Source organism: Myotis nattereri (assembly GCF_964212035.1).
Source record: "Myotis nattereri genome assembly, chromosome: 9".
Lineage (NCBI taxonomy): Eukaryota > Metazoa > Chordata > Mammalia > Chiroptera > Vespertilionidae > Myotis > Myotis nattereri.
Window position 1 is genome coordinate 42802317 of NC_138084.1, and position 116004 is coordinate 42918320.

Consider the following 116004-nt stretch of genomic DNA (forward strand, 5'->3'; position numbering starts at 1 on the left):
GTGAATGAGTTCTACTACTCCCATATGTGTGTGAACTGCTTTTGCTTCTCCTTACAAATGGGGATTAAAAAGATCATACTGAAAGGTTTAAAGACAATTGCCCAAGGCTGTGCTGACCTATCCCCAAAAAGATACTACATCCAGCAAGAGGGCTGCATGGAGGCTACCACTTGGATCATGTGGACACCCTGATAACCACATGATCCAAAGGATCCAAGCAGTTCCTGCAGACACAGATACAAGTGGATTAAATGAGGGATATAATGGGAGCCACAACCCCTGTAGGCTTTACGTCGTTAAGGGAGCCATTAATTTCTGAGCCTAAACAAATTGCCAACTTATAGATTCAGGAATTACATAATGGTTCTAGTCTTAAGCTACTAGATTTTGGTCATGGTTGTCATGCAGCAAAAGCTGCACTGGATATGCAGGTTGGAAATGTAGGAGAGAGATTTGAACAGCACGTGTAGAGTTAGGAATCATAAGATGGCAACTGAAGTCAACAGAGCAGGTGAGAATGTCCAGAAATATCAAGTAGAGTAAGAGCATCTTGAGGCCCCCAAAGTCAGTATTACCTACTAAGTTCAATGATGCCTATCTCAGAAAAGGATACTGCCATCTACCCAGGCACCAACGCTGCGGACCCAAGCCTTTAGCAGCACACACCATGCCTTTGATCTCTCCTTTAAAACGGGACTTTCTGATGCTCCCCAAATGTGCTATGCTCTCTTCCCACCACCATGCCTCTGCCCATGCATTTTCTTCTATGTGCAAAGCCCTTCACAGCCCACTCTTCGTATATTTAACTGCTATTTCAACTTCATATGTCACTAATTCTGGGGAGTCTTCCCTGGCCAACCCTAACCAGAAGTTATATTTTCCTCCTTTCATATCTTCCTGTGCACAGTTCATAGTGCACATTACTGAGATGGTTATTCTATCTCTTCACATCCTCCTCCCCTGACTGTATGGCCCTGAAGGGCATGGACTGTGCCTTTTCTGTCTGTAGGCATCTGTGTTCACATATAAGCAAGAACTTAGAATGTCTCTCTGGGAACAAATAAATCTGAGCAGGGTCCAGCTTGGAATGGGGAGACTTCAGAGTGGCCAGTTTGAATGATGAGTCTGACTAAATTTCTCTCTCTTCCTTCAATAGAATGCATAGCCGTCATTGTTGATGGGCAAATCCAACACTCATTCTCAAACCACCCTGGCCAGGTAGCTCAGTTGGTTAGAGTGTCATTCGATATCCCAAGGTGGCAAGTTCAATCTCCCTGTCAGAGCACATACAAGAAGCAACCAATGAATGCATAAATAAGTGGAACAACAAATTGACCTCTCTCTCTCTCTCTCTCTCTCTCTCTCTCTCTCTCTCTCTCAAATCAATTCAAAAAAATTAAAACATTTTTCCCTTGTTCTTTTAACTATAGAGGCTCTTTTCTAAATAACTCTAGAAAACCTAAAAAAATATTTTCTCGGGCTTCCTTATTCAGTGTGACCAATAAGGTGAGGTGGAAGTCTGCTACAGGTTTCTAGGAAAACTTTTGCTTTTCAGATCCAAAGGACACTGGGCTGGCCTCAGGCCTGTCTCCCATCTTCCTGCCTGAAATGCAGATGTGACCCCTGAAACTTCATCAGCTATCTTGTGCCTGAGGCAACAAGCCAGCACGCTAAGGGTGGCAAAGCACAGAGCCACCACCAGTCAGCCTCTGAGGGCACCTTAGGAGCACTTCCCCAGCCTGAGGCTGGCTGCCTGCAGACCTCTCCTTATGCGGGGTTAATTAAGTGATCTGACTGTTTAAGACACTACCTGTCAGGTGTTCTGTCGCAGAGGAAAAAGCATCTGAGACCAACTACACAGAGCAGCAGGAACTGACTGCAGAGTGCTGAGTCAAGGTCTGCTAGGACCAGGGTTAAAGATAAACCATCAATTAACAGATACACAGGAATTTGGGAGTTGTTTTTTTCTTTTCATTTCAGCTCTTGATGCTGCGGGGGAGATGTGAAAACTGAAATGTAGCCTCTGTTCTTAAAGTGTTTACAGGCATGTGGGAGGTGGTCTGATGAAATACCACATGCACAGTGCAGTTAAGAGCTGGATTTTATAAAGCTCAGAGGAGAGGATGCTCAGCGAAAGGAAAGTGGCTCAGATGGGAAAGGTTTCCTGGTGGATGAGGGGTTTGAACAGGGCTTCAGAAGATGAATGGCGTTTTGATTAGCCCATCCATGATGTCTCTTGAGAGGTGAGTGAGCTAAAGTAGGTAACCTGCTGGCAAGCCACGGGCGCGTAGTAGAGGCTCGTTAAGTATTAAACGCCCTTCAGGTCCTTTATACAAAGGGTTTAGAAAAATGTTTCTCTCCCTCTGAGATTCATGTACTCAACCCATATTTATTGAGCCTTACTGTGGATGAGGAAGTGCTTGGATACAGCTGTGGGCAGCGCACATTCCGTACCTGACCTCAAAAAACTTCTGGGCCCTGGCCAGGTAGCTCAGTTGGTTAGAGTGTCATCCTGATATGCAAAGGTTGCAGGTTCAATCCCCAGTCAGGGCACATACAAGAAGCAACCAATGAGTGCATAAATGAGTGGAACAACAAATCAATGTTTCTCTCTTTCTCTCATTAATTAAAAAGTTTTAAAAAACAAAAACACTTCTGTTCCAAAGACAGAGACAGATGACAAACGAAAGAAAAACGCAAGACTGGCAAAGGCAGGATTAATAAACTCAGGATTAGGCAATTTCTTTCCCTTCTTTTAGGCCTCTGCCTTCCCAGATTGGTTGCACGTCCAGATTTCTGTTGCCCACGCAACTCCACAGGCAACCCTGCCTCCTGGAGTACGTAGGAAGTGGTGGCCTCAGAGGACACCTGCTGCAGGTGCTGTGTGGAGTCACCACACCCAGGCCACCCCGCAGCCTGCAAGCTTCTACTATTCTTTTCTGCCCACCCTGTACCACCACCCCCATAACCCTTTCCTCGTCACATGGACTGCCCCCCTTCTTCCTGATGTGGGCGACTGTCACTCCAGCCCACACACTCTGGCCATACCATTCTGCTCTATTTCCAGAGAAAAGCCCTGCTCCCTCAACCATTTCCTTCTCTCCCCTGAAGGCCTCCTCTTGTCCAGAGCTGAGGTGCCGGAAGCCAGTTCCAGCATGCCATAATTGCAAGAGTTTCATCGAAAGGTTGATGGAACTTGGGGACTCAACAAGGGCTGAGTCACATATGTTATCGCCTGTTGGGAATGGCTAAAGGCATTTCCCCAAACCTGAAAAGGATGATTGTTTGCTGCCAGACAGCTAAGGGCACCTTAATCTACATGTTATTGCCTCCTACTGGCCAAACACCTGAACAGCTGGTAGGCAAATTCCCCAATCCGACAATGGATTCTGCCCTTTGAAGTATGTATCTCTACCTCGCCTTAGGACAAATTGTGTTAATAAATAGCAAGGGGTCCTGAGACAAAGAGAACTTAGTTCCTTTTGCTAAGTTCTCTGACTCTCTATAATGCCTTTCAAAATTATGTTTCATCTCTGGACTCTTGTTTAATTTATGCACAGCCCTTCTCCAGATTTCTGAACCCTTCTAGATGACAGATCAAGACCACCGGCATTACTGAGGGATCACACAGTTGATCCCAAACGGAGACATGATTAACAATCACATCAGACAACAGGCAACCAAGGCATGTGGTCTCCTATCCAGAGCCCCCCATTGCTGAGGTCTCATGCTCCAGGTCTTCGTCTGGCACCTCACCATTTCCCAAACTGTGTTCTGTGGAACATCCGGGAGGTATCAACCAGGCTTCACAAAAACAAGAAGAAACTGAAGATTCCACATTGAAATAACTTTGAGAAACTCTGAGTTGGCGCAAGATAAACAGATGTCCTCAGTGCAGGACTTCCCCTTTCCTCATCACAGCATGTTGCTATCTCCTCTCATGGCTGCAGGACGGCTGTGGCAGCTCCAAGCATAACACACAGAAACAAAGACATCCAGCAGAGAAAGACGTGTCCTCCTATGTACCCTTTTACCATTCATCCTTCGCATGGAAAAGTTTCCCAGATGCCCCGCCATCTCCACTCAACCTCCCTGAAGAAGTCTCCCCAGATCTCAGTGGCTCGTCAGGTGACCAACCATCCCAGTCTGCTCAGGACTGACAGGTTTTCTGGGACTCAATACTACTAGTGCTAAAACTGGCACATTCCAGGCAACTTAGATGAGTTCATAACTGGTTAGGAATGGACCACATGACTGCCTAAATCAGTCACTGGGTAGGAGAACAGAATTGCCTTGACTAGTTTAGACAGAGCAGGATGTACCCCCTGAAGCAACAGAGAAGGGTAGCTTACCTGAATATGGAATAATGAATACCCAAACAAAAGCTACTTTTTAACAGTGAGAAAGAGGGGGGAAAGCTGTTGGGTAGCCAATCAGCAGGGCTAACTTACCCATAAAATGGGATACCGTGATAATTCTCACCAAGTGACGTTGTGAGGGTTATATACAATGACATGTGACAGTGCCTTACCTAGAGAACCAACACAGCAGCTTTTTATTAAGCTTTTTATTAAGCACTTGTGTATGCAGAGCGCATTACTTGCTAAAGGCATTACATATATTGTCACTACATCTACACAACATTCTAGGTAACAGGGATGTAAATCCCATATTACAGATGTTTGTAAGACATGGAAAGGGTAAGTGATTAGCCCAAGGTCATACAGTTGACAGGGGTAGAGCCAGGTCTCAAGACCCAACTACTTCTGACATGACAATGCCCATCTTCATTTGTCTTCTCCACTGCCTCCCGCAATTGTGCATTAGATGTTAACTTCCCTCCTTTTAACCTCCAGCACTTGGCCCAGCAAAGAGCACCCATTTACTAATTTTTTTTTTTTAATGAATAGATGGTAACAACTGACATTCCTGTTACCATTATGATTTACAAGAACTTTTGCCTGAATTTAGGATTTTCTCCCCAAGACGTGGTCCTCTTTCAGGGATTCTTCTAGCAAATGGCAACATACACTGAGTGGCCAGATTATTATGACCACCTGACATTGTAGGCAAATTAGCTATAATTTCGAGCTGAAGTTGCTAGAGGGCCAGACCATTATAAATAGGGAAGCAGGTTGTTTACCACAACAGTAGAAGTGATTTTTTTTCTGAAGATATGGGTAAACAACTCGATTTGACAGCCTTTGAACGTGGGATATATTTGAACATGAGTGGCCAGATTATTATGACCACCCCATCAGTACTTCGTTGGGCCACCTTTTGCCTTCAATACTGTGGCGATTCTCCTTGGCATTAACTCCACGAGATGTTGAAAGGTGACGCGAGGAATCTGACACCATGCCTGATGAATAGCACTGTCCAGTTCTGTGAGATTTGAATGGTTGTGGAACCAACTGCCTGATGGCTCTTTTAACTTCGCCCCATAAATGCTCAATTGGATTGAGATCTGGTGATTGTGGGGGCCACTTAAGCAAGGTAAAGTCTCCCTCATGTTCTTGTAACCACTCCTGCACAATACGAGCACCATGGCATTGTCTTGTTGGAAGAAGCCATCTCCATTGGGATATGCCATCAACATGATAGGATGAACCTGATCAGCAATGATACTAAGGTATGTTGTGCTATTCAGATGTTGTTCCACACGAATTAAAGGGCCCAAACCATGCCAGGAAAACATGCCCCAAACCATGACACTGTCCCCACCAGCTTGAAGGGTTGTATTCTTGCATGCGGGGTGCATGCTTTCATGCTGTTTCCGCCAGATTCTCACCCTGCCATCTGCATGATGCAACTGGAAACGTGATTCATCGGACCACATGACTTTTTTCCAATGCTCGACTGTCCAATCCTTGTGCTCCTGGTTCCTGTGCGAATTGGAGACGTTTTATCTTGGTAACTGCAGACAGCAAAGGTGTTCGAACAGGCCTTCGGCTTCCATATCCCAGATGCAGTGTACGGCTAATTTGCCTACAAACGTCAGGTGGTCATAATAATCTGGCCACTCACATTCAAATATATCCCAGTTCAAAGGCTGTTAAATCACGTTGTTTACCTATACCTTCAGGGAAAAAAATCACTTCTACTGTCGTGGTAAACAACCTGCTTCCCTATTTATAATGGTCTGGCCCTCTAGCAACTTCAGCGCAAAATTATAGCTAATTTGCCTACAATGTCAGGTGGTCATAATAATCTGGCCACTCAGTGTATATCCACCTGCACAAACCAGAAAACTAAGAATCACCATCAGCCCCTCTCTCCCCGTCCCACACATCATATCCAACCCACCAGCAAGGGTATCTCTCAAATCTGTGCATTTCTCTCCATCCTCTGTGACCTTGGCCACGTCCTCACCTGAACTGCTCAAGAGCTCCCTAATGGGTCTGCCCACAGCCCTGAATCCATCCTCCAGTCTCTACTACGTGCTGTAGCCAGAGTGGTTGTCTGTTTCTGACCAGGTCACCTGCCTACTGAAAGCCTTTAATGTTCATTCCTTTTGGGATAAAGCCCACTGCCTGGCCACTGCCTCCCTTGCTTGCCTCATCATACTGTCCTAGCCACTCTCCCCCCACCCCACCCCACTGATCTTCCTGAAGTCCCTCCTTCTTGTTGTGCTCCTTCCTGCCAGGTGATCTTCGTACATGCTGTCTCCTCCCCCTCTTTGCCTGGTTAATTGTTACTCATCTCAGGTCTTAGCCCAGGCAGCTTTTCTTCTGGTCAGACACCCCTGGCCACCTGACCAGGTCAAATCCCCCTGTTAGAGGCTCTTGTAACACCATCTACTTTTCCTTCACAGCCCAGTTGGCACAGCTGCAGTTTTACATCCACTTGTGAGTTTGTTTGATTGGTGTCTATCCCTCAACCAGTCTATAAGCTTGGTGTCTGGTTTTGTTGATCGCTCTGCAGTCCTTCCAGTGCTCAGCCAGGGACAGCACAAAGGATGTTTTCAATAAATGTGTGTTTAATTAATTAACTAGTTGGTTAATCAATTAACATTTTATCCAGGTTACTGTGTGCTCCCTCGGGGTAGGGTCCTGCCTTAATGCCTCTACCAACACCACCCCTAGCAGCCAGCACAGCTGGGCCGGGGAAGCATGTAATGAACACTCTAAATGATGGTGACCACACCTGGTTGACAGGGGTGGGAGTGCTTGTCAGAAACCACCTGCAAGGAGGGAGACAAGCAGGATAGGAAAGAGGGAAAAGCAGAGGACAGAGGTGGTCTAAGGTAACTCTAGCCTTGGCCTGATGGGGAAGGCGCGTTTGGAGCGCAAATCACAGATTGCACTGAGGAGTCACCCCACCTTGCAGCAAGGGGGTCAGGCTTTTGTGTGTATGTCCCAAATGGTCTTCAGTGATTGGACTGTCCTGCCAACTGGACCCAAGACACCAAATCTGGAAAATGATGGTCAGCTGTGTCCCCTCTTCCCTCCAGTCCGTCTGTCCCATGTGACCTCTCTCTGGCCTCATCTATAGTGTTAGTTTCCTTGGGCCACTGAAACAAAGCACCATAAACTGGGTGACTTCAAACAAGAGACATGTATCATCTCACAGTGCTGGCCGCCAGAAGTCTGAAATCACAGTGTTGGCAGGGCCAGGCTCTCCCTGAAGGCTCTAGAGCAGTGGTTCTCAACCTTGGCTGCACATTAGAATCACCTGGGAATCTTTAAAATCCTGATTGCTGGGCCTCATCCTCCGGAAATTCTGTTTCTTTTGTTATGGGGTGGGGCCTCAACATTAGTAACAAAGAAACAGAATTTCTGGAGGATGAGGCCCAGCAATCAGGATTTTAAAAAGATTCCCAGGAGATTCTAATGTGCAGCCAAGGTTGAGAACCTCTGCCCTAGCGGATGATCTGTCCTTGACTCTCTCCTAGCTTCTGATGGTTCCTGGCCATCACTGGCATTGCTTAGCCTGTGGTAGCATCACTCCGATCTCTGCCTCAGTCTTCACATGGCCTTCTTCCTGTGTGTCTCGAGGTCCAAATTTCCCTCTTTTTAAGGACCTCAACATAATCACATCTACAAAGATCCCATTTCCAAATAAGGTCAATTCACAGACACCAGGGGTCAGGGCTTGAAAATACATGTTTAGGGCACACGAACCCAGAATGTCAGTTACCTCTTTCCAACTCTTTTGAACCCGCCCTTCCTGTGTCTGAGGCTTCCTCCTGGGACTGCTTGCTCCTCTGACCCCTCAGCTTTTGCCAAAGATGAAGTTATGCTTGCTTATTCCCAGAAATGCACCCTAAGGAAGCCCTGCAATGCAGACAGCCGGCGGCTTTCACGGTGGCTCTCACGCTTCGCATTGAATCCTCACAACCACCTCAGGAAAGTCTGTTATTCCTCCCCATTTACAGATGAGTAGACGGAGACTCAGGGAAGGTAAGCGCCTTACACAAAGTCACACAGCAGGAGACCTGACCCAGGTGCCTGATACCACAGCCTTAACCACTGCACTCAACTGCCCAACGGCTTCCCTTGGTGGGATAGATGCCAGCTGTCAAGAGGGTCCATGTAAACCCATCTAGCAAGTTAGAAGAGTGTCGTGAAAAAAACTGAGCTAATAAGAGAGAACACAGCATTGGGGGCCTGTGTTTGGTCACTAAGAGGACCCAGCTCACATGAAGAGATGAAAATGAGTATTCAGGGGCAGTTTCGGGTGACATTTCTTTAGGGAGAACTTTTCTATTGGTGATATTTTAAAATTGATTTGATGATGATATAAATTTGGTTATTTCTCTCTGTCCTACTTTTATATGTCCCCTCAAGGTGAACGTGATTTTGCATCCTGGAACCGCCGGTCAGTGTTCTGGAAGCCAGCTGGTTTTCAATGATGTTCCCCACTGGTCACGCAAGCATGATTCCACTGTGAACATGATCCCTCTGATGGGAGGCCTGACAGCTCGTCACGCAGGCCTGGTTTTACTGAACAGACTATTTTCTCTAGTTGAATGAGGCAACGCTTGCATGTCCATGATCACTACTGAGATACTCCAGATATACAGGCCTGCCCCAGACTCCTCAGAGGATGGAGTCACCTGGATTGGATTTAATTTGTTTTTTAATATATTTTTATTGATTTCAGAGAGGAAGGGAGAGGGAGAGAGAGATGGAAACATCGATGAGAATCATTGACTGGCTGACTCCCGCACGCCCCCCACTGGGGATCGAGCCCACAACCCAGGCATGTGCCCCTGACCTGAATCAAACCCGGGACCCCTCAGTCCACAGGCAGACAGACACTCCATCCACTGAGCCAAATCGGCCAGGGCGGATTTAATTTTTTTTAAATATGTTTTTATTGATTTCAGAGAGAGGAAGGGAGAGGTAGAGAGAGAGAGATAGAAACATCAATGATTAGAATCATCCATCGGCTGCCTCATGCATGCCCCCTACTGGGGGGTCGAGCCCACAATGTGAGCATGTGCCCTGACCAGGAATTGAACTGTGACCTCCTGGTTCATGGGTCGACACTCAACCACTGAGCCACACCAGCCAGACTGGATTGGATGTACTGTTATGACTAACATTTCATTTAGCAGTCAATACATTTTTGCTGAGTGCCTTCTCTGTCTTAGGCTCTGTGCTAAGTACTAAGGATATAGAAATAAGCCAGTCTTAGTCTGTCCCCTCAAGGAACTGACATTTTATTGGGGGATGTTGAGCAATGGGATCAGTGCTTCAAGAGAACTATTAGTTGAGGTTCTTAGCTATACAAGCCATAATCTACACAGGTTTAGGTAGAAGGAGAAAAGAATCGGGCTCAGTGCTACACAGCTGAAGGTCAGGGGCAATGCAGCCAGCCAAAATGCCCAATCACACCAGGGGAATTTTCTAATGGAAAATTACCATCCTGTCATCTGTTGCTGGGCGCCTATGTGAGGGGCTATTAGAAACTCTACCTTGGGTGCCCCTAGAACACCCAGACACCTCCATCATAGCTGCTTTCTAGGTGATATTATCTTCTTGCCTGCAGTCATCATGCCCATTGTGTACTTCCACCCCCAGGTCTTCTCAGGGACACCTTCTACATGGAGCCCAGGTTACCCATGAAACACAAGCTGCAGTGGAGCATGGGAAATGTTACTTCAATTTCCAGCCTCTATAACACAGAGAGGCAATCTACAGGAACTGGGCAATTAGATGATTGTATCTAGAAATCAGGAAATACACATGAACCAGTGAGCTGGGTCAGATCACAGAGGGTTCACCCGGCTGCAAAGATTGGTGAGCATGGTGACCCAGGCCAAGAACAAAAGTGCCTCCATGTTGGTTCAACACTGAAAGAGCAAATGCTCTGGTAGAGATAGAGATACAAGCGTGAAGGTTGCTCCCTGGTGCCTCCCTAACACCTCATACAGATGCACTTGAAGCCTAATGGTCAAACCAAAGAGTAAGAATTCTGCCAGGGCAGAGAAACCCTGGCTGTTCACTGGCTATTCTTTAACCTGCTGCGTTAGAACTCAGCACTCAGAAGTCTACTTACTGTCCTGAAGGGAATCCCTTCAATGGTAAATCTAAAACCCTATTCTGATATGGTGAAGTTCTAAACAATGAAATACTAAATTGTTATCATTAAAACATAAGTGTTTACTGAGAGACAAAATAAACCACAGAGACAGATAAAAAGTCATTTTCCCTGCTTATCAGCCTCCAGACAGAGGGTGGAGAGTCTTGATTCCAGGTAGGGACTTCTAGTCAAGGGTAATCCTTGGTTATAGAGCAGAAGCTAAGGAGAGAGACCACCACTGGTGATCCTTCTCCTCTCCTCCGAGGAGGGGTGTGAGTTTGAACCTCAAGGATGAGAATCTAATGACTGATTTAAAATATTACCCCCATCTCGCCCTAGCTGGTGTGGCTCAGGGGATAGAGCCTTGGCCTGCGGACCAAAGGGTCCTGGGTTTGATTCCAGTCAAGGGCACGTACCTTGGTTGCAGGCTCCCCCCCTGTCGGGACCCTGGTTGGGGTTTGTGAAGGAGACAACCAACCGATGTGTTTCTCTCACATCGATATTCCTCGCTATCTTTCCCTCTGTCTAAAAATCAATGGAAAAATATCCTCGGATGAGAATTAAGTATATATATTTCCCACATCTCTGCATCACTATTTCTCTCTTGTTATCACAAGATTTCAGTAACATTTTGTAGAAATTTCTTAGCATGCTGAGGGGATATAGGAAGTATGCTTATCTACATTTAATAAAAATTGAATTAAGGAGAGGGAAAATCACCACAGATTCAAGACACAGTATGAATCACAAGCAGGATAAATACTAAGAAAACCATACTGAAACACATCGTGATAAAACTGCTGAAAACCAAAAAACAGATAACATCTTAACAGCAGCCAGAGAACGAGATGCATTACTTTCAAAGGAGCAATAACAAGGCTGACAGCAGACTTCTCATCAGAAACCACGGAAGTCAAAAGAGGACAGAACGTTATCTCCCAAGTACAAGGAGAAAATCCTTTCTAACCTAGAATTAAGTCGTTCCCAAAACATTCAAGAATAAAGGAGAAACAAAGATGTTTTCAAACTAATAAAAACCAGAAGAATTCATCATCAGCAGACCAGCACTAAAGGAGATACTGCAAGAGTGTTTTCAGGTAGAAACGAATGGTCCCAGATGGAAGCTTGAAGATACACATCAATAGAAACAGATACAGATATTCATACAATGTAATACTCGATATATATGAATATTCATGGGGTCATTCTTTCTAATGGCAAAAATATTAATATTCAGATGTGTACCAATATTCATACATGGATTACTATACTAGTAATGCAATAAAAGTTAGTAAAATAGACTTACACCCCCACCCAAGATGGAGTAATAAAGACTAGATTTACTCGCCTGCCTGAAATAATAACAAAATGACAAAATCTGTAAGATAAACGTTTTCAAGGCATTGGATAGCAGGCAATGATCCTTAGCTGGCTTCCCCTACCCACCTCTAGACCTCACCCACCCCACCCCCAGACTTAAGCCACCCATTTCAAGGAGACTGGGCCCTGGGAGACTGAGCAGCGAGGAAGGACAGTAAGACCTTGGGCACAGCCCTGGCACCCCACCCCCACCTCACCCCACCTTCCCACCTGCTTTCCAGGTCTATCAGCAATGGCCTCATCTGTCCCAGTCCTCCCCATCCAAACTTCAGCCCCGCCCCTCCTGCTGCCCCTTCACACTCAGCTCCCTCCGGCTGTATCTCCTGCTGCCTCATACGCACAGGACCAAGCCTTACAGTGCCCTCTCCTCGTTATTTCATGCCCAGAGGAGGGGCTCTGCCCAGGGATCCTTCTGCGGGGAGAGGCCACTCAGCAGGGAGACAAACCCGTGGGACATGGGGTCTCACTCGGGGAGAACTGATGGACCCCAGTCCTGTTCAGAGAGCAGCCAAAGGGGCTGGAGATCCCTGAGAAACCTTTTCCATTTTCCCTGTGGAGTCTGTATAGAATGGATCCTGAGTACCCTGTGTGGAGTCTGCATAAAGAGTGTATCTGCGTGTGAAAGAGAATGTGGGTATGTGTCCGGGTGAGGATGCCTCTGTGTTTGAGTATGAGAGGAGCTGAGCCCACAACACACCCTGCACACCCTTCTCCACCTCTGGGGAGGTGAGGACAGGAGTTGGGCGCCACCTGGTGGCTAAGAGCTGCACTACAGGCCCCGTCCTCTTCACCCCGGATCTCCCGGTCCGCCCCCTTCAAGACTTGCACTCGCGACCGATCCCAGATCCTCCTCTGGCGCCTCCATCCACTTGCTCACCGTTCCTACGTCCCACGACAGTCCCGCAGAGCCTGCAACAGAGACCCTGTCCCGAGTCTCCTCCCTCTACCCGGGGGTAAGCCCTTGCTTGCAGGGGAGTCATGCAGGAGGGTGCACACTCCAACTTCCGACGGTTACTTAACCTCTCTGAACCTCAAGCTGCAACCTCTGAACCCCAAGTGGTTACAGAACGAGGCGATAGTAGCCAGTCCACAGAATCTTTGTGAGTTTTTATGTAAAATAAAACCATTAAATTGGGAAGGCAGGGCATGGGGCCAAGCCTTCTGTTCTCTCACCTGGTGAGGGCTGCCCACAGGCTCTTGCAGAAGCACCGCACTCCCATCCTCCTCTGGCAGTCTGTCCCGCCGTCCAGCCCGCAGTCCCTCGGGCCGAAGGTCGCGCCCACCCTCAGCCCGCGGTCGCGCCCTACGTCCGTCGCGCCCAACGCCAGGCCCCGCCTCCCACCTTCCGCCCCGCCCCGTTCCGTCCCATCCGTCCTCTCGGCCTCCAAGACAGCTGCCCCGCCCACCCTCCCCAGGGAGCTCCCTCCTGCCAGAGGCTCCATCCCACACCTGGCTGCTGGTGACGGAGGCCACATGGACCCACCTTCTGGGGTACCTCCCAGTCCTACCTCTGCCCCCACCCCGTGCAGTTGATCACCAAGTTCTGCCAATCCCACGTGTCTTGAATTCCTCTTCCTCTCGCCCAGCCCAGGGCACAGAGAACAGCCCTAGAATGATCCCTGCCCTGCCTAAGCTCTCCCGCACTGACAACCTTTCTCTGGCTCCCCACTGCCCACAAAATAAAGCCAAACTCCACAGCCTGCCATTCAAGGCCCTCTGTGATCTGGCCTTATATTTCCCTCCATCTCTCCATTCCCTGTGTGCCTGCCCTTCTCTGAGCCTTTGTATGAGCAATTTCTGCTACCAGGAGTGCCTGCTCCCTTTTACCCACAGGAAAACAACACCTGCTCATCTTCCAAACCTCACTGTGGTTCTTCTCAGGGTGATGATCCTGCCTGGAGCCCGTGGTCAGTGTCCCATAGGGTTGTCATGGCCTGAATCTGAGCTTGGATCTGTCTTCCCTATGAGGCTGCTAGACCCTCCAGATCAGGGACAAGGACCAAGTTAGCTCTAGGCCACGGCGCAGGGTCCTGCCTGCCTGCGTGCGGGAGGAAATATGTGAGTTGTGCACTCGATTTAATGGCAAGGAGCGATATGTCACAGCATGGGCCTGAAATGGGATTAAATGGCCTCAGGGAAGGTTGGGCTGAGGACAGACATCAAATGCAGGGGAGATGATTAAGGCCCAGGATGTGCACCCGGGTTATGCTTCCCCTTTGCCCAAAGGCTGTGGAAGAGGGACATGCAGACACATTCAGGGTTGCTGGTCCACACTGAAGTTGGTGTCAGCCGGGCAACATTAGAATAGCCGTCCCCTGTCAGCCTTGGGCCAGGAACTGACTACCACCCCCACCTAGGGCCCACTGGTCAGACTGGGTTCTGTAAGAGCAGAGTCAGACTGGGGGAGCCCAAAGCAGAGGCTGGGCAGGGAGGGGCCTGGAGCCCAAGCCCCCCAGGGAAGGCTAGAGCCCTGAGGCCATTCAGCCCAGAGGAGCAGGTTCCAAACCATAACAAGTTGTGGGGCAAGAGAAGTAGGCAGGCTCTGTGGTAAAAAGAAATAGATTTATTCTCATGTACAAAGCGGTCAGCCCACGGGACCATATACAACAGTTGCACAGAGTCCTAAAAAAACACACCTCTCTAAAGGCAACTCCAAATAGGTAAGGCAGGTGGCCCCCCTCCCCCCACCCCACAACACATACAGAACAAAAGAGAAGGGAGAAGCTGCCGGGCTGACCCAAGAGGCCTGGCCCTGTGGGGTCTCCCAAGCCCTGGGGCATGGGTGGATATGGCCTTGAAGAGGAGAGACACCCTGCCAGGGCTGACGCCAGGTCTCTCTCTGGCTGCAGGAATGGGGGAGAGACTCAGGCTAAGGGGGTACACTCAGGGGCCACCCCTATCTGCCCTAGGATGTTAGGGGCATTCTAGGGCCTCTCCTAGGACTCCAAAGAGCTATGGGATTTTTATCTAAAAGGGTCTCAGAGAACTGATTGTCCCACCCTCCTGTTTCACCCAGAAGGGACTTGCCCAGGGTCACACAACCAGGAGGAAGCATTGCTGACTCGACAGGGGCCGGTCTCCCAGCCCAGGGATCCTTCCTGCCCATTGTTTCCATCCTGCGTTCTTCCTGAGCCCTTTCTCCCCAGAACAGAGTGCCCCTCTGGCATCTTCCTCGTGGGATCTGCATCCATCTCCCCCAGAACCCCATCCTCACCCTAAGTCTAGTGGCGGTCCTCAGAGGCACCTGTGGCTATTTCTAGTCTTCCAGCAGAGCTAATGACTGATTCTAAGACCCACCCTCTGCTCCACCAAGATGTCCCGCCTTCTTGCGTGAGGATTCTGGAGAGGGAAAAAGGGGTACAAATCTGGTATCCAAGACTGGGGCCCAGGAGAAACCGTTCAGGCTGCCTCGGGGAAGGAGTGTCTTGGGGAGGACTTGCCAAGGTGTGATCAGAGGTGCAGAGCAGGGCCCACTGCTCATGGGTCATCCCTATGCTCTCAGAGGACAAGTGACAAAGTCTTGGTGAGGCTGGAAGTCTTGCTTCCATTAAACAGACAGGAACACTTAGGCCCAGAAGGTCAATACTTGCCCAGGTCAAATGGGAAGTTCTGGTCTAGAACCCAGGACCCATGGCTCAGGTCCCAGGGCATCTGGCCAGGCCAGTGGAGGGTTTGTAGGAGGAGACCTGGGCAGGGAAGGGCCCTGGGAGTGGCTCACTCAGTGTCAAGGCTGCAACAACCATTGATGGGGCCCCCAGTGCCATCGAGCTCAGACACCTCGTACTCCTCATCCAGGAAGTCCAGCGAGTTGTTACTCGGGAGGCCTCGGATGGTGAATTTGTGTGACACCTTGGTCCAGTGCTCACGGTTAGAGGCCACGCGTTCATACAGCTCTGCTGCTTTGGGGAACAGGTCCTGAAGCAGCCTGGGGGTGCACAGGGGCAGGGTTAAAGGTCAGAAGTCAGATAGTGACAGGAAGAAAGATTAGGGCTATACCACAAGTAGAATTTCCATAAGAGTGTGAAGCATGATGGTCTCTTTCCATAGGGGATAAAGGATGAAGAGAAGGGCCCATTTCAGGGTAAAACAGGAGACTGCGGTGCCCAGAGGCAGCGGGGTGGGTCAGTGAAGCTGGGCCAAGCCCAGCTCAGTACCTGTGTCTACTGTGATGGCTGTAAACAGCCAGGCCCCTCCCCATCCTCTCTGTGCAGAGTCCCCAAGAGTCCCCATGAGCTCCCTCACTTGTAGATGGGCATTGCGATGTGCTCCATGAAGCTGATCTGCAGCTCAGGGATGTAGGCCTTCTCACGGTCCATCATCTCCATTGGCCTGTTGCCCATGGCCTTCTCCTGCAGGCATCAAGTTATCAGGCCTGCCATTAGGCACCAGGATGGGGCTAACCCAGCCTTTCCCAGCCCCAGGCCAGGAACCCACCCGCAACCTGGGCACCCTGAGGCCATTCCCCACATACCAAATCTCCCTGGGAGAAGAACTCTTTGTAGATCAGCTCCTGAAAGGCCAAAACTCTCATTACATCCTGTAGGTGGGACCTATCCACCCAAGCTCCTCTACAGCCCATTCCCAAGGAGGCAACCTGAGGTCTCCCTCAGCTCCATCTCAGGGCCTGCCCTTACCATCCCCAGCCAGTCAGGTGGATGGCCCCAGATGGGGAGGAATAGCTGGGTTCTGGCCCACCTTCCACCAGCCACTGACTTGCTGTGTGACCCTGGGCAAGTCCATGCCCCTCTCTGAATCCTTCCATCTGTCACCCCGAGGTGGTTTAGGTTTCCATTTCCCCCAAATAAGGCCAGGCTACACTCAGCACAGAAAGGGTGCTCAGGTGCAGGAGCCACTCAGAGCCAGGCAGGATTTGAAGCCTGCATCTTCCCAGGGAGGGGCAGCCCTTACTGCAATCTTCCTTGTGGTCTTCCAGCCCTTGGTCTGGTCAGAGAGGTCACAGGAGGTCATAAGGAGGCAGAGGAGGAGGCTGTGGTGCTGCTTATTGGTTCGATCATAGCCCACTGTTGGGAAGAGGATGGAGTCAGCCCCTGGTGCTCTCTCTCTGAGGACAAGGTCCTCAGGCCCCACCCCAAAGTGGTCCAAGGAATTTGGCATCCTGGATGGGAGCCAAGAGGCTGGGGCTGGGGCTGCCTGGTGGTTGATGCTGGAGGGGGTGATGCTCTCCAGGCGAATCCCCCTCTTGGGGCTCCTCCCCAACCCCAAGGGCCAGGGCTAAAGGCAGACACCTTCAGCCATCTTCTGGAGGTCCTTGAAGATGCGCAGGTGGTGGGCCAGGTCCGTGGCCAGGATGATGTCCCGCATCAGGTCCAGCATACGCTGATAGTCCTGGGTGCCGGGAGGGAGATGTCATGGCCTCCTGCCAGACCCCCCCCCCACCTGTTCCTGGCCTTGAGGAGCCTCTACCCATAGTCCCCTTCTCCTGTTTTGAGCCAACTCCTGGCTCCCATCCCCTCGCCCCCACCCAGGCCCCATCACCTTCCGGGAGAAGTGGTCGAAGATGTTGCAGCCATGGGTGTTGAGGATGGCGATGGCCTGAGCGAAGTGGTGCCTCTGGGGGGGAGAGGAGTGATGGGGCCTGGATGGAGCAGGGGGCTCCCTCACCGCTGACCCCAAAAGAGGGAGTAGGCCCAGCCCAGCCCCGGCCCCAAGGTGAGCAGAGCAGGCAGAAACAGGGAGTCAGGTCCTAGCTCCCTTTCTGGGCACTGTTTCCACCCTCGGTGTGACCAGGGCAAGGCCCTGGCTGGCTCGGCGGCCCAGATTCCCCAGCTGTCACAGGAAGGGACACAGCAAAGAAAGCTCTGAGGGCCTCTCAAACTGGAACCGTTCTGAAATGATCCCTTGGAGTCCTAGACACCAATTCATGCAGCTAACATTTGTTTGCTGACAAGGAAAGGCAGTGCTGAGGCAAGGGCAAGGCCTCTGTCTCCAGACACTGAAGGGCTGTCGGTCAGAAGAGGAGGAGGCTCAACCAGGGTGCAGAGGGCAGAAGCAGGGCTGCTACGGGGCCCCCCAGGAGGGAGGGAGCCCCTCATCTCCGGGGGTGTGCAAGTAGGCGCATTCTCTGGAGAGTATAGTGGAGGGCAGCATGGGGCAAGGTAACCTTGGAAGTTGGGCTCCCATTCTGTGCCAAGCCCTGTGCCAAGTGCAGGCTACTCAGAGATGTCTCAGATCTTGTTTCTACCCCAAGGAGCCCCCATTTAGGGGTGTGTAGGCCAAAACCAAATAACCCAAGGGAAAGCTGAGTGTGATGGGAATGGAGCCCCTCCCAGGCTTGGTGGGGAGAGTCTGTACGGGGTGTTCCCAAACATGCAAAGAGAATCGTGCTAAGTACAAATCCTCTTTTTGAAAACCTGGGCTCCAGCAGAACCTGCAGTCTGACTTGCACACCCATGCACACCTGCACCCCTCCAAGCCCATCCAGGAAAAGGAGCCAGACATGCCCTGGGGGAAGCTGCAGCTCTCACCGCCTGCCTGAAAAGCAGGGGGTGGGAACAGGAGGAGCTGGGTCACAGTCTAACTTTGCGCATCACCACCTTATGAGGAGGAGGAGGAGGAGGAGAGGGAATGAGGGGAGGGGATGGGAGGTAGGGGCTGGGGGAAATGGTGGTACCTCCATGACAGAGCCCTCAGAGCTGTAGAGCGCAGCCAGCACAGATTTCTGGAAAAGCCGGGAAAACTCCATCACTCTTCACATCCAGATCCAAGTGCTTAGCCATATTAAGCGAAGCACTGCCCTCCTGCCCTCTCCCCTCCCCCATCCCAGAGCCCAGCACAAAGCCTAGGACAGCCTCAGGCTCCTGGTCCCACCAGCTCCCACCTCTCCTCGGGCTGGAGAAGTAAAATGCCCAGACACCCCAGAGAAGGTGCCCACTGCGAGGAGGGGGGGTCTCACCGAGGCCACCTGGAAGGAGTTGTTTGTGCCTCTGTGGTCCAGGTCGTGACACATGCAGGAAACAAACAAGGCAAAGATCTCGATGTCCCTGGTTGGGAGACAGAGAGGAGAGAGGTCCAGCCACAGCTTCCTCCCCAGACCCTCAGAGGAGGGACAGCTCACTGAGATGTCCAGGAGCCACCAGGACATGAGCTCGGGACACCTGGGCCCCCTTCCTGGAAAGAAGCCCTGGTGTAGAGTTTGGCAAGCCCAGCATTCCCTGGGATTGTGACTGTGAGCAAGTTCTGGCCAGGAAAATGGGCCCTCGCTGGACTGTTAAGAGGGTCCCCTCAGATGGTGCATGTAAAGTGCTTGACACACAGACGGCATTTCCCTGTCCCAAGGAAGGGAATCCCAGTGGCTCATGGATGGGGGAAGGGCAGCCACTCACTCGAGGTAGTTGGTGAGCTCCAGGTTCTTGTAGAGCAGGTAGCAGAAGTGAGAGACGGAGAAGGCGTGCATCCAGTTGTGGTAGGGTGGGTCCCGGTAGCCCTTCTTCACCATCAGACAGAACCTGGGGGAGGGGAGAGGGCAGCAGAGGGGCCTCAGGCTCTCCTCCGGGCAGCCTTTCAGGCTCTGCGCTTCGCCATTCCTTTCCTCTCCTCATGGTCCCAGTGTCTAGGAACTGCCTCTCACTCACGGAGCCTGCCCACTCCTCCAAGACTGAGTTTTCCCTAGTTGTTCCAGAGACCCCGTCCCAGCAGGCTGGGGGCAATGGAGGTGGGAGCTGAGGACAGAGAAGGCAGAGATGGGGCTGCCTGCACGCGGAGGGGAGGGCTGGGGCACACACCGGGCCAGTGTCGGGCAGTCAATTTTATAGTTGTTGATGAAATTCATGTCCTGTAGCATGCTGAGGATGGCCTGCAGAGGGCAGAAGGGAGGGGACAGAGGGATTGTCAGTTTCAAGACAGGGCTCCTGCTTTGGCCCTTCTTGAAGCCTCCACAATTGTGTTGGAGTCTTAGATGTTTAGATCTATATTAGAGAACCATAAGATAGCAGCACCAAGCATTCTCGGAGCCAAAAACTTTAAGAAATATGGTATCTAAGAACTCTTGGAACCAAGCTCTCCTAAAATCTTAGAAACACAGGGAGTGAGGTGCCAACCCTGAGGCCACAGGAGGGAGCAATCCCTGCCAATCATCCAGCCAGCCCCTGGCCTCTGGGCAGGCCCCGCGGCCCATGCTGGCACACCACATGCCCATTCCATCTCTAAGGGAGACTCTGTAGGCTTCCTTGATGGCTCTGTCTTGCCAGGAAGTTACTGTGTACGTTTAACTTAAATCTCTGCCTGGACACCCTCTGCCTCATTGCGGGGAGGGGGATGCTCACCATGGAAGTGTCATCCTCGGGAAGAGAGCGAGGGGTGTAGGTGAAATTGGCGAAGTTAGAGTCAATGGAGGCCACAGGCTGGATGCCGTCGTGGAGCAGTTTGGTGTATTCGTCATCAGAGACCTACAGGGGACCAGCCCGGGTATTAGACCCCTCACCCAGAGTGTCCCTGGTTGAGCCATCCAGTCCATGGACTGATACTGCACAGATCACCACCCTCCCCTCACAGCCCTGCAGGCCACCTACTGAGCCTCCTTGTCTGTGACCACCCTCACCTGTAACAACCTGTCCTCGGCAAAGACAAAGGACACCCTTTCGTGACACCCCCGAACCATGGCAGCCTTTCACAGACACTAACTTCAAGATTCCTTATTTGGGAGGGGGGCCGTCTCTGGAAGGACCTCAATCCTTCCTCCTACAGCTCTGACCCTATCTACAAAGTCTGGGACCCTTTGGTCTAGACACAGGTGAGAGGAAATGTTTACATCAACAATGACCACCACATGCTGAGAACTAAAGCCGAAAAGAGCGTTGCTGACACAGGGTCTGGGAATGGAATGGAATATTATAATTAAGACTTCAGGGCTCCTGAACCTAGGGGAGCTGTGGCAAGGGCTCTGAGTGAGCCTCTCAGTTATTCCCAAGATGGGAATTATCCCTGGACATGGGAACACCTGGCCGGACCAGGCTCTTCCCCAGGGTGGGCTGCTGCCAGCCTCGGGGCTGAACTAGAACATGCCTGGAGCTGGAGTTCAGGCATTGCACTGGGCCTGTCTTCTTCATGAGAGGGTGATCAGAAGCCCAGCCTGGTCCTGGGCCCAGGAGGATTGGGGGGGGGGGGGGTGGGAGGGAGGGGACCTTGAGACCCTGAGGAGGAGGACAGAAGCTCATGCAAGCCTCACCTTCATGTGGTACATCATCATCTCGTTGGCGAGGTGGCTGCGGTACTGGGCTTCATTCACCTTCTTGTAAAGGAGGGACTAGGGGAGAAAGGGGGAGAATGCGGCTCAAGCACTGTGGCTGTGAAATCTCAGAATCCCCAGCACTGGACGGGGGTCAGACAGAACCTCCAGGCCTGGCCCAGGTGTGAGCCTTGGCGCTCCAGCCCAGAGTATGAAGCCCCACCCAACCTTCATCTAGACCAGTGATGGCGAACCTATGACACGTGTGTCAGAGGTGACACGTGAACTCATTTTTTTGGTTGATTTTTCTTTGTTAAATGGCATTTAAATATATAAAATAAATATCAAAAATATAAGTCTTTGTTTTACTATGGTTGCAAATATCAAAAAATTTCTATATGTGACACGGCACCAGAGTTAAGTTAGGGTTTTTCAAAATGCTGACACGCCGAGCTCAAAAGGTTCGCCATCACTGATCTAGACCTCCCTTGCTTCGCCTCCTGGGATCTCTTAGCACTTGAGCTGGCACTTTGCATCCCCTCCGGAGCCCACCCTAGTCTTCAGTGATGGGGCCCGAGGCCCACAGCAGAGACAGAAAACAAGGAGGGGGATCAGTGTCAGGCACCAGTGGGTTGGAGTCCCATGGAGAGCTGCCAGCTGTGGACAAGGAGACCCAATATTTCCCAAAAAGAAGTCGACCAGGGGCTTGGGTTGAGGTTGCTTCCGGAGGAGGGTGGGGGTGAGACAGGTGAATAATGACAGCTGGGGTTTCCCATGGTCAGGGAGGCTAACAGGATAGGATAGGAAATCATAAATTTTCAGGTGGGAAACAGGTCAGAAGTGACCAGCGGTACAGAAGGTTGCATAGCAACCCAGCAGCGGGGCTCTGAGTCACAGCGTGGAGAGGAGGGCGGAGGGCCCTGCGCTGTCTCCACCCCTGACTCCACTCACATGGGCGATGCTGATGCCGCAGTAGATGGAGAAGGCGGTGGCCAGGTCCTCATCGAACTTGCTGAACCAGGGTCCGTTGATCTTGTTCACCAGCTCGGCCACACCGATCACCTCTGGGGGCAGGAGAGGGGCTCGGACTGGCCAGTGGATGTGTCCGGCGGGGATCTGCCTTCCCTGCTGTCCTCACGGGAACCCATGCCTGGGAAGCCTGCGCCTTGTGCTAGGGGCCTCTAAGGCAGCGGGGAAAGGTTGCCAGCCCCTCCATTCGGCTCCGCCGCCCCATCCTGCTCAGTCCCCACCCCAGACGGGCCCCGCCCCTCGGTGGGAGCCCGCACCCTTGTTCTCGTTCTTGATGGGGAAGCAGAGGATGTTGCGCGTGCGGAACCCCGTGCTGTCGTCCACGCCGCGGTAGAAAAGCGGGTGTGCGTAGGCGTCCGGGATGTTCAGGATCTGGCCTGTCGTCGCCACGTGGCCCGCTATGCCCTGGTCCGCCGGGATGCGTATCTCATAGCTCTGCAGGGGCAGGCAGGGGTTGAGAGGACAAAGTTAGTGACTGTCCACAGAGCGGGCCATGCGGCCTTCTGCGGACACTCGGCCCCCTTCTCTTCCCCAACCCCCTACCCCCCAGGGCCACAGCAACACTCTCCGTGGGGCCCTGCCTCACCTCATCTTCCACCACGCCCCCGTCGAACACCTTGGCCACCAGCTCATTTTGATCCAGCAGGAACACAGAGCAGCTGCGGGGAGACGGCCTTGGTCCACAGAGCCCTGACACCCCTCTCCAACCACCCCGCTCCTCACAACTTGAGGCGAGCCCGGATTTCTAAGGCTGGAGGAGTGATCTGTGCTGACTCTCCTCGGGGCTGGCTGACTCCGGACATTAGCTCAACCCAGTGAATTATTCTTTTTTGAGCGCCTACTCTGTGCCACGCATCGCAGTTAGGAGCTAGGACCCCTGGCCAGCAAAGCAAGCCCACCTCTGCTGTCATTGGACGTTACAGTCTAGCGATGGTCACAGGCGTGAAGTAAAGGATCATACAAAATGTGCTGGGGGCCCACAGGGAGGCAGTGGAGGGGGAGGGAGGGAAGGAGAGGGTGAGGAATGAAGCCCGGGGCCTCTCTCCCCCGCCCAGGGGTAGATTCACTCACATCTCCGCGTTGCTGAGGTTTCTGGCCTCTGTGATGATCTCCTGGAGCAGGACAGAGACGTCATCTGAGAGAGGGAGAAGTCGGGGTGGGCAGTGGTGAGACCGGGCTGGAATGCCAAGGCCAAACCCTCCCACCTCGCCTCCCCCAATCTCCAGCCCTCCCCCTCCCACCCCACAATCAGGCAGGGAGGAGGACAGTGCACTCACCCAGGTGAGTGAAGAGGTTCTTTGCCACTTGGAGAAGAGCCTGGGATGGAGAAAATAGAGATCATTGAGGCTCAGGTTACAGAAAGTATGCTTTCTGTAGGTCATCTGTAACCTCTCCAACATCCCCAGGGGCTTTTCATTCTCTCCCAGGGCTCTCCGCACATGCTGGAGACACAGAGTCTAATGATGTCATTTGGCTACTAAGTTGGGGAGTGGGAGGAACTGCCTCAGCGAAGTGTATAGGAATCTGCAGTCTCAGATGTGCATTCACCTCAGCTTCCAGCCGCCCAGCATTGCTGTAGTACCCGAGTTGAACACTAGAGGGGGATCGCACACAGCGCCTGCAGCCAGCGGCCACTCTGAGGAATGCGTGCGGGTCCTCCTTACAGGCCTCCAGAGCTCTAGGTAAACCCCCTGCCATGTCCAGATAGACATGGGCCTTTCCCCTTGTGGATAAGACACTGGGGCTGGGAGCTGGGTGACTTTGTTCCTGACAGAGGCGCAAGGCAGGCCACTCACCTGGCACTCACACTTGAGCTTCTGCTCCTTCTGGAATGCCAGGGTGCTCGTGAGCACCGTGCTGGTGTAGTGAAAGCAATGCTGGACCACGTGCTTGTCCTGATCCGTGAATCTGGGGAGGGAGGCGAGGTCATCAGAGAGGGAGCTGATGACAGACTTCTCCCCCCCATTTCTCCTCTTTTCCATTCCTCCAGGAAGCCCACTCAGAGATCGCCCGCCCGCTAAGCATCACTCCCCTCGACTGGGGCTGCTCACTGCACAGGTGGCGTGGGGCAGCTTCTCCCGCAGACGAGAGGCCCCCTGGGGAGGCTCTAATTCTCCTCGGAACGAAATGTGTTTTCCTCCTCAGGCTATTGCTTCTTGAAGCCCGGCCATGTCTCCCTCTGCTGACTTTAGATTTACCCAAACTGAGGCTGGGTCAGAGCTGGGTGTCCTCCTGCTCCTCCCTGGAGGCCCCTCCAGGCTCGGGATGGGGGTGGCATTGCCCTGTTTTGTCCAACTCTAGTCACTGTCCTACTCTTCCAGGACTTTGGGTGCTTCTCCGCTTCAGCCACACTAAAATCCTTATCATTCTGAGAAAAACCCCAGTTCCTTCACACCTTCATGCTTTTCCCTACACTATTCCCTCTGCCTAGAATCCCTATCCCACCATCCTCCCTCTAAGCCCTGAAAATAAACTTTTAGTTTTGAAGGCAGGGACCATAACTATATCACCCCATGTCCAAGGCAGAGGCTGGTACAGGGGAGATGTTTGGGAAGTGTTTGCTACAAAGTCTTAACTGTGCTCTACCTCTGCCCTGGCCACCAGCCCCACCACACTCCCTGCTGAAGGAATTCTGGAACCCCTGTTCTCTGAGTTGCAGGCAGCGTCCCTGCAGTCAGGCTTTGAGCTGAACCCCATCTTGGCTCGTGCAATCATTTAGCAATCACTCCCTGAAATATGTGGAACCCAGAGGTGGCCCTGTCCCTGCCCTGGGCCTCGGGGCTGTCACCAAGGCCCCATCTCATTTACCATCTGATACCACCCCTTCTCTAGGTGTAGGGCCATCTCAGAACCCAGTCCCATCTCAGAACCCAGTCCCACAATCAGCAGCCAGAGTCTACAGCCCCTGCTGAACTCCCTCTCACTCTGCACTCCTCTCCCTAGAGGCCTTTCCAGGGCCATCTGGTCAGCACACAGCTGGACACAGTAGGTGCTCAGCATGTGCTTATCAATGGCATAAATTCCCCACTATTAGGATATCCACCTGATACCAAATGACACAGATCCCACATCCTCCTGCTGTCTCCCCGCACCCCCCCCAGGTCCACCCAACTGCCTGGAGTTCCATGTTAGAAGTCCTGCTACACAGACCCGTGACTCCCAGGTCTCTGCCCACTCCTGCAGACCCTATCCCTGGGCTTCTGACACCTCTCCCCACTCTCCACTTCCTGCAGGAGCCCCAGCCTGTTTGCTTAAGCCCCAGGGGCCAAGCATCTTGTCAGCATCTCTCTGTATCCTGGAATCAGCACTCTGCTTGTATGCCTTAGCCGAAACTATAGACCTGCTGGACCAAGTGTGGCAGCATTCATACCCTGAACCTACTCCCAGGACAGACATAGCTAATCAATCATACGACTAAGAACCAGTCTCAACACAATACTTCAGGCAGCTACTGCCAATCAGCAAGTTGGTATAGGACATGAAATCTATTTATGGTACCACTCTTAGATCCCAAATCTGATCTCAGTTCCTGAGATATTCCTCCTAACTAAGCCTGTTTACCTGCCTCTGTGTACTGCCCACCATTCCGTTTTGTGTGATTCTTATAGCTGCCCTGTCAGTGCCCATAAAGACCCTCAAGTTCGCCTGCCCCCCAAGCCTGTATTCCCTTTAGCCATTGTCCACTGTGCCAGTGATGCTCTGTGGGTTCCAGAGAGCCCACCATCCCAGAGCTCACTAGCTCTCCATCAGGGAATTCCCAGCAGAAATGCCAACAGGGGATGGCAAATGGGGAAGGAGGCCAATACCCTAATAGTGGATACTCCCAACGGCAAGAAGTGGGCAAAAAAGCGGGAGCTCACTTGGACCTCAACATGATTTTGAATAAGCTGAACTGGGTGACGGAGAGTCAACAATTACCTGTGCCTCAGCCGTAGCAGAAGCAAGAGCCTAGCACTCTCACAAACCTGAGGTCTCTTACACCAACAAACCATTCACTCCACGCTGCTGGAATAGTACCCGCTTCCAGCTCTGTTACCCCAGTAGAACCCTGTCCAGGCTCTCAGCTCACCTCCTGATCCACCTCACCCCACCCTGACTCACAAGTCTCCTCCGAGCTTGTTGAAGGCACAGGCCAGGGCCACCACCTGGTCCGTGGCCCGACTGATGACAGGGACACAGAGCATGGTCTGCAGCTCACAGCCCAACATGCTTTGCAGCTGCCGCACATCCTCCTGCAAAGGTGAGGTGAGTCAGGGCAGGGGAGGAGGGAGAGAGTATGTTTCCTTCCCCCAGCCCAGCATCATCTGCAACAGGCGGCTCTCAGGGACTCCTGCAGGTGGGAAGCGCTATGGTGGGAGGTGGACTGGGAGGAAGTCCCTGGGTCTTGTCGCCAGCCTTCCTAGGCTGCCCTGTCCCAGCGATCCTGGCCATGGCGGCTGGACATGGTCCTCTCCCTTTGCCTCCTCCCCTGCACCAGTCAGGCCATGGCTTACTGTGGTGAGATCTTGCAGCTGGATACACTCCTTGTCTTCCACCACCTGGCCCAGGCGTCCCATTGTCAACTGTGCAGGGAGGAGAGGCTGAGTCAGGGCCCACCCTGGGCTGAGGTCAGGCCATCTCAGACCCCAACCCTCCTCCCCAAAGTCTGGGAGATTCAAGGACCTCTTCAGTCAGTCCAAATGGGGAATGGAGTCAACAATGGGGGGGGGGGGGGAATGTTCTGCTCCTGACCAGAACACCCTATGGAAGACGTAGGGTCTCCCCTGACTAGGAGAGAGAAAAAGCAGACTCCAAGATTCTCATTGATCGCGACAGATTCTAAGAGAACCAAAATCCAGAAACACCCCAACTGCGGCAAACTGGTCCCAAGTAAACTGTTCTGTAGATTGCATGAGATTTCTCCTGTGGATCCTGATCAAGAAAGGCTGTGAGTGCTCATAACATTTCTAAGTAGACCCCAAGATCCAGGTAATTCCATCCGAATCCAAGAGATTCTGGCAGATCCCAGTCTCCTCTCGGTGCAAATCCCAAGTGCGCCTGGTTTGCCTTAACTGCTCCTGCAGACTCACCGGGAAGCTGATCTCTTCCTCCAGCACTTTATCTCCGATGACCTGCGGGGCAGAGGGGCGGCGACCCATTAAAAGATCAGCGGGGTGTTTCTCCTCGGAGACGCGGTCCCTCTCCCGGCCCCCGTGGACCTGGCCCTCACCTTACAGGAGAGCTGGAGATTGTCCTCGGACACCAGCAGGAGGCAGCAGTGGGACGCCTGGGTCTCCTGCTGCAGCTGGAAGGCAAGCACCCAGCGAGGGGCTGACCGCGGGTCTGGGCCGCCCACTCCCCACCCTCTCGCCCTCTGAGGCTCCTCGGGTGGGTGGGAAAGAGGCGAGGGGCGGGACGTGGAAATCCCAACTGAGAGGGAGAACTCCAGACACATCGGTCCCTGGGGGGCAGGGAGCGGGGCGTAGGGACTCACGTATTGGAGGACTTTGAGCTGCAGGGAAGAGGCATCCAGATCGTAGAGTTCCCCTGCAAAGGCGGGGCGCGGGTCAGAGGTCAGAGGGTCCTTAGACACCCTCCCCCCGCCAGCCCCAACCTGGCGGTCCAGCCCGTAGATCTCCCCTCCGACAGCTACCCCGCCCGCGCCCGCCTCGCCCCACCTCTAAGGCCCCGCCCCCGCCCAGGCCCCTCCCCTCCAGGTGGGACCCCGCCCCAGGACCCGTCGCTGCTGGGTCCTCACCGCACAGTTGCAGGATCTTGCCGTCGTTGTGGGTGTACCCAACCCGGCCCTTCTGGTCTCCCGCCGTCCCTTCCGGGGGTTTCTGGACAGTTTCGGGGGCCACGCCGGGCCCGCGCTGCTGCAGGGCCTGCACCCTTCGCAGGGCCACCAGGGTCTGGGGCGGACCAAGCGGTCAGCTAGTCACTTGCCCCACCTTCTCCCGTGCTCGCAGCCTCGGGACTCTTCTCACCTGGGCTCCAGCCATTTCCTATGCCTGCGGTGCCCATCGCCCCCACCACCGTCCCCAACCACTCATTCCTCAGCGCTCCACCCTCCCGTGGGCCTCTGGAGCGTCCTCCCTCCAGTCTCCACCCCCAGCCCCAGACTCTTCCCAGGCGGGACAAGGGCGCTGTCTCTGTGTCTCCAGCACCCACAGGGAATTCTAAGTCCTTGTGAAAGTCAGCATGAAATCTCAGGAGAGAGCCTCCGTATCATTACGTAGATAGTCCCCCGTGAGTACTGACAAGATACTTGATTCGCCTTATCTCACCAGTACACCCTATAGGTCAGTGCTTTCCTTAGCCTCATTTTCAGATGTGAAACTGACTGGTGCTCAGAGAAGTTAAGTGACTTGCTCAAGGTCGCACAGCCCAAAGGTGGCGGACTGGAACCCAGGTCTGTCCAGCTCCCTGGCAAGATCATCTTACCCACTGTGATGAGGGTCTTCAGCAGCCCCACGCCTACCCCAGCCCTAGCCCAGCCCTACCCCCACTCACATGCTTCTCCACGGCTTGAAGGCTGCACTCTTGACTGTCACTCAGCTGGCCACAGTGCACCTGGAGGATGTGGGAGAAGAACTAGCTGTGACAGTCCCCAGCCTCCTACCTCTGTCAGAGGGCCCTCCCTCGGCACACACCTGTCCCCGCCAGCACATAAACACTCCCGTCTGCGGGCTTCAGTGCGAAGCCTGTCCTTCTGGCCGAGCACAGGGCTCCAGGGCAGTGCCCTCCTCCAGCAAACCTCTGAGGGCTAATTCAAGTAAAAGTGGAACGTGCCCGATCTCTGCCTTTTCAGTCACTGTTCCCTCAACGGCACACTTCAGGTGGACAGTGAGGAAAGGGGGTGACCTGCAACTTCCCTCCATCTCCCGCCTACGGAGCCCTTCAGGACCCAGTTATGGAATCAGTGCTCTTAGCCCAAGCCTCCCATCTCCATCCTTTCTGAGTTGGGGTTTGAACTGCCCCTAAGTCTGGGTAAGAGGAGAAGTCTGACAGCTCTGATGCATCTGCTGTGCCTTAAGAACTTGGGAGGATGGGTGAATGAATGAATGAATGGAGTGATAAAGTGCTTTGATTGAAACGTGAGTCTCACCATCCAGTAAGGCAGGCTTCCACTTGCAGATGAACCGAGGCCCAAAAAGGTTAAGTGACATGCCCAAGATCACACAGAATTAAGGGGCAGGATTGAGACAGTACCGAGCACTCTCCCCCACCTTCTCTGCCCGCACCTTCCATTCTCCAGACCCACTCTCATCACCACACACATTAGCCTGTCTCTCCCTAACTTCCCTGTGTCAGTTACCATAACTCCCCTCAGCCCACCTTTCACACCCCGTGGAGTCCCTTCCCACACCCTCGCTAGAGTGCTTGACACAGAAAATGAGAGGGACAGGGGGAGGGATGGCAGTCTGGGGACCCACTGCAGTCCCTGCTAGCAAAGATTTCCAACGGCGTCACCAGCTTCTGGTGGTGCCGACTCAGAGCTGCTCATCGCCTGCAGGGCACCCCATGGTGGCTGCACTGGGGTTCCCTCCTACATCCTCCCTTCTCACTCAGCAGCTGCCTGCCTGCCTGTGCTCTAGGTCCCCTGCCAGGAGCAGATGGAGAGGAGACCAGCAGGTTCCCAGGAAGCTCACATCTGGCTGTGGCAGGATGGAGTGGGGGATGTGATCAGGAGGTGCAGAACCTCATACCTGAGGAAGAAGGAGAAGGCAGATGGGGTGGATAGGAACTTAAAGACTGTGGAAGCTTGGCAAGGGGGGTGGGGGGGGGGCATCCGGGAGGCTTCCAGAGCTGGCACTGAAGCAGGGGAGGACAAGCAGAGCCTGAAGAGAGGGGACACTGCAGGCAGGAGCTGTCCTGGCAGTGCTGGGTAGAAGGTGGTACAGGAGATGAGGATCCGGGCAAGAGTGGGGTCCCCTTGCCCCAGGGGGCGGGCCTGGAGTGCCAGGCTAAGGAATTGGACTTTAGCTTGAGGGCCATGGCCTACGGGGTGTAGGGTGAGTTGGAGGAAGCAACACTGGAGGCAGGAAGCCCTGGACAGGGTCTGGTGGGATTGAAGGTTAAGCTCTGGCTGAGGCCCCATCTATGACTCCCATGGGACAGGGAGTTGGAAGAGGCTGGGGCATGGTTCATTTGCACGTGATTCATATAAACATTTCGGCATTTCACTGTTAGTAGATGGGGAGGACATCTACTTGTCTCTTCCTCCTGGACCCATCTCTCAGGAAACGGGAAGGTCAGGGCCCCTCTAGGGCTATGGGGGCAACCAGTTCCTGGGCTGCCAAAAGAGCTTGGTCCCAGTAGAGAGCTGGGAGGCTGAACAAGAGCCTCAGAAGGCCAGGGGAAAGGAAGGAATTGTGGAGCCCTCCACCCCCTGGACCTCCGCCGGCCCCAGCACACACTCCTGGGCTGCCTCACCCCCTTCCCCATCCACATGTGCACAGTCAAAACTGTACATAGGATACTGAGTTCGAATACCCAAGAGCCATGCACACGCTTCTGCCCCGCCCCCGTATGCAAACACACACACACACACACACACACACGGCTTTTTGCTCACCAACAGAAACACACACTTACAGGGAGCTTGTCTGGGGCCCAGTAGCAGCCCTGTAGTGGGCACTGGGGCTGTAGAGAGGGTTGAGAACCCAGCAAAGCCCCCACACCTCATCCTCACCAAGTTTAACATGGCTAATCCCCATGCAAGTGGCTGGCACAGCGGGGCGGGGGCGGGGGGGCGCGTGGGCACACATCACACATCAAATGCCAGAGACCAAGTGCCTCCCACTCCTCAAAGGGACTTATTATCCCAGAACTGAAGAACAGAGCCAGACTTTCAACACAAAGAACCTACAATCAAGGTGCCTGGAGCTGCAAGCTGCAGAGGCCCAGAACTATTCGAGGCTGCCCTGTGCCTGGATGGCATGTCTCTCAGAGCGCCTTCCATTGTCCACACGTCCACCGGGCCCCAATATTCCTTGCAGAGCTCCCTGGTTTCCTTGCCTGCACTTGCCATCATTTGCAATTCTATCCTTATTTTGGTCCCTGGTGTGTCTGTCTCCTGGGCCGCTCTAGACTATGGTCTGTGGGAGCAGGGCCTGTCTGGTGTCTGTCATTGCTGTTTGCAGCACCTAGCACACAGTGCCTGGCAGTGCTTGAGAAATATTCCTTCCATCGACGGGTGGGTGGATGGGTGAATACCAAGAGCAGAGACTCAGAGAGGGGAATGGGGCTTGTTGAAGAAGGAGCTGGTGAGTCAGTCTTCCCAAAACATCTGCCCGGGGGCAGGCCCTGTACCCTCTGTACCCTCTGCACCCTCTGCCCTTGGGATCTGGTAGCAGCTGGGAGGTTCAAGGCTGCTGTGCTGCCTCTTGGAGGATGTGAGGTCCTGAGGCCCAGGAGCGCTGGGGTGGAGCAGCAGGACAGGATCCATCAGTTGTATGTGCACTGGGGCAGGGGTGTCCTGGAGGCGTGCTATTTGAGCAGGAAGGCACAGGCTTGGAGAAGAGGCAGGCCACGAATAATCCATACACCTTTCTAGAGCGTTTCACTGCCAGGCGTGTTCAAGAAGCGGAGGGGACAGTTGTTGGGAACTCCTGGTAGCCAAAGTCCCAGGTAGCATCTTGCTCAACGGCAGGCACCTCCGCCTCAACAGGATCACACTCTTCCTCCACCACCCCACCACCCTCTCCCCGCCCTGCCTTGCTCATGCTCTGCCCTCTGTCTAGAATACCCTTTCTCTTCTCTGCCTGCAGACGTCCTCCCTGTGCCCAAAGCCCATTCACAGGCCGTCTCCACTGTGAGGCACTCCTTGTGCTCCAGCCTCTGCCACCAAAGCATCCATATTTATTTCCCTTGGCCAATAGTGGCCTGAGGCTGTCCCTGCCTTCCTCCAGACGGACAGACTCTGGGTCTCACTCCTCTGTCTGCCCTAGCATGCAGCCTGGAGCAGGGGGCAGAGAAGGGTTTTGCTAGAGAGAGTTAAATTCAAGTGCTCTCTGACTTCATCCCCTCCCCGATACACAACACAACACACACACACACACACACACACACACACACGCACGCACACACGCACACCTTTCTCCCCCAGAAGAAGGCTGAAGCCTGACTCCTGGCCCAACCTGAGCCCAACCTGAGCCCAACCTGAGCCAAGGTGAGCAGCAGTCATGGCAACCATCCTCTTGCCCACAAGACGAACCACCTTCCAGATGTCTTCCTCTGGGGGAGGTTGCTCCTCTACTGACCCAGTCCTCCCAGCCCCAACACAGGAAGTCCTTCCTAGGAACCTGACACCCCACACTCTTCCTCAACAAAGGTGGGCTGCCCGAGCCCGCTGCCTCCCACCTCTTCTTCTGCACATTGGCCCAGCCCTGGTGCTCCTCGAAGAGACCAGCTCTGGCACAGATTGGGACTGAAGGAGGGAGGGAAGCAGTGCTCAGAACTCTGCCAACAGCAGATCCATTCCCTGTGGGAACAGAAGCTGGGGGGCGGGAGGAAGCAAGGGGGACGTGTCTCCATCAGGCAGATGGGACGCAGAGGAGACCAAGCCAAGTACCCCTTCCTTCCTCTGTTCTCCCTCCTCTCCCCATGGGCTCCCCCCACTCCACCGCCCTCCCCCTCCAGCGGCTCCGGAAAGGTCAGGCGCCTCAGAAACCTTTAATTCTGTTTTAATGAGCTCAGGGGAGTCCCTGGGGGCACAAGGCCAGCTCATTTATCTGTCTGCACCCCAAATCTGTTCCTTATTGAGGTAATGGTGATGTGGGAGTGTTAACCCTTCTGTTCCTGGGATGGGAAAAAGACTCTGAACGGCCCCTCCATATGGGAGAAGGGCCTGCAGAACCCGCCCAGCAACTTGGCCCTGCTCATTTAAGGTGGGGCAGAGGGGTGGGGTGTGGGAGAAGCCCCAGACCCCCACTTTCTACAACTCCAGCTCAGCCTGCTGCTCTCAACACACACACACACACACACACACACACACACACACACACACAGAACTCCACCCACCGCTCCCTCCCCTGCTGTCCTCTTCCCCATCCCACCCTACAAGGGCTCTTACCAAGATGACGGCTGCCACAGCCCCAGCCTCCTTGTCCACCAGCGGTATGACCAGCACTGAGGGGGAGAGGGCAATGAGGTGGTCCTGCGGGGCCAGTGAGGCTCAGGAGACTGAGCCAGGACCCAGGGAGGGAGACAAAGACACAGAGAGAGAGAGAGCCTGGGACAGAGACACAGAGAGACCCAGAGACCCAGAGAGACAGAGGGGAGTCCTGAGGCGGCGACAAAAACAGCCACAGCAAAGACCCTTGCATGGAGGGAAACCCCCTCACTCGACAACCTTCTTGTGATCCTCCCAGCAACCCTGAGCGGGAGGCAGGCAGGTAAGGCTGAGCACCCCTAGTTTACAGATTGGGAAACTGAAGTCCAGAAAGGGGAAGTGACTTGCCCAAGATCACACAGCAAGTCAGGTCTCCTGACTCCCAGTCCTGTGCACTTTCCACATCGAGACAGAGGACAGAGACCTAGAGAGACTGAGACACGAGGCAGAGAGACATGGCGGACAGGGGGCATGGAGAGGAAGAGAGAGAAAAACAGAGAGAGTGACAGAGAGAGCATGACAACAGCCACAGCCCATCTAGCGACAGGCACAAACACGTCATCACGGCAGCCACCGGCCACCGAGCCCTAGTAGGTGGCAGCCCTTAACATGCGTTATCTTATTTGCTCTTCCTTGCAACACCCCCTCAAAGTAGGTTCTGTTGTCCCATTTTACAGATCATGAAACTGAGGCTCAGAGAGGTTAGTAGCATACTAGAGAGAGAATTAGATGGAGGGATTGCTACAGACACAGAGCAAAGGAAAGAAGGAGACCAAGAGATGAACACAGGAGACAGACATGAACTGGGGAGCAGGGGTCACCGTTTCTCCTTGCCCCTGCCCAGCTCCCAGCCCTTACCTTGGGTGTCAGGAGCCAGTGGGGCCACCAGCTTGGCCAAAGGCTTCCCAGGGAGGTCCGAGGTGCTGCCCAGCCCATTGCAGCCCAGCCGCTTCTGGGAGGTCACAGCCTCTCTGCAAAAAAAAAAGGATGACCCCACCTCTCAGCCCCTGGATCAAAGAGAACAATCCCTGGCCCAGGGACACCCAGCAGGCTGGGCCCTGCATGTCTGCAAAGATCTGGACAAGCTGACCTGCTGCAGGGCAGATACGAGGGGTTGGGGGGAATAAAAGAGTCGGGGACCCTAGCCAGCTACAGTGCAGCCTCCGGTGCCTCTTGCTGGGAGATACTGGAAAGGTACGCCAGGGGCCGGCACAAATCCCCAGAGCAAGGGAAGCAAGGGCTTGGAGCTAGGCTGCCTGGGTTACAGCTCACCTGGCTACCACTGGACCTTGGGAGTGACCTATCCTCTCCGAGCCTCCTGGATAACCACCATAACTAAAACTTCCCAGATCTAAATTGGACAGATATATGCAAGAAAATGAAACTAGACCACCAACTTACACCATACACAAAAATAAACTCAAAATGGATAAAGGACTTAAATGTACGACAGGAAACCATAAAAATTCTAGAAGAATCCAAAGGCAACAAAATCTCAGACATATGCCGAAGCAATTTCTTCACTGATACAGCTCCTAGGGCACTTGAAACTAAAGAGAAAATGAACAAATGGGACTACATCAAAATAAAAAGCTTCTGCACAGCAAAAGAAACCATCAACAAAACAACGAGAAAACCCACTGTGTGGGAAAACATATTTGCCAATGTCATATCTGATAAGGGCCTAATCTCCAAAATCTATAGGGAACTCATACAACTTAACAAAAGGAAGATAAACAATCCAATCAAAAAATGGGCAAAGGACCTAAATAGACACCTTTCAAAAGAGGACATTCAGAAAGCCAAGAGACATATGAAAACATGCTCAAAGTCACTAATCATCCGAGAGATGCAAATCAAAACAACAATGAGGTACCATCTCACACCTGTCAGACTGGCTATCATCAACAAATCAACAAACGACAAGTGCTGGAGAGGATGTGGAGAAAAAGGAACACTTGTGCACTGCTGGTGGGAATGCAGACTGGTGCAGCCACTATGGAAGACAGTATGGAGTTTCCTTAAAAAACTGAAAATGGAACTCCCATTTGACCCTGTGATCCCACTTCTAGGAATATATCCCAAGAAACCAGAAACACCAATCAGAAAAGATATATGCACCCCTATGTTCATAGCAGCACAATTCACCATAGCTAAGATCTGGAAACAGCCTAAGTGCCCATCAGTAGATGAATGGATTAGAAAACTGTGGTACATCTACACGATGGAATACTATGCTGCTCTAAAAAGGAAGGAACTCTTACCATTTGCAACGTCATGGATGGAACTGGAGAGCATTATGCTAAGTGAAATAAGCCAGTCAATGAAGGAAAAATACCACATGATCTCACTCATTCATGGATAATAGAGACCATTATAAACTTTTGAACAATAATAGATTCAGAGGCAGAGCTGCCTCAAACAGATTGTCAAACTGCAGTGGGAAGGCCGGGGAGGGTTGGGGGGCAAGAGGGAGGGGGGTAAGAGATCAACTAAAGGACTTGTATGCATGCGTATAAGCATAACCAATGGACATAAGACACTGGGGGATAGGGGAGGCTGGGGGACTGTCTAGGGCGGGGGGATAAAATGGACACATATGTAATACCCTTTGTAATACCTTAAGCAATAAAAAAAAAAAAAAAAAAATAAAACTTCCCAGATCTTTATGCTGTGAACAGTCCAAGCAAATTACATAGATGAACTCAGAATTCCCCACTATCCTCCGAATTAAATAGCATCATCATCTCCATTTGCAGGTGGAGGAACTAAGGTACCAAGAGGTTAAGGAACCTGTCCAAGGTTGCATGGCTAATAAGTGGTAGAGCCAGGATCTGAACCCAGCCAACTGGCACCAGAACCCATACTCCTAACCAGTAATGCTTGAACCTTCCTGAAGCCCTATGCGGGGTGGAGGGTGGGGTGAGCCTACAAGAGGGAGTTGGCATGAATACTGGGGAGGCAAAGGGCACAGATGTGATGGAGGGAAGGGGTGGTAGATGGGGAAGAATGAGTTTCTCTCTGCCCTCATCACACACGCCATCTTCCCCCTCCCCCCATCCCAGCCTCTGGCTCTTCCTACTTAATTAAGTGCCTGATTTTTCACCAAATGTTACTCCCTGATGATTAATTGTCCTGGGTTCCTCATCTCTCATGCTGCCTCCACTTAATTGCGTTTGTAGGAACTGCTTGGCCTAGCTAGAAGAGCAGCTTGGGGTGGGGTTGGGGAGGGATGGAACTCCTGTGTGTGGGGGGAGGTCACGAAGGGGAGACCAGCAAACGCCAGATGAAGAAAAGAGAGCTGGTAGCCTGAGAGGCTCCCCAACAGCAGCGAGAGAAGTTGAAGACCAAAGAGGCTGAGCATCTCCAGCGGGTCACGCAGCCTTCTGAGCCAGACCTGTTCACTCCTGGCCCCTGGGTCAGAAGCTATGAAGAACCAGTGGTGTCTCCCACCTCCCAGCCCTCACACCCTGGACCTTTAAGGCTCCTGGTGTGCTGGGCGCCAGTTCTGGGCTGAGACTGTGCCAATCCTCCCAGGAAGGAATAGAAATCTAGGGTGGCAAGAGGGCAATGGCAGCCACGCTTTCTGATGACTAAATTGATAAAGGCTGGGACTTCATGGAGACAGGGGCCTGGCCTTGGTGACCCTTAGCCAAACCCCCTTGTGGACCCCTCCCAGCCCCTTGGCCTGGGACAGTCTGGTTATTGGGCAGCCACAAGGTGGCGCTGGTCCCTGCGTGGCTGGTTAGTGGACTCCGCAGCTTCCTTCCACTGACCCCTGACTCTCCACTTCCAATCTCCCCCACCCCACCCCGGGACCCAGGGCTGCCTTGGCCTCCCTCTTCCTCCCAACCCCCCACAAAGGACCCCGATGAAGTAATCTATCCTCAGTTTTTCTTCTGCACAAAACACCTTCCTTTGCGCTTATGGCCTCGTGACCTCCAGCTCCCCTCTCCTGAGCTCCAGACATCCAAAGGCCTCCTGGAGGTTTTCCTGTGGGCCCCTGAGATCGTCAAAGACACCCAGTCCCAATCCGAACTTACCCTTGCCACCACCACCCCCAAGTGGCACAGCCATCCACTGGGTCCCTTGCCTCCCTCTTCCTCACCTCCCCCAGCCAATGGGTGAGTCACCTCCCATGCATCTCTCACAATGGTCCCCTGCTTCCCATCCCAAGCTACTCCCCAGCTCATACAGCGCCACCTCTCCCCTGACCTGCAGCAACCTCTCACCTAGTCTCCTGCCTCCTGTCAGGTCCCTGAGATCCACCCCTCATACTAGAGCCAGAGCAAGTTTTCTCAACGAAATACTTATGGGAAAATTCTACTTGAAGTCTTTCATTTCATGGAGTGTTTACTCCGGGTCCTTCTGGGTCAAGTTTGGTACTGAGGACTGAGATGAGAAGAAGAGGCAGATATATGCCTGACTCTTAGCGTCCCAATGTCGCGCAGGGACTGACATGCAGGCCCATGGCCGAGGGCAGGAGTGAGGGCTCTGACAAAGGGAGGAAGAGTGGGCCCAGCCTACCCAGGTGCCGGACGGAAGTGGGGTCCAGAAGGCTTCCTGGAGGAGGAGATGCGCATTGAGTCCTAAAGGGCAGGCAGACAGGAAGGAATGCGCAGGCAGAGGGCACTGCATGTGCAAAGGCTTGGAGGAGGGGACGAATGAGTGTCTGCTGGGCGGTCCAGCTGCAAGGAGTTGGTTTGGCTGGACAGCAGGAGGGGGACCAGGGCCCTGAGGGCAGTGGGAGACCCGGAGGGACTCCAGCAGGGGAAAGTAAAGGTCAGGTTTGATGGTTGGCTGCTGGGAAAATCTCACCAACAGGGAGAATCGGGGAGACCGGAAGCCCAGTCTGAGGGAGCACCCCATAGTCGCAGCGTTCCCCGGACAGCAGAGGGGAGGCTGGGCCGGGGCAGGTCAGCCTGGGCTGGGCCCAGATCGCCCTCTGAGTGCTGGGGCATCAAGGATCCGCAGTCCTCAGGGTCCACACGTGGCACCTTGCTCTGTAACCTGCCCTCCCTGGCCCAGCCACGTTCCGTGGCCCCAGACAGGCCATGCTCACCTCAACCCACCCCCATTCGAGCCCCTTTCCTCTGCTGTGCCTTTCCCAGAACTGCTGTCTCCACCCCAGATGGGGGTGGGGGCTTCATAAACTGCTCACACCCCAGATGGTTCTCTCCTCAACTTAGAGCCCCCACCGGCCTGCCTCCTGACTCCCCCACCCCCCTGCTCCCCTGCTCCCTCTCCAGGCTGATGGGGGTGAGGGGACTCCACCCCCTGGGCCAGCTGTCCACGTTGGAGGCTAATGAATGACTCAGCCCTGGGTGCCGGGTGGTCATGCCCCACTGAAGATAAAGACAGATGGGCGCAGAGGGCAGAGAGGAACGGGTGTGGATTTTATGACAGTTCCGTCCCTTTAACAACTATTTGTTTAGTGGAAAGAGTAGACGGAAAGGCTTTCTGTTGGTGGGGCCAATGGTCTGGAAAGAGCTGGGTGTCCAGGCCCCCTTCCACTCTTCTGAGACCTTTGTTTGGTGTGACCCCAAGCCTTGTACTGACATCCCTCCTCCCACCCTCAACTGCACTCTGACCTCTCATCTCTTCAGAGACAAATTACGGTTCAAGCCAGGCCCTGGGTCCTCCTCTCCCTTTCCCTCTCCCAGAGTGTGAGGCTCCAGAGATGGGAACAGACTATTCCCTGCGTCCCCTGAGACAAATCAGGGGGACGACAAATTCTGTGGCGAGACGGAACCAGCTCTGAGGAAGAAATTTCTCAAGGCTGGGCCTGGGACCCCTAAGTGCTAGGGGAAGTAGACAAGCAGCTGGGGCTCCTGTGGGCGGTGTCTCCATTGTAGCTGAAAAGCTGTAGATTTTGCTGCACTCAGCAGTGGGTAATCAGAGGCTTTACGATGGCAGGAAACACAATAAGAAGAGGAAAGTGGCGGGGCTGGGGACCGAAATAGTCTGGGAGATAGAAGCGGGGCACCAAGATGAGGGGGGCGGGGAGCCTTCCAGGAAGCCTTTCGCCCAGGCAGGCCTCCAGGATTCCCTCCCCTCCAGCCCCGAGGACCCTTGCAGCCCTTGGAATCCAGAGCTGGGCCTGCCCGCAGATGCCAATGTTCCATCCTCTCATGTCAGGGAAGTCAGACTGAGACCCAGGGAGGGTGCATGAGATTGTAACTGCAGCCATGTTGTCCGGGATCCCAGATCTCCCCACTCCCAGCCCACGGTTAGCAGACCTCCTAGAGCAGTGGTTCTCAACCTCCCTAATGCCGCGACCCTTTAATACAGTTCCTCATGTTGTGGTGACCCCCAACCATAAAATTATTTTCATGGCTACTTCGTAACTGTTATTTTGCTACTGTTATGAATCGTAATGTAAATATCTAATATGCAGGATGTATTTTCATGGTTACAAATTGAACATAATTAAAGCATAGTGATTAATCACAAAAACAATATGCAATTATATATGTATTTTCCGATGGTCTTAGGCGACCTCTGTGAAAGGGTCGTTCGACCCCCAAAGGGGTCGCGACCCACAGGTTGAGAACTGCTGTCCTAGAGGGCCTCCGTCTGGGGCCTGGAAGAGAAGTGAAATGCGGGCTGGTCCAGATGGAGACGGCAGGTGGGACTTTGCAGAGAAGGAGGGAGCACATCAAGCATGGCGTGGAGGGGGCGGGCAGGAAACCCAAAACACACTGGGAGGATAGGATGCACCGGGCGTCTGCAAGCCCCAGGAGTGGTAGGGGTGTTGGGTCAGAAATAGTAATCATGCTCTGTTAACCGTGATTTCTGTTCTGATTAGAGAAAGCACATTCTAACCTGGCTGAGGGTTTACAGCCTGGGACATGGGAGTTAAACTGGGAATGAGAAGGAGGTCCCTTCTCCTTATCTGAGAACTGCCTATTACCGTGGCAAGGCGCATTGCCTGTAACCTGTAACCATTATACCCATTCTTATTCCTTTCGCCTACTGCCCCATGCCTATAATTCCTTTTGCCCACTTCCCCTTGTAATCTTTGTCCTTCTGCCCAATATAAGCAGCTGGCTTATTGGGGGGCGGGGGCGGGTAGAGAATATTTTCATGGATGACCTGCTGCCCTCCCATCCTGCCGACATTATTAGAATAAACGCTCATATGTGATTCAACCCTGTCTCTGCTGAATTGACAGGCAGCCCGGACTCATTGGTTGTCCAGTTTCAGGGGCACTGGCAGGAGGGGCTGGGTAGCTGGTGACCCTCTCACTGCCCCGTGGCCCATCTCCACCCTGCCTCCCCACACTGCCCTTAGCCCATTCTCTGCCTTTCCTCTTGGCCTTATCTCTTTATGATCCGCCTCCACGTCACACCTGCTGCTGTTTGCCAGCCCTCCAGGGTTTCCTGGAGGAGCACCCCCTGCACTGGGCACTGCCAGAGCCTCAGGCTCCACCTCGGCCGGGGCAGATGCCTCAGCCTCCTGTTGGGACCAGCGCCACAGATCACCCCTGGAAGTACCCTGTAACCAACCCCACCCATTTTCTAGAAAAAGACTGAGGCCAGAAGGGAAGTAATTTTCTCAAGATCACCCACTAAGTACATGTATTGGGACGTGGGGCTGGAGGGCCACCAGCAATCCCTGAGCTCCTACTGTGTGCTGGGCATTATGACAGCACAGGCCTGTCTGACCCCATCCCAGTCTGACTCCTCCACATACCTATGTATCAGCCCTAGGGGAGGATGCGGGCTCACCACCAGACGGGGGGTAGAGTGCAGATTTCACCCCAGTCTTTGCCAGCCTGAATGAACTTTGATCTCCAAGTCCTAAGAGATGCCCCTCTCCTGTCACCCCTCACCCACCTTACCTCCTGGGGCTCCTGGGATTTCTGAGCCCTGTCTCCCAGCAGACACTGGCCTCTCCCTCTCCACTGAACTCTCGGCTAATTGAAATGTTCACTCTTATCTTTTTTTTTTTTTTTTTTGACCTTTCCCAAGGCTTCACGGAGTCTGCAGTGGCTGGGGGTTGGGGGATGAAAGGACCCGAGTCCCCTCTGAGATGCCGGGACTGCAGGCCCCATCCCCAGCAGCAGAACGTCTGAGGGGAGTGTCTGCAGCCTCAGGAGGGGCAGAGTGAAGCCTGCAGGATGCTCCTTCCACCTGCTGTGCCCCTCTCCCAGGAAGGCCTTCTTTGCTGCCCTGAAGAGACTTCCTGGATAGTGCAAGCTCATATTAAGCAAAGTTCTTGAGAATTAGGGGTGAGGGTGCTGGCTCAGAGGAGAAAAGAGGACATTATAGCATTTTTTCTTCTTGAGATGCCAGAGATCTTCCGGTCCCTGTCCTGCCTGCCATCTTACAGCTGGGCCAGTAGAGGCCAGAGAGGGGCATACTGGCTTGGTTCTCCCAGCCCTTGGGAGGAGTTATCAGGAAATGCTGAAGGGGAGACTGCCACCCACCCTGGAGGCCACCCCCTGCACTGGGCACTGCCAGAGCCTCACGCTCAGGGGAAGTGGAATGGGAGAGCAGGAGGTGGGAAGGCCCTGGGGTATTGGAGAAACAGCAGCCCCTTCCATAGGGGAGAGCTAAGGGAGAGACCAGCATCCTGGAATCCAGGGTTCCAAGTGCCAGGACCACCAGCAAGCCCAGCCTGAGGACCTCCAGCATCCTCAAAGAGCAAGTCTTCCCGTGGCACCTGCGAAAGGTGAGTATCGTGCCAGCCTCAGCTACTACCTGAAAAAGGCACAGCTCTGGACCTCCCGGCCTGCTGGAAAAGCTCTCCCCCAGGGAGTGAAGCGCTGCCTTCCAGTAACATGCCTGCCCCCCGCCCCATGTGCTCACTCAGCCCCGCGATCCCGACCCAGGGCTCCCTGGCCCTTGATGGCCCTGGGGTGCTTGAAGTCAGTGAGCACATCCTCCGTGCCCTGCCCTCCTCTGGACCCGCAATCCTGCCTGTCAACACTTTCTCATCTGACAAGTTCTACTTCCCCTCATTGTTGCCTGAATGGCCAGTAGCCAAGAGACCGTGTCCCAGGCCTGGCTCTCTGCCTCCCACTAGGTATGTGGCGTTGGGCACATCTCACGACGTTTGCCCGTCCGGAAAATAAGGAGGCTGAATTCAATAGGCTCAGAGGTGTCAGGGGACCATCGGGCACCAAGCCCATGTTCCCGAAGTCAGTGATTCCAGCATTCTGTCATAATGAAAACACAGGCATTTATCATTCATACAGCTTTAAGTGCTTTACAAATGTGTTAAACTCATTTAGTCCTCCCAACAACCCTATGAGGTAAGTACTATTATTATCACCATTTCACAAACAAGAAGACCCGAGGCACAGAGAGGTTGAGTGTCTTGCCTTAGGTTGTTCAGCTAGTAAATGGGGAGCTGGGATTCAAACCCCGGCAGGTGGGCTCCAGGACCCACTGCAGGACAGTGCCTGTGAGCTCTGTTCTCAGATGCCCGCGCACTCCTGCAGGTCCAGCACTCCGTGGCTCCAAACTCTGTGATGCTGTGGTGCTGTGAGTGTGAGAACCTTCAGGCAGTTTTCCTAGCCTGCCGGGTTCTAAATGACAAACTGTAGCCCTGACATTCTGGGACTCGGCTCTGAGGAAGCCGCAGCAATTTGGCACTTTCCCAGTGTCATCCATTCCTCCAACCGACACGGAAGGAGACATTGCTTCTCCCCTCTATGCTGGAGTCAGCGACCCAGACAAGGAACCGCACCCGTGTCCACTCAGGAGGGGCTGGGAAGCTGAGGTCAAGGTCAGATGGGGAGGATCAGACCAGAGGACTTTGAAAGGTGCCCAGCCCTGAGATCCTTGGCCATGAGGGAAAACAACAGGATGGAGGATAGCTCACCGGACTTTTCCCTCCTGGGGCAGCTCATGGGGAGGGTCCTCACACACCAGCCGGGACTCCCTGTCCAGAAGGTAGGTGTAGACTGTTTCCTAAAACAGAAGACACTCATGAGACCTTGGAGAGGCCCTCCCAGCTGCCCGCTTCCAGCCTGTACACAGTTCCAGGTACCAGGGTCACGGACCCTCTGGGAGTGGGCTCAAGCATCTGATGGGTTTACTCCCCAGGTAATTCTAACATGTAGTCAGGGTGGAAAAACTCCCTTATGAACTTACCATTTCACTGTCTCCTCTTGGAAGGGGTTCTGGACAGGCAGCGCTCTATGACCCTGCTGGCTTTTCTTACCTATCACCCTAAATCCAAGGTGTAGGGAGGGAGTCTGAAGGGCTGAAGGGCAGGCAACCCCCCCCCCCCCCACACACACACACACCTGGCATGTTTCCTTGCTGTGACTCCAGCCTCAACAAACAATAACTCTGTGTCCACTCAGGGCCTTACTGTAGGAGGGGCTCAGAATGTCCCGGAAGCTTCCCTCTTACCTCAGAGACATAAACAACTCTACAAGAAACCACACACTGTGATCCAAGCTGGGAGGGCTTCCTGGAGGAAGTGACCTTAAACCTGTAACTGGTATGGAAATTAGACTCATTCAGGGAGTGGGCGAAGCACAGAAGAATGGCTTCTGGGCTGAGTGGCAGGTATGTAGGTGTGAAAGTACTGATCATTTATGGAACAGACAGTGAGGGTAGGAGCACAGGAGGTGGCCTTGGGGTCAGCAGGGGCTGAGCTGGAAGGGCCTGTAAACCAAGCTGGAAGTGGATGCCAGGGGCTGCTGCCAGGTGGAGGGCTATGGGGTGAGCCCTGAGAGACAGGAGCAGGTTTGTATTTTGTAATGATCACTTCCCAGAGTGAGATCAAAGCTCTGCTCAAAAATTGTCCAGTCCAAGGGCCCAGAGCAGTCTCAGCCTCAGTATCAGTCTTGGAAAAATCAATTGCCTTCACTGACCCACATGCAAAAATCCACATTCTCCCCAGGTGGGACTGGCTGCTCTTAGGGATCTACAACCAACTCCCACTCAGCACAGCCTTCTAGAGCATCTCCACTGCCCACACGGCATGACGAGGGAGGCCCAGAGATGCCAGTGTGTCCAGCAGAGCCCCTGCCCCAGTGAGGGGGCATGCATGTGCTCAGCTAAGTATCCCGAGGGGCATTGTTTTCTCAGTGGCAGAATGGGGACCTCCCTTCTCTGCTGTTGGTATCAGGGAGGGCTCCTGGAGGAGGTGACATTAGAGCTAGGTGTTGAAGGCCCACCTTCAGTAAGCGTGAAGTCCTTAGTAAAAGCAGTTGCCTTTCATGACTATGAGCCCATAATCCTGCCAGTCACTCTTGTTGCCTTTGGCTGTCCCCAGCCAGCCCTGACCCTCTCCCAACCCCCAGGAGATGGCCTAGTCTTCCTTCCAGAGAACCCACGCCAGACACAGTATGGTGTGGGCTGGGGAGGATAGGGCCTGAAGGGAGAGGGAGGGGCAGACATAGGCAAGGCCTGGAGCCCCCTTGGCCTCCTGGGTGAGGGTCCAGGCGGGGAGTTCAGGGATGAAGAAGTCAGTGGGAATGAGGCCACCCACTCCTCCTACTGCAGGCCATATTGCCACCTGGCTCTTAGCAGCCTAGGCGGGGCCTGTGCGATCTGTCCCTAAGAGACTGAGACCCCACAGCACCCAGAGTCACACAGAGTCCTTCCCTGGCAGAGCGAGGGGTGGATGACCGGGCTGGGGAGGCAGAGAGGACAGCTCCTCACTTCATTTCCGGTTGCCCCTCTGCCTCCCACACCCTCACTCTCAGCCTCTGGGTTAAAATTAGCCGAGTTTATTGAAGAGAAGAAAGGAACAGTTCCAGACACATCAGCACCATCTGCATTCGGGGCTGCCTGCCACAATGGGTGCTGATGAGGGAGCCAGGTGCTAGCGGCTGTCCTTACTGGGGAAGGGGGGAGAGGAACGGAGGCGGAACACGCCCCCCCTCCAGTCTGGAGGCAGAGTAGACCTTCGATCTCCCCCATCCACTCTTTGAAGGCTGAGCCCTTCCGTGCTATCCAGACAAAGCCAGGGCTTCCCTAGCTCAAACAGGCCTCTTGGATGAAGCAAAGTAGACATTACCTACTGTTCCAGGAACCTAGTCGCCTGGATCACAGCTGTCTTTCCAGCACCCAGTGCTGGGCATCTATGTGGGCATAACTAGGCACCCTGCCTGTGAAGGTCTGGCCAGTCACCCCTTCCTCCCCCTCCCTGGACAGCCTCAATGGCCACAGAGGGGCCAGGCAGCCTTGCGGATGCTGACTTGCCAGCCTCCCCACCCCCTTCTTTCCAGATGTGTCTCCACCCCAGGCCAGATGTTGCCTCAGTCCCATCCTTCTCAGGGAGGATTTATTTTTGAGTGCCAACACACCACCCACTTCCTGACAATTTCACGCTCAGTAAAGCTCACTGTTCAGCCCTCCTCCTGGGCTCTGAACTTCTAGGAGGTTCTGAGAAGGCAGAGCTGAGGAGAGAGAATGGGGGTGCTTAGGTGCCAAGCCCCATGTGTCCCTGTCATGCTGTGTGACCTAGGGGGAAGCACCTGCCTCTCTGGGCCTTAGGTGGTTTATCCATCAAGCAGATTCAGACACAACTGGCCCTGGGGTGGGTCACCTTCTGAAGTACCCGCATTTCCTGGAGCAGAGGTTGCCCTTGGCTGGTATCTAGAGTAGAGTCTTCATTCCAGGCTATGGGGACTCAGTTTAGGCATCTCCTCCTCCAGGAAGTCTTCCATGCCCCTTAGGCTGGGTCAGGCCTCCCCCTCCGGATTGACTGTCCTCTGCTTCCTTCCCTCTATCTGGCGCAACTGAGACTCTGCTGCTTTGGGCCCTGAGGGCCAGTTTATCCATCCTACTGCCCAAAGGAGGGACAGTGACCATCGGGGCCAGGTTGGGGCGTGGCCTGGGGCCGTTGAAGAGGGTCAAAGTTTCCTCACCAAGACACTCTGGGCTCGGGCAACCGTGGTGACCAGGTGACCATGGGCCCTGGCAACCTCCCTCCTTTCTGGAGGTGACTTTAACTGGGCACAGATCCATTCATCGAGGCTGAGCCCCATTCCAGCACCTCCCAGACCTAGCATCTAGGAAGTTCTGCATGCCTGTCCTCCACTCCTCCTGCTGCACGTATTCCAAAGCCTACCCGCTGCCACTGTGTCCTAGCTGCTATCCGACCTGGGTGAATACCTTCCATTATCTGAGACGTGATCTTTTCAGCTAAGCTCAAAGGCACCTTCTGTCTCCAACATTCCAGGATCGCTATGTAAGTTCATCCTTTTAGGGTTTAGCTTCAGCCCTCCTCCTCCAGGAAGCCCTCTCCAAACACTCAACCAAACCCTTCACTTCCCCATGAGAGTCCTCTTAAATCCTCACCTGAGGTTATTTTTTCCATTGGTTTTTAAGAGAGTGGAAGGGAGGGCGAGAGACAGAGCGAGAGAAACATCGAAGTGAGAGAGACACACCCATTGGTTGCCTCCCGCACGCATCCCAACCGGGTCTGGGAATTGAGCCTGCAACCAAGGCATGTGCCCCTGACCGGAAGAGAACCTGGGACCCTTCCGTCCTTGGGCTGACACTCTATCCTCTGAGCCAAACCAGCTAGGGCCTCTTCCTTCTTTCTTGACCCCGTGTGAGGTGCAGCAAGATGCTGGGCAAAGGTTTGGGGGGCAGGGGGAATGTGAAGCCAGGTACCTACCACTCCAGGGAGCACAGCGGAGAGGGCCTCCTTGACAGCCCTGCGCAAGCCCACGATGTCGATGACAGAGCCCAGGCTCAGCAAGGCATCCTGGAAGAGAAGAAAGGGCAGTGAGGGCCTTTGCCAGGCAGAGCCAAAGGCTCCCAGATACTGGGATCCAGGATCTTAGGGCCTCAGAACACAACCAGTCTTCAGGCCCTTGAATGTCCAAGTCCACTCCTCTTCCAGATGGGAAAACCGGGTGCTCAGAGCAGGACCATGGACCTAGCAAAGAACTCACAGTGAGTCAAGAGGTAAGTTTAGACTAAATCTCAGGTCTCTTGCCCTTTAGCAAGGACAACTCTGGCCTAGTAGGGAAAGCACAAGCCTCCACATTAAAACAAGCAACCAAGCAAGCAAACAAACAAACAAAAAACCCACCCAAATTTGAATCCTCGATCCACTATTTATTAGCGGTGCGTGCTTTGGTCAACTCACTGAGCCTCGGTTTTGTATCTATACACTGGGGCCAATTGAGGCTATCTCCCCCTTGATATGAAGATAAAATGAAACTGAGCCCCAAAAGGTGCCTTCCAGATTATCCACACAGAGTAGGTGCTCAGCTAAATATCTGCAGAATCTGGGTCCTACTCACTTTCCCCAAACGGAAGGTGGTCTCATTTTTCAACCGAGGGAGGGGTGAGGTTAGGAGTACCAAGAGCTCAAGGGATGCATGAGCCCACACGGGGGAAGAAACACCGCTGGGTCAGCCCCTCGAAAGGCAGAAGGAAAAGTCAGCCTTGACTGCCTCACAGCGTTCCGGTCCCAGGAAGAGGCATTGTCCTTGGAGAGCCGGAACAGAAACCAGAAAGGTCCCTGCTTCTCACTCTATTAACTTGGCTGGAGCCTAGGCGATCAAAGAGAAAGGTAATAGAACCAGGATCCAGGGCCAAGGGAGGGTTATGACTCATTCTGTTCACTCAGCCATGCCCTCCCCGCTAGTCCTTGGAAATTTTTTCTGATGTCTTCCCTTTGGATGGCTGGGTCTGTGTTCAAAAAGCAAACTGAGCCCTCAGTGGTTTGGCTCAGTGGATAGAGCGTCGGCCTGCAGACTCAAAGGTCCCAGGTTCGATTCCGGTCAAGGGCATGGACCTTGGTTGCGGGCACGTACCCAGTAGGGAGTGTGCAGGAGGCAGCGGATCGATGTTTCTCTCTCATCGATGTTTCTAACTCTCTATCCCTCTCCCTTCCTCTCTGTAAAAAATCAATAAAATATATATATTTTTTAAAAAAAGCAAAGTGAGTATCTAAAGGAGAGACATCGCTTGGCCCCTGTTCATATGAAAACGATATGAGTTTGAGGGTCTTAGTGGACCACAATCTCAGCATGAGCCCATAGCATGAGTGTGGCTGGTAATAAATTAAAATGCTAAACCCGCAGGCCATATTGATAAAGATTTAACCTCAATAGAGAAGATGACAATTAACCTACTCCTATCGTCTGATCAGACCACCCCAGTGCACTGTGCCTCAGGTAAGGACAAGATGAGACTCAGAGTAAGGAGGGAACTGGAAACCAAGGCCTTCATATGACTAAGACTAGAGAACCTGGGGTTACCCAGCCTAAGGCAGAGCAGACTCAGGGGTCTCAGTCTTCAACTCCAATCTCTCAGGCTCTCCTGGGCAGGGGGCTGGCCTCTGTGGCCCCAGGGATGGGCTGGAGATCCATAAGATTTCGCAGGAGGCTGCCCTTGGTCCAATGGGACGAAGAACCTTCTTCCAGGCAAAGCCATACTATATAGGCAGAGGCCACCAGGAGAGAGGGGGGAGTGAGCTCCCCATCCCTGAGGCTATGCAACAATGGGCTAATTGCCCGTTTTCTCAGAGAGGCTACACAGAGTAGTCCTGCACTGGGGCCAGACTTCAGCTCCAGACTTCACCCTTGTATCTTCTTGGCTTCAGTTTCCTCCCTGCTCTCCTCCCTCCCAGTCCTGTGTTCCCAGGAAGGGGGAGCAATGGGCTTTCTTCCCGCATGCTCACTTGGCATTGCTTTCCCCAACTCCCAGTCTCCCTTTGATCCCTGCCACTGCTCAAGGATGAAGACGCATTCTGATCATAGAGATATGTCTCTGCCCTTGGACAACAGAGGCTGCTGCTTCCAAACAGTACAACTCCCAGATCGAGTCAATTGTCCTTCGGCGCTCCTCATCACAAGGCACGCACCCTCAGCACCATGCACGCCCGGCGGCACAGCCACAGGCCCTCACGCCCTCGCAGAAACACCCCAGCGTGCCTTCAGACTCCCTCCTGGTACACGCGCGGGCTCACATGGAGGCAACTTTTTCCCACAGATTCACAGGGCCAGGCCTCAAAACACCTGCTCACATCATATACATGCAGGCTATAGTGGCCTTTAGGGGTCAATTCTGCAGACTAAAGAGGGGAGGAAGAGCTGATGCCTCATATAATCCTGAAGTAGCATCTGCAGACCCAGGCTCCTCAGAGTGGTTCCCAACAGAGAGTCCTAGAAGATGGTGCTGGCTTAGGTCTGCTCCCGGCTGGAGACGGGGGGTGGACAAGCTGAGCGCTGAGGAGCCCTGCCCTGCAGTTGGATATGTGTGCTGTGGAAGTTGGAGGAGAAGGGCCAAGGGAATGGAATATAGGCACTGATGTAGGGGGAATTTTTCAAAACCACAGGCTTGGGACAGCTAAGTGTCCCCATTTGACAGATGAGGAAACTGAGGCTCAAAGAGAAGCAAGGCCCCTTCTGTGGTCAGCCAGCCAGTCAAGGCAGAGCCAAGTCCAGAATCCAAGTCTCTAGCTCTCCAGGCTCTGTTTTGCACCTGCCCCCCAGTTCCTCCTCAGGGGGCTTACAGAGAATAGTCTGCCCTGTGTTCTCATTGGTGGGCTCTTGGGCCTGTCCTTTATTTGGATTGGGGGATGCCCTGACCTGTCTTTTACTGGAGTTGGTGGGTGCTTGTCTGGCCTTTGTTCTGGTTGGTCAGTTTTCTGTGACTCCTCAGGCTAAGGGCAGGATAATGGCAAGGATGGGAGAATGAGATAGGAAACTTCGGGAGAGTTGGGGCAGCAGCAGGGAGAGGGTGTCACATCCAGCCAGACTGGGTTGGATGCAGACAGGCCGATGGTCTGGGGCTCTCTGCCTGGCATCCTTCTGTCCATCCACTTCCTGGCCTTGCCCTGTCCTGCCCACCCCAGGTGTTAGGTGCAGGGTGTTAGGTGCAGGAACGTGGCTGGGAAGGGCCACTCAACCTTGCCCTCAATGGCTTGCTCCTCCTTGAACCTTCCACAGATCTCAAAGCAGCATCACCCCCACTGCATCAACTCAAGGGGGAAATAACTCAGATTCCATGAGGTGGGGCATGGAGAGCAGGGCACTGCCCAGTGAGGGGAGGAGAGAATCAGTGGGGCATGGAAGTGGGGGAGTCCCCCAATGGGAGGCACGGGGTTGGGGGACTGACAAGGCTCAAGTTGAGGGCTAGAAGCCCAGCAATCTTAAAAAGAAGAGGAAAGGGAAGCTCAAATAGAGCCATCCCTGCTCTCATGCACATCTACACGTGTCAAACACATACATGTCACCATGCCCACACCACTGCCCAACATATATGCACACACCTCACACAAACATGCACACACGAATAGAAATGTAACCATATATACAAATAGGCACTTAGGCATGTGCACGCATGCATTCACACACGTGTGCGCACAGCCCAGGCTCGGGTGGGGTGAAGGAGGTCACATTTCCTGCCTTCGAAGCTTTTTTGAACCAGCATCTATATAAATGTCAGCATAACAACCAGGCAATTTCCAAGACCACAGGGGAGAATTTGTGGTGCATAGAAAAAAAGCAGCGATTTCCAGTCCTGCCCCAGATGGACTACAGAAGCTCTGTGTGGCCGATCAGCCAGGGTCTTCTGCACCTCGGTTTCCTCGTTAGTAAACATGAGTCCTTCCGGCTCTGCAACATATAGTTCTATGGTTTTGTGTTTCTTTCTTTTTGTGTGTGTGTGTGTGTGTGTGTGTGTGTGTTTTAAAATATATTTTATTGATTTTTTACAGAGAGGAAGGGAGAGGGATAGAGAGTTAGAAACATCGATGAGGGAGAAACACCGATCAGCTGCCTCCTGCACATCCCCCACTGGGGATGTGCCTGCAGCCAAGGTACATGCCCTTGACTGGAATCAAACCTGGGACCCTTCAGTCCGCAGGCTGACGCTCTATCCACTGAGCCAAACCAGCTAGGGCTATGGTTTTGTGTTTCAATTCAATGCAGGTGGATGGATGGACAGACAGAGGGTGGATGGGTGGGTGGAGACTCCCTGCTTTCCCCAGCCCTACCGGCAGCTCTGTGGTTGGAGGCAGGGCCACTCAGCACCGTAGACAGTGCCACTCCCACTCACTAGTCTCCCACCCCAGGCACTGAGACAGGGAGCCTGTTCTGTTCCGGACGAGTCCGTTTCTCTGGGGCCAGCGTTGGGCCTGGATCAGCATTTCTGCACTCGCCTGGGCGTGGAGAAGGTCTGGACTAAATTACTTCGAACTCCTTAATGCCTAGGATTATAAGAAGCCAAAGACCTCGGCCTTATGCCTTCTGATGGCATAAGGAACTAATGCCCTTCTTCAGGGTCAGTACCACTGTCACAGCCTGCTCTGCTGTCTTGTCTCTGTGAGTTTCTATGGCTTTTCCAGCTCCATAAACTACTTCCTGCTCTCCCTGCAGCCTAAAACTAACACACACACACACACACACACACACACACACACACACACACACCCCTCTGGAAGGAAGCTCACAGTGCCCCTCATGGTGGCCTAGAAGAAATAAAATACCAAAATCACAGCAAACCCAGTAGTTCAATACCTTCCAAGACAAGTTGTGTTAGTGGGACGGGCCACACATACTGGTTCTTCCAACTCTGCTCATGTGAGGTTCCCTGTGTGTCGGGCTTTGGTGTCCTCTGAGGAGAGGGGCTCCTTCAAGACCCTCCAGGACCTGGAGCCCCTCTCCCTTTCTAATCCTCTTTCCTTCCCTCTGGGCTGTGTCTCTCTCTCAGACTTGATCTCTCCAGTCTCTCTGAGGGAATCTCTCCCTCCCTCGGGCCACATTCATCTCTTCCACAGGCTACTCTCCTGTCTCATCTCCAAGAGTCTCGATGTCTTTTCCCACCTCCAGATCTTGGCTCCTCTCATGGCTTCTCCTGCCATCTCTCTCCCGCCCACTCCTTCCCCAAACCTCCAAGTAGTCACCTTGAGGACTTGGGGAGAAACTACCTGACCCAAGATGAGCATCCACAGAATGGGGGAACCCCAGAAATTCAGCCCCATTGGGAGAAACCAGGGGTGCCAAGGCAGATGCCATCTACACTCTTTTGCTTCCTGCCTTCTGTTCTGGTGGGCAATATACACAATCTCTTATCCTCCAGAGAACAGAGTCTTCAAAGACAAAGGAGAAATCTGTCTCTATGCCCAGCACATGCCTGGCTCTAGCAAGCCCAGATGCTCCCATCAGGGTGACTAGCAGAACTCCCCCAAAGGAGGCCCCCTGGGGACCCAGGCCAGAGTAGCCCCCTTTGGATGGGCCTCAGACCCCAGCCTGAGCCTGAGCACCCAAGGTTATGCTGTGACTCTCAAAGCCATTGCAGCATGCCTATCCCTGTACTTGGAGACTCTACAAGGAAGTGGGAGAGGCGGCCCCTCCCCCCAAACCCCCCACCACCCACGTCTGCCACCTGCCCTAGGAGCTAGCTAACAGACATGGTGCCTTAAATACTCAGAGAAGAGCTGCCCAGGAGAACTAAGATCTTACAGCTCCAGACGTCCCCTCAACAAGGCTGAGCTGGACCAATAGCAGGAGAATGGAGGAGAGAGGCTTGGTGACCCTCTGTGACTGGATCTGAAGGAACCAGAAGGAGAGAGACCCAGGCCACAGCTGGACAAGCTCAAATGTCAGTGCCCTGCTTGCATGGCTTTGGGAAAGGGAAGGCAGCGTTCTCAAGCACCTACTGTGGCTAGCAGTGCCCACCAGTGGTTCTCACACTTGAATGTGAATCCTCTGAGGGCTTGTTGCCATGCAGATTGCCAGGCTCCACCTCCAGAGTTTCCTGTGCAGTGAGTCTGGGATGAGGCCAAGAATTCCCATTTCCAAAACATTCGTAGATGATGAGGGTGCTGCTGGCCCAGAGGCCACAATTTAAGACCCAGGGAAAGGCACTACCTCTAATCCCGCCACAAATGCTGGCAGGTAGGTGCCTGCTTGACCAACCCATTTTCTAGGTGAGGAGGTTAAGGGTGAGAGAGGAGAGGACGCCCACTACTTCTCTGGCAGCAAGTGCAGGAGGGAGCCTTCTCAGGGAAGGTCCCAGAGGAGGTGCTGAGGGGAGAGCGTGAGATACGACACTGGGGCCATCTGGTGGGACAGCGGGGTCCCCGCTTGGGACCAGGGCATGTGGAAGGGCCTCCCTTCCCCCTATCTTTCTCTTCCTCTCCTTCCTCCTTTACTTCCCCTCCCCTCACCACTCCTCCTCCCTCCTCCCACCCTTCGCAGACTCCAGCTTCAGTTGTTACTCCAACAGGGCCGCGTCTCCAGCCTCTGAGCCACACTGGAGACACGTGCACTGTAGAATACACCTGAGCCCAGTCCTGGCGCCGCCCCCCCCCCCCCCCCCAGTTCCCCACCTTAATGACCTGGTCCCCTCTAGGAGTCACAACTAGTTCCTCCCAGGTTCATCCTCTCTAAGCCGGTCTCAGCTTCTACTTAGCTTCTGTCTCCTCCAAAATGGCCTCCTGATTGTCCCAGGTTTGGGGGTGGATGAGGGATGGGAAGGGGAAAGAAGTTGGGGAGAGAAGGAAGGAAGGAACTGAGCACTCACATCTCTGAAGGCCTGGCTCACTGGGATCCCTCAGTCCCCAGCACAGGGCTGAGGTCAGGAAAGGAGGGGATAAGGGAGCAGCCAGAGTGGGCAGAACTGGTGAGGGGTGGGGGAAATGGCCCAAGAGGCAGACCTCAGATCAAGCGGACCAGGAAAGGCTCAGGGCTGCTCCTGCACCCTCCCCACTTTCAGCTGCCTCCACACGACAGAGCCAGTAGTGCCTCCATCCCCACTGCCCACACTCTCCTCCATGCCACTGTGCCTCCCAGGGCACACCACCAGCATCCCTTCATCCCTGCTGTCCCACTCATCTTGCACCTGATGCCTCTATCGTCCTAGACCAGGGGTCCATGTGGGCAGTTAGGCACAGCGGGCAGTCACAAGGAGGCAGATGTAAGCTTGCTCTGAGTCAGTCATACCACAAAAGACAAGCCTAAGCTGAAGGGAAGGGTGAGCTCCCTGTCCCCAAGGGTGTGCAAGGAATGAGGCAGGGGCAGGGCAGGGGGGCTGCCAGGTAGTGTGTGCCCTGGGGAAAGGTCTTGATGAGCTTGGCTGTCCCTGTCTCTGTTTCTGTCTCTCAGTCTCCCCGGATTCTCCATGTCTGTCCCTCTTGCTGTCTGTTCTTCTGTGTCATGTGTCTCTCCCACTGCCTCACTGCTCGGTCCCATGACTGTATTTGGCTCTATCTTCAGAGTCTGGCCCAACCCAGCTGTTCCCCAAATCCTGGGCGGGGGGAGGTGGGGGGAGTATGAGAAAGGCTTTGATAGACAAGAACCAATTCAGAGGCAGAGGGACAGACCCTGGGGACAGGGCCTGGGGAGGGTCACATGGCCAGGGTCATATAGCCTCCTGCCCCCTCGCCCACTGAGGGGAAGTCCCTGAAGACCAAGCCAGATCTGGAAGAAATGGGGTCCCCCCTTTCCCTCTAGACTAAGTGCTGGCCCCCCTCCTGCTCCCTGCCCTGCAGGAATGTGTTGCTCCTAAGAATAGCCCTCTGTATTGGGGGTTGGCGTGAGGAATCTGGGGGCAGGGTTCATCTCAGGCATGCCCCTGCCTCTGGGCTCCCATCCACGATGTCCCCCAGAGTGAAACCTCTATGAGTTGCCCCCATCCCTACCTGCAATCCAATGTCGGTCTGACTGTGTCCCTCCCTTGTATAAGAATGCCATGGCGCCTGCGCCCAGGGCAGGCCCTCAGCGCCCAGGCTTCGCTGGGAGCTGTTTGTAAAGCTCTAAGCACCTGGACAGCACTACTGCTGTTCCTGGGACTCCGCGATCCAGGCTCCCGAGCTGGAACCTCTTCCCACCTCTCCAGCCTTAGCCCCGCACCTCCTCGCCCCTCCCACCTCCAGGCCTGGGCCCCTCCATGTCCATCTCCTGCACTGGGATGTCCTCTCTTCTCCCTCCTGTCCTTCCAGGACTGTCCCTAGTCCACCTGCTCCAGTGCCTGGTCCCCGCTGTGCTATTCTGCTCCCCTGGTCCTGCCCTCCAGCGTTCGCCCACCTGCACTGTTCCTGGGCAGATCAGCAAGGGCCGAGCCTCTGGCACTGAGCAGGGGGTAGCACTGAGGCCCAGGGAAGGGGATATGGTAGAAAGAACCTGCAGGCTCTGGGGCCCTGCACCCTGCCCTGAAATCTGGATCCTACTGGCCCCACCCTCTCCCCACCCCAGCTTGGGTTTTCTCTTCTGCACCCTAGGCCTGGAGTCTCTCTCAATTTCAGACTCCAGAGGAGAGCCCATCCAGTCCCACCTCCTCCTTGCCCCCATTCTCTAGATGGGCACTGAGCCACGGAGAGGGGAGGTGGAGGGCCTGCGAGCCCACCGGAGCTGGCCATGGACCTCGGTCTTGCTGCATCATTGTGCGGGGTCGCCATCAGCAGGGCTCAGAGGCAGGGGCAGGCTCCTCACACAACCCACCACCCCGCCCACCCCACCCCGGCAAGCAGCCTGGCATCCAAAGTTATTTGCCTTTGGAGGGCCCAGGAAGCCAGAGAACAAACATCCGGAGTCTCTGGAACTTCTCCCTACTCTCTCCTCACATCCCAGGATCCGGGAGCCACGGAGCAGGCCACACACACACACACACACACACACACACACCCCTCAGGGCTGGGTAAACACGTGAGCCCAGGAGATCTCATGCGATCGTTGTGCCTGTGAAGCTATGCAAATCCTATAGAAACCCGAAACACAGCCCAAAACCATGACGATGCCCCCACAGACCTTGTATAAGTTTTGTCTTGGAACTGAAAATTAAAATCGCTTTTGTATGACTTCTTTTGATTGCCAAATTCCGGATGCTCTCATCGAAACTGATGCACTCATCAGAACTGACCTTTTCTCTCACTCCATGGGAGCTCCTGCTTTGCTGGAGACTTAAGCACATGTGTGGCCTGCCCATTAGTCGTCCAGAAAGCATGTCCCTAGGGCCATCATGTGACCAAGCAGACTATGTCCCTTGAGCCACTAGGAGAATGTCTGTGTGAAAGCATGTGGGTCTGGGATTCTGTAGGAGAGTGTGTGTGAGTGTAAATGTGTGAGCACCCCTGTGTCCACATCTGTGCATGAGCCGCCTGCGTGTGCTGTGACTGTCACAGCCTGTGTCCGTGTCTATGTGAGCCTGGGTGTGCCCCGTGAGTGTGTAGCTGTCTGAGGGAGGGTGTGGACCCGTGGCTGGTTTTGACTCCAAATAAGTGACTGAGTGCATGGCTGAGAGTGTTGGCATCAGTGCGTGTGGCGGGTCTGGTTCTCCTTCCCCAAGTTCCCCCGCTACCTCTGCACACGTCACCTGCGTGGCACTGGACGAGTCTTTAACCTTCTTGGGCTGAGTTTCCTCATCTATAAAATGGTGCCTTCTCCCAGCACTGCTGAGAAGACGAACCGGAACCACACAAGTCCTGCCTAAGCTGGCTCCCAGCAGGGGACTAGGCCACCTCTGAGCAAGTTAGAAAGAGGTGAGCTCAACCCCCTGGGCAAATGCAGCCCTCAGGGCGAGGACTGGTGGTGGGGGAAGCAGGCTGGGTGTCAGTGCCACCCACCTCTGTGGGAACCCCTGTGCAAGGTACAACCTGGGAGGTTAGAAGCAGCGGCCCTCAGGTGACCAAGAATCAGCAGCTCATTCTCCCTGCCCCATCCAGGTGTGCAGCCCAGCTCTACAGGGTCCCTGACACTGGCACTGGGTGGACATGTTCCAGATGAGGCTCTGAGGACACCCACCCGCTCCGAACCATGCTCTAACCCTCCATCCCCAAAGCCCAAGAGAAGGAAGGCCTTCCTGAAGCCATGAGAGGGGCTGAGCAGACCTGGGCTGCAAAGTCCAGCTGGGCTGGCTGGAGGCTCAGAGACCCCCTCCTCCCCTGGCCCATTGTCAGATGGGGAGACTGAGGCATAGGAAAGACGAGGGACCCTCCCAGGGCACAAGTGACCCTGGTCAGTCCAAGCTGTTTCAAAACCTCCCTCTGTAGTTGGAGCTGGGGAGACCCAAGCTTTGAACTCTGTTGGCTCCTAAATGGAGTCCAAAGGGAGTCCAAGGGAGTGGGTGGGGTCCTGAGAGACAGGCACGTCGAGACCTATGCCCTCAGCTGTTAGGACCCACCCCCTCCTCCCCAGCCTGGCCAGATCCCCTAGTGGTGTGATTAACCAAATTATGGGTTTTTTCTTCAGTAAATTGCATCGGCCTAATTGAATGAGGCTGCAGGAGCCTGGGCTGGAGGCTGACAGTGGGTGATGACGGCAGGAGCCTGGAGGGGAGGGTGTGGGAGCGAGGGGGAGGTGCTGACAGCGTGAGCAGGGACAAAAGGGTTGTGGGCACAGGAGAATACGATATCAGCCATTCAGTGACCCCTCTGCACACCCACTCGCTCCCCTCACTCCAGGCGCCTGGGCCGAGGGATGTGAGGAACGGTGCTCCTCAAGAGACCACTGAGCATGTGCTTAGCGCCGGGTGCTGCTCATTTAAAAGCACCATTTCATATAACCCTCCCAACAGCCCCACTTTTCACTTGAGGGAATTGAGGCTCAAAGACAAAACGATTGTAACTGTCAGAGCCAGACAGGGCTGTCTGACACCTCCGCCCTTGCTGTTCCCCGGTACCCACGGCCTCCCACTGACCTGCTCCCGTCCTGCCTCCAGGAGACCTTCCCCGGGAGTTCAGAGGAAGGAGGGGGCCTCGCTCCAGCTTGGACCCAGGCACCATTTCTGTCCCCACCAGGCGGTTGTCCTTGTCCACTCCGTGCTGTCTGTCCTCCCCCTGATGGTCAGCAGCTGTGGCTGGGGCTAGTCCAACATGGATCTCACACACACACACACACACGTCACCTACGGCACATCCACATACACTCCCATACACTGTCCCACTCTGTGTCCCACCCATCCCCCCAGGACGGCACCCAGGGACACGATTGCTGTCACCTTCCTGTGTCATGTCCCATAGTCCCCCACGGTGTCCACATGTCACACATCACCGAGTACCGGCCTCACACAGCGAGGCCGTCACTCCCACCCTCACCCAGGGTGCCCGATCCCCAGTCACACACCACGTTCCCAAAGCCCACAGAGTCCCCTCACACTGCACCGTACGCTCTGTTCCGAGCTGGCTCTGAGTTGCACGGTCACATTTCAGTGTCATTCAGGACCTTCTGACCCTAATAAAATCCATCTTTGATGGAATGACATGATGTCTGGGATTTACTTTAAAATACTTCAGCAAAGCAACCTATGAAGTGGGAGAAAATATTTGCAAACCTTTTATGTGATACAGGGTTAACAGTCAGAATACGTTTTTTAAAAGCCCTACAACTCATCCATAAAACAAACAGCCCAGTTTAAAAATGGGCCAAGGACTTGCATGGACATTTTTCTAAAGAAGTTATATACAAATGCCCGAGAAGCACGTGCGGAAGATGCTTAACATCACTAATCATTAGGGAAATGCAAATCAAAACCACTATGCGGTGCCACCCCACACCCATTCGGATGGCTGCCATCAAAAATAAGAACCAGAAAATAACAAGTGCTGCCGAGGATGTGGAGAAACGGAAATCCCACGGGCACACCACTGATGGGAATGTAAACAGGTACCGCTGCTGTCAGACGCAGTATGGTGTTCCTCAAACATTTTAAATAAAATCACCCTGGGATCCAGCAATTCCACTTCTGGAAATATCTATCTGAAAGAATTGAAAGCATAATCTTGAAGAGATATTTGCACAACTATGTTCATAGCAGCATAATACGCAACAGCCCAAAGGTGGGAGCAACTCCCCTGCTCACCAATGGACGAACGGATAAACAAAATGTGGTGGATGCAGGGTGTCCCAGAAGTGTGTACACACTTTGAATGATTATAAAATCAGTGTTTATCCACATCCAGTTCATTTTCAAAATTTAAAAGAATCTACAGAAATCAGTAATTTTTTTGGTCAATGCCTGTTTTCAAACTGATGACCATTCTGGTCCAGGCACTGCTGATGACTCGAAGCAATGGGGTCGCAAACATCAAGCATCATTTCATTCTCTATTTGTGTGCCTTCAATTTATCGACTATTGCCAGTTTTGTACGGTAAACTTTATCTTTTATGTGTCCCCATAAAAAAGAAGTCTAGTGGCACTTTAGGATAAATTTTCTTTGTCCAAAGCTTAGTTTGGCTTCACCCATTATTTCAATTCAGTTAAACCTAAAAAGGAGTGAATATTAAGTGAGTTATCAGCTGTTAAAGTGTGTATACATTTTTGGGACACCCCATATATACAATAGAATATTATTAAGGCTCAAAAATGAAGGAAATTCTGACACAGGCGACAACATGGATGAACTTTGACGGCATTACGCCAAGTGAAATAAGCCAGTCGCAAAAGGACAAATACTGTCTGAGGAAGTAGAATGGTGGTGGCCAGCAGTGGGGAGAGGGGAGTTTTTAATGGGGTAAGTTTTGTTTTGCAGGATGAGACTGGTTACACGTCAATGTGAGCACATTTAACATGACTGAACCATTTGCTTAGAAATGGTTATGACGGCAATTTTTAGGTTATGTACATTTTACCACAACTTAAACATTTTAAATAAAGTACTTTAGGAAAGAAAGAGGAAGGAGGGATAGATGAACTAAATGTACTCAAATCATGATAACTGTTCGATTTGGGTGACGGGCATGTGGCAAGTTGATTGTATTATTCCCTCTATTATTGTGTTTAAAATAGTCCATAATAAAAAAAAATTCAAAATTCACTCTCCCTTGACCTCACACCTCTTTCCAGCGTCCACCCCCCTTCTCTGCATCCCTTCACCACCCAATGCTTCAAAGGGCTGACTACGCTCTGCCTTCCCTTCGCCCTCACCATCTGCCCAGGCCATCTGGCTTCTGGCCCCACCTTGTCACTGACAGTTCTTGTCAGGCGGATTGGTGCACGGGCCCAGCCCCACAGCCTCCCCAGCCCCACCTAACCACAGGGCAGCAGCAGCCTCCCACCTTGAACCCCGCCCCTCCTTGGTCCTGACCACGCCTTCGCCTCCCTGGCCACTCCTCCTCTGTGTCTGCTGCTCCTTCATACCTCCCGGCCTCTAGATGCTGCAGTAGGCAGGGCTCAGGGCTCAGGGCTCAGTCCTCACCTCTGCCTGGGTCATCCCTGCCAGATCCATGGTTTAATAAACCAGCTATGGCTGCCAACTCCCAAATATATCCCCCGCCTGGCCCCTGCCGCCCACTGGACATCTTCACCTGCGTGTTTGACTTCTGTCCAAAACAGGACTCTCCATTTCTGCCTCCTTGCTCTCTCCCGTCTCACTGGTCCTGGCCCTCACCCAGTCTTCACCATCTCAGTAACATCTCCTCCACCCATCACTTGGTTCTTCAGGTGAGAAACCTGGGAGCCATCCCAGAAACGGAACTTGTTCTCTCTGTGTTTACAGCCAAGGGCCAGGCAGGGTGGTGGGGGAAGGGTCAGGCAGAGGAACCTCATCCTGAGCCCATTTTCCCTCCGGCTCTTCCTCTCGCTCATCAGCAAGTTCTACCGTTTCTACCTTCCGAATATCTCCAGAGTCCATCCATCTCTCTCCAAATCCTCCCCCTCCCCTTAGCCCAGGCTCCACTGCCTGGGCTGCAGTAGCCTCCAACTTGTCTGGCCACCTCCTCTCAGCCCTTCCAACTCCTCCCCGACATACTCTGCAGCCTGAGCAATCCTTCAAAATCATAAACTGAACAGTGTCACCCCCCTGCCTGAACTCACCGGGGTCTTCCCATGACAGCGTCACACACAGTGCTCACATTTCACATCATCACAACCATTACACACACATTACACACCCTGATCCCCACCATGTCACACCCTCGCTGCACACAGCCTCACTCTAGCCCAGCGATGGCGAACCTTGAGCTCGGCGTGCCAGCATTTTGAAAAACCCTAACATAACTCTGGTGCCGCATCACAATATAGAAATGTTTTGATATTTGCAACCATAGTAAAACAAAGACTTATATTTTTGATATTTATTTTATATATTTAAATGCCATTTAACAAAGAAAAATCAACCAAAAAAATGAGTTCGCGTGTCACCTCTGACACGCGTGTCAGAGGTTCGCCATCACTGCTCTAGCCTATGCTTGGGGCACACACTCAGCTTCACAATTCAGTGTCAGACACGCGGACCACAAACTCAGGACCACACCTGCTATTGCACAGTGTCCTTCATCCATGTTTACATATTTGATCCTCATGATGTCACACCCTCAGGGTCACACACTTGCTATCTCTCAGCAACACAGAGTCACACAGTATCACCATGTCACACACTCGGTGACACATCCACTGTCTCACACAGTCTTCCACAAGTGGTGTTACACGTGGCATCACTACCACTCAGTGCCCACCCCCAGTGTCGCACTCAGTGACTCACCCACTCTCCACTCAGTATCCCATGATGGAGGTCACATTTGCTATCACATGGCACAAGCTCCGTGTCACACACTCAGAAGAGCGCCCACTGCCCCACCATCAGTGTCACCTCGACATCACTCTGGTCCCACAAGCTCCCCTCTCCCCAACCCCGCAGGGTCGTCACCAGAGCTGCTGCCCATGGCAAGGTTGTTTCCTGTTGTTGTGCTCCAAGTCCTCAGTCACTGCTTGTTCCTCTAAGGATTTCCTGTTGTCAGGGCCCCCGTCAAGCCTGGCCCAGCCTGGGACACACAGCCCAAGGCCAGAGCTGGCCCAACAGGAGCCCTGAGCCTGTCTGCCCCGTCATTCTGGCTGGACCCATGGGATTTCCCCCATCCAGTCCCCCGTCTCAGCCCACTGCCCCACGCCCAGAGCGCCCAGGCCTGGGTTTCCCAGGAGGGGCACCTGTGGGCAGCTTGGAAGAAGCTGACTACATTGTCTGACTAGCTTGGGACAAGACCTTAGCTGGTCTAGGGGCTCAGCCTGAAGCTGCTGGGAGCCAGAGGAGGGGGACAGACAGTGGACAGGGAAGGACAAAGGGTTGAGGGGTTAGAGCGTTAGGGAAGGCTTTCCAGAGGAAGCCAGTGAGAGCTGGAAATATGAGGAGGAAGAAAAGACATCCCAGGTGGGGGCACCAGACGGGAGCAAAGGCTCGGAGCTGGAACCCCAAGCGCAGGGCTGACAAGGATGAAGATAGGAACACGAGAAAGGTGGTTACGTTGTGGGATTTGGAGAGAAATCAATTTCTCTCCTATCAGCGCGCTCCTCTCCTCCAGGCCAGCATTCCGGTTCTGGCAGCAGGAGCCTCGGGGCACGCCCTTCCTGCCTGCCTTCAGGGCCCCACGGATTGCCCCCAACAGCTGCCAAGCCCCTCACCTCCTGCCCCAGGTCAGCCCGCAGGAAGGACATGCAGAGGCCAGCACACGCTCCCCACACGGCCCGAGATAAATATTTCCCGAGAAACGGAACTTGTTCTCTCTGTGTTTACAGCCAAGGGCCAGGCAGGGTGGTGGGGGAAGGGTCAGGCAGAGGAACCTCATCCTGAGCCCAAAGCATCTAGCCCAGCACTGCCTCCGGCCTGCTGTGTGCCTCTGAGCCAGCCTCTCGCTCTCTCTGGGCCTTCATTCCAAGCCTGAAACTGGCCAGACCTCCCTGGGCCTTGGCCTGCCACAGCCTCACCCAGTCTCAGCTTGTGGCTTCTCTGGGTGTAAATCCCTGGTGCTTGATGCCTCCTCTTCAGAGGAGCCTTCTCTTAAAAAAAAAAAAAAATTATGATTTCAGAGAGGAGAGAGAGAGAGAGAGAGAAACATCAATGATGAGAGAGAATCATTAATCATTGACTGGCTGCCTCCTGCATGCCCCACACTGGGATCCAGCCTGCAACCCGGGTAGGTGCCCTGATCAGGAATCGAGCTGTAACCTCCTGGTTCATAGGTGGATGCTCAATCACTGAGCCACACAGATGGGCAGAGGACGGCAGGACCTGTGTCTGCCCATCTCTGCCTTGTCCTCAGTTCATCAGGGGTATGAACAGACAGATGAACAGACAGGCAGAGAGACAAGCTGGAGTGGCAGCTGAGACCGCCTCCCTGGGCCCAAGTGCCTGCACACTCCAGGCCTGTACAGCCCAACAGGTGGGCACAGACAGATGGCAGGGCCTCAGAGCCCCTGTGGATGCCAGATGCCATGCTAAGTTGTTGGCAGCAGCCCCTTGGGGGCCAGGGGGCATCATTGAGGCCACTTGCTCCTGATGTGGGGAATTCAGGAGGAGGCTGGCACATCTGCCAGTTGGAAGCACTCACAACTTTTAAATATGGACGTGAAAAGGCCTGCCTTCAGCAGCCCTTCCAGCCTCATCCAATGTCCCCAGCCGAGTCACCTGGGTGGGCTCCGTTGGCATGGTGACCGTCATCCCAGAGAGACCTGGCAGGGCAGCTACATGCCCTTGTACAAGCTGCACCTTTCCCCCACGAAGCCTTTCTCAACCCCCTGGCACTCCTACCTGACACGGCCCCTGGCTCCTGGCCCTACTATCACCATCTCACCATGCTGGGCCCACTCACTCACCATCGGTAACCTCAGCCTCGGCCCAGGCTCTGGGGCTAAGCGGTCCTTCGCCCAGGACCCAGGGCAGAGAGGTTTTGGAGCTGGTTCTCAGCACCGGGCCAGGCCTTTGCAGCCCCTTCCGGTCTGAGTCCTTGTTCCAGGCTCCTCTCTCTGCTGTCCCCAGGCCTGTGCTGGTCCTTGTGGCCCTCAGCTGGTTCTGTCAGCAGCTGACCACATGGACTCTCTGACTATCCACCTGACCTCTGGCCTCATCTGTCAATGGCCTTGACCCTCCCCATCCTTCGAAGGTCCAAGGCTTCCTCCACCAGCAAGTCTCCAAGACTGCCACCAACCCAGCAACTGCCTCTTTCTTGTACCTACTCCAACCCCCTCACAATTATCCTCATTCAATCAAGAAACATTTATTGAGCACCTACTATATACGAGGCTTATGCCAGCCCCCACGTAGATCCAGGAGAGACAAAGGAGGCAGCCTTGGTTCCTACATGAAGGTGTTTGTAACTGCATGGGAAAGGATAGGTAACCACACGGGGTAACGAGTTACCTGACTCTAAGCTTAGAGAAGCTTGGGGGCTGTGAGTGACCTGGAAAGAGGAGAGACTGACTTGATCTGGTCTGGAGAGAGCAATCTGAGAGGACTTCACAGAGGAGGTGACATCTTATCTGGAGTACTGGTTGAAAATAAATAAAGAAACAAATAAAAATAAATAAAATAAAAACCACTCCAGAGAGAGGGATGAGTAGGAGTAAAGGCAGGGAGGCCAGGAAGAGCTGATGTCCAGAGGAGTGAGTACTGCCATGTCTAGGGGTAAAGGGCGGACATGAGGGTCCCAGAGGGCAGGGCTGGCAATGCCATGCCAAGGGGTATGGTCTTTACTTATCCATGGGCAGCAGTAGAGGAGCCAGTGCTGGGCAGAGCATTTGGGTGCTCAGTGTAGAGACCTGCGCCCTGGCCTGTGTCTGCCTCTCCCCCGGCCCTCACCCCATAGGGCTCCCAGGCCCCTGTCTGGGCCCTGAGAGCCAGCACCGCGGGCAGGGACCCAGTGTGCTCCATTCACTATGGGAGCAGCCTCAGCCCTGACATCCAGAGGGAGTATGACCCTGGCCCCAGAGGAGGACTCAGGCTGAACCCAGAGAGCCCTCCCCTAGCCTGGCCAGCTGGCACAGGAGCCAGGGAGCCACCCCAGAGTGTGTGCTGAGCTGACACACCCTGGTAGGTGGGGATGGTGCTGGCTGCCCTGCTCTCCTGGCTGTCATGCTGCCAGTGCCAGGGGAACGTGTGGTGCCCACAGAACCTTCATGAACCCCAGCTCAGCCCTGCAGTGCACCCCGTCTCACAGTTCACAGCCTAGTCCTGGCTCCAAGGTGCTCACTCTGGAGGACCTGCTGTGGGCAGGCACATCACAACACTGCCCTGGTGACTCCTCCCAGCGGCTCTTCTTGATTATGCCTAATAGGTGATTATGTCCAACAATGATGGAGCTTCTTATCCTCTTGACAGGTGAGGAAACGGGTGCTCAGGCAGGTAAAGGGACTGGCCCAAGTTCACACACCTAGGAAGTGGTGAACTTGAACTCATGCCCATCTGACCCCATACCAGGGGTCCTCAAACTTTTTAAACAGGGGGCCAGTTCACTGTCCCTCAGACCGTTGGAGGGCCGGACTACAGTTTTAAAAAAAACTATGAACAAATTCCTATGCACACAGCGGTGGCAAAAACACCCAGCGGGCCGGATAAATGTTTTCGGCGGGCCGCATGTGGCCCGTGGGCCGTAGTTTGAGGACCCCTGCCATAGACTGTTCTCTAGATACGGCCATCTTGTCTCTCCAGCCGCCACTGTGACTGGGGAGCTCCTCATCATCTCCCCATGCCTCTTCCCCCTTTCCCTCCAGCTGTCCCTATAGTCTGGGCAGCTCCTTAGGGTCCCTACTCTCTCCAGTCCTGTCCTTTCTATGCCAAGGGTGGCAACCTATCTCTCCCAGAAGGGCTGAGCATGGGCCTGGGCACTCAGGATGGGGTGCTAACCACACCCAGAAATAGAGTAGGCTCTGCCAAGAGGTCAGGCAGACACCTGCCATCTTCTGGATGGGTGTGGGTTAGGGATTGGGGGGCGGAGGGGCAGGAGAGCTGAGAGCTGAGGGCCTTATAGCCTAAGATCCTTGGTCTTAGGAGAGGCAGCAGGACTCAGACAAAGGAAAGGTGGGGAAAGAACAGAGAGAAAGAGACCGAATGGGGATGACCCAGAGAGGTCCCATGGCAAGGGCGAAGCTTGGCAGGGCTGGGAGGAGGGCAGAACGTGAACTTGCCAGGAGCAGGGCCAAGGGCTCAGGCAAAGGATAAACAGGGAGCCTGGGCCCGGCTCCCTCTCTCAGGGCCCTTTGCCCAGGAAGGTCCCAGCTTCTCCAAAGCCCTCTCCCTTCATGGCTTCCTGGGAGGATGACAAATACAGTCTCTCCTGGCGGGTGGCAGCGGCTGCTGAGACACTGCGGGCTCCCAGGAACGCCATCTGTCCCAGCTCTTGGGTGAGCCCCGCCCCACGGGGAATGCCATGGCCATAAATAAATTAATAATGACTCTCCACACCCTTCCCCAGCTCCCAGCTGTAGGGGAATTCTCAGGGCTTGGCCCCAGGTCCCAGCAGGGAGCCACGCTGACCCCCTGTGCCCCAGGCCCTGTGTGGGTGTCTTCTTTCCCGGGCTTACCGAGGGCAGGGAGAGAGCGAGGTTGGGCAGGAGACACATCTGGGCTCCACTCACAGTCCTGCCCGACTCACTCACTCAGCTCCCCGCTGTGTGACCCCCTAGGCCTCAGCTCCCCGAATACGAAAGGAGAACAGCAGCCCCTGCCTCAGAGGGTGGCTGTGAGGTTAAACAGGGAAATGTGTCTAAAGCTCCAGGCACAGGGCGGGGGCTGATCCAGCAGCAGCTTCCCCTTCCTCTCGCCAGGACCGGGCACAAGCGTGGGCTCCTGCTGGCCTGGCTGCTTGGCCCTTTTTACACACACCCCTCCTCCATGCCCATCTTCACCATCCCCAGGCCACCCCATTTCTGTCGCTCCAGGCCCCTCTGAGCACTGAAGATTCCGAAGAGGCACCCAAAGGCACGGTCCGGGGCTGGGATGGCAGCCCTCAGTTCAAAGCAAATGCACTCCCTGAGGTTCAGAAGTGAAAAAAAGCACAGTCCCCAGGCTCAAGGAGCTCACAGTTCAGAGGCGAAGACATACAGAGTCACGTAATGGAGAACAGGGGGCGCTAACGGCACAGAGAGCAGAATGCCCCAGGATCTGACTGCCTGGACAGGAGAGCTCGGAGGAGGGAGTGCAGGCCTGGAGGGCTTCCCGGAGGAGGGGAGGCTAGAGCTGAGCCCAGAAGGATTTGGGAAGCTGAGGCAGGAAGAGGCCAGCAGGAGTGGTTCTGGGAGATGGGGATGTATGAAGGGAGAACTGTGGCTGCAGAGGAAGCAGGCGGGTGGGTAACATGGAGAATTTTTTAGCAGAAAAGTGACAAGCTCAGGTTTGTATGTTAGAAAGATCCTTCTGGCTGCGACACGGAGGATGGGACAACCAAAGGCAGACAGCAGTGAGCTGTCCAGAGGGAAGGTGACGAGCTGGGGGCTGGGGCAGGCAGCAGAATGGAGAGGAGGAGTGAAACTCACACAATACTCAGGGCAGAGAATCCACCAGGAACTATTGGATGAGGATGGGGAGGATGGGGGAGGAGTCTGAAATGGCTCCCAGGTGATCTGGGAGGAGGGCCAATCTTCAGTGGGAGGGACTCACCAGGCACCAATAGGGTGGGGTTGGTGGTCTTGGTGTGGGGTGACCCTAGGCTGGAAGGGGAGGGGCTTGGGTTCGGCTCCAGCCTCCCAGTTCTCCCAGGGGCGAGGGCAATGCTCAGACTGATCCCAGCCTGTGCCTCTGTCCCCTCGAGCCCACCCATTCCTCCCTCTGCTGAGCTCTCACCTCCAGTCGGGCGTCTCTACTTCCTGGGGGCACTGGCTGCTGTGCAAGGAGGTCCCGGTTGGCTGCAGAGACAAGAAGGCCAGGGGCTCAGGTGTGCCAGTCCTTCTCCCCTTCTCCCCTTCTCCCCTTCTCCCCAGCCTGCTCCCCCACCCAGTCCCCGCAGACCCGGCTTCTTGTCCACAGTTAGCCGCGTCCAGGGAGCCGAGCCTGTTTGCACCCTGCTCTCTCCCCACACTCCCCTCCTGCTCCTGGCTTCACCCTAGCTCTGGCATGTTCTCTGCCCCTCAACTCTGAGAACAGGGCCCGCTCTTTCTTGCAGCCAGGCGCCCCTCAGAAAGGAATCCACCACACTTTTACCCATTCCCAGGCCCCCTCCATTTCTGCTTCTCTCCAGGGAACTTCACCAGCTCTCTCTAAGCCTCAGATTCCCCATCTAAAACATGGGATTTGTAGTGTCCAGCTCACATAGTTCACTGGGTTGGGCTCCCAGATAGGGTTTCTGTGAATCCTAAATGTATACGATCATGTGTGTGAGTCTCCAACCCCAGCCTGGCGCCCAGTTGTCTGGGCTCCAAGTAGACCCCCCACCCTGCCTCCCATCAGCACCACTCGCACAACTCTGCGAATGCTGGTGGACACCAGGGACTGCTCACCTGATCCCCAGGACGCCACCAGCCAGGTGGCATCCAGAAACCCCAGCCTCTCTGGGAGGCACTGCCCGGCCGGCCGGCTGCCCCTCCCCACCCCCACCCAGCAAGCACACCCAGGCATGGGACAGGCACAGGCGGCGGGATATTCTGAGCCTGGCTTCGTTCCCGTCAGCTGCTGGCCGCCATGCCAGCCTGGCGCGGGCGCAGGGGCTGATTTGATTTGGCAGCTTTGGAAGCGTGTGGTGGGGACAGGGAGGGGGAGGGAGGATGAGACACCCATCCCTGCTAGGAAATAAACAGCCTCAGGCACTCAGCGAGCTGGGGGAGGGCACAGTCTGGTATGGGGGGCTGGTTCCCTGCCTGGCGCCCCTCTTCTCACCCAGGCCCTGGATGCCTGCCCAGGACTGCTGGCATCCACGGGTCACAGGGGCAACAGTAGCTGCACCTGGTGTGTGGATGCTTGTGGTGTGGCTGTGGCAGGGTGTCTGGTTGTCCCACATGTCCCTGTATCATGGGGGGTCCCCCCCCCCCCCGCTCAGCCATGCTTGCAGCTGGGCCTGAGCCTGGCCCAGGACGACGGTGCAGTTTGTGGGGTGGAGGGGGTGTGTGTGTGCAGAGCAATGGGCTAGATGTGGCCATCTCCCAGATGACTGTGGCCACGCGGCTGGGCCTCTACGGGGGACTAACTGCAGGTGAGCATGTGACAAGGTGACCCCTGTGTCCACGTCCACCGTAGGGCCTGGCTCCCGTAGCACTGGCTCCGGCCTGTTCCTTCCCTCTGTGCGATGACCCTGCTAACCCAGTCATGTCCGGCGGAGGAAATGACGAGGGCTGAGATAAGTGCCTGACCCCATGGCCCATCCCTTTTGTCCACAGCCTGAGCCTGCTTTTCCACACGGCCTCTGGTGATCCACCCCCTGAGCTGCCTGGACAGCCCCTCCCCGTCCTTGAGAGGGGCAGCTAGCTGCACTTGGTTGCCCAACTGCCCCTCGCCCTCTGGTTCCTTGCCTCCAACTTCACGCCTGGGGAAGGTAGACAGGATGCGGGAGCCTCAGCTAGGCATCCACAGCTCCTCCATAATCCCCCTCCTGCCCACCCCTGCAGTGAGAGCAGGTCAGCTCAGAGGCTCCAGGACCTACACCACCTGCTAATATGCTGCTGGCACCCTGGGGACCTGGCTGAGGGACAGAGGTTCTCGTTCTCTGACCTCAGCATTGAGAGTTCAGGGGTGTGGAGTCAGACCCTAGTCTCAAGGGACCCACAGGCCGGGGCTGTGCCCCAGACACCAGCCAGGAGGTCTGGGTAGGGTGGAGCCTGCTTTAGGGAAGACGCAATGTCTCATCTATCACCACCTCCCCATTGTCCCACCGTCCTCTGGGGACCTCAGGGCTCTCCCCACCCAGCCACAGGAAGCTGAGCCCCTCCTGGAAACAGAAGGAGGGGACACTGAAGGAGGGGCTCCAGGGCCAGGGGGAGACTCAGCCATGCCCTTGGGGCCATAGAGGCGGAACCTAGGCTCATAGAACTCAGTTGTTACAAAGGGTCTAGTGGGAGGAAGACTGTCTGTAGAGAGGTCCTGGGGGACTTCCTGGAGGAGGTGTGGGTGTCCGAAAGGAAGAGAACACTAGATTCCAGGACAGCCTCCTAACTAGAGACATAGATTTTCACCAGGGCTTGTGTTCATGTGAGCATGGGTGCACATTCCAGTTACGGAGTCCTGAGCCCTGGGGTGTGTCCCAAGGACTGGGTCAGCCCAAAATAGGGGTCAGCCAGGCAGCAGGCATGGTGACGGGCAAAGAAGAGGAAGGAAGAGGAGCTTAGGGCTGAAGAGACGTCTGTCAGGTTGGTCATAACACAGTCCTCAAACCCGAGACGCCTGACGCCAAGGGCAGTGTGCCTCCGTGACCCAGGCCCTGCCACAACCTGCTGTGCAACTTCCCCTTTGAGGACCTTCCGCTCTCTGAGCTGCCTTCCTCCTCTGAAGAATGAAAGGGTTGGGCTTGGTGATCTCCTAGGGCCCTTCCAAGTCTGTCTTTTGAGAGAGGCTGACTCACAAGGACAGCCAGAGATGGAGTCTACAAGGATGGGGCAAGAGCCCGAGGGCAGCAGAGATGGCAGTGCGGAATGGGACAGCAGGAAGTGGCTGAGGGAAGAGAGGAGAACCCCAGGGAGGCCCACCATGGGTTGGGCAGCTGGGGAGGGGCTCCCTGCTGGGGACCCTATCCTCAGGGCCAAGACAGGAGGTGGAAGACAATGGAGCCTTGTGGATGACAGGGAGCAGCTGTCACCACCCCATCTGCCTTCTGGCCTGTGGGAGGAGAAAGATGGAGGGTGACAGACAAGGACTGGCCCCCCTAACCTGAGTCCTGCCTCCACTCCTGCTCCCCAAGGGCTCCAAGGGGAAGGGGGAACACCCAGGACTGGGAATCAGGAAGCTGGGTTTCAGGCCCTGCTGTGCTGTGTGACCTGGGGCTGCTCCCAGCCTCTGTCACCTGATCTGCAAACCAGGCAGTGATACTGGGCTTCTGAGGACCCCCCCCCCCCAGGCGGGCTCTCTAGAGGGCTGGAACCCTCCTCTCTCCTGCCTGAATGGGGTGTGTGTACTGAGGCATGTGCACAACCCAAGAGGCAGCAAACCACTGGACAAATGGGCCAGACTTGTGCTCGCCACAGGGGAGTACCCATCAGTCATCCGCTCTCCAGGCATCCTGGCCCGGGACCCCCCTTCCTCAGGCCCCTCCACAGCACCCCCAGGGCACCAGCAGGCTTCTCCCTCCTCGGCCTGCACTCCAGGGGTGCCAATGCCTCACTGCCCCTCTGGCTGCTCTGGCCTCTACCCTAGTCGGAGGCCCTTGCACTCAGGGCCCTCGCGGGCAGGGGTTGGCGTGTTTCCGTGTCTGTGTCCAGGAAGCGTTCATGTCCTGTTTTCCCCCTCAGGCCAGGCTGCCGGGGGGAGGGGGGCGAGCCCGGCTCTCCTTCCTCCTGTTGACATTTCTGCCCAGAGACTTTAGGGGCTGGGAGGCAAGGGCAGGTCTCTCTGCCATAATCTGAAATGTTGAGGAGTGGAGGCAGGGCTGAAGGAAATGACCTCTCACCCTGCAGGCTTAGGGAGTGGCAGATCTCACACGAGCACACGCACCAGTTCTGTTAGGGCAGAGAAAGCCTGTGTGACCCAGGTCTAGGGGGTCTCATTCCCCACCTAACCCAAGCTCAGTCCCCCCCCCACCCCCCCGCCAGGGGGCGGGGACACCTGCCACCCCAAGCTACCATCTCCATCGCTTCTTGCTCTGTTTTAATAACTGAACATCGGCATCAACAAGGCAGGTGGCTGCAGCTCTTCCCAGCAGCCCCATTTAGAATCATTGAATCATCACATCATCAAATCCTAGAATCTTGGATTCACAGAATGTCTGCATCTTCGGCTCCCGGAGCCTCAGAATCTTAAAGTCACAGAGTGTCGGAACCGCACAACCTCGCCTACGCACAGCCCTGGCAGGGAGCTGAGAGTCGTGGACGCTGGAACCCCAGAGACCGACAATGCTCGAGTCTGTCATCCATCCCTAGAGCTCATAAGCTCCCTGGAGATATTGACCCCAACTTCCTCCTGTTACAGATGAGAAGATGCAGCCCAGAAAACGGCCTAGCGCAAGATTATCAGAGTGGGAGCCAAGCAGGGCCCAACTCTGAGCCTGCAACATTTTGGTTCTGGCAACTGCAAAACTTGTCGGAAAGTCACCTTCAACGCCTGCAACTCCTTTTGCTTTTCCCCTCTCCCTAACTCTGTGCCTAGGCCCCCCAAATAAAGGCAACCATAGATGGGGGAGCTCAAGGGGCCAACTCCCTCAGGGTGGGGGACAGGGAAACACCAGCCAGAGGGCAGGCTCCTCTGAGGAGGCGCTCTGAACACAAGACCAGAAGGTCCTGGACCCCCAGGGTCCAGCCACACGAGAGGCAGCAGCTTCTAGGGGGCCAGATCCAAAGTGGAGGGAGCGCAGGAGGGAGCGCAGGAGGCTTACGAGTGATATTAGAGCCATCACGGCTGCTTAGCATTTTCATAAATTTACATTTTAACTCGTTTGGGAATGTATGCATACGTTTTTGGATTTGAATTTTATTAAGTATTGCATTTCACAGGTTGTTTTAGTTTTTGCATTCTGAACACTCTTTGCCCAGGGCAGATCCGAGTCCCCACGCGACAGGGGAGGATGCAGCAGCCCGAGCATGGGCTGGGTCTCCTGGCTCCATTTAGCCTCAAAGCTGCTGACATGGGAGGCCTTCCTGAGACCTTCTTGTCCTTAGAGGGCCCTGACGCAGGCCCGGGCATCTGCCCTCAATCCCTGTCCTTCCTCATCCAAATACCAGGGGCAGCATTCTCTCTTGCCCTTCACCTCTACAGCTGACCAACTCCCTCTTCCACCCCTGACCCCCCTCCCCCGCTCCCCCCCCTCCCCTCTATCCTTGACATTTCCCTGTCTCAGCCTCCTCATCCCTTGTATGGACCACACTAGGCCGTATCCACACAGGCAGCCCCACCTCCCCCCTCACTCCTTCAGTGCGGTCTCTCTCCACCCAGGGCTCCCCAACGCACAGGGCTGAGCCATCCCTGCCCTGCGCTGGACTCTTCCCCCACTGCCCGGATCCTTCTAGGGAAAGTCCAAATCCCTTGACATGCCTTATAAGCCCTGCACAATCTGGTCCCTGCCGGCCTCACCAGCCTCCTCCTCTCTTGATGCTTCACCACTTCCTCACCCCCCATCCCACCTACTCAGCCTCCCCGGTAGCCCAGGATCCTGCCTCACAGAACTGCGGAGCCACACTTTCCTTTCTCTGTCTGCCACCAGCAAGCCTTCACACTTACCGTTCTCTCCTTCTCTCTGCCCAGAACTTTCTCCTGGCTCTCCCTTAGCTCCCAGTTTACATATGTTTCCTCCTGGAAAATCCCCAACTTGCCCCTCCTTCTCACTGGGCTGAATTAGGGGCCTGGCTCTGTCCCACCATGGCCCCCTAGTTTCTCTCCAGCAGTGCCCTCGCCACACGATCTACCAGCACCAATATGTGTCCGCGCCCCCTCCTGCATCCCATCAGCTGCCCACCATCAGCCAGGTACCTGGGTCTATCTACCTGATATGGGGCAGATGCGTGGTACTCAGACTTGGGGTAATGTGTGGCAGAACGTTAGGGCCCACACTGTGCTCATCTCTACCTATCCTCTCTGTTGGGCACATAGTAGGTACTCACTTAATGTCCACCTATGAAGGCCTGGAAGTACACAGCATGAATCGCGGACAGGCAGGGCTGGGGTGCTCAGAGGAAGAGAGAGTCCCTGGGCTGGGCTGGGGACTTCCTGGAGGAAACATCTGGGAGGATCCTCCAAGTCAGCTCTACAACAGAAATTGAGGACAGGCCACAGGAAGTCCCCATCCCAGACCTTGGGGGAGCATCAGAGCAAACCACCAGAGAGGACCAGGAGATTCAGTGGCCAGGAGCCAGGATAAGACGCTGGAGGGGCTGGCAGTGCATTCAAGGAAGGCTTCCTGGAGGAGGAGCTGCTTCTGGCTGTTTTGTGGCAGGGAAGAAAATGGAGATGAATCAGGTTGGAGAAAGTGGAGAAAGACAGAGATGTGGAAGAGAAAGCTCTGTCCCTGTCTGTCCTTTATCCCTGAGAGAAGAGGGAGGTGGATGATCAGGAGTGAAGAAGGCTAAGGCGAATGGAGATAACATCAATACCAACACCATGGCCAGGGCAGGTATGGATGGCTGGGGCTGGCAGGGAGCAGGTCCCCAGCTGTGGCTGGGAAACATTTCCTGTCTCCTAGCCAGAGGGGTCATTAATAATCATTTACCCACCACAGGCATCACGGAGGCCAGCCAGGGAGCAGCATGGTGCCGGGGCCAGAGCCCAGCCTGATGGCCAGGAGAGCTCTATTCTGGGCCTGGCCCTGCCACCTTGCTGTGAAACTGGGCAAGTCACCTAACTCCTCTTGGCCTCTGGTAATGCTGGTAAAAGGAGGGCCCAAGAGGAGGCTGCCTAAAGTTCCCTGCCCTCCGCTTGGGCCTCAGTTTCCCTAGATGGCAATAGGGTTGCTGACCCTACAGAGGGTTACAACATCTGATGACTGACATGAGCATCTGGACTATGGCAAACCCCGCTCAGAATGCATGGGATGGGCAGTCCAGACCCAGCATCTGAAGAGGGAGCCTCATGGAACCAGGCGCACAAAAGGTTGGGGGATACACAGACGGAAGGGCCATCTGCCCAGGGCCTGGGGGCTGACAGTGTGGCTGGGCCAGGAAGACAGAGTTTCTCAGACATAGAAGGTGGGAGCCCTGTGAGGCCTACTTGGTCACTGCTATGAGTTTAGCACTTAAAACTGTGTCTGCCTGGTGCATAGCAGATGCTCAAGAAATGCTTTTAGACAACTGAACGAGTGAGTCTGTTAAATGAGAAGGTGATGAAAGGAGCTTGGAATTTGGAAAGAGCTACCTAAAACATGACGATGACAATGACGATGATTCAGACAAAAGACAATGGGGGGGGCGGGGCGGCAAAAAGCTTGGATGTGAAAACTTGAGAAGGATGGAGGCCCAGGATGGCCGTCCAAAGCCATACAGTATTGCTCAGGAAGGGCCCGCGGCCTTCAAGATCCCGTTTTCTAGTTGGGCCAGAATCTTCCTCAGCCTCAACCACATTTCTCTGTTCACCCAGCACCGTCTTCAAGGCCCAGCTCAAGTCCACTCACTTCAGAGAAACTTCTGGAATGTGAGGCTGAGGCACTGGCCCCCAGCCCCTTCCCCTGACTAACTCTGGCAGTCTCTGTGCCTTCCGACCGTAGGTCCTGCCCTTCCATGCTCTCCAATACCTGTTGGCAGGCTGCCCAGTGATGCTTCGCAGTTTTCTCTGGCGGGTGTGACCTGCCTCTTCCTACTGACAGGATCTCCCCCATTAGACTAGAGGGTCCCCAAAGGTCTGACCAGGCCTCCTTTTTCAGAGAAGGGTCTCTGTGGGGTCAGAGACTACGCCCCGCATCAGGTGGAGGGTCAACAAAGGTGGGGACAGACTAAGGTCTGCCTGGCTGTCTCCCAGCCCAGGGCCCTCCCTGGGCGCCACACAGAGAAGGGAAGAGGATAGGCCAGCAGGAGGGGGCCCTTGCTGCTCAGCACCCTGGAGGTGATGGGAGCCAGGAAGGGCCCTGGGCCACCCAGGGGACGAAGACCTCCTGGTTGGCAAACTCGCCCAACTCCACGCCTGGCCCGAGATGCTCTGGAGCCAAGGACGTGTCATCCGGGCTCCCGCCCAGGCGTCACTGCCCGGCCGGGTCCCTGCTCTCTGCGGAGCACTGTGAGGTGGCAGTAAACACAGTGACCCTGCGACACGTGCATCCTCTCCCCACCCTCCAAATCCCGGCCCGAACAGGAGCCGGGCTAAGAGGAAAAGAACAAAGGCTCCCGGACCGCGACATCGCCCGCCGCCGGCCTGTCCAGAGCTGGCTCAGCCGGAAACCCGAGACAAAGGCCTTGGTCACAGCGAGGAGGATGAAGGGCAAAGGGTGGACGCAGCTTGGCCGGAGGGGGCCGTGAGAGAACGTCACTGGGCATCTCTGGGGACCTAATCGGGAGGAAAGCAAGGACAGGATGGCAGCCAAGCCCTCCCTGCGCACATGTCACTCCACAAACATTTATGGGACACCTGCTGGATTCCGCACACCCCAAACACTGCATACCTCGTTCCTCACCCCACATACCTTACGCACACACTCTCTTACCCCCTGCAGTACATTCCACAGCCCACAACACCCCCACACACCCCTTAACTTCCTTGATACCCCTCATATACGCCTCACCACGCACATAAACAGCTCACAGGGAGAAAAGATCACACAATCCACATGTCACACTGAAAAGTCACAGAGCTCACACACCCACACTTCACGCCACACTCACACTCAACCTCCCACCATGCACCTCACCCCCCCGCCACACTCACCTCCCTAACCACAGACACACATCCAATTAAATTCAACACACACACCAGACATAGAGACACACCCTGCACAGATAATGTGCACACCTAATGTCACACCAAAATGTCACGTTTGTGGCCACACACAGCCCCTCAGCATAGACAATCCTACCTGCACACTGCCAATCCCCTATGCACACATAGGTGTGTGTGCATGTGCACGTGAAGACACACACACACACACACACACACACACACAGCCTTAAACCCCTCAGCCCTCAATGCTGCATTCTTTCCCACCCAGAGTTGCTCCAACAGCCGCCACACATACTCATGACCCTCAGACATCAACACACAGGTTCTAATCTATTTCCCAAGCAAGCCTAGGTTGTACAGAGTGATTCTAAGCCAGTCACCTAGGCTGCAAACACACTCACACACACACACACATTACATACCCTCTGGCCCCCACGCCCACTCCCTTGGCCAAGACATTAATGAAACCTTTCCTCGGGCCCCTACAGTGGCCCTTCTTGGCAACACACAGCAACCAACAACATAGACAATCACGCATGCAATGCCCCATGCAAGCTGCCCCTACAACTCCTCCCACGATGACAGACACACAGCCACATGCACAGAAGTTCCCTACACACATAATAGTCATATATACAGCTGCCTGCCACTCCATACCCCCCATGCAGCCTCCATCCTAGCCACACACAGCATGCCATGCCAGACACAATCGTCACACTCACCAACCCCCCTGAGAATCCCTCCAAACAATCCCACTCACGATGACACACACAATACTACATGACACAACACACATGATCAAACACAAGGCACACCCAACATATGCAACTCGGCCTGTCCTACACAAACACACACCCCAGCTCACCCAGGCTTGGATACCCCCCCACCACAGGTGACTGGCACCAGATGGCAGTCCATCCCACGCCCCCAGCTGTTCCACCTCAAGACCAGGACAGCAGGGACGAGGGGGGTTTATAAGTTATAAACCTGGTGCCCCATCGCACCACCCCCACCCACCTTAGATCCCTGGGCACCGTCCAAGGACTACACATTCCATGTTTACGCCCTCCCACCGGTGCCCACACCATGTCATGCCTGACAACATGGGGGAAATGGAGGTCCTGGGGGAACCAGCCCAGCACTCTGAGCCTGCCCCTCCGCACCCCAAAGCAGAGGCAGGTATAAGGGGTGACCACAGGGAAAGACCCTAGAACAAAGGGAGAGACCGAGGGAACGTGGGGGCGGGTGGGTCATGGACAGACCAAGAGAGGTGGGCACATGGGCAAAAGAGGCCAAACAAGAGAAAAGCAGAGAGAGGGAGGACGCCCAGAGAGACGTGGAGAAGCCAGGGGAGAAACAGAGAAAAGTGGGACCATCACACTCAGAAATGAACAGGAGGGGAGCCAGCCCGGAAGAGACTAAAAGACCTTCCATACAGGAGGGAGGAACAGCAGGAGCAGGGCAGGAGGAGGAAGGAGCGCGCTGGGAGGAGGCGCTGGGACCCTGGGGTGGGGTCCCAGTGAGGACTGAAGTCCAGGTGTTTGAGTGGGAACCTGGGTGGGGGCACAGGTGAGGCTGTGGAGTAGAGGCCCAGGGGCTGGGAGTGAGGCCCCAGCCCTGAGTTGGGGTCCTGGCTGAGGGCTGCGGGCTCAGGGGTGCGGGGGGTGCCGGGAGTCTGATACACACGGCGGCGGTTTAGGGGTTTGGGCTGGGTTCCTCCACTAATCTGGGAGGCAGGTGGTTCTAGACTTGAGCAGAGCCTTCGGGGTGGACTGGGGTCCCACCGTGTATCGGGAATTCAGTGCTTGGATGGGGTCCGGATCCGAAAGGGGTTCAGAGTCTGGGGTGAGGTTTGGACTGTGAGCTGGGGCTTCATGGGCTCCGGGGATGGGCTGCAGGCAGCACGGGAGTGGGATTCGGAACGAGGGGAGGGTCTCCACCCCGAGGAGGGCTCGGGGCCAGGGTGGACCCGGAGCCGGCGACTGAACGCTCCGGGGGGACCCGGGCGGGCGCTGACCGACACCGCTTCTCCTGGTGCCGGTGCGGAGGGCCCCCCTACCTGCAGGCTGTCGGCGCATGGCGGCGGCGGCGGCTCGTCCGGCTTGAGGAAGACCTGCTGGCCCCGCCTGAGGAATTGGACAACAGCGATGAGGATGTGGTGCAGCACCAGGACCATGCTCGCAGCTGCCCGCCCGCCCGCCTGCCGGCCCGGCCGCTGCGCTCGGTCGGCGCGTCCGCGACAGCTCCGCCGGGTCCGCGCTCCGTCCTCCCGGGCCCCGCCCCGGACCGCCCACTCCCCGCCCCCCGCCGCCCCGGCCCCGCCCATCACCCCCGCCACCCTGGACAGCACCTCTCGGCTCGTCGGATCATAGGACCCCAACCCGACCCGCACCAGCTCTCGCTGCCCTGACCGCCCGCTCTCAAGTCTTCCGGACTTGAGACCCCGCCAGGGAGCCGGCGTCCAGCCTTCGCTCCCGTCTCCTGCCCCTTGGCCCCTCCTTTCACTACCTCGCAGGGCTCGCCTCTCTCTCGGAGCCCCTCTCCTGTCGGATCACATCCTCTTCCCCGCCACCTAGGAAGTCCCGGAGCCAGACCAGCGCCACGAGGCAGAGCGCAGTGAAGGGTAGTGCCGGGGGCGGGGGGCGGGGGGGGGCGGGTAAAAAAGGCGGGAAGGGGCCGCTGACAAATTACTAGCAGCCTGGGCTTGCTCCTCTTCCAGGAAATAATAGTGAAGTCAGGGAGGATTTTGGAGGATGCGCTAAGACGGACCGACCCTGGGAGCAGGAGCAAATCTGTGAAGGAGACACGTGCGCACAGACACGAGCGCACACACGGGCAGGCGCACCGCTTCTGAGCGGGGGTAGGAGCACTGGAACCCCGGCAGCACCAGGCATGCCGGTCTGCGTCGGCGTCCTCGGCAGCCGGAGAGGGTGCGGGCCCCCGGGCACGCGGGCCGCCGTTCGGCGGTGGGACCCGCGCTCGCGGAGCGCACTTCTCCGCAGAGCCTCTGCACTCGGACGCCTGCGACAGCCGCGACGCGCCCGCGCCCCCTGCTGTCCCATCGCGGCGGCGCAGCCGGGCCCTACTTGGCGGCCAGCCTGGCTGGGAGGATGGGGTACGGAGGTCACCCGGCTAGCTCCTCGCCGGAGCCCACCCGGTTCCTCTCCTTCGCTTGGCGCGAGATCAGCCGCGGCGGGGGGACGTGTCTGGACTAGAGGATGCGCTTGGGCCTCTCCTGGCCTTTGCCAGCAACTTGCTGCATGACCTTGGTGAGATGCCCCTCCCCGATTTCGGGGCCTCCTTTTCTCATCGCCTTGACAAGACTGCCAGGAGAATCAACGCCGATGGCGGTGGGAAGACCGCCAGAGTCCCCACAGCCCTCGCTGTGGTCTGACCTGAATCTTGCCACTGCGCTGTGGGCCCCTCTCTCTGCATCTCTCCCCTCCCCCCTTGGAAGGTGACTCAGTGAGCCCCCCGCCTCCCAGCCTCCCCACCGCACTGGGCTGATTCATCTGGGCCCTTTCTCCCAGGGGAGTGATTTCATTCACGTTGAGTCACTGAGCCTAGTCCTCCAGGACTCGGTCCAGGCACCTGGCACACAGGCTGTGCGACCAGCCCAGGGAAAGGCCCTTTGTGCCAGGATTTCCCCCACCTCTCTTTCTGGGGCTCAGCTCTGGACATGCTTCTTCCCCTGCTCAGACACCTGAGTGACACCCTTCCACCAGCACAATAAAGCCCACCCCCTCCGCCTGCCGTGGCAGACCCTGTCACTTAGCCCGGGCTTGTTTTCCCAGCTTTGACCCTTTCCGCGCCATTCCTTAAATCTATACTTCCTGTTCTTTTCGGATGGATGAATGACTCATTCTCACCTTCAAGCCTTCACCCATGCCACCCCACCCCCAGTGCCCTCCAGATCCCGCTAATCTGCTTATCATTCAGGGGCGCCACAGAGCCCCCACCCTCCCAGGAGGCTACCTTAGTCCTCCGGGTGCCCCTTGGGGTCTTTCCTGGGAGTCGTGTCCTGGGGCATGGGGAGGGGGAGTAGTATTTTACTGCCTCTTCAAACTAGGGGCAATTTGTCCTACTTATTAACACTGTAAAAAACATTACATGGGCTCAGATGTGTAAAGGTTCTGGCCCAGAAAAGGCCCTCCTTTGCCCTTTTCGGCCTCAGTTTCCTGCTCTGTTAAGAGAGTGACTGATATAAGGGCTATTGTAAGAAGTGAGTCTGAGCCCAGTGCACACATCTGTTGGTAAATCCTGGGCACCTGTCACCAGGTCGGTGCAAGGCTCTGGATGCCCTCGGCGGGACACAGGTTCCCAGAAAGTATCTGTTATGGCCACTGGCCAGAGCTTTTTGTTCTTCAGGGGAGGCTGGCCATCTCAGATCCCACAGCCAAGAGCCCACCCTGGCCTGGCACAGCTACCATCTGTTGGGCTCTCAGTCCTAGGCAGGACCTCCACACACTCACCTTTTTAAAAAATATATATATTTTTATTGATTTCAGAGAGGAATGGAGAGGGAGAGAGAGATGGAAACATCAATAATGAGAGAGAATCATTGATCAGCTGCCTCCTGCATGGCCCCCTCCAGGGATCAAGCCTGCTACTGGGACCTGTGCCCCTACTGGAAACCGAACCGTGACCTCCTGGTTCACAGGTCGACGCTCAACCACTGAGCCACGCCACGCCGGCTGAGCAGCACTCACCTTCTGAGAAGTTATTTCTGAAATCTTACTTGGTCTCTTACACTGCAGCTCAATAGCTGCGGCCCCAGTGCCAGTCCTTTAGATGCAGTCATTCCTCAGAGGGTTCAAGTCCTAACTCTGCCACAGACTTGCTGTGTGACTCTGGGCAGGCCACTGCACTCCTGTGGGCCTCATTTTCCTCGTCTGTGAAACGGTAACACGCTAGATTCAATAAACAAACTGCTTTCTTTTGATGCTTGGCAGGATAGAGTCCTTTCGCAAAGATCCCCTTCATGTAATCCTTGAAATTCTCCCACCAGCTCCCTCCCAGAAGAGGCAACTGAGGCTCCTCGAGGTGGCAAGGTGACAAGCCTTGACCGGCTCTCACAGCCAGAAAGTGACCCTTGCTCCAAGGCCAGGACTCCTCCACTCCCCGAGTCTACATTCTGTGATTCTGGGCTGGGTTCTCGCCCAGGCTCATGTCTGGGCCACCTTCCTCACCACCACCACCACCAATACCAGATATTTTTAAATGCTCCCAGATGCTTCTAATTTGCTGCCAGGTTTACAACCCCTTTTTTAAAAAATAGATTAGATCAGTGGTTCCCAACCTTGGCTGCACATTAGAATCACCTGGGAATCTTTTTTTTAAATCCTGATTTCTGGGCCTCATCCTCCGGAAATTCTGTTTCTTTGTTTTGGGGTGAGGCCACAACATTAGCCCCTAGAGTGCCAGGGAGCGTGATCGCGCTTCTCCTGTCTTTTGCCAAAAGTGCCGGGAGCGCTATCAAAGCTTCGAAATAGCGTCCAGCTCTAAGTCTGCTTTTATTAGTGATGATGATGTTGCTAAATATGTCAATGTAGTAAAGGTTTTCTTAAATTTTTGAATATGTAACTTCATTTACTTGCAATTCATAATTTTTTTCCTAAACTGCTGTAAAATCAGCAAAAATGCCTTGGCAATTTTAGCATAGCTCCTAGGATATTGGTTGGCACTCAAAAGGTTAGTAACAAAGAAACAGAATTTTCGGAGGATGAGGCCCAGAAATCGGGATTTTAAAAAGATTCCCAGGTGATTCTAATGTGCAGCCAAGGTTGAGAGCCACTGGATTAGATGCATCTTGGCTGATCTCAGTACCATGGAATTAAGGGTCAGGGATGGCCTACTAGGACTTGGGGCTCTGTGTCTGAGGGGCTTTAACATTATTAAGCACTTACTGTATGCCTCACATTTCATCTTCTCAGCAACAGTATAAGGTAGGATCTATTATTAGCCATGTCTTACCGATCAGGAAGATTGAGGTTCAGGATGCCTAAGGAGCGTGCCCACAGTCACACAGCTGGGAGGAGGGAACCACAAGCCAAATCCAGGTGATCCGGCTTAACTGTGTGCCTTAAATTCACGCCCCAGCCCCGAGGAAAGGCATGTGAGAAAGATTTCTCCACCTCTTATTTTGTCCCCAACAGTGCAGTCACTGAACCACGGAAGTAGCTGGCCCAGCCCCTCAGCCCCCCATTTTCATCTCCCCACTTTATGGGCCACCCTAAGGTACCCAGTGACCCAGCTACCTACCTCAGGGTAGGTATTTTTGGAGAAGGTGACTCAGCCAAGAGTCTTCAGTGGTCGACAAACTGCGGCTCGGCAAACCACGGCTCGCGAGCCACATGCGGCTCTTTGGCCCCTTGAGTGTGGCTCTTTCACAAAATACCGACTTCTGCGCATGGGCCACGAAGTTTCAATCGCACTCTACGTGCACGCCCGCATGTGGTATTTTGTGGAAGAGCCACACTCAAAGGGCCAAAGAGCCGCATGTGGCTCTCGAGCCGCAGTTTGCCAACCACGGGTCTGGATAATGGGTCACTTGACCTCAGGCCCTGTCCAGGAGCCGACCTTCCCTTGTTCCTAATCATGGCACCTCTGTGGGCCACTTCCTCACCCAGGACTGGTGAGCAGACTTTCCCCCTTACCCTCTCTCATCTGAGACCATTGTACCAGCAGACCCTCAGTAGACCACAAATCTGCTCCCATGCCCATACCATGCGTCCTGCTTCTATGAGCCTGCCTGGTGTCTGACATGCATCTATCCTGTTGCTGCTAACCATGGTCAGACTTCCAGAACCCCCCGTTCAAACCTAGCCCTTCCCTGACATGCTGGGTAACCTTGGGCAAGGCTCTGGCCCTCTCTGGCCTCAGACTTCTCAGCAGCTGTGAAGGTTGGCCTGGTTCTCTTTGAGGGCTCAGGCAGCTCAGGTGGAGGGAGGCAGGATCCAGGTAGGCCTAGGTGGGCAGAAGACAGCTCTTCTGAGCAGGCAGGCCCTCCAGGCCCAAGGACTGAGCAAGGACCAGATCCCAACACAGGAAGCTCCTGAGGAGAGAGTGTGTGTGACACAGTCTCTCCATGGCTTAGAGTGGAACCCACAGACTAAAGAGGCCTCCACCCTCTGAGGGGGCCTGCAAGGGGACAATCCAGGAAGCACCCTGAGGAAGCTGACATCTCTGTGGGTTTGTGTCCATCCAGAGCCTTCCCTCAGCACTTCAGCTCTGAAGAGGCCATGGGATTTGGGCTTTAGTACACCTTAGGCCTTGGTATCTGCTTCTTACCATCCATGAACCCTGAGATCCTTCCACTACACAAGGCTCCCCCAGGCCACTCACAGTCACATACATGCTCACTGTCTTTCCACCAATACACCCCCCTCACTCCTACACACAGACACGCCTACACACTTCCCTACATGCATGATCACATGCTCCTACACAGAGAGGTACAGGTGGCACGTCTGCCCAGTGTCTCCTTTGGGGACCCTGTGCCTTCTTCTCCTGATGCCCATAGAGGCTGGAATCATCTTTTCTTCACCCAAGCCTCCGCCTGCCTCACTCACACCATCACTAACACCCTCGCCCACAGGATGAAGTTGGAGCCCTGGTCCTGCCTTCATGCCCTTAACCCTCACCTCCTCACCCTACTCCTCCCTCCCACCCCTGATGCTGACTCCACCCACAGCACCCTCCTGTCAAACTCTGATCGGTTCTGAGCCATAATTCCCATGGAAACCAGGAAGGAAGATGAGCAAAAGGAAAGACAGATTCCAGCTTTCTCAGCAGCTCTACTACCTCCCCAGCTTTGGGCAGCTCTTGGCTCTCACCCCACGCCTGGGACAGGCAGTGGGCCCAGGTGCTCAGCTCCCCAACCCCAACCCCTCCTGCAATGTCCTCTGAGCCCCGTCGCCTCACTGAGCCCCGTCCCCTCACTGAGCCTCCCCATCCCCTCACTGAGCCCTTCCCCGCACTGAGCCCCCCATCCCCTCACTGAGCCCCGTCGTCCCCGCACTGAGCCCCCCCCGTCCCCTCACTGAGCCCCATCCCCTCACTGAGCCCCGTCCCCTCACTGAGCCCCGTCCCCTCACTGAGCCCCCCCGTCCCCTCACTGAGCCCCGTCCCCTCACTGAGCCCCATCCCCTCACTGAGCCCCGTCGTCCCCGCACTGAGCCCCCCCCGTCCCCTCACTGAGCCCCATCCCCTCACTGAGCCCCGTCCCCTCACTGAGCCCCGTCCCCTCACTGAGCCCCCCCGTCCCCTCACTGAGCCCCGTCCCCTCACTGAGCCCCATCCCCTCACTGAGCCCCGTCCCCTCACTGAGCCCCATCCCCTCACTGAGCCCCGTCCCCTCACTGAGCCCCGTCCCCTCACTGAGCCCCCCCGTCCCTGCACTGAGCCCCCCCATCCCCTCACTGAGCCCCATCCCCTCACTGAGCCCCGTCCCCTCACTGAGCCCCGTCCCCTCACTGAGCCCCCCCATCCCCTCACTGAGCCCCGTCCCCTCACTGAGCCCCGTCCCCTCACTGAGCCCCCCTGTCCCCGCACTGAGCCCCATCCCCTCACTGAGCCCCGTCCCCTCACTGAGCCCCGTCCCTCACTGAGCCCCGTCCCCTCACTGAACCCCATCCCATCACTGAGCCCCGTCCCCTCACTGAGCCCCGTCCCATCACTTAGCCCCGTCCCCTCACTGAGCCCCCCCGTCCCTGCACTGAGCCCCCCCATCCCCTCACTGAGCCCCCCCATCCCCTCACTGAGCCCCATCCCATCACTGAGCCCCGTCCCCTCACTGAGCCCCGTCCCCTCACTGAGCCCCGTCCCATCACTGAGCCCCGTCCCCTCACTGAGCCCCATCCCCTCACTGAGCCCCGTCCCCTCACTGAGCCCCGTCCCCTCACTGAGCCCCATCCCCTCACTGAGCCCCGTCCCCCGACTGAGCCCCCCCTTCCCCACACTGAGCCCCCCCATCCCCTCACTGAGCCCCATCCCCTCACTGAGCCCCGTCCCCTCACTGAGCCCCGTCCCCTCACTGAGCCCCCCCATCCCTGCAATGAGCCCCCCCGTCCCCTCACTGAGCCCCATCCCCTCACTGAGCCCCGTCCCCTCACTGAGCCCCCCCGTCCCTGCACTGAGCCCCCCCGTCCCCTCACTGAGCCCCATCCCAGCACTGAGCCCCGTCCCCTCACTGAGCCCCATCCCCTCACTGAGCCCCGGCCCCTCACTGAGCCCCCCGTCCCCTCACTGAGCCCCGTCCCCGCACTGAGCCCCGTCCCCTCACTGAGCCCCGTCCCCTCACTGAGCCCCATCTCATCACTGAGCCCCGTCACCTCACTGAGCCCCCCCGTCCCCTCACTGAGCCCCGTCCCCTGACTGAGCCCCATCCTATCACTGAGCCCCGTGCCCTCACTGAGCCCCGTCCCCTCACTGAGCCCCGTCCCCTCACTGAGCCCCATCCCATCACTGAGCCCCATCCCATCACTGAGCCCCGTCCCCTCACTGAGCCCCGTCCCCTCACTGAGCCCCGTCCCCTCACTGAGCCCCGTCCCATCACTGAGCCCCGTCCCATCACTGAGCCCCGTCCCATCACTGAGCCCCGTCCCCTCACTGAGCCCCGTCCCCTCACTGAGCCCCATCCCATCACTGAGCCCCGTCCCCTCACTGAGCCCCGTCCCCTCACTGAGCCCCGTCCCCTCACTGAGCCCCATCCCATCACTGAGCCCCGTCCCCTCACTGAGCCCCGTCCCCTCACTGAGCCCCGTCCCCTCACTGAGCCCCGTCCCATCACTGAGCCCCGTCCCCTCACTGAGCCCCGTCCCCTCACTGAGCCCCGTCCCATCACTGAGCCCCGTCCCCTCACTGAGCCCCGTCCCATCACTGAGCCCCGTCCCCTCACTGAGCCCCGTCCCCTCACTGAGCCCCGTCCCCTCACTGAGCCCCATCCCATCACTGAGCCCCGTCCCCTCACTGAGCCCCGTCCCCTCACTGAGCCCCATCCCATCACTGAGTCCCATCCCCTCACTGAGCCCCGTCCCCTCACTGAGCCCCGTCCCATCACTGAGCCCCGTCCCCTCACTGAGCCCCGTCCCCTCACTGAGCCCCATCCCCTCACTGAGCCCCGTCCCCTCACTGAGCCCCGTCCCCTCACTGAGCCCCATCCCATCACTGAGTCCCATCCCCTCACTGAGCCCCGTCCCCTCACTGAGCCCCGTCCCCTCACTGAGCCCCGTCCCCTCACTGAGCCCCATCCCCTCACTGAGCCCCATCCCATCACTGAGCCCCGTCCCCTCACTGAGCCCCGTCCCCTCACTGAGCCCCATCCCATCACTGAGCCCCGTCCCCTCACTGAGCCCCGTCCCCTCACTGAGCCCCATCCCCTCACTGAGCCCCATCCCATCACTGAGCCCCGTCCCCTCACTGAGCCCCGTCCCCTCACTGAGCCCCATCCCCTCACTGAGCCCCGTCCCCTCACTGAGCCCTGTCCCCTCACTGAGCCCCATCCCCTCACTGCGTCCCATCTCCTCACTGAGCCCCGTCTCTGCACTGAGCCCCATCTCCTCACTGAGCCCCGTCTCTGCACTGAGCCCACTCCTTCTCTCATGCCCATGCCCTTACCCACCCCATCGTCTCCCCTCACTGGTGCCTCCAGACTTCCAGTCTGTAGGATTCTGTAGTGCTGCTTTGGTTTCAGCCCTAGGATGTTTCCTCCCGAGCTTTGACTAGCAAGCTGTGGGGTGGAGGAAGGCAGGCTTGATACAGGCCCAGGGTTGCTGCCCAGAGTCCCGTCCAGCCTTGCCTGGACGGCTGCAGCCTCCAAGCTGCCCAGCTTCCCTCCACTGAATATCCTGGGCTGGCTCTGTTCCAAGGGGTGTCTCCGTCTGCCGTCAGCCACTGGCCCCAGCCCCCCCCCACACACACATGTACACACACATACACACACACACACACACACACACACACCAGGGCTGCTCAGAGCTGAGCCCATGAGAAGGGCTACCAGGCACAAAATTCTAAGGAGAGAGAGAGAGAGAGAGAGAAGGAGCCTAAGCAACAGAGCCCCGGGGCCCCAGGCTCTAAAACTCCCTGCCCATTCATTTAGGGAGGCCCCAGTGTGTGGCTTCGAGGTTCCAAGAACTCACAGGATTTTGTGTTCTAAGAAAATCAGAGCCTCTATTATAACGCCCCGTGTCTTGTGTTTTTTTTTAATTCTCACCAGAGGATAAGTAGAAGGGAGGGAGGAGGGGGAGAGAGAAAGAAATCTCGAGATAAGAGGGACACATGGATTGGCTGCCTCCCACACATGTTCCTACTGGGGCAGGGGAGCCTGCAACCGAGGCATGTGCCCTTAACCGGGAATCAAACCCTCAACACTTCAGTCCAAAGGCTGGCGCTCTAACCACTGAGCCACCGGCCAGGGCTATAATGCCCCATGATTTGAAGCGTCTGTACTTCCTACATTCTATGAAGGTGAGAGTTAGGGTCTGGAGGATGTAGGTGCCCAAGATCCTAACAGCCTATTATCCTAACTGCCTGAGACGCCAGGACTCCCCGATTCCAACACCAGGGTTTCCCTCAGAACCTGGTGGTCTGTGGGCTTGAGCCTCTGTGCATACCAGGTAAGAGGGGGCCCCAGCGAACCCCTGCTCATGTGAGGTGCATGCCAGCCTCCCCCTTTTTGCACGCACCCTTGTCCATGCTTAGGGTTCCACACCCTGCTCTCTGCTAATTAAATCCAAACTTTAACGGGGAGGGAGGGCATTGCCACCAGTGAGTACCTTCTGAGGGCCATTTAATCCAACTTTACAATTGAGGTAAAGACGGAGGTCCTGGGGACAGGTGGTCATTTGTCACTCAGCCGGAAGTAGTGGGACAGCAACCCAAACCTGGCCCCCGAAAACCCGGGTCTCCCAGTAGCAGGCCAGCTCCCCAGAAGAGCCTGGGAGCCTCCTTCTCAGTCCCTCCTCCGAGTTGGGGCCACCGTGGAGCAGCTCCTCTCACCCGCGAGGCCCCCCAGCTCCGGAAGGCAGAGACCGTGGTCCCCTCTTGTCTCGCTGCCCCAAGCTGGAGGCAGTTTAGAGCCCGTTTCCTGTCCTGATTGATCCACAGGCGCTCGATCCACAAAGACTCCTTAATGGGACCGGGAGATGTGGCGTTCCGTTTCTAAGCACCCGTCGCTATGGAAGCCAGGTGCTGCCAGCTCAAAGCCTAGCAACAAGGCTCCGGGTGGGGTGGGGAGGTGCGGGGCGGAGGGCATTGTCAGGGGCTCCCGAGGCAGCCAGCAAGAGAGGAGGGCTGGGGCTGCCGCCCTGGCTGGGCTGCAAGGGGAGGAAGGAGGCAGAGGGGGCAGGGCCAGGCAGAGAGAGACTTGCAGAGACCGACAAAGGGAATCCAGAGACACCGAACGGCAGAGACACGGTCAGAAAGAGGGAGACGCGGAAGGTAGAAGAAGACAAGTGCTGGTCAGAGTCTGGGAGACCACTGAGACAGACAATTGGCAGGGAGGGACTGAGTCGCAGACAGGCTGGCTCCCCGGCAGGGAGAGAGTGTGCCCGGGAGCAGGAGGAAGCCACAGGGGAATGACAGAGATGGATGGGCCCATGGCAGGAGGAGATAAGCCTGAGGCAGGAGGCAATACAGAGGCAGATAATAAAGAGAGGACTGGGAACAGAGGGGCAGGCGGGGCACGCAGATGGGGAGGCAGGGCAAGGCTGCGGCAGTCTGAGGACAGGGCGCAAGGTCCCGGGAGCCCTGAGCTGGCCCCAGTCCCGGGCCCCTACTCAGGGGTCTGCCCATCGGTGGCATGGGCCTCACCAGCCCTGTACAAACACCCCACCACCCGGTCTCCCCCGGAACACAGAGCCATCTGGGCACTCACTCGTGGCAAAGGGACTGGTCAGAGATCCCAAGTCTCCCTACCCGCCGGGACAGGTCAGCAGGCCTTGGGAATCCGCCCAGAGCTTCCCCACCCTCACCCGGTCCGACCACTCCCTGGTTACCATGGAGGCACCATCAGTACAGACAGCACACTTGTCCCCCTGCCACAGGGAATGAGCCTAAGATGCAACCCAAGGGTGGAGCAGACAGCATCCGTGGAGAGGTGGCCCACAGCTGTCCCTCTCGGGCTGTGTCTAGGGAAGGCCGGCGTGGGGGAACCCAGGGCAGCCGACCCCTCGGGTGCAGGGAAGTGGCAGGCGCTTGACAGGTGACATATCGTTAATCCTCAGGGCACCTGTTCTGGATGGGAAGACGGAGGGCCCCTTGAGGACAGTGACTGGTCCTAAGGGGCCTGACGCAGAACTTGAATCCAGGTCTCTAGGGGCCAGTGCAAGTTGGAGGGCCCCATTCCAGGGTAGAGACAGCTGCTCCAGGAAGGGGAGCAATCCCAGCCTGCTCAGGGGTCCTTCCCAGAGAGAAGTGGGGTTGGGTCCCAGGCCCTGCCCTGGCCACCATTCCTCCCAACACCAGACATCCCCCGCCTCATGTCAAAATGGGTGACAAGGTTTGCCTTAGACTCTGTCAGGTGTCAGCTCTCCCTCTCCCTCATTTCTCTCCTAATTGTTAACACTGTCAGCAGCACCTGACAGGCACTTTGGGAGCTCATGTGCCCTTAGAGGCACCCCATCTGCCCCCAGAGCCTTGCGCTCCCCAAACGCCTGAGGGAGGGACAAGACAAAGACTAAGCAAGCACCTACTACGTGGCCCTGGTGATGTGAAGCCCTGACATTCATTATCTCATTAAATTGTCCACAGGGAGCTCTGAGAGTTCACCCGCCTTTTGCAGCTCCTGGCGCCTGGCCTCCCTGCCCACCCTCCCCCCACCTCACAGCGCCAGTAGGTGCACACAGGTGCCTGGGAACTGGCTGTTTGATTCTCAGCTGCAGTGCCCATGGTGGGAGGCAGTGGGAGAAGAAGGAGGAAGGTGTAGGGTGGGCAGGTGGAAGGTGAGAGAAAGAGGGAAGGAAGAGCGGGGGAGGGGCAGGGGACAGCAGGCTGCTGCACACCAGCCTCACTACACACACACACACACACACACACACACACACACACACCCTGCACGCTGGGCCTGGGCCACAGCCCAGAAGATCGACCCGCGGCGCCATACTCCCTCGAGCCCCAGTTCCTGGAAGGCGGCACTGCAGGAACTATTGATCTGCCTCCCAGCCTCCTCTTCCCGCTGCCTGGAGGCTGCCACCTCCATGCAGCCTCCCAGCTGATTGGTGTCCCTGCCAGGGTGAGAGTCTAGGAGCAGCCCAGGGACAGTGAGCAGTGACCCCTCAGCTCTTCCTCCTCCTCAGGAACCTGGTCCAGGTGGGTGGGAAGTGCAAGGGCTGACATCTAGGTTCATGTTCATGCATGCACGTGTGTATGTGCATGTGTGTGTGCATGTGTGTGCATGTGTGCATGCATAAATAGGTCAGTAGGGCAGATGAGTTGTAAATACAAGATGTGAACCATACAACCTGGGTTCAAATCCCAGCTCCTCCATTTCCTGGCTATGGAACCTTGTGCAAGTCACAACCCCTCTGAGCCGCAGTTTCCGTATCTGTACAGTGGGGTTACCAATAATCACCAGTTAATAGGGAGAATGAGATTATACAGGCAGAATTCTGGCACAGGGCATGGCTCACAGTAGTTTTTGATACATGAAAGCTTTTATTACTGTTACTGTGAGGTGTGTGTGTGTGTGTGTGTGTGTGTGTGTGTGTGTGTGTATCCTTGGAAGATCCAGGAGTGATTCTGGCACTCCAGCAAGGGGGTATAGGCTGCTCCCTGACCCTCAACTGCTCTAGAGTAGGGGCTGCAGCCTCACTCTCAGCTTGGTCTCAGAGAAGGGAGACCTACGGCACCTCCCCAAATACACCACCTGGCTGGGCGAGGCTGTGTGAGGGAGATGGATGGCTTGGTGGCCACCAGGCAGGACTGGTGATTAGGAGACTAACAGCCCCGCATCCGGAAAGGAATGGGAGGGAGGCTGAACTGTGGGGCCATCCATCAGAGCTGGCAGGCCCAGCAAAGCTGTACAGCGAGATGGAAGAGAGGCAAGGGGACAGCTGTGAGGTGGGGGGAGTGCGGGCCAGCGAAGGGCCAGGCAGCCAGGCTCAGCCCAGCACTGACCCTTTCAATAGCCCCGAGTGAGTCACTGTAACCTCGGACCGCAGCTTCTTCCTCATGTCTCTGCCCAGATAAGTTCCAGCCACAGCAGATCCAGTATCAGGCCCAGGGACAAGAGGAGCCCGGGGAGGGTGTGAGGGCTTCAGAGATGCTCTTACCTCCTGGGTGCCCAATGCAGCCAAAGATCTCGGGGGTGCAGAGTAAGGGGACGTGGCACAGTGTCTGGGCTGAGAGCCCAAAGACCCACGTTTGAATCAATTTATGACCCTAAGCCCTTGCTGACCTTGGCCGAGCCCCTGACTTTTCAGGTCCGTCCCTGAATGCCCTCCCCAACTACCGTTTCCACACGCATGCTCAGTGTCAGACAGAGGAGTGAAGGGCCATTAGCAAGGCCCGTGCAAATTTCATTCAAACTGAGGGCAAAGCCTGGCAGACGAGGCTCAGTGGTTGAGCATTGACCTATGAACCAGGAGGTCACAGGTTTGATCGGTCGGGGCACATGCCTGGGTTGCAGGCTCCATCCCAAGTGTGGGGTGTGCAGGAGGCAGCTGATCAATGATTCTCTCTCCTCATTGAAGTTTCTATCTCTCTCTCTCTCCCTCTCCCTTCCTCTGTGAAATCAATAAAAAAAATATATTAAAAAAAACCAACAACAACCTACAAACAAAAACTGAGGGCATGGGCCCTCCCCTGCTTTTGGAGGAGCAGTTACCTGGGAAAATCCTGGCCTGCAAGTCTGGGACAGGAGGTCCTGTGTGGGTCCAGTAGGGCCCTGCAGGCCCACGGTCTCTAACGACCTCAGCGAGCTTCATCAAGTCACTTACCTCTCTGGGCCTGTTTCCCCATCCCGGAAATCAAACAAGCGACAACAACAATCTTCCGGGGCTCCTCTTTCCTTGTGAGACAGACTGCAAACTCACTGCGTCCACTCCCTCCCAGGAACCCGCTTCCATCCTACACTTAGGCTGCCCTGGGCTTTGTCAGCCCCCATCCCCCTTGTGTGCCCGCCTCTGACCTCCGTCTCTCCCCTGGAGAGTCTCCTCACTCAACAGGGCCAGAGGCACCACACGCCTTCCCGGGAGTGTCTGGGTCCCCATCTCACTGAGCTCTCAGGGTGAGGCCAGGCTGACCTGATTCCCAGGGTGCGGGAAGAGGTGGGCAGCTCAGGGCCTCCAACGGGGATGGCGCTCAGAGCAAATGAAAGGAAGGAAAGGAGAAAGAAGGGAGGGAGAAATGAGAAGAAAGCAGTAAGAAAGGAGGGAGGGAGGGAGGGAGACAATTGTCCCCAAGGTCCATTTGGATCTAACAATCTGAATGAACTCTAGTTCACTCCAGATGGAGCTCCCATACCCCACCCCCAGCTCACCTCACCCCCACTCCCCTTTGGGCCCCAGCTCTGGTCACACACATTTGAACAAAGGCCCAGAGCCAAAGGGGTCACTGGCCTCTGCCTGCACCCTGAATGGAGGCTAAGAACATGCCTGGTCGTCATAGCGATGCTGCGATGCTGTCATCACTAATTCATCACCCTGGCCCTGGGAGGCCAGGGAGGTGTGAGGAGAACTGGTCAGAGCTGATGAGAGCAGCCAGTGGGAGCCGGAGTCTTGGGGCTGTGGCCTGGGGGAGGGTCAGGGATTAAGTTCCATTTCTCCATCCAGCTGTGTCCTCCCTCAGTCTCCTAAGCCCTGGGAGGAGAGACACAGACTTCTTCCCAGTCTGTCCTGTGCACCTACTGTGTGTCCAGCTCAGTCCAACCACAGAGATGGGGGTCGGTTATGCTGGGATGGAAAGTCCCCCACCCGTGTCTGTGAGCATGTGTCCATGCCCTACTGTCCCCAATAGGGCAGGGGGATACCCCTCTAATGTCACAGGCGCTGAGAAGGGGTGGAGGGAAGATGGAGGAAGTAAGTCCATCTTGTGCCCCCTCCAGGCAGGCATGTGCCAGATACTCCTAAAAAGTAACCCATTCAATCCTCCCAGAAACCCTCCAAGGTTAGAATTTGTACTCCATTTTGCAGATGCCTGCATGTTCTTTCTGCCTAAATCCTCCCAGCCAATCCTGCCTGCTCCTCCTCCTCCAGGAAGACTTCCAGGCTGCCCACCCCATTCCCCCTCCTCTGAACTCACAGTACTGGTGGGTGCGGGTCCTGGTCTCCCCAGTCAGACTGACTGCTGGCTCCTCCTTCATCACCTTGGCCTGTGAAGGACTCACAGATTGTGTGTTTTTTCTGTTGGAAGTCACCTGTCCCTCAGGGGGCAGAAAGGCCAGACTCCACCGGCCAGGCACCCCTGTCCTCCTCTGACCCAGTTCCTTCATTCCCGGAACCTCGAAACAAGGAATCCACTTGGAGCAGGAGAGTGGGGATGAAACTAATGGCATTCACTCAACACCTATTTACTGAACACTTAGTGATGATTGGCCTGTGAATGGATCTCAAGACACAACAGTGAACAAAAGGAAACAGTCCTGCCCTTTTGGAGATTTGGATCCCGTCAGCTCAGCCCCGGAGTCTGCTTTACACACACCGACTAGTGCATGATTCTTGTAATATGTATGAGGTTGGTATTATTATGCCCATTTTACAGTGAAGAAAACTGAAGATTAGAGTGACAGGAACTTGCCCAGGGCCACACGGCTAGCAACCAGTAAAGGCAGGATGCAAGCCCAGAGGTGTCTGACCCCACCTCTCATGCTTGTTAAGTTCCTGGTGGGGCAGGGGCGTCACAGACCCAGTCCCTGCCCTCAGGAGTTCCGAGTCTAGTTTCCCCGCCAGGTCTCCCATAAGCACCACTGGGAAGTGCTCCCTGAGTCTGATCTGAGTCCTTCCTGCTGCGCTCTGACTCGGCCTCTCCGTGTTGGGGCCTCAGGGGGGCGGAGGATCAGCTGCCCTCTCCTTGCCGACGCCTGGGGTGCCTCCCTGAGCTCCCAGACCTTTCTCCACCCCCAGCCTGCACAGAGGCCTCCCCCACAGGAGGGAGTGAGGTGTATTCTAAAAATACCTTAATCCCTCCCTGCTTGTGCTCTCATTAAACTGAGTGAGTCACTACTTTAAGTAATTTATTGCTAGTTACATAATTGCTTTAATATTTGGTTCCAGAACTGGGGAACAAAAGTGCTCCCCTTCTTTTCAAGGACTTCCTAATCCACCGAGGGGTGTAAGGCCCCACGTGGGGAGATAGGGAGGGAAGTGGAGGCATCTTGGACCAGCCCCTGCTCTAGTCTGGACCAACCTATGACCATGCCCACTAGGGTCATGGGGTGCACCTGATCCTAGGAGAGGCAGGCTGTGGGAACCCCGACTCTCCACTCTGTCACCCACTCTGTGGGTTCCTGAGGCCACCACTCCCAGCTGCCCGAGCCCTCAGACCAAAAGCCTACCCTCAGGAGCCCATGTCCTGAGCACCCTCCCCTCCACACCTCACCGCCTCTGCCTGCCCACAGGAACCAGGCCCAGAAAGGGCGAGCAGCTCCTTGGCACCTCCCAGCTTCTCAGAGACACATCCACTCTCTGTGCCCAGCTTGTCGGCTGAAGGAAAACCCAGCACCTCTCTCAGCCCTGTGAGAAGTCACGCCCCCAAGGGGACTGACTGCAAAGGGCATAAGGGAAGTTGGTGGGCGGCAGGGGGGATAATGAAATATTCCTTTCTTGACTAAAAGGGTGGTTATATGACTGTATGTATTTACCAAAACTCATCGAACCATCCACTTTAAATTGGTGATTTTATGGTATGTAAATTATACCTTAATAAAATGGATACGAAAAATAAAATTTAAAAACGAAGTCACACCCCCACCTCCCGGGCTCCTGTCGCATAACAGCTGTGCAGAATCGGCAGCCATGCAGAAACCGAGGGGAGGGGGGAAGAACCAGCTGTGGGGGGCACGTAGTAGGTGCCACACCAAATGCGTGGGCTTCACTCAGCTCCAATTAGCAAGAGCTCACTGGGCACCTCCTGGGGCTACTTACACCTCCTTGATCTTGTTAGCTCTTCCCGTGTTCTCTCTCACGCAGCCCCGCCGGAGAGGGGCCGAGCTGTGCGCCAGGTGCACTACAAACTTTGTCTCATTTAATCCTCACTGCCGCCCTAATAAGGTGAGCTCTACTATTATCCCCTTTTCCGGCCGGGGAACAAAGGTCCCACAGCCAGGAAGTGGGGGAGCTGAGGTTTGCACCAGGAGGCATTCCCCCAGGCTTGTGTTCATAATCACCCGCCTCTACTACTAGATGGCATGCTCAGGAAGCCATGCCCCGAGGCTGTGCCTCTGACCCCAGGCCCCGAAGAGTGAGGTCTTCACTAGGCTTAGAAGTAGAGGCAGGGTACACCCAAGCAAAGAAGGTGAGTGAGCGTGTGTGAGCTCAGAGAGGGGGCCAGAGGGAGGGCGGCTTTGGGAAGGAGGGAACTGGGTCAGGCAGCCAGCCTCGAAGAAACACAGAAGAAAAGAGGCAGAGGGCAGCCAGCTATGCCAGCCTGTGGGTTAAATGCCTGCTCAGTCCCTGAGCAGCCAGGGCTTCTTACTGCTATTCCTGATTCATTCCCCCAAATTTGTCTCTTCCCAGTTTCTTGGCCCTAATTGCCTACCCACAACCACAGTCACCACTTCACCAAGCACAGGCAAAAGCCTTCATCCCAAAACTTGTCGAAGGCTGGGGAGTGCCATGTGGCTGGGGAGTGCTCCAAGGTTGAGGCGTATGGAAGGGAAACCAAGACCTGAAGATGATAGAAACCAGCCCGGTGAAGGGAGGGGTATCGAGGAAGGGTGTTCCAGGCAAAGGGAACAGCATATGCAACGGCCCAGAGGTGAGAGATGCTGCACAGGTGGGGAACCAAAGCTCACGGGGCCTGGCTACCTGATGGGCCTATGCTGAGTGTGCGTGTGCTGCGGGTGTGCCCCCTGTGTGTGCTGAGTCACGTCTGTGCTGCCCACCTGGGTGTGTACACCTGGGCTGTGTGCACAGGTGCTGCAGTTCCTTGTTTCCAGGTCAGTTTTTAGACTCATCCTTGCCTGTTTCTCGGTGTGTATTGATATGTGTTGTGTGTGTGCTGTTGTCTGCTTCATTGTGTGTGCATTCCTGTGTCTGTTGAGTTTTTCTGTTTATGTGTATTTGTATCCTCATGCCTGAAGCTGTATGTTTGTGGCCAGGACACTTGATCCCTGAGCTCAGGTGTGTGTGTGGGGGGGGGGGGGGCAGAGGAGAAGCCTGGGGCAGGGGGTGATGGAGCTGGGATCCAGTTGCACACAATAGCACCTAATGACCGCAGAGCACTTAGTGGGGGTGAAGCTGCACCGGAGATGCTAATTAACACTGATACTGAGTCAGCGGCCTGGGGCCCGTGGAGGCTGTAAGTGGATTCCCACTGGCACATAACACTCGGATGAGCTGGCTGGGCCAAGGCCTCTAACCACAGCACCAGGAGGGGACCATCTCACTGACTGTCTCCCAGGGAGGCCAAGGCCTAGGCTCTAAACAGCAAGAAGGATTGAGCTCAAACTCCAGGACGAAGGTCTTAAAAGGGAGGATTTTCATTAGACTTGGCAGTGGACAGGTGATAAGGGATGAGGCAACCATGACACAGCTCTGCTCTTGGGGCTGTGGTCTGAGGGGGTGACTTCTGATGCCATGGATGGCGCTCTGGAGTGTGGAAGCCACAGGCCCCGCGAGGCAGGGAGGGGTGCTCCTGGAGGGGGTCTACGTGGCCACACCTCCCTGCACTGGTGGGTGGACACTGGGGAGCTAGGTGGGTGAGCCAGCGGGTGGGGGCTGCCCGTTTCTCTGGCCTGTTTATGTAGCTCACCTGTCCTCAGCCACCCCCCACTCAGCCCTCTTGCCTCTCACCTGAGTCTCCACACCAGCCTCCCCGCTGGCTCCTCTAACCCTTCGCTCGGAGCTTCCTAAACCCAAAGGTCCTCACGGCCTGAAGGGCCCTCTCCAGCTGCCCCAGTGCTGCCCAGACAAGGAGCAGGGCTGGCAAGGCAGGAAGGAGCTCCAGGGCAACACCGCCAGGACTGGGTAGTCACAGGCAGGGCCTGGCTTCTGCTCCGAGACCCACCAGCTGTGTGACCTTGGGCAGGTTGGCACTGTCTCTGGGCTTCAGTTTCCCATCAACCACTGGTCCCTCCAGATCTTCCAGATATCCGCCCTTTCGCTGTGCTCTGCTCCGGAGGCTGGCTTCCAGTCAGGCTTCATGTCCCCACACCCTTGCCCTCTGGCCTCCGTTGGGTTCTGCCAATGGGGGTGGGAGAGCAGAGAGCATTCACACCTGGGGTATTTACACCCTCAGCCACCCCACCTGCTCTGATCTGGAGAACTCTTCTTGCCCCTCTGGCCTCTCAGATGCTAGTCCTAAGCACCCCGACGTGCTCAGCTGGTTCCCTTACCTTGCCCCACCTCAGTAATAGTTGCTTCATCAAACTGCCTTCAATTAAACCATGTGAGGGTGTCATCCATCTCCCCTCTACAAAGTAGGGCTAACTCCTTGAAGGATAGTTGAGGTGATTAAACAGGTGGTTTTAAAATATAAAGGGCATCTGTAAGCCTTAGCTCTCTCCATCCAGCCCCCAAATGCCGCCCCACATAAAGCTGTCAGCTAACTGAGTTCTCTGGTGTGGGGAGGATGCAATACCAAGCCACCTGCTTCCCTCCTCTCCCACCCAATGCCCGCCCAGCTGCCTGCACAGGAAGCTCCCACCTCTGCTCATCCAGAGCCAATGTCTGTGCCCCCAGCCATGGGCCTCCCACCTCAGAGCCCCCCACAACTCAGCACAAAGCAAGGTGTCCGTCTGCCTGTCTGCTCTGCTGCCCCAGCACTGAACCGGCAAAGCTGTGGAGTGGCCCGGTCCTAGCTCTCACCGCCCCACCATCTCCACCAGCGCGTCCCCACATCCAGCCCCTGCCTCCAGTTCCAACTTCCAGGAAGACACATTCCTCTCCAGTTTCCCAGGGAAGGGGGCTCCCTGTTTCCAGATGGACAGGCTAACTTACACATTCCCACTGCCCAAGCTGTGTGTGTGTGTGTGGGGGGGGGGGCACTCTGGGCTCAAACCTCCCCATGCTGAGTGGGCTGAGGCATGTCCCTCTCTGGCCCCTCCGTGGCAGCTACAGCTCCAATGGACCTCGGAGAGCTTGCACCCAACTTTCCTGCTAGGGCAGGAGTCTCACCTGCAGGCTCCCTAACCAGGCTGCCCAGTGCCCACTCACACCTCCCACCCCAGACAGCAAGTTCATCCCATCCTCCCAAGGCAGCCCCTTCCCTAGGGGACTGCCTGCCACCCTTGCACTGAGCCAAGCTGGGCCTCCAGGACTCTCCCACCACCCCAGTGCTGCCTCAGTACTGAGTTCAAGGAGAGATTATAGGAAAAGCCTTAGGATAATAGAAACCTGAAAAAGCATCTGATGCAAAGATGAGGAAATTGAGGTTTCTAAGGAGGCCCCTCCCCTGGTCCTACCCCACTACTGGCTCCTCTCCATGGAATCTCCATGCTCCCTGAAATGACAGACTTCACAAGTTCCCAGGAGGAATCTCACAGCAGGCGGAAGCTCTGGTCCAAATTTCAAAGGCTGCATCTGAGGCCTGGGAGGAGTGGAAATGCCCAGGTACAGAAGGTGGCCTCATGCCAAGACTTAGATCTCTACCCTGAGCTCCCCATTTGCTCAAGAGCCTGGAGGGAGAGAGGGAGAGAGGGAGGCAAGGAAGGAGGAAGGGAAGGAGGCCAGACACACCCCTCCCTCTGCTCCAAGCCCTGCCATCTGGCCCTGGACCCAGCTGTGTGACACTGGATTAATCACTACCTCTCTCTGGGCTTCAATATTTGCATCTATACAACAAAAAAGACTGGGCTGGGAGTCCCTGAAACTCTAGTGGGGTGCTGGTGGGACCATTAAGAGTTCTTAGGAGCATGAAACCTAGACACCCCTCAGCCATGTCTAGCATCTCAACCTAACAGCCCCAGATCCCGCTGACTCAACCTGAGCCCTAACACAAAGACCACCTGACCCTCTCGGGGTCCTCACTGATGGGGGGCGGGGGTTGCCCAGATTCCCCGGAGGAAATGCCAGCCCCATACATGACAACCCTTCAGCCCAAGTCCACACACATCTTATCGCTCCCTTCAGGCAGGTAGGACCCAGGAGAGAAAGTGTTGAGTCGCCAGACCTGGAGCCAGGCCTTGCTGGGCCAGCAGAGCAGGTGCCTGTGCCTTCACACACATTCACTCCCCCACGCCCTCACACTCATACATGGACACCATATGCCCAGACATCACACCCACACACAGTTTTACCAGGACACATGCACATAACACTACACACAGGTATACACACACAAGTCATATTTGCATGTACATAACCATTTATCAATAAATCAGGCATAAAAACAGACGCTCACATGTTCACACATATGAATATATCCACACTTTCATTCAAACACTGATGCACATGCTCTCACCCTCTCCGACCTATATACATACATGCACAACTGGAAGCTCACATTCAGGAGCGCGCACACACACACCCACACCCACACACACACAGATACAAAGAAACACAAATAAGCCAACCAATCTCACCCTCATCTCAGTAATTCACAATCTAATAGAAACCCAGACCCCAGCTGCAATGTCATTCTAAATCCATGTCCAAATCAGCCTGTCCCAGAACTGTGAGGAGAAACTTTCTTGTCTGCCGGCTTAATCCTTCCAGTGTGTCTGTCCCTGCTGTGTTGAGGTCCAGCCTTTCCTCAGCCTTCCCCCCCTTCCCCCCGCCCCCAATCAATTTCAGCAAGGCCCTCCCACCCCTGGCCCAGTGGAAGTGAAGAAAAATGGGCTGTCCTCTCTCCTCCCTTCATCTCTGCTCCTTGTCCAGCTCTGGCCCTCCCTCTCTCCGGCCTTTCACACGTAAGGAAGATCCAGGCTGGACGGGATGGTATGTGACAGCAACCCCTGCTGGAGACATGTGGCATTACGGAACAGCTCTATGGTACATGACCATCACTCCCCAGGCTGGAGTGGAAGGGAGTAGGGTGAAAGGGAGAGGAAGAGGAGGAAGAGGAGGAAGAGGAGGAAGAAGTGTGGCGGAGGAGAAGGAGCAAAATGCTGGGAGCACCAAGGATGGGGTTTAGAAGCTTTAGCCTGTCTTGTGGTTCTCCACTCCTATCCATGCAGCCCAGGCTGCAAGATCACTCTTCCCAAAGCCCAGCTCTAATCAGGCCCTGCTCCTGCTCAAAACCCTTGGGCAGTGACAAGTCCAAACTCTGAGCCTGGAATCAATCTCTTAGCCTCACGTCCCACGGAGCCCAGTCCTTGCCTTTGTCCCTTGAGCTGGGTCTTAGCTCAGCTGCTCCTCTGCTGAGATATCTACTTGTCCATATCTTGCCTGTCCTTCAAGGCCGGGCCCTTGCCGCCTGGAGGATAATCCACGGAAAGAGCAGGGGCTTTGGGGACAGGCAGACCTGTGCTCCAGGCCTGGCCCCATCAGTCACTGGCTGAGTACCTCTGGGCAAAGCATTTCCCCTCTCAGATCCTCTGTCGTTCATCCAGAAAGCAGCAGTCTCTTGTGTGTGTGGTGGGGATTAAATGAGATCATGGATGTGAAAACAGTGCTCTGGAGGCTGTGAACTTTTGTGTGAATTGGTGAAGAGTGATAATTACGGCTTAATCCTTTTATCCCTGCCCCACCCGCACTCCCAACACACAGCAGGCTGAGGGACGCCTGAGGGAAGGGACCGAGGCTGCTTCACCTTTGGGCCCCAGGCCCGCAGCACTCCCCAGGGCCCATCCCCAGCCGGACTCAGGCGTGGCGCTGGGTCCAAAAAGGGCAGGACTAAGTGTTCTTACTGCAAATTCACACTGGACTACAACTCCCAGCATGACCACAGACTGCCATGGGCGTGGCCTCAGGTTTAAACCCTTTCTAACCAAGCCCTTTCCTCCACTGTATTCTCTGAGGATTAGTCTCAGACCAGACCGGACCCTGGCAGCCCAAGGAAGCCGTCACATGTCTCTGAGGCCCTGGTCCCCTCCCACAGAGCACCCACACTTCTCACCATTCCCCCCACCACGGCTCCATTTCAGACCTCCTGTCTCCCACACAACGACAGCTTCTGGGCTCTCAGCTCTTGCCTCTCCCACTCCGGGCCCCACTGAGTCTTTCTAAAACTGTAGGTGCATGTGGGCGGTTCATCATGGCAGCAGCTAACCTTTATAAGCACCTGATCCATGCTTGGCACTCTGCTCTCCACTTGCAGATTCTTCAGGAAAGTCTTATTATTCCCAAGCCACTGCTCACATGGGGGTCAGAGAAGTTAAGTAAGTTGCCCAGGACCACACAACTACAAAATAATGGTGCTGCAATTTGAACCTTTGCCTGTCTGCCACCTTCTCTATCCTATATTCAAAGCCTCTTCTGAACCCAGGGTTGCCATCCAGAGTGAGACCCAGAAGCCCCAGGGTCCACATATCTCATCAACCACACTGTTGGGAAGTCCTCCCAAATGTCCGATCTAAATCTCTTCTGCTGCACCAAGCCCCAGGTGCCTCCTGTTTTTCAGGGCGGGCAGTGAGAAGGGTGACTTCAGGGACTTCAAAAACTGGGTCACGTCACTGGGGACCTGGCCTTTCCCAGGGAGTGGGCAGCTGAACAATGGGAGATAAATGTGTGGAAACATCCCTGTTACTAAATATATCAACTCCTGAGAGGATGGGGGTGCTGAAAGGGAGCCCGTGGCCCAAACCCTAGAGGCCATGATCTTGAGGCTCGGACAAGCTGGGTGCTCAGAGCAGCAAAGGCTACTCTTGCTCTCCTGGTGGCTGAAGCTGAGGGGGTGTGAGGCCAGCACTACAGGGGTGATGTCTCACCTTCCAGGTCAAAGCTGCCAAGCCCGAGCTGGCTGATTTACATATTACTTTGCATTCATTTGCATGGCACTTTCTGGAAGGGGCCCACCGCCCTTCCCCCATTTCCAGGGTCCCCCCCCTTTTTTTTTTCACTGAACACCCCATTCTCAAGCAAGGAGGAGCCCCTCAGCGGAACTGCTGGGGGCATTAGGAGAGACCAAGAAGTTGTAGACAGAAAATGCTTCCTATGGTCGACCCTCAGTTCCCCACTCCCGCTGCCCTTCACACCTAGGTCACTGAACTCCCACAGTTCCCACACACGCACAGCTCTCCTCAACGCCTTGCACGTGGCCTTCCTTCTTCCTGGAGCTAGCCCTCAATGCTGCCTAGAGCGGTGACCCTTCCTTCTAAGGCCAGCCCCAAAGCCCTCCCCTCTTAAATGCCTGCCCCTGACATGGGCAGAGGTAGGAAAGGCCATGGCTTCCCTCCGCATGGTCCCTGGCTCTGTGGGGCCGCCATGTTGGTTGAGCAGCAACCCAGTGAATGGCGGCTGAACGAACCAAGGAATGAATTAATCCCATCCCCCGTGTCTCTCTGAATCCCTCTGGGCCCCTCTCCCTGGAGGCCATCACTCACCTGCAAAGCCAGGAGGTCCCACAGCCCCTCTGTGCTGGTAGGAAGGTCTTGCTGTCGTCTATGCTCACTCCCTTCTCTGGCCATGCCGCCTTCGTTATCATTATTTTTAGAGCAGGGTCAGGGGCTGCCCGATTTTAGTTTTACCATCTGTTCATCTCTCTCTGCCCAGGAGGTATTCATTCTACTCCTGAACCATTATGCCTCAGCCTGGCCTTGCTTAGGAGGAAGGACAGTGACCAGGATAGAGCAACGACACCAGGCCAGGCAGGTATCCTGGAGCAGCCAGGCCCTGTGATGAGCCCAGGGCAGGTGTAACCACTGCAAGGGAAAGGCTGCCCGAGAGGGAAGGGATGAGCATCCTGTCCCTTGGGGTATGTAAGCTGGGCTGGACAGACCTGCGAGTGAACTGCAGGGAGGAATGAAGCAACTTCTAGAAGGTGGCCCGGATGCTCATCATGTCCTCTCCCACCAGAGGCTGCACTGAGCCTGGGGGCCCAGCCCCGTGCTGTGAGTAGGGGAGCACAAGGAGGTGGCTCCTGCCTTTGAGGAACTCCTTGGCCGCCTGGGTGAGGAGCTCACACACAGGACATCACAGGGGAAGCCTCACTCGGCTGTATTTCTGAACCTGTGGCGTCGGAGAAAGAGACTCCAGGGTGAATCAGAGGGTGAGAGAGCCAAGGAGAGCTCCCTAGGGGAGGCTTCCTAGTCAAAAGCCTTGCCCCAGCTCCCTCAACCCAGAAGGAGAAGTCCAGACCCCTTTACCTGGCACTTGAGACCCCACAGAGTCTGGCCCCTTCTGCTCTCTCTTCTTTTCAATGCTCCTGCCAACCCAAACTCTTACTGCCCCTGGAACATGCCACACTGTCTCACATCTACCCACCTTTACATGCCGTTCCCTCTGCTCTTCCCTGCTTGGGCAATTCCTATCCATTCTTCAAGACTCCGTCCTAAGGTCTGTTCCTCTGAACCCCTGGCTGGGTGTGGCCCCCATAGTTCCGGGGCTTACCTCTGCAAGCACTGTCCACACGGCAGGTTCTGAGTTTCCACTCTGCCTCCCTCATCAGACTGGGCACTCCCTCAGGGCAGGGTCTGGGTTGGTGTCCTCTCTGTGTCCCGAGTGACCAGCCCAGTCAGCACCAAGCAGGCACTGGGGAGTCCCTGTTGGATAAGTGACTGAATAAATGAGTGGACGCATGCGGGAATGGAAGCGTGCTGAGAGGGTAGACTGTAACGGCAAGCAGCAGAAGCCTGAGGCGTGCAGGCCCGACCACACAGCAGCACGCTGAGGGTGAGACTCCCAGTCCATTAAAACTGAAGGGGGTACCGCCAGGAGTTCTGCCTCCCCCATTTGGCGAGGTCCCAGCCAAGCCATCAGTAGTCCCTGGAGACAGGAGGCTGGAGTGGGAAGCAGGAAGAGTGGCAGGAGTTTCTTGGTGGGCAGGGGCAGCTGGGGGGTGTGGGGAGCCTAAAGGCAGTTAACCCTCACTGAGTCGACCCAACTGAAGCAAACAAGAGGTCCCATGTGGGGCCTGAAGGAGGAGATTGAGGCTCAGGTTTGCTGAAGAGCTTCAGCCCCAGCCTTGCAGCCAGAGGAGGATGACAATGCCACAGCCTCAGTTTCCCTGTTTGAGAAACAATGGCCCTGTGATCTCTGACCCTCTGCATCCTGGCCAGAGACCTTGCAGGGGTCTCCCCACTACTTTACGTATCTGAGGCTTCCAGCTATCCTGCACCTCCAAGCCTGAGCTGCCTCATGCTCCCTTCCCCATGCTCTTCCAAGCCCTCCAGGCTCTCCCTTCAGGAAGCCTTGGTTTCATCTGCGCCTTGGCCCACTCAGACCCAGACCTCATGATGCCTGCCTTGGCCTGGCCTCCACACTGGCCTCCTGGCCATCTCTCTCCCAGTTTAACTCTGACAGCACCATCGAGGCAGCTTTTTAAAACCCAAATTTGATGATGCCTCTCCACTGCATCATACCTTCCCGGACTCCCCAGGTCCCTCAGGGTAAAGCCCAAGAGGCCTGGGGCTCAAAGTGCTGCAGGATGTGGTTCCTGCCTACCCTCCAGCCTTCTGCTGCACATGCCCCATCCCAACCCAGGGCCTTTGCTCATGCTGCACCCATTCACCCTCCACCTGTTAGCTTGATCCTGGTCTTCACAGCGTAACTATTCTCAAGCCATTTGTCTAGGGAGCTTAGAAGGCCCCAAAGGGCAGAGGCATTCTTGCCTGTCTTTCTGCATCTCCCTACAGGGCGTAAAATGAACTGTCCTGGACTCACGGAGGCGGCCACATGTTCAGGCACCCCCACCCTGCTTCAGTGGGCCAGTGTCCCAGCTGTGTCCTCAACCACCTGAGAAAGAAAACAGCCATCCATGCACACTCAGTTAAACACACACATATAGTCACACACATGCACCAGCCACACAAGGAACAACAAACATACTCATGCACACTAGCACCCTGATTATACACCCACATCAGGACATTTAGGCTAACAGTCACGCACACGCACACACACACACACACACACACACACACACACATGCTAATATTCACACACTAACAAATAAACCCACACACATGAATGCACATGGAATCAAACAACATGCTCAATATTGAGTCGTCTATTTTGTAGACACAGCACACATATTAACATGCATGCCTACATACACATTCAAATGAACACACATGCACACACCTACACACAGACACCAATCTGCACTCAACCTCTCACAATCACACTGGGATGCTCACACCCTGCTCTTCACAACCACCAAAGACCCCAGAACTCACAGGCCCCTGTATACCCCACGTGTCCCCTTGCACCCCACACATGTACAAACATACATATACCCTCAGGTAGCCTGGCATGGACCTGCCGCCTCAGCAACCCTCAGACGGGGGAGGGGCACCTCCTCCACTCACCTGCACGTGCATCCCCTGCACGTGGGCAAACACGAGGCTGGTGCACAGGGACCTCATTCCAATGAACACTGTGCTCTGACTGGGACAGGTGATTTGGGGTAAATTTGCCTAAACTGGCGCCTCTCAATCCCAATCCCAGTTCCATGGAGGGCAGTTGCTCCAGAGCTACTCATTCATTTTTGTGTAACCGCCCCCCCCCAACACACACACACACACACACACAACACGAGCACCGGTGTCTGGACAGTCCCTCTCCAAGGTCCTGAATTAATCTATCTGCCACCCGAGCTCCTTGGAACCCCTCACCCCACCCCCCACCCACTGCAGACCTCCCCCAACCCCAGCCCCTGAAGGCATGATTCCAGTTTATTACCAAACCATCCCCCAACCACCAGCTCTTCTGTGGGACCCCAGCCACACCACCCCCTAGATTGACACCAGGCATCCCTGCCCTATACAAAGCCCCCCCTCCCTGCGATTCCATAGTCCAGCAACCAGGTGCCCAGGAGCCGGATCGATCACCCCACGTGGCTCAGCTCCATACCAAACCCAGCTCCTTGGAGGGACTCCCAGGACCCCGTCCATGGCACCTCTTGCAGCCACTCACACAGACCCCAACCCCTCAACAGTACTCACGGCTCAGCCGGTCGCGCTGCCGGGTACTGCTGGCTCCTGCAGAGGATGGAGTGGCCGCATGCCTGCCCCATCACTACTCATCATCTGCCTCCCCAGCCAGACTAAGGTGGCACTTTGCCCTTCCCACCCTGCCCAGGGTTCCAGGCAGGGCACCTGGGCCAGCAAGCACGGGGACCAAGAGCAGCAGCCTGTCCCCAACTCAGCCTGGACTCAGCACCCCAATCCAGCTCTGCTGCCCTGGCTTCTCCCGGCTGCTCTCGCCTCTCCCGCTGCCACTGCCTCTGCCGCTAGGCTGGCTGGCTGGCTCTGGGAGGAGGTTGGAGTTCTGATAATGCAGAAGGGGGAGGGGAGGAGGAGGAGGCGCAGAGAGGCAGAGAGAGAGAGAGAGAGAGAGAGAGAGAGAGAGAGAGAGAGAGAGAGGAAGGTAGAGAGAAACTCTGGCTGGAAGAGAACAAGAAATACACACAGAGGAAGAGACTGAGAAACAGAGAGGAAAGGGGACAGAAACATGTGAAGGAGAGGAGAAAGGGATCAGAGCCCAAGAGCGATCAAGATGCTTGAGTATGAGCCCCTACTAGGCGTTGTGGGCATCCAAGCCGCAGCCTCCCCACACAGCCTTCATCACCAATGGACTACAGTCAGGGAGGGCCTGCCACACGCTGCCCCATCCCCCGAGAGGACTCCTCGGGAGGATGACCTCACCCAATGGAATGGGGCAATTAGACAATGAAACGGGCAGGGAGTTGTCTCAGCAAGTCTCCTATTGGCCACAGGAGGAAAAGCTCCACAGCTTGAGGCAGGAGGTTGGGGTTTGAGTCCTGGCTCCACCACTTACACACTCATTCATTCATTCAAACACCTATGACTGGCCAACGTCATCGGATATGACTCAAACTGCTTCTTGCCCCGGAGAAGCACCCAGACAAGGGAAGGGGGAACTTGCAGTGTGGCAGAGGGAAGCATTGGGTCTGTTGTGCTCAGAGGGGGCCCCTGACCCAGTCAGAGATTGGCGAACATTTCTGGAAGAGAGGATCTTTAAAGGCAAGGAGGGGACCCCAGGAGAAGGGGGTGTATTGCAGGCTGGAGGAGCTACATGTAATGCTCACCAGTAATCCCTCCTCACTGAGCTGTGGGGCGAATACCGCCCCCCCTGCACACATCAGGATCCAGACAGAAGCCCACGAGACCAGTGGAAACCTGACCCATGCTCAAGGGCATGGGGTGCACAGTTGTGGGGGGTGGACAGAAATGCCAAGCTTGTTTAGGAGCCCTGGCCAGGCTGAGTGCTACAGAAGCAGCTGGCTTAGGAAGTGTCAAGAAAGAAAATGGGAGGGAGCTTTTGCTTCCCGCTGCGGCCCCAGAAGGTAGAGTGTTTCATCTCTGAGAGCTCTGGGCAAACTGTTTTCTCAGCCTGACCCATCATGGGACCTCGCTGCTCCATGCCTGCTGGCTGGGAAGGCATTCTGCGGTCTCAGAAAGCCAAAGCCCTGGACCGAGGCCAGTCTTGGTGCTCACAGCTCCCCTCCACGCCCTGAGGCGCCTGGCGGTAAGAAGCTGAGTCAGAGGAGTTCAAAGGAGGGCTCCTCCTGGGCTCGGTGAGGGGGAGCAGGTGCATTGAGGCATCACCTGGCTCTCAGCCCTTTTCTGCCCTCCCTCCACTCAGGAAACGAGGGTGGAGGGCCTCAACCTTGGAAACCACCTGAGAATACACTCAAGCAAGTCAGGTGGGAGGGAGGATCTCCTCCCCATCCCACTGTCACACCAAACCCCACAGCTGCCCCAGAAGTCAGGTGTCTGCAGGAAGGAGGTGCAAGATGCAGGACTACTGGCTACTCCAGAACATAGAGTCAGCAGGTGGAAGTTCACGTCCCAGCTCTGCCATGTGTCCTGGGCAAGTCATTTAACCTCGCTGAGCTTTTCCTTAGTTTACCCATCTGAAAGAGGGTAAAAATTCCAAGCTCAGAGGTTTGTGGAATGTCTGAAAGGTTCCTGCTCCTTCCCTCCAATCCCTCCCCTGAAGAGGTTGAATTGATGGGGCTGAGAGAGGAACAGCCCTGTAGGGTAACGCTGGGAGGAGGACGGCGCAGAAAGGGGAGAGCCTGGGACTATCCAGGCTGCTCCTCCCTCTCTACCTGGGACTGGCCTGCAAGACCAGCGGGTGCGGGAACCAAGGCCCGGTAGGGAAAAAACACGGCGAAGCCCCGCCCTGCCTCAGGTCCCGCCCAGGACGCTCTCCACGGTGCTGATCCGGATAGGTCCGGCTCACAGATCCTGCAGCAGGTCAGCAGACACGGGTTTTGGGGGTGGGGTGGTGGTGGTGGTGTGTTTAAAATCTTTATTGTTGAAAATATTACATGTCACCTTTCTTTCCCCCATTGACTCCCTCCAACCCACCCCACCCCCCGCCCCCACCCCAGGCCTTCACCACCCCATTGTCTGTGTCCATGGGTTATACATATATACATACAAGGTCTTTGGCTGATTACCTCTCACCCACTCACCCTCCCCCACCTTCCCCCCAAGATCCCGCACTCGGGTTTTTGTTTTTGCTTTTTTTCTTTCCTTTTTTTCCTGCTAGTTGGAGAAGTGGAGGGAGGTGGGAGGAAGCAGGATGCTTCTGGAAGGCGGGTGGCTGCCCAAAGCGACTGGAGGATCAGCCTCCGCCCAGGATTCACAGGCTCCAGCTACCTCCTCTTGACCAAAGGTGGCTTCTCAGCGCCCTCCCCCTCCCTCCTACGAGGCTGCCCCCCTCCCACCTTCCAGACGGCACTTACTCTGTCTTGCTCACTGCCTCATCCTATCTTCACCCCCTCCGTATGGATGGGCGCTCCCTACAGGAGCACCAGGCCTGTCGCTCCTCATTCTCCCCGCTACCCCACGGGGCATGGAGCTTTCCAACATACCAACTGTGAGTGCCCTCTGGCCCAGCCCTCGCTCTGGAGCGCCAGATGTGCTGCCTCCTGGACATCTCTTCTGGGGACATCCAACAGGCCCCTCGCGCTGAAATATTCAACATCCAACACTGCTTTGTCTCTATCAAAGACATCAGCAAACTTCTAATCCCCAGTCTGGAAACTTCAAAGTCGCTTTGCTTCTTCCCTTTCCACTTCTTGTATCAAACCTGTCACAAAGGCCTGGCAATTCTCCCTGCAGTTCTCACATCGACCCACTCCCTTCATTCCCGGAGCCCCAGCTTCCTTCTCCTCAACTGGGCATTCTCCAGCCCCCATCCCAGTTCAACCCCGCCTCCACCTCCACCCTGCACCGATTGCCACCTTGCTAAGACATCTAGCTGCTCATGTGACTCCTCAAAACCCATGCATGGCTCCCTGGGTCCCTCAGGATAAAGCCATGCACCTTAGCCAGGCACTGAGGTCTCTCATGATCAACCCTGACTGGCCCTCCCATCCTTGGCTCCCCAGGGAGCAGCCTCACCAGGTACAAGTGAGAAATGCGGACGGAGGAGAGTAGGAAGGAGACACAGCCGAGTGTGGAAATGACATGGCGTACTTCAAAGCTCAATCCAGGATCAGAAGGGAGCAAGCCCTAAGAGGCTGCAGGTGGATGTGGGGGGACAGGTGATGTGGAGGGGCCTCACGGACCTGCTCTGTGGGGATCCACACACAGACCCGGAGCAGACTGAGGTCATAAAGTGTGAAACAGCCCTCAGCTCTCCAGGGGAGGCTGGTAATTGGCAGAACATGATTTTCACGGAGGGTTGGACTGAAAACCCTTGGGTGACTCCCTCTGGCTGGGGGCCAGGATGGGTCCACATCTGGGTCTTGGCAACGGGGTGTGTGTGTGGAGGGAGCGGGGGCTCGAGGAGCCATCTCACAGTGCTTCTCCATCTCCTCCTTGCCAAGGAAGCTGCCACCTGTAGCTCCAAGGACAACGGCTGGAGAACCACGTCCTTGGCAAGGGACTGGCACGGTTCCCTGCATTCCCACACTAAGCACCCCCCCCCCATTACATCATGGCTGGCAAAGCCTTTGCTAACAAAGAAACAAAGGCTACCCAGCCTCCAGAACAGCTCTAAGGCGGAGCAGCTTCTTCAGCACCGCAGGAAGGCGGCTTTGGGGACCGGAACCCAGGGCCCAGGCACTGTGTGCTTGAGGTTCCGGATCAGCCAGAGCGGCCCTGAGAAGGAATGCCCCCACGTGGGGGTAGTGAGCTCCTGTGCCTGCTGGGCAGGCGGATGAAGTGGTAGAACAGATGGCAAATTTAGGGAGGGGAGAGGCAGCAGCAGCTCAGCTCCTCAGCCCAGAATCCAGTGGCCCTTCCTGCCTACACTGCCCTGTGGGTGGGTGGGGAGGCTGAATGGGCCCAGCGAGGATGGACGGGACCAGCAAAGATGGACGGACTTGGGGTGGGCAGGGAAAAGGAAGAGGAGAGGTAAGTCAATCAGACACTTGGAAATGCCTTCTGCGTAAGGGCAAGGTCTTCTCCAGGGATAGGAATCAGGCAGCATAAGATGCAGCAGACTTCAATCCCTCATGCTCCAGATGGGGAAACTGAGGTGAGAGCGGGCAGAGTAAAGGGCAGGGCTGGGCTTAGGACCAGGGACTTTTAGCCATGGCCCCACCAGCCTACTTTCTCCTCTTCCTAATCCACCTCTCTCCTCCTACCCCATCCTCCAGCTGCGCAAAGGCCCAGAAAAGGCTGTGAATACAGCTGCTGACCCTGGGAAGGAAGCCCCAGGAATGTGGGATTTCAAAGAGATAGATCAGGGCAAAAGTGGCCCCTGTGGCTGCATACTCCGGGGACGGTTTTATTCTCCCTCGGCCCCCACCCCAGCCCCACTACCACCACTCTCCAACCCCGAACAGCAGCATCCTCCTTGCCAGGAGACCCTGAGCCACCCACTCACCCAAAATTACCTCCTCCCCCTTAACTCTCTGCACCTGCGGGGGGGAGGGGGGTGACTCAGTGAAATAAAGGCAGCTACTATATTTGAATAATTACATAAGCCAGGAGCGAGCAGCTGACATGTGACTCCATCAAGGTCAGGTGGCAAGGAGAAGCTGGGCCTGGGAGGCAGGGTCTCCTTGTTCCACCCCCAGGCTCCAGCTTAGACACGGTCCCAAAAGGTCCTGGAGGTTATGAGCTAGTTTCTGCCTGGCCAGACAGCAAGGGAGGCCTTCCTCAGGACTAACCACACTAGGAAGGCCTGTTCCCCCTTCGTCTTCTTAGAAAAATAACCTCCTGGCTTCCAGAAACCCTAAGGCCAGACCGAGGCTGAGCCCCAGACCTCCCCTCCCCGTGAACTCCCTCCAGAAGGAGTGACAGAGCTGAAAGACGATTTGCCACTCACACAGAAAAAGACTGCTTGCGGGGGAGGGCACCAGGCCTGAAGCCTTGGCTCACCTGCAGCATCTGGGAAGGACCCGTGTTCCTGGCCCAACCGCACGACTTATTAGTCAGCTACAGTGGGAAGTCCGTGCCTCAGTTTCCTTCACCTATAAAGTGGAAACAAAAGGAGTATCTCCCTCATAGGGCTGGTTATAAGGATGAAACGACGACACATGCAAAGCCTTAGCCCAGTAGTATGTGGTGGGTGCTTCCAGATGGCTTATCAACATGACCACTGCATCATTATTATTATTATGACACTAAGGACTGGCTGGAGACCTCCCAGGGAGCAGGGTCCCAGGTTGGACTGACCTCTCTGAGCCAGTCCAGACTTGCTGTGTGCCCCTAGACAAGCCTCTGCTCTCTCTGGCCCTTAGTCTATAAACGAGCCCTCGGGTGTTTGGAGAGGATTCGCCCGCTCTCCCCCATTAGTGAGTTGAGGCATTAGGAGCTACGGTACAAGTAGAATTGGTCAGGGTGGGGGTGTTCCGCCCGAGGTGGTGATAGGAGCTGGAGGCACGCGTGGCAGCCAGTGCTGGGCAGCAGCACAAGGCCCGCCTCCTCGAGACCTGTGGAGGGGACTACGGGGCTCCTCGCAGAAGGAAGGCTGTGCCCACCCAGGCTGTGTTACCATGACACTGGTCTCCATGGTGCCAGGCACACAGCCTTCCCTTCGCTCAGGAGGAGTAACAGAAAGTGACAGGACCCCCCTGCCTGCCCCTCTGTGTCCATCGGCCCCTGTGAGGTCCCTGAGCCCCTGAGGAGGGAGAACAAGGAGGAAAGACAGGTTCCACCTCAGAAGGTCAACAGACTGGCGGAGAGAGGACTCAGTGTGACTAAGGGGGAGGAAGAGATATACGGAAAGTGGCACAGAGTGGGGACGGGCAGAACGCTGGGGAGACAGGCTGGAGGGAAAAGGCAGGCGGTGAGGAAGGAGAACACACTATAGTCAAGGAGGGGGAAGTGCCTCCCAGGCTGACAGGTGGTGGGAGGTGCCGTCCAGCCCATCTCTTTGGTCTCAGTGTTTGGAGGTGGGTGGTGGTGGGAGGACAGAGTGGAGGAGGAGCAGCAGGAAGCATAGGGACAATTTTCCTAGAGAGCTTTGTGTGTGTGGGAGTACATACACATGCAGAGTGTGCGTGTGTGTGTGTGTGCGAGTGCAGCTGAGGTGTGCAGACACGTGTGTGCAGGGAAAGTGTGTGTGCCATGTGTGTGTCTGTACCACTGTGTCTCCAGGGTGATAAATACAGTAATAGGAGCTGTAACCAGGGCAGAGAAAGTGCATACATTTCCACAGGCTGAAAGTGCATGGGAGAGGGGACACACTAGGGCTGGACCAGCTGGGGATGACCAGGAAACTGTCCCTGACAGATCTTTCCTGGGCCAGTTCCTAGCTGGGTGCAAGTGACCTGGGCGGACACACACACACCTTAAGTGCACTCTGTACAGTAGGAACAAAGAGCAATCCAGAAGGGCTTCCTGAAGGAGATGTCATATTGGAAGAGAGAGTGGGAGGTTCATGCAAGCTGTACTTACATGTAAGAGACAGACAGACAGACATTCTCAAGATCAGGTTTGGGTCACTTAGGTCACAGAGCTGGCTAAAGGAATGGAAACTATTCATTTTTCTAGTGGAGGGAAGACTTCAAGGAGCCCATCTGACTGGGTTCTGGTCATCTGTTAAGAAACAGATAATACAGGTAAAAGTCCCAACACCAGAGGGATGGGGCTGGGGGCTGGAGGGCTCCCTGGGCACTAAGCACCAACAGGCTGCTCACTGCCGTGACATCACTTCGCTTTGCCTCTGCCATTCCCTCTCCTGGAGATGCCTTCCCCCCAACTCCATCTGCAGTCATACACTTGTTTTCCAGCCTCACCTCATCCGTGGAGTCTTTCCTGATCAATACTCCCAACAGAAGGGCTCCCTCCTTCCCCCACGCCATTTACTCATCTGCTCCCACTCAGTGTTCAGTAAAGCTCTGCACACAGGAGATGTTCAAGAAATGCTCATTGAATGACAATATATGGGGCCTGGAGAGGATTCTGGATGCCATGATGTCCCCCAGACATATTTGGGAAGGGGATTATTGAGGAATAGTGCTAAGTACTTCCACTTATTGGCTCATTTATCCTCCCATTAGTAGGTACAGGCATACCTCGGAGATACTGTGAATTTGGTTCCAAGCCAATACAATAAAGCGAATTGTCATCTTTTTGTTGGTGGAGGCTTTCTTTACTTTGTAAAAAACACAATATCTGTGAAGCACAATAAAGTGAGGCATGTCAGTACTATTAATATCTCCAAAGTACAGATGATGAGAACATTGAGGATCAGAAACCTTAGTAATTCAAAGCTCCAGAGCTTGTAGATGGGAACCTCGGCTCCACCCAGCTGGCATCCACATCCATGCTTTTCCAAAACAACCAGCTGTGGTCAGGGGCCTGGGAGCCACCAGAGCATGGGCCCAGGACAGAAGACCTCAGCTTCAGGCCCTCCTTCCAATCCAGCTCAGAGGGAAGAGGGGAGGGGTTAGGGCCCATCTTCCCCTCCCCTCCCCCACTGATTTCCTGTGGAGCCCAAGGGTCTCCTGAGGACCAGAGGCTCTTGATAGCTGCTGAGTGCTTTGTAGAGTGGGTAAGTTAGTTGAGCAAGGAGATGGAAGAGACAGACACCTCACCCACCACCCACTCCCAGACCTCCCCTATCTCTCCTCTCAGCCACCTTTCCATTCACAATGCTCTCGGACTTGCCACAGCTTTCTCTCCCAGGGCTCCCTGTGGTCCCTTGAAATTAGGCCCAGACTTGGGTTGACTCTTGAAGGCCTGTCCTCCTCCCCCAACAATTCAACCCATCCCCACTCCAAGTCCCACATACCCCATGTGCACCGGTCTTCAAGGCCAGTTCAGAGGTACCTTCTTTTACAAGAGGCCCTCCCTCTCCAGGAGCTGCTCCCCTCCTCAGCAGGTCTAGCTTTGAGCTCCTCAGCCACCACCCCCAACCCAACCTCAAATAATATGTGGACAAACCTCTCCAGACGTCCCATTTCTAGGAATCCTTGTGACAAAGACCAGCAGAGTTTCCTAGTCCACCCAACACTGCTGTCATTGCCATAATTCATTAAGGCTGAGGCCCTAATGGCTCGCGATTCCAAGCAAAAGTACATTAAACTCCTGACAGTTCAGATCCTCTTCCTCAGAGAATAAGTGGGGCCACTTATGAGAGAGAGCAGAGTTGGAATAAGGAGAGGAGCGCAGGAGGGAGACCACTCCGTGGAAATGGACCTCAGCCCAGACCCAGGAGAGCTGTGTGACCTTGGGCCAGTTGCCTCCTCTCTTGGAGCCTTACCTTCTTCCTCTGCCAGGAGATAGTGCACAGAGCACAGGCGCTGAAACACGACAGGTGCTTGGTAAAGGGCTGTTCCCTCCTCCTCCTCCTGCCTTCTAGATCTCAGGAGTCCAAAGCACATCCCTGCACTGTGCTGCCTCCCAGAATATCACCAGTCTGGGAGGCAAAGTTAGAGACAGGTCCCACCCCACACTCCAAAAGAGCAAGGCCTGGGCCAGGATGGTCACACTAGAGACCTATCTACCAAGCCTGTTCTGAGACCCAATGTTGAGCTGTGGCTGCTCCCTGGTGGCCCCATGCAGTCACTGCAGCCAGGCCCCTCGGCCAGGGCAGGGACATTGGCAACTTAGGAAAGGGCAGACTCGTCTCATCCATCCTCTCTCTGAGCCTCAGTCCAAGGTCAGATCCAGGGAAGATTCCAGCCCCTGAGCACCTGGACAAGGGTCTGTCCTGGCTGTAAGTGAAATGGTCAGCCTGGCCTGGAGATGCCCACCGGGGGCAAGATAAGAGTCCAGCCCCAGCCTTGGAACCATTCCAGTCTCCTGGCATCCACCTCCCATTTGCAAGGAACAAGGAACCTGGAGTCCAGGTTCCCAAGATTCCTACCCAAACCCAGGCCTCCCCATGGAGCTAAATCACATGAGTCAGAGGTCATGTGACCCATCTTCCACCTCTCTGCCTAGCCCCAGTGTTTGAGACTGAGGCTGAGAGGTCAGCCTGTCTGCCCGCTGGGCCCCTGGAGAGAGGCCGGTAATGAGACTAGGCAGAGGCGGGAATGTGGTGTCTGGCATCTTCCCAGGGAGTCCCAAATCCATCTCTGAACAGCTCATTATCTCCTCCACTTGCCAGGGCCTTGTCTTCTTGGAGGAAATGACCCAGCAGTG

The 116004-nt window shown here is 55.4% G+C and overlaps 1 protein-coding gene across 3 annotated transcripts; it reads right to left on the minus strand.

Annotated features, from left to right (window-relative positions):
- Positions 1-14451: 14451 nt before the first annotated feature.
- Positions 14452-106711, minus strand: PDE2A (phosphodiesterase 2A). Of its 3 annotated transcripts, XM_081099130.1 has the most exons (32): positions 106426-106500; positions 78343-78409; positions 67638-67699; positions 46812-46901; positions 43050-43138; positions 34077-34189; positions 33180-33235; positions 28616-28675; positions 27861-28014; positions 27597-27649; positions 27333-27407; positions 27193-27234; positions 26617-26685; positions 26225-26355; positions 23920-24031; positions 23401-23440; positions 23195-23258; positions 22710-22782; positions 22381-22558; positions 22046-22158; positions 21095-21172; positions 20193-20315; positions 19653-19723; positions 19254-19376; positions 18824-18911; positions 18542-18589; positions 17407-17481; positions 17157-17256; positions 16819-16931; positions 16382-16420; positions 16153-16259; positions 14452-15835 (listed from the first exon to the last, which is right to left on the minus strand). In XM_081099130.1, exons 2-32 carry the CDS (start codon positions 78359-78361, stop codon positions 15625-15627), a joined length of 2769 nt encoding a protein of 922 aa, XP_080955256.1. In that variant the 5' UTR covers positions 78362-78409; positions 106426-106500; the 3' UTR covers positions 14452-15624. The 3 variants fall into 3 exon arrangements, with proteins under 3 accessions (XP_080955256.1, XP_080955254.1, XP_080955255.1); XM_081099128.1 differs by lacking the exon at positions 67638-67699 and having other exon boundaries at positions 106426-106711; XM_081099129.1 differs by lacking the exon at positions 106426-106500 and having other exon boundaries at positions 78343-78510.
- Positions 106712-116004: the final 9293 nt, after the last annotated feature.

What these genes read in the sequence shown, in the direction of transcription:
- PDE2A (XM_081099128.1), bottom strand. Translation starts at nt 106,496, where the DNA reads ATGGGGCAGGCATGCGGCCACTCCATCCTCTGCAGGAGCCAGCAGTAC. An exon ending in CCGCTGTGCTCCCTGGAGTG is followed by an intron (nt 43,139 to 46,811) that starts GTAGGTACCTGG and finishes CTTCTGTTTTAG; the next exon opens with GAAACAGTCTACACCTACCT. An exon ending in CATCAAGAACGAGAACAAGG is followed by an intron (nt 22,159 to 22,380) that starts GTGCGGGCTCCC and finishes TCCTGCCCCCAG; the next exon opens with AGGTGATCGGTGTGGCCGAG.